The following is a 144,179-nucleotide window of genomic DNA, read 5'->3' as shown; positions in this document are numbered from 1 at the left end:
CTATAACTAGTGTTACAGAAATGGTTCAAAAGATAGTCAGTAAGAAGTGTCGGTCTTCATGTACTTAAGTCGGCATTGTGCCTTTTGTATTTAATTTCGATACAATTTCTGTGTTTCATCGTCACTCAGAAGGTCCAAGGGATACAGTAAACCTGGAGTGAAGCATCGGAATCTATAACTAGTGTTACAGGAATGGTTCAAAACATAGTCATTAAGAAGTGTCGGTCTTCATGTACGTAAGTCGGCATTGTGCCTTTTGTATTCAATTCCGAAGCAATTTCTGTGTTTCATCGTCAATAAGAAGATCCAAGGGATACAGTAATCCTGAAGTGAAGCATCGGAATCTATAACTAGTGTCACAGGAATGGTTCAAAATAATAGTCAGTAAGAAGTGTCGGTCTTCATGTACTTAAGTCGGCATTGTGTCTTTTGTATTTAATTCCGATGCAATTTCTGTGTTTCATTGTCAATAAGAAGGTCCAAGGGATGCAGTAAACCTGGAGTGAAGCAACGGAATCTATAACTAGTGTCACAGGAATGGTTCAAAACATAGTAAGTAAGAAGAGTCGGTCTTCATGTACATAAGCCGGCATTGTGCCTTTTGTATTTAATTCCGATGTAATTTCTGTGTTTCATCGTCAATAAGATGGTCCAAGGGATACAGTAAGCCAGAAGTGAAGCATCGGAAAATATAACTAGTGTCTCAGGAATGGTTAAAAACAAAGTCAGTAAGAAGTGTCGGTCTTCATGTACTTAAGTCGGCATTGTGCCTTTTGTATTTAATTCCGATGCAATTTCTGTGTTTCATCGTCAATAAGAAGGTCCAAGGGATACAGTAAAACTGAAGTCAAACATCGGAATCTATAAATAGTGTCACAGGAATGGTTCAAAACATAGACAGTAAGAAGAGCCAGACTTCTTGTACTTAAGTCGGCATTGTGCCTTTTGCATTTAATTCCGATGCAATTTCGGTGTTTCATAGTCAATAAGAAGATCAGAGGGATACAGTAAACCTGAAGTGAAGCATGGGAATACATAACTAGTGTCTCAGGAATGGTTCAAAACATAGTCAGTAAGAAGAGTCAGTCTTCTGGTACTTAATTCGGCATTGTGCATTTTTATTTATTTACGATGCAATTTCTGTGTTTCATGATCACTTAGAAGGTCAGAGGGATACAACAAACCTAAAGTGAAGCATCGGAATCTATAACTAGTGGCTCAGAAATGGTTCAAAAGCATAGTCAGTAAGAAGAGTCAGTCTTTTTGTACTTAAGTCGGCATTTTGCCTTTTGTATTTAATTCCGATGCAATTTCTGTGTTTCATCGTCAATAAGAAGGTCCAAGGGATACAGTAAACCTGAAGTGAAGCATCGGAATCTGTAACTAGTGTCACAGGAATGGTTTAAAACATAGTCAGTAAGAAGTGTCGGTCCTCATGTACTTAAGTCGGCATTGTGCCTTTTGTATTTAATTCCGATGCAATTTCTGTGTTTCATCGTCAATAAGAAGATCCAAGGGATACAGTAAACCTGAAGTGAAGTATCGTAATATATTACTAGTGTCACAGGAATGGTCAGTAGGAAGAGTCAGTCTTCTCGTCCGTAAGTCGGCATAGTGCCTTTTGTATTTAATTCCGATGCAATTTCTGTCTTTCATCGTCAATAAGAAGGTCCAAGGGATACAGTAAACCTGAAGTGAAGCATCGGAATCTATAACTAGTGTTACAGAAATGGTTCAAAAGATAGTCAGTAAGAAGTGTCGGTCTTCATGTACTTAAGTCGGCATTGTGCCTTTTGTATTTAATTTCGATACAATTTCTGTGTTTCATCGTCACTCAGAAGGTCCAAGGGATACAGTAAACCTGGAGTGAAGCATCGGAATCTATAACTAGTGTCACAGGAATGGTTCAAAACATAGTAAGTAAGAAGAGTCGGTCTTCATGTACATAAGCCGGCATTGTGCCTTTTGTATTTAATTCCGATGTAATTTCTGTGTTTCATCGTCAATAAGATGGTCCAAGGGATACAGTAAAACTGAAGTCAAACATCGGAATCTATAAATAGTGTCACAGGAATGGTTCAAAACATAGACAGTAAGAAGAGCCAGACTTCTTGTACTTAAGTCGGCATTGTGCCTTTTGCATTTAATTCCGATGCAATTTCGGTGTTTCATAGTCAATAAGAAGATCAGAGGGATACAGTAAACCTGAAGTGAAGCATGGGAATACATAACTAGTGTCACAGGAATGGTTCAAAACATAGTCAGTAAGAAGAGTCAGTCTTCTGGTACTTAATTCGGCATTGTGCATTTTTATTTATTTACGATGCAATTTCTGTGTTTCATGATCACTTAGAAGGTCAGAGGGATACAACAAACCTAAAGTGAAGCATCGGAATCTATAACTAGTGGCTCAGAAATGGTTCAAAAGCATAGTCAGTAAGAAGAGTCAGTCTTTTTGTACTTAAGTCGGCATTTTGCCTTTTGTATTTAATTCCGATGCAATTTCTGTGTTTCATCGTCAATAAGAAGGTCCAAGGGATACAGTAAACCTGAAGTGAAGCATCGGAATCTGTAACTAGTGTCACAGGAATGGTTTAAAACATAGTCAGTAAGAAGTGTCGGTCTTCATGTACTTATGTCTTCATTGTGCCTTTTGTATTTACTTCCGATGCAATTTCTGTGTTTCATCATCGGTAAGAAGGTCCAAGGGATACAGTAAACCTGAAGTGAAGCATCGGAATCTATAACTAGTGTCACAGGAATGGTCAGTAGAAAGAGTCAGTCTTCTTGCCCTTAAGTCGGCATTGTGCCTATTGTCTTTAATTGCGATGCAATTTCTGTGTTTCATCGTCAATAAGAAGGTCCAAGGGATACAGTAAACCTGAAGTGAAGCATCGGAATCTATAACTAGTGTCACAGGAATGGTCAGTAGGAAGAGTCAGTCTTCTTGTCCTTAAGTCGGCTTTGTGCCTTTTGTATTTAATTGCGATGCAATTTCTGTGTTTCATCGTCAATAAGATGGTCCAAGGGATACAGTAAACCTGAAGTGAAGCATCGGAATCTATAACTAGTGTCACAGGAATGGTCAGTAGAAAGAGTCAGTCTTCTTGCCCTTAAGTCGGCATTGTGCCTTTTATATTTAATTCCGATGCAATTTCTGTGTTTCATTGTCAATAAGAAGGTCCAAGGGATACAGTAAACCTGAAGTGAAGCATCGGAATCTATAACTAGTGACACAGGAATGGTTCAAGACATAGTCAGTAAGAAGTGTCGGTCTTCATGTACTTAAGTCAGCATTGTGCCTTTTGTGTTTAATTCCGATGCAATTTCTGTGTTTCATCGTCATTAAGTAGGTCCGAGGGATACAGTAAACCTGAAGTGAAGCATCGGAATCTATAACTAGTGTCACAGGAATGGTCAGTAGAAAGAGTCAGTCTTCTTGTCCTTAAGTCGGCATTGTGCCTTTTGTATTTAATTGCGATGCAATTTCTGTGTTTCATCGTCAGAAGAAGGTCCAAGGGATACACTAAACCTGAAGTGAAGCATCGGAATCTATAACTAATATCACAGGAATGGTTCAAAGCATAGTCAGTAAGAAGAGTCAGTCTTCTTGTCCTTATGTCGGCATTGTGCTTTTTGTATGTAATTCCGATGCAATTTCTGTGTTTCATCGTAAATAAGAAGGTCCAAGCGATACAGTAAACCTGAAGTGAAGCATCGGAATCTATAACTAGTGTTGCAGGAATGGTTCAAAACATAGGCAGTAAGAAGTGTCGGTCTTCATAAACTTAAGACGGCATTGTGCCTTTTGTATTTAATTCCGAAGAAATTTCTGTGTATTATCGTCAATAAGAAGGTCCAAGGGATACAGTAAACCTGGAGTGAAGCATCCTAATCTATAACTGGTGTCCCAGGAATGGTTCAAAACATAGTCAGTAAAAAGTGTCGGTCTTCATGTACCTAAGTCGGCATTGTGCCTTTTGTATGTAATTCCGATGCAATTTCTGTGTTTCGTCGTCAATAAGAAGGTCCAAGGGATACAGTAAACTTGAAGTGAAGCATCGGAATCTATAACTAGTGTCACAGGAATGGTTCAAAACATAGTCAGTAAGAAGTGTCGGTCTTCATGTACTGAATTCGGCATTGTGTCTTTTGTATTTAAATCCGATGCTATTTCTGTGTTTCATCGTCAATAAGATGGTCCAAGGGATACAGTAAACCTGAAGTGATGCATCGGAATCTATAACTAGTTTCACAGGAATGGTCAGTGGGAAGAGTCAGTCTTCTTGTTCTTAAGTCGGCATTGTGCCTTTTGTATTAATTTCCGATGCAATTTATGTGTTTCTTCGTCAATAAGGAGGTCCAAGGAATACAGTAAGCATGAAGTGAAGCATCGGAATCTATAACTAGTGTTACAGGAATCGTTCAAGACATAGTCAGTAAGAAGTGTCGGTCTTCTTGTACTTAAGTCGCCGTGTGCCTTTTGTTTTTAATTCCGATGCAATTTCTGTGTTTCATCGTCAATAAGATGGTCCAAGGGATACAGTAAACCTTGATTTAAGCATCGGAAACTGTAACTAGTGTCACAGGAATGGTTCAAAACGTAGTCAGAAAGAAGTGTCGGTCTTCATGTACTTAAGTCGGCATTGTGCCTCTTGTATTTAATTCCGATGCAATTTCTGTGTTTCATCGTCGGTAAAAAGGTCCAAGGGATACAGTAAACCTGATGTGAATCATCGGAATCCATAACTAGTGTCACAGGAATGGTCAGTAGGAAGTCAGTCTTCTTGCCCCTTAAGTCGGCATTGTGCCTTTTGTATTTAATTCCGATGCAATTTCTGTGTTTCATCGTCAATAAGAAGGTCCAAGGGATACAGTAAACCTGAAGTGAAGCATCGTAATCTATAACTAGTGTCACAGGAATGGTTCAAAACATAGTCAGTAAGAAGTGTCGGTCTTCATGTACTTAAGTCGGCATTGTGCCTCTTGTATTTAATTCCGATGCAATTTCTGTGTTTCATCGTCAATAAGAAGGTCCAAGGGATACAGTAAACCTGAAGTGAAGCATCGGAATCTATAACTAGTGTCACAGGAATTGTCAGTAAGAAGAGTCAGTCTTCTTGTCCTTAAGTCGACATTGTGACTTTTGTATTTAATTCCGATGCAATTTCTGTGTTTCATCGTCAATAAGAAGGTCCAAGGGATACAGTAAACCTGAAGTGAAGCATCGGAATCTCTAACTAGTGTTACAGGAATGGTTCAAAACATAGTCAGGGAGAAGTGTCGGTCTTCATGTACTTAAGTCGGCATTGTGCCTTTTGTATTTAATTCCGATGCAATTTCTATGTTTCATCGTCACTAAGATGGTCCAAGGGATACAGTAAACCTGAAGTGAAGCATCGGAATCTCTAACTAGTGTTACAGGAATGGTTCAAAACATAGTCAGTAAGAAGCGTCGGTCTTCATGTACTTAAGTCGGCATTTTGCCTTTTGTATTTAATTCCGATGCAATTTCTGTGTTTCATCGTCAATAAGAAGGTCCAAGGGATACAGTAAACCTGAAGTGAAGCATCGGAATCTATAACTAGTGTTACAGGAATGGTTCAAATCATAGTCAGGGAGAAGTGTCGGTCTTCATGTACTTTAGTAGGCATTGTGCCTTTTGTATTTAATTCCGATGCAATTTCTGTGTTTAATCGTCAATAAGAAGGTCAAAGGGATGCAGTAAACCTGAACTGAAGCATCGGAATCTGTAACTAGTGTCACAGGATTGGTTCAAAACATTGACATTAAGAAGAGTCAGTCTTCTTGTACTTATGTCGGCATTGTGCCTTTTGTATTTAATTCCGATGCAATTTCTGTGTTTCATCGTCAATAAGAAGGTCCAAGGGATACAGTAAACCTGAAGTGAAGCATCGGAATCTATAACTAGTGTCACAGGAATGGTTCAAAACATTGTCAGTAAGAAGAGTCAGTCTCTTGTACTTAAGTCGGCATTGTGCCTTTTGTATTTAATTCCGATGCAATTTCTGTGTTTCACCGTCATTAAGAAGGTCCAAGGGGTACAGTAAACCTGAAGTGAAGCATCGGAATCTATAACTAGTGTCACAGGAATGGTCAGTAGGAAGTGTCGGTCTTCTTGTCCTTAAGTCGGCATTGTGCCTTATGTATTTAATTCCTATGCTATTTCTGTGCTTCATCGTCAATAAGATGGTCCAAGGGATACGGTAAACCTGAAGTGACTAGTGTCACAGGAATGGTTCAAAACATAGTCAGTAAGATGTGTCCGCCTTCATGTACTTGAGTCGGCATTGTGCCTTTTGTATTTAATTCCGATGCAATTTCTGTGTTTCATCGTCAATAAGAAGGTCCAAGGGATACAGTAAACCTGGAGTGAAGCATCGGAATCAGTAACTAGTGTCACAGGAATGGTTCAAAACATAGTCAGTAAGAAGAGTCAGACTTCTTGTAATTAAGTCGGCATTGTGCCTTTTGTATTTAATTCCGATGCAATTTCTGTGTTTCATCGTCAATAAGAAGGTCCAAGGGATACAGTAAACCTGAAGTGAAGCATCGGAATCTAAAACTAGTGTCACAGGAATTGTTCAAAACATAGACAGTAAGAAGAGTCACATTTCTTGTACTTAAGTCGGCATTGTGCCTTTTGTATTTAATTCCGATGCAATTTCTGTGTTTCATCGTCAATAAGAAGGTCCAAGGGATACAGTAAACCTGATGTGAAGCATCGGAATCTATAACTAGTGTCACAGGAATGGTTCAAAACATCGTCAGTAAGAAGAGTCAGTCTCTTGTACTTAAGTCGGCATTGTGCCTTTTGTATTTAATTCTGATGCAATTTCTGTGTTTCACCGTCAATAAGAAGGTCCAAGGGGTACAGTAAACCTGAAGTGAAGCATCGGAATCTATAACTAGTGTCACAGGAATGGTCAGTAGGATGTGTCAGTCTTCTTGTCCCTAAGTCGGCATTGTGCCTTTTGTATTTAATTCCTATGCTATTTCTGTGATTCATCGTCAATAAGATGGTCCAAGGGATACAGTAAACTTGAAGTGAAGCATCGGAATCTATAACTAGTGTCACAGGAATGGTTCAAAACATAGTCAGTACGATGTGTCCGCCTTCATGTACTTAAGTCGGCATTGTGCCTTTTGTATTTAATTCCGATGCAATTTCTGTGTTTCATCGTCAATAAGAAGGTCCAAGGGATACAGTAAACCTGGAGTGAAGCATCGGAATCTATAACTAGTGTCACAGGAATGGTTCAAAACATAGTCAGTAAGAAGAGTCAGACTTCTTGTAATTAAGTCGGCATTGTGCCTTTTGTATTTAATTCCGATGCAATTTCTGTGTTTAATCGTCAATAAGAATGTCAAAGGGATGCAGTTAACCTGAACTGAAGCATCGGAATCTCTAACTAGTGTCACAGGATTGGTTCAAAACATAGACAGTAAGAAGAGTCACTCCTCTTAAACTGAAGTCGGCATTGTGCCTTATGTATTTAATTCCGATGCAATTTCTGTGTTTCATCGTCAATACGAAGGTCCAAGGGATACAGTAAACCTGAAGTGAAGCATCGGAATCTATAACTAGTGTCACAGGAATGGTTCAAAACATTGTCAGTAAGAAGAGTCTGTCTTTTGTACTTAAGTCGGCTTTGTGCCTTTTGTATTTAATTCCGATGCAATTTCTGTGTTTCATCGTCAATAAGAAGGTCCAAGGGATACAGTAAAACTGAAGTCAAACATCGGAATCTATAACTAGTGTCACAGGAAGAGTTCAACACTTAGACAGTAGGAAGAGTCAGTCTTCTTGTACTTAAGTCGGCATTGTGCCCTTTGTATTTAATTCCGATGCAATTTCTGTGTTTCATCGTCAATAAGAACGTCCAAGGGATACAGTAAACCTGAAGTGAAGCATCGGAATCTATAACTAGTGTCACAGGAATGGTTCAAAGCATTGTCAGTAAGAAGAGTCAGTCTCTTGTACTTAAGTCGGCTTTGTGCCTTTTGTATTTAATTCCGATGCAATTTCTGTGTTTCATCGTCAATAAGAAGGTCCAAGGGATACAGTAAACCTGAAGTGAAGCATCGGAATCTATAACTAGTGTTACAGGAATGGTTCAAAACATAACCAGTAAGAAGTGTCGGTCTTCATGTACTTAAGTCGGCATTGTGCCTTTTTTATTTAATTCCGATGCAATTTCTGTGTTTCACCGCCAATAAGAACGTCCAAGGGATACAGTAAACCTGAAGTGAAGCATCGGAATCTATAACTAGTGTCACAGGAATGGTCAGTAGGAAGTGTCAGTCTTCTTGTCCTTAAGTGGGCATTGTGCCTTTTGTATTTAATTCCTATGCTATTTCTGTGTTTCATCGTCAATAAGATGGTCCAAGGGATACAGTAAAACTGAAGTGAAGCATCGGAATCTATAACTAGTGTCACAGGAATGGTTTAAAACATAGTCAGTACGATGTGTCCGTCTTCATGTACTTAAGTCGGCATTGTGCCATTTGTATTTAATTCCGATGCAATTTCTGTGTTTCATCGTCAATAAGAAGGTCCAAGGGATACAGTAAACCTGGAGTGAAGCATTGGAAACTATAACTAGTGTCACAGGAATGGTTTAAAACAAAGTCAGTAAGAAGTGTCGGTCTTCATGTACTTCAGTCGGCATTGTGCCTTTTGTATTTAGTTCCGATGCAATTTCTGTGTTTCAACGTCAATAAGAAGGTCCAAGGGATACAGTAAACCTGAAGTGAAGCATCGGAATCTATAACTAGTGTCACAGGAATGGTCAATCAGAAGAGTCAGTCTTCTTGTCCTTAAGTCGGCATTGTGACTTTTGTATTTAATTCCGATGCAATTTCTGTGTTTCATCGTCAATAAGAACGTCCAAGGGATACAGTAAACCTGAAGTGAAGCATCGGAATCTATAACTAGTGTCACAGGAATGGTTTAAAACAAAGTCAGTAAGAAGTGTCGGTCTTCATGTACTTCAGTCGGCATTGTGCCTTTTGTATTTAATTCCGATGCAATTTCTGTGTTTCATCGTCAATAAGAAGGTCCAAGGGATACAGTAAACCTGAAGTGAAGCATCGGAATCTATAACTAGTGTTACAGGAATGGTTCAAAACATAACCAGTAAGAAGTGTCGGTCTTCATGTACTTAAGTCGGCATTGTGCCTTTTTTATTTAATTCCGATGCAATTTCTGTGTTTCACCGCCAATAAGAACGTCCAAGGGATACAGTAAACCTGAAGTGAAGCATCGGAATCTATAACTAGTGTCACAGGAATGGTCAGTAGGAAGTGTCAGTCTTCTTGTCCTTAAGTGGGCATTGTGCCTTTTGTATTTAATTCCTATGCTATTTCTGTGTTTCATCGTCAATAAGATGGTCCAAGGGATACAGTAAAACTGAAGTGAAGCATCGGAATCTATAACTAGTGTTACAGGAATGGTTCAAAACGTAGTCAGTAAGAAGTGTCGGTCTTCGTGTACTTAAGTCGGCATTGTGCCTTTTGTATTTAATTCCGATGCAATTTCTGTGTTTCATAGTCAATAAGAAGGTCCAAGAGATACAGTAAACCTGGAGTGAAGCATCGGAATCTATAACTAGTGCCACAGGAATGCTTCAAAACACTGTCAGTAAGAAGTGTCGGTCTTCGTGTACATAAGTCGGCATCGTGCCTTTTGTATTTAATTCCGATGCAATTTCTGTGTTTCATCGTCAACAAGAAGGTCCAAGGGATACATTAAACCTGAAGTGAAGCATCGGAATCTATAACTAGAGTCACAGGAGTGGTCAGTCGGAAGAGTCAGTTATCTCGTCCTTAAGTCGGCATTGTGCCTTTTGTATTTAATTCCGATGCAAATTCTGTGTCTCATCGTTAATAAGAAGGTCCAAGGGATACAGTAAACCTTAAGTGAAGCAACGGAATCTATAACTAGTGTCACAGGAATGGTTCAAAGCATAGTCAGTAAGAAGTGTCGGTCTTCATGTACTTAAGTCGGCATTGTGCCTTTTGTATTTAATTCCGATGCAATTTCTGTGCTTCATCGTCAATAAGAAGATCCAAGGGATACAGTAAACCTGAAGTGAAGCATCGTAATATATAACTAGTGTCACAGGAATGGTCAGTAGGAAGAGTCAGTCTTCTCGTCCGTAAGTCGGCATAGTGCCTTTTGTATTTAATTCCGATGCAATTTCTGTCTTTCATCGTCAATAAGAAGTTCCAAGGGATACAATAAACCTGAAGTGAAGCATCGGAATCTATAACTAGTGTTACAGAAATGGTTCAAAAGATAGTCAGTAAGAAGTGTCGGTCTTCATGTACTTAAGTCGGCATTGTGCCTTTTGTATTTAATTTCGATCCAATTTCTGTGTTTCATCGTCACTCAGAAGGTCCAAGGGATACAGTAAACCTGGAGTGAAGCATCGGAATCTATAACTAGTGTCACAGCAATGGTTCAAAATAATAGTCAGTAAGAAGTGTCGGTCTTCATGTACTTAAGTCGGCATTGTGTCTTTTGTATTTAATTCCGATGCAATTTCTGTGTTTCATCGTCAATAAGAAGGTCCAAGGGATGCAGTAAACCTGGAGTGAAGCATCGGAATCTATAACTAGTGTCACAGGAATGGTTCAAAACATAGTAAGTAAGAAGTGTCGGTCTTCATGTACTTAAGCCGGCATTGTGCCTTTTGTATTTAATTCCGATGCAATTTCTGTGTTTCATCGTCAATAGGATGGTCCAAGGGATACAGTAAACCAGAAGTGAAGCATCGGAAAATACAACTAGTGTCACAGGAATGGTAAAAACATAGTCAGTAAGAAGTGTCGGTCTTCATGTACTTAAGTCGGCATTGTGCCTTTTGTATTTAATTCCGATGCAATTTCTGTGTTTCATCGTCAATAAGGAGGTCCTAGGGATACAGTAAAACTGAAGTCAAACATCGGAATCTATAAATAGTGTCACAGGAATGGTTCGAAACATAGACAGTAAGAAGAGTCAGTCTTCTTGTACTTAAGTCGGCATTGTGCCTTTTGCATTTAATTCCGATGCAATTTCGGTGTTTCATCGTCAATAAGGAGATCAGAGGGATACAGTAAACCTGAAGTGAAGCATGGGAATACATAACTAGTGTCACAGGAATGGTTCAAAACATAGTCAGTAAGAAGAGTCAGTCTTCTGGTACTTAATTCGGCATTGTGCATTTTTATTCATTTCCGATGCAATTTCTGTGTTTCATGGTCACTAAGAAGGTCAGAGGGATACAACAAACCTAAAGTGAAGCATCGGAATCTATAACTAGTGGCTCAGAAATGGTTCAAAAACATAGTCAGTAAGAAGAGTCAGTCTTTTTGTACTTAAGTCAACATTGTGCCTTTTGTATTTAATTCCGATGCAATTTCTGTGTTTCATCGTCAATAAGAAGGTCCAAGGGATACAGTAAAACAGACGTCAAGCATCGGAATCCATAACTAGTGTCGCAGGAATGGTTCAAAAAATAGACAGTAACAAGAGTCAGTCTTCATGTACTTAAGTCGGCATTGTGCCTTTTCTATTTAATTCCAATGCAATTTCAGTGTTTCATCGTCAATAAGAAGGTCCAAGGGATACAGTAAACCTGGAGTAAAGCATCGGAATCTATAACTAGTGTCAATGAAATAGTTCAAACCATAGACAGTGAGAAGAGTCAGTCTTCTTGTACTTAAGTCGGCATTGTGCCTATTGTATTTAAATCCGGTGCAATGTCTGTGTTTCATCGTCAATAAGAAGGCAGAGGGATACAGTAGACCTGATGTGAAGCATCGGAAACTATAACTAGTGTCATAGGAATGGTTCGAAACATAGTCAGTAAGAGGAGACAGTCTTCGTGTCCTTAAGTCGGCCTTATCCCTTTTGTAATTCATTCCGTTGCAACTTCTGTTTTCATCGTCAATAAGAAGGTCCAAGGGATACAGTAATCCTGGAGTGAAACATCGGAATCTATAACTAGTGTCACAGGAATGGTTCAAAACATGGACAGTACCTAAGTCGGCATTGTGCCTTTTGCATTTAATTCCGAAGCAATTTCTGTGTTTCATCGTCAATACGAAGGTGCAGGGATACAGTAAACCTGAAGTGAAGCATCGGAATCTATAACTAGTGTCACAGCAATGGTTCAAAACATAGACAGTAGGAAGAGTCAGTCCTCCTGTACTTAAGTCGGCATTGTGCTTTTTCTATTTAATTCCGATGTAATTTCTGTGTTTCATAGTCAACAAGAAGGTCACAGGGATACAGTAACCCTGAAGTGAAGCATCGGAATCTATAACTAGTGTCACAGGAACGGTTCAAAACATAGTCAGTAAGAAGAGTCAGTCTTTTTGTACTTAAGTCGGCATTGTGCATTTTGTATTTAATTCCGATGCAATTTCTGTATTTCATTGTCAATAAGAAGGTCCAGGGGATGCAGTAACCCTGCAGTGAAGCATGGTAATCTCTAACTAGTGTCACAGGATTGGTTCAAAACATAGACAGTAAGAAGGGTCAGTCTTCTTGTACTTAAGTCGGCATTGTGCCTTTTGTATTTAATTCCGATGCAATTTCTGTGTTTCATCGTCAATAAGAAGGTCCAAGGGATACAGTAAACAAGAAGTGAAGCATCGGAATCTGTAACTAGTGTCACAGGAATGGTTCAAATCATAGACAGTAAGAAGAGTCAGTCTCTTGTACTTAAGTCGGCATTGTGCCTTTTGTATTTAATTCCGATGCAATTTCTGAATTTCATCGTCAATAAGAAGGTCCAAGGGATACAGTAAATCTGAAGTGAAGCATCGGAAACTATGACTAGTCGCAGGAATGGTTCAAAACATAATCAGTAAGAAGAGTCAGTCTCTTGTACATAAGTCGGCATTGTGCATTTTGTATTTAATTCCGATGCAATTTCTGTGTTTCATCGTCAATAAGATGGTAAAAAGGGATACAGTAAAACTAAAGTCAAACATTAGTATCTATAACTAGTGTCACAGGAATGGTTCAAAACTTAGACAGTAGGAAGAGTCAGTCTTCTTGTACTTAAGTCGGCATTGTGTCTTTTGTATTTAATTCCGATGCAATATCTGTGTTTCATCGTCAATAAGAACGTCCAAGGGATACAGTAAACCAGAAATGAAGCATCGGAATCTATAACTAGTGTCACAGGAATGGTTCAAAACATAGACAGTAAGAAGATACAGTCTTCTTGTACTTAAGTCGGCATTGTGCCCTTTGTTTTTGATTCCGATGCAATTTCTGTGTTTCATCGTCAATAAGAAGGTCCAAGGGATACAGTTAACCTGAAGTGATGCATCTTAATCTATAACTAGTGTTACAGGAAGGTTTCAAATCTTAGACAGTAAGAAGTGTCGGTCTTCATAAACTTAAGTCGGCATTGTGCCTTTTGTATTTAAATCCGATGCAATTTCGGTGTTTCATTGTCAATAAGAAGGTCCAAGGGAGGCAGTAAACCTGAAGTGAAGCATCGGAATCTATAACTAGTGTTACAGGAAGGGTTCAAAACTTAGTCAGTAAGAAGTGTCGGTCTTCATGTACTTAAGTCGGCATTGTGCCTTTTGTATTTAATTCTGATGCAATTTCTGTGATTCATCGTCAATAAGAAGGTCCAAGGGATACAGTAAAACTGAAGTCAAACATCGGAATCTATAACTAGTGTCACAGGAATGGTTCAAAACTTAGACAGTTGGAAGAGTCAGTCTTCTTGTACTTAAGTCGGCATTGTGCCTTTTGTATTTAATTCTGATGCAATTTCTGTGATTCATCGTCAATAAGAACGTCCAAGGGATACAGAAAACCTGAAGTGAAGCATCGGAATCTATAACTAGTGTTACAGGAATGGTTTAAGACATAGTCAGTAAGAAGTGTCGGTCTTCATGTACTTAAGTCGGCATTGTGCCTTTTGTATTTAATTCCGTCGCAATTTCTGTGTTTCATCGTCAATAAGAAGGTCCAAAGGATACAGTAAACCTGAAGTGAAGCATCGGAATCTATAACTAGTGTCACAGGAATGGTTCAAAACATAGACAGTGAGAAGATACAGTTTTCTGGTACTTAAGTCGGCATTGTGCCTTTTGTATTTAATCCCGATGCAATTTCTGTGTTTCATCGTCAATAAGAAGGTCCAAGGGATACAGAAATCGTGAAGTGAAGCATCGGAATCTATAACTAGTGTCACAGGAATGGTCAGTAGGAAGAGTCAGTCTTCTTGTCCTTAAGTCGGCATTGTGCCATTTGTATTTAATTCCGATGCAATCTCTGTGTTTCATCGTCAATAAGAAGGTCCAAGGGATACAGAAAACCTGAAGTGAAGCATCGGAATCTATAACTAGTGTTACAGGAATGGTTTAAGACATAGTCAGTAAGAAGTGTCGGTCTTCATGTACTTAAGTCGGCATTGTGCCTTTTGTATTTAATTCCGTCGCAATTTCTGTGTTTCATCGTCAATAAGAAGGTCCGAGTGATACAGAAAACCTGAAGTGAAGCATCGGAATCTACAACTAGTGTCACAGGAGTGGTCAGTATGAAGAGTCAGTCTTCTTGTCCTTAAGTCGGCATTGTGCCTATTGTATTTAATTCCGATGCAATTTATGTGTTTCTTCGTCAATAAGAAGGTCCAACGGATACAGTAAACCTGGATTGTAGCATCGGAATCTATAACTAGTGTCACAGGAATGGTTCAAATCATAGTCAGAAAGAAGTGTCGGTCTTCATGTACTTAAGTCGTCATTGTGCTTTTTGTATTTAATTCCGATGCAATTTCTGTGTTTCATCGTCAATAAGAAGGTCCAAAGGATACAGTAAACCTGAAGTGTAGCGTCGGAATGTATAACTAGTGTCACAGGAATGGTCAGTAGGAATAGTCAGTCTTCTGGTCCTTAAGTCGGCATTGTGCCATTTGTATTTAATTCCTATGCTATTTCTGTGTTTCATCGTCATAAGAACGTCCAAGGGATACAGAAAACCTGAAGTCAAGCATCGGAATCTATAACTAGTGATACAGGAATGGTTTAAGACATAGTCAGTAAGAAGTGTCGGTCTTCATGTACTTAAGTCGGCATTGTGCCTTTTGTATTTAATTCCGTCGCAATTTCTGTGTTTCATCGTCAATAAGAAGGTCCAAGGGATACAGTAAACCTGAAGTGAAGCATCGGAATCTATAACTAGTGTCACAGGAATGGTTCAAAACATAGTCAGTAATAAGTGTCGGTCTTCATGTACTTAAGTCGGCATTGTGCCTTTTGAATTTAATTCCGATGCAATTTCTGTGTTTCATCGACAATAAGAAGGTCCAAGGTATACAGCAAACCTGAAGTGAAGCATCGGAATCTATAACTAGTGTCACAGGAATGGTCAGTAGGAAGAGTCAGTCTTCCTGTCCTTAAGTCGGCATTGTGCCATTTGTATTTAATTCCGATGCAATTTCTGTGTTTCATCGTCAATAAGAAGGTCCAAGTGATACAGAAAACCTGAAGTGAAGCATCGGAATCTATAACTAGTCTCCCAGGAATGGTTCAAGACATAGTCAGTAAGAAGTGTCGGTCTTCATGTACTTAAGTCGGCATTGTGCATTTTGTATTTAATTCCGATGTCATTTTGGTGTTTCATTGTCAATAAGAAGGTCCAAGGGATGCAGTAAACCTGCAGTGAATCATCGGAATCTCTAACTAGTGTCACAGGATTGGTTCAAATCATAGACAGTAAGAAGAGTCAGTCTTCTTGTACTTAAGTCGGCATTGTGCCTTTTGTATTTAATTCCGATGCAATTTCTGTGTTTCATCGCCAATAAGAAGGTCCAAGGGATACAGTAAACCTGAAGTGAAGCATCGGAATCTATGACTAGTCACAGGAATGGTTCAAAACATAGTCAGTAAGAAGAGTCAGTCTTCTTGTACTTAAGTCGGCATTGTGCCTTTTGCATTTAATTCCGATGCAATTTCGGTGTTTCATCGTCAATAAGAAGATCAGAGGGATACAGTAAACCTGAAGTGAAGCATGGGAATACATAACTAGTGTCACAGGAATGGTTCAAAACATAGTCAGTAAGAAGAGTCAGTCTTCTGGTACTTAATTCGGCATTGTGCATTTTTATTTATTTCCGATGCAATTTCTGTGTTTCATGGTCACTAAGAAGGTCAGAGGGATACAACAAACTTAAAGTGAAGCATCGGAATCTATAACTAGTGGCTCAGAAATGGTTCAAAAACATAGTCAGTAAGAAGAGTCAGTCTTTTTGTACTTAAGTCAACATTGTGCATTTTGTATTTAATTCCGATGCAATTTCTGTGTTTCATCGTCAATAAGAAGGTCCAAGGGATACAGTAAACCTGAAGTGAAGCATCGGAATCTATAACTAGTGTTACAGGAAGGGTTCAAAACTTAGTCAGTAAGAAGTGTCGGTCTTCATGTACTTAAGTCGGCATTGTGCCTTTTGTATTTAGTTCCGTCGCAATTTCTGTGTTATATCGTCAGTAAGAAGGTCCAAGGGATACAGTAAACCTGAAGTGAAGCATCGGATTCTATAACTAGTGTCACAGGAATGGTTGAAAACATAGACAGTGAGAAGATACAGTCTTCTTGTACTTAAGTCGGCATTGTGCCTTTTGTATTTAAATCCGGTGCAATGTCTGTGTTTCATTGTCAATAAGAAGGCAGAGGGATACAGTAGACCTGATGTGAAGCATCGGAAACTATAACTAGTGTCATAGGAATGGTTCAAAACATAGTCAGTAAGAGGTGACAGTCTTCCTGTCCTTAAGTCGGCCTTATCCCTTTTGTAATTAATTCCGTTGCAACTTCTGTTTTCATCGTCAATAAGAAGGTCCAAGGGATACAGTAATCCAGGAGTGAAGCATCGGAATCTATAACTAGTGTCACAGGAATGGTTCAAAACATGGACAGTACCTAAGTCGGCATTGTGCCTTTTGCATTTAATTCCGAAGCAATTTCTGTGTTTCATCGTCAATACGAAGGTGCAGGGATACAGTAAACCTGAAGTGAAGCATCGGAATCTATAACTAGTGTCACAGGAATGGTTCAAAACATAGACAGTGAGAAGATACAGTTTTCTGGTACTTAAGTCGGCATTGTGCCTTTTGTATTTAATCCCGATGCAATTTCTGTGTTTCATCGTCAATAAGAAGGTCCAAGGGATACAGAAATCGTGAAGTGAAGCATCGGAATCTATAACTAGTGTCACAGGAATGGTCAGTAGGAAGAGTCAGTCTTCTTGTCCTTAAGTCGGCATTGTGCCATTTGTATTTAATTCCGATGCAATCTCTGTGTTTCCACGTCAATAAGAAGGTCCAAGGGATACAGAAAACCTGAAGTGAAGCATCGGAATCTATAACTAGTGTTACAGGAATGGTTTAAGACATAGTCAGTAAGAAGTGTCGGTCTTCATGTACTTAAGTCGGCATTGTGCCTTTTGTATTTAATTCCGTCGCAATTTCTGTGTTTCATCGTCAATAAGAAGGTCCGAGTGATACAGAAAACCTGAAGTGAAGCATCGGAATCTACAACTAGTGTCACAGGAGTGGTCAGTATGAAGAGTCAGTCTTCTTGTCCTTAAGTCGGCATTGTGCCTATTGTATTTAATTCCGATGCAATTTATGTGTTTCTTCGTCAATAAGAAGGTCCAAGGGATACAGTAAACATGAAGTGAAGCATCGGAATCTATAACTAGTGTTACAGGAATGGTTCAGAACATAGTCAGTAAGAAGTGTCGGTTTTCATGTACTTAAGTCGGCGTGTGCCTTTTGTATTTAATTCCGATGCAATTTCTGTGTTTCATCGTCACTAAGAAGGTCCAACGGATACAGTAAACCTGGATTGTAGCATCGGAATCTATAACTAGTGTCACAGGAATGGTTCAAATCATAGTCAGAAAGAAGTGTCGGTCTTCATGTACTTAAGTCGTCATTGTGCTTTTTGTATTTAATTCCGATGCAATTTCTGTGTTTCATCGTCAATAAGAAGGTCCAAAGGATACAGTAAACCTGAAGTGTAGCGTCGGAATGTATAACTAGTGTCACAGGAATGGTCAGTAGGAATAGTCAGTCTTCTGGTCCTTAAGTCGGCATTGTGCCATTTGTATTTAATTCCTATGCTATTTCTGTGTTTCATCGTCATAAGAACGTCCAAGGGATACAGAAAACCTGAAGTGAAGCATCGGAATCTATAACTAGTGATACAGGAATGGTTTAAGACATAGTCAGTAAGAAGTGTCGGTCTTCATGTACTTAAGTCGGCATTGTGCCTTTTGTATTTAATTCCGTCGCAATTTCTGTGTTTCATCGTCAATAAGAAGGTCCAAGGGATACAGTAAACCTGAAGTGAAGCATCGGAATCTATAACTAGTGTCACAGGAATGGTTCAAAACATAGTCAGTAATAAGTGTCGGTCTTCATGTACTTAAGTCGGCATTGTGCCTTTTGAATTTAATTCCGATGCAATTTCTGTGTTTCATCGACAATAAGAAGGTCCAAGGTATACAGCAAACCTGAAGTGAAGCATCGGAATCTATAACTAGTGTCACAGGAATGGTCAGTAGGAAGAGTCAGTCTTCCTGTCCTTAAGTCGGCATTGTGCCATTTGTATTTAATTCCGATGCAATTTCTGTGTTTCATCGTCAATAAGAAGGTCCAAGTGATACAGAAAACCTGAAGTGAAGCATCGGAATCTATAACTAGTCTCCCAGGAATGGTTCAAGACATAGTCAGTAAGAAGTGTCGGTCTTCATGTACTTAAGTCGGCATTGTGCATTTTGTATTTAATTCCGATGTCATTTTGGTGTTTCATTGTCAATAAGAAGGTCCAAGGGATGCAGTAAACCTGCAGTGAATCATCGGAATCTCTAACTAGTGTCACAGGATTGGTTCAAATCATAGACAGTAAGAAGAGTCAGTCTTCTTATACTTAAGTCGGCATTGTGCCTTTTGTATTTAATTCCGATGCAATTTCTGTGTTTCATCGCCAATAAGAAGGTCCAAGGGATACAGTAAACCTGAAGTGAAGCATCGGAATCTATGACTAGTCACAGGAATGGTTCAAAACATAGTCAGTAAGAAGAGTCAGTCTTCTTGTACTTAAGTCGGCATTGTGCCTTTTGCATTTAATTCCGATGCAATTTCGGTGTTTCATCGTCAATAAGAAGATCAGAGGGATACAGTAAACCTGAAGTGAAGCATGGGAATACATAACTAGTGTCACAGGAATGGTTCAAAACATAGTCAGTAAGAAGAGTCAGTCTTCTGGTACTTAATTCGGCATTGTGCATTTTTATTTATTTCCGATGCAATTTCTGTGTTTCATGGTCACTAAGAAGGTCAGAGGGATACAACAAACTTAAAGTGAACCATCGGAATCTATAACTAGTGGCTCAGAAATGGTTCAAAACATAGACAGTAGGAAGAGTCAGTCCTCCTGTACTTAAGTCGGCATTGTGCTTTTTCTATTTAATTCCGATGTAATTTCTGTGTTTCATAGTCAACAAGAAGGTCACAGGGATACAGTAACCCTGAAGTGAAGCATCGGAATCTATAACTAGTGTCACAGGAACGGTTCAAAACATAGTCAGTAAGAAGAGTCAGTCTTTTTGTACTTAAGTCGGCATTGTGCATTTTGTATTTAATTCCGATGCAATTTCTGTATTTCATTGTCAATAAGAAGGTCCAGGGGATGCAGTAACCCTGCAGTGAAGCATGGTAATCTCTAACTAGTGTCACAGGATTGGTTCAAAACATAGACAGTAAGAAGGGTCAGTCTTCTTGTACTTAAGTCGGCATTGTGCCTTTTGTATTTAATTCCGATGCAATTTCTGTGTTTCATCGTCAATAAGAAGGTCCAAGGGATACAGTAAACAAGAAGTGAAGCATCGGAATCTGTAACTAGTGTCACAGGAATGGTTCAAATCATAGACAGTAAGAAGAGTCAGTCTCTTGTACTTAAGTCGGCATTGTGCCTTTTGTATTTAATTCCGATGCAATTTCTGAATTTCATCGTCAATAAGAAGGTCCAAGGGATACAGTAAATCTGAAGTGAAGCATCGGAAACTATGACTAGTCGCAGGAATGGTTCAAAACATAATCAGTAAGAAGAGTCAGTCTCTTGTACATAAGTCGGCATTGTGCATTTTGTATTTAATTCCGATGCAATTTCTGTGTTTCATCGTCAATAAGAAGGTAAAAAGGGATACAGTAAAACTAAAGTCAAACATTGGTATCTATAACTAGTGTCACAGGAATGGTTCAAAACTTAGACAGTAGGAAGAGTCAGTCTTCTTGTACTTAAGTCGGCATTGTGTCTTTTGTATTTAATTCCGATGCAATTTCTGTGTTTCATCGTCAATAAGAACGTCCAAGGGATACAGTAAACCAGAAATGAAGCATCGGAATCTATAACTAGTGTCACAGGAATGGTTCAAAACATAGACAGTAAGAAGATACAGTCTTCTTGTACTTAAGTCGGCATTGTGCCCTTTGTTTTTGATTCCGATACAATTTCTGTGTTTCATCGTCAATAAGAAGGTCCAAGGGATACAGTTAACCTGAAGTGATGCATCTTAATCTATAACTAGTGTTACAGGAAGGTTTCAAAACTTAGACAGTAAGAAGTGTCGGTCTTCATAAACTTAAGTCGGCATTGTGCCTTTTGTATTTAAATCCGATGCAATTTCGGTGTTTCATTGTCAATAAGAAGGTCCAAGGGAGGCAGTAAACCTGAAGTGAAGCATCGGAATCTATAACTAGTGTTACAGGAAGGGTTCAAAACTTAGTCAGTAAGAAGTGTCGGTCTTCATGTACTTAAGTCGGCATTGTGACTTTTGTATTTAATTCTGATGCAATTTCTGTGATTCATCGTCAATAAGAAGGTCCAAGGGATACAGTAAAACTGAAGTCAAACATCGGAATCTATAACTAGTGTCACAGGAATGGTTCAAAACTTAGACAGTTGGAAGAGTCAGTCTTCTTGTACTTAAGTCGGCATTGTGCCTTTTGTATTTAATTCTGATGCAATTTCTGTGATTCATCGTCAATAAGAACGTCCAAGGGATACAGTAAACCAGAAGTGAAGCATCGGAATCTATATCTAGTGTCACAGGAATGGTTCAAAACACAGACAGTAAGAAGATACAGTCTTCTTGTACTTAAGTCGGCATTGTGCCCTTTGTTTTTGATTCCGATGCAATTTCTGTGTTTCATCGTCAATGAGAAGGTCCAATTGATACAGTAAACCTGAAGTGAAGCATCGGAATCTATAACTAGTGTTACAGGAAGGGTTCAAAACTTAGTCAGTTAGAAGTGTCGGTCTTCATGTACTTAAGTCGGCATTGTGCCTTTTGTATTTAATTCCGTCGCAATTTCTGTGTTTCATCGTCAATAAGAAGGTCCAAAGGATACAGTAAACCTGAAGTGAAGCATCGGAATCTATAACTAGTGTCACAGGAATGGTTCAAAACATAGACAGTGAGAAGATACAGTTTTCTGGTACTTAAGTCGGCATTGTGCCTTTTGTATTTACTCCCGATGCAATTTCTGTGTTTCATCGTCAATAAGAAGGTCCAAGGGATACAGAAATCGTGAAGTGAAGCATCGGAATCTATAACTAGTGTCACAGGAATGGTCAGTAGGAAGAGTCAGTCTTCTTGTCCTTAAGTCGGCATTGTGCCATTTGTATTTAATTCCGATGCAATTTATGTGTTTCTTCGTCAATAAGAAGGTCCAAGGGATACAGTAAACATGAAGTGAAGCATCGGAATCTATAACTAGTGTTACAGGAATGGTTCAGAACATAGTCAGTAAGAAGTGTCGGTTTTCATGTACTTAAGTCGGCGTGTGCCTTTTGTATTTAATTCCGATGCAATTTCTGTGTTTCATCGTCACTAAGAAGGTCCAACGGATACAGTAAACCTGGATTGTAGCATCGGAATCTATAACTAGTGTCACAGGAATGGTTCAAATCATAGTCAGAAAGAAGTGTCGGTCTTCATGTACTTAAGTCGTCATTGTGCTTTTTGTATTTAATTCCGATGCAATTTCTGTGTTTCATCGTCAATAAGAAGGTCCAAAGGATACAGTAAACCTGAAGTGTAGCGTCGGAATGTATAACTAGTGTCACAGGAATGGTCAGTAGGAATAGTCAGTCTTCTGGTCCTTAAGTCGGCATTGTGCCATTTGTATTTAATTCCTATGCTATTTCTGTGTTTCATCGTCATAAGAACGTCCAAGGGATACAGAAAACCTGAAGTGAAGCATCGGAATCTATAACTAGTGATACAGGAATGGTTTAAGACATAGTCAGTAAGAAGTGTCGGTCTTCATGTACTTAAGTCGGCATTGTGCCTTTTGTATTTAATTCCGTCGCAATTTCTGTGTTTCATCGTCAATAAGAAGGTATAAGGGATACAGTAAACCTGAAGTGAAGCATCGGAATCTATAACTAGTGTCACAGGAATGGTTCAAAACATAGTCAGTAATAAGTGTCGGTCTTCATGTACTTAAGTCGGCATTGTGCCTTTTGAATTTAATTCCGATGCAATTTCTGTGTTTCATCGACAATAAGAAGGTCCAAGGTATACAGCAAACCTGAAGTGAAGCATCGGAATCTATAACTAGTGTCACAGGAATGGTCAGTAGGAAGAGTCAGTCTTCCTGTCCTTAAGTCGGCATTGTGCCATTTGTATTTAATTCCGATGCAATTTCTGTGTTTCATCGTCAATAAGAAGGTCCAAGTGATACAGAAAACCTGAAGTGAAGCATCGGAATCAATAACTAGTCTCCCAGGAATGGTTCAAGACATAGTCAGTAAGAAGTGTCGGTCTTCATGTACTTAAGTCGGCATTGTGCATTTTGTATTTAATTCCGATGTCATTTTGGTGTTTCATTGTCAATAAGAAGGTCCAAGGGATGCAGTAAACCTGCAGTGAATCATCGGAATCTCTAACTAGTGTCACAGGATTGGTTCAAATCATAGACAGTAAGAAGAGTCAGTCTTCTTGTACTTAAGTCGGCATTGTGCCTTTTGTATTTAATTCCGATGCAATTTCTGTGTTTCATCGCCAATAAGAAGGTCCAAGGGATACAGTAAACCTGAAGTGAAGCATCGGAATCTATGACTAGTCACAGGAATGGTTCAAAACATAGTCAGTAAGAAGAGTCAGTCTTCTTGTACTTAAGTCGGCATTGTGCCTTTTGCATTTAATTCCGATGCAATTTCGGTGTTTCATCGTCAATAAGAAGATCAGAGGGATACAGTAAACCTGAAGTGAAGCATGGGAATACATAACTAGTGTCACAGGAATGGTTCAAAACATAGTCAGTAAGAAGAGTCAGTCTTCTGGTACTTAATTCGGCATTGTGCATTTTTATTTATTTCCGATGCAATTTCTGTGTTTCATGGTCACTAAGAAGGTCAGAGGGATACAACAAACTTAAAGTGAAGCATCGGAATCTATAACTAGTGGCTCAGAAATGGTTCAAAAACATAGTCAGTAAGAAGAGTCAGTCTTTTTGTACTTAAGTCAACATTGTGCATTTTGTATTTAATTCCGATGCAATTTCTGTGTTTCATCGTCAATAAGAAGGTCCAAGGGATACAGTAAACCTGAAGTGAAGCATCGGAATCTATAACTAGTGTTACAGGAAGGGTTCAAAACTTAGTCAGTAAGAAGTGTCGGTCTTCATGTACTTAAGTCGGCATTGTGCCTTTTGTATTTAGTTCCGTCGCAATTTCTGTGTTTCATCGTCAGTAAGAAGGTCCAAGGGATACAGTAAACCTGAAGTGAAGCATCGGATTCTATAACCAGTGTCACAGGAATGGTTGAAAACATAGACAGTGAGAAGATACAGTCTTCTTGTACTTAAGTCGGCATTGTGCCTTTTGTATTTAAATCCGGTGCAATGTCTGTGTTTCATTGTCAATAAGAAGGCAGAGGGATACAGTAGACCTGATGTGAAGCATCGGAAACTATAACTAGTGTCATAGGAATGGTTCAAAACATAGTCAGTAAGAGGAGACAGTCTTCCTGTCCTTAAGTCGGCCTTATCCCTTTTGTAATTAATTCCGTTGCAACTTCTGTTTTCATCGTCAATAAGAAGGTCCAAGGGATACAGTAATCCAGGAGTGAAGCATCGGAATCTATAACTAGTGTCACAGGAATGGTTCAAAACATGGACAGTACCTAAGTCGGCATTGTGCCTTTTGCATTTAATTCCGAAGCAATTTCTGTGTTTCATCGTCAATACGAAGGTGCAGGGATACAGTAAACCTGAAGTGAAGCATCGGAATCTATAACTAGTGTCACAGCAATGGTTCAAAACATAGACAGTAGGAAGAGTCAGTCCTCCTGTACTTAAGTCGGCATTGTGCCTTTTCTATTTAATTCCGATGTAATTTCTGTGTTTCATAGTCAACAAGAAGGTCACAGGGATACAGTAACCCTGAAGTGAAACATCGGAATCTATAACTAGTGTCACAGGAACGGTTCAAAACATAGTCAGTAAGAAGAGTCAGTCTTTTTGTACTTAAGTCGGCATTGTGCATTTTGTATTTAATTCCGATGCAATTTCTGTATTTCATTGTCAATAAGAAAGTCCAGGGGATGCAGTAAACCTGCAGTGAAGCATGGTAATCTCTAACTAGTGTCACAGGATTGGTTCAAAACATAGACAGTAAGAAGGGTCAGTCTTCTTGTACTTAAGTCGGCATTGTGCCTTTTGTATTTAATTCCGATGCAATTTCTGTGTTTCATCGTCAATAAGAAGGTCCAAGGGATACAGTAAACAAGAAGTGATGCATCGGAATCTGTAACTAGTGTCACAGGAATGGTTCAAATCATAGACAGTAAGAAGAGTCAGTCTCTTGTACTTAAGTCGGCATTGTGCCTTTTGTATTTAATTCCGATGCAATTTCTGAATTTCATCGTCAATAAGAAGGTCCAAGGGATACAGTAAATCTGAAGTGAAGCATCGGAAACTATGACTAGTCGCAGGAATGGTTCAAAACATAGTCAGTAAGAAGAGTCAGTCTCTTGCACATAAGTCGGCATTGTGCATTTTGTATTTAATTCCGATGCAATTTCTGTGTTTCATCGTCAATAAGAAGGTCCAAGGGATACAGTAAAACTAAAGTCAAACATTGGTATCTATAACTAGTGTCACAGGAATGGTTCAAATCTTAGACAGTATGAAGAGTCAGTCTTCTTGTACTTAAGTCGGCATTGTGTCTTTTGTATTTAATTCCGATGCAATTTCTGTGTTTCATCGTCAATAAGAACGTCCAAGGGATACAGTAAACCAGAAATGAAGCATCGGAATCTATAACTAGTGTCACAGGAATGGTTCAAAACATAGACAGTAAGAAGATACAGTCTTCTTGTACTTAAGTCGGCATTGTGCCCTTTGTTTTTGATTCCGATGCAATTTCTGTGTTTCATCGTCAATAAGAAGGTCCACGGGATACAGTTAACCTGAAGTGATGCATCTTAATCTATAACTAGTGTTACAGGAAGGTTTCAAAACTTAGACAGTAAGAAGTGTCGGTCTTCATAAACTTATGTCGGCATTGTGCCTTTTGTATTTGAATCCGATGCAATTTCTGTGTTTCATTGTCAATAAGAAGGTCCAAGGGAGACAGTAAACCTGAAGTGAAGCATCGGAATCTATAACTAGTGTTACAGGAAGGGGTCAAACCTTAGTCAGTAAGAAGTGTCGGTCTTCATGTACTTAAGTCGGCATTGTGCCTTTTGTATTTAATTCTAATGCAATTTCTGTGATTCATCGTCAATAAGAAGGTCCAAGGGATACAGAAATCCTGAAGTGAAGCATCGGAATCTATAACTAGTGTCACAGGAATGGTCAGTAGGAAGAGTCAGTCTTCTTGTCCTTAAGTCGGCATTGTGCCATTTGTATTTAATTCCGATGCAATCTCTGTGTTTCATCGTCAATAAGAAGGTCCAAGGGATACAGTAAACATGAAGTGAAGCATCGGAATCTATAACTAGTGTTACAGGAATGGTTCAGAACATAGTCAGTAAGAAGTGTCGGTCTTCATGTACTTAAGTCGGCATTGTGCCTTTTGTATTTAATTCCGTCGCAATTTCTGTGTTTCATCGTCAATAAGAAGGTCCAAGGGATACAGTAAACCTGAAGTGAAGCATCGGAATCTATAACTAGTGTCACAGGAATGGTTCAAAACATAGTCAGTAATAAGTGTTGGTCTTCATGTACTTAAGTCGGCATTGTGCCTTTTGAATTTAATTCCGATGCAATTTCTGTGTTTCATCGACAATAAGAAGGTCCAAGGTATACAGCAAACCTGAAGTGAAGCATCGGAATCTATAACTAGTGTCACAGGAATGGTCAGTAGGAAGAGTCAGTCTTCCTGTCCTTATGTCGGCATTGTGCCATTTTTATTTAATTCCGATGCAATTTCTGTGTTTCATCGTCAATAAGAAGGTCCAAGTGATACAGAAAACCTGAAGTGATACATCGGAATCTATAACTAGTCTCCCAGGAATGGTTCAAGACATAGTCAGTAAGAAGTTTCGGTCTTCATGTACTTAAGTCGGCATTGTGCATTTTGTATTTAATTCTGATGCAATTTTGGTGTTTCATTGTCAATAAGAAGGTCCAAGGGATGCAGTAAACCTGCAGTGAATCATCGGAATCTCTAACTAGTGTCACAGGATTGGTTCAAATCATAGACAGTAAGAAGAGTCAGTCTTCTTGTACTTAAGTCGGCATTGTGCCTTTTGTATTTAATTCCGATGCAATTTCTGTGTTTCATCGCCAATAAGAAGGTCCAAGGGATACAGTAAACCTGAAGTGAAGCATCGGAATCTATGACTAGTCACAGGAATGGTTCAAAACATAGTCAGTAAGAAGAGTCAGTCTTTGGACATAAGTCGGCATTGTGCCTTTTGTATTTAATTCCGATGCAATTTCTGTGTTTCATCGTCAATAAGAAGGTCCAAGGGATACAGTAAAACTAAAGTCAAACATCGGAATCTATAACTAGTGTCACAGGAATGTTTCAAAACTTAGACAGTAGGAAGAGTCAGTCTTCTTGTACTTAAGTCGGCATTGTGCCTTTTGTATTTAATTCCGATGCAATTTCTGTGTTTCATCGTCAATAAGAAGGTCCAAGGGATACAGAAAACCTGAAGTGAAGCATCATAATCTATAACTAGAGTTACAGGAATGGTTTAAGACATAGTCAGTAAGAAGTGTCGGTCTTCATGTACCTAAGTCGGCATTGTGCCTTTTGTATTTAGGTCCGTCGCAATTCCTGTGTTTCATCGCCAATAAGAAGGTCCGAGTGATACAGAAAACCTGAAGTGAAGCATCGGAATCTACAACTAGTGTCACAAGAGTTCTCAGTAGGAAGAGTCAGTCTTCTTGTCCTTAAGTCGGCATTGTGCCTTTTGTATTTAATTCCGATGCAATTTATGTGTTTCTTCGTCAACAAGAAGGTCCAAGGGATACAGTAAACATGAAGTGAAGCATCGGAATCTATAACTAGTGTTACAGGAATGGTTCAGAAGATAGTCAGTAAGAAGTGTCGGTCTTCATGTACTTAAGTCGGCGTGTGCCTTTTGTATTTAATACCGATGCAATTTCTGTGTTTCATCGTCAATAAGAAGATCCAAGGGATACAGTAAACCTGGATTGAAGCATCGGAATCTATAACTAGTGTCACAGGAATGGTTCAAAACATAGTCAGAAAGAAGTGTCGGTCTTCATATACTTTAGTCGTCATTGTGCTTTTTGTATTTAATTCCGATGCAATTTCTGTGTTTCATCGTCAATAAGAAGGTCCCAGGGATACAGTAAACCTGAAGTGAAGCATCGGAATCTATAACTAGTGTCACAGAAATGGTCAGTAAGAAGAGTCAGTCCTCTTGTCCTTAAGTCGGCATTGTGCTATTTGTATTTAATTCCGATGCAATTTCTGTGACTCATCGTCAATAAGAAGGTCCAAGGGATACAGTAAACCTGAAGTGAACCATCAGAATCTATAACTAGTGTTATAGGAATGGTTCAAAATATACTCAGTAAGAAGTGTCGGTCTTCATGTACTTAAGTCGGCATTGTGCCTTTTGTATGTAATTCCGATGCAATTTCTGTGTTTCATCGTCAATAAGAAGGTCCAAGGGATACAGTAAACCTGGAGTGAATCATCGGAATGTATAACTAGTGTCACAGGAATGGTTCAAATCATTGTCAGTACGAATTGTCGGTCTTCATGTACTTAAGTCAGCATTGTGCCTTTTGTAATTAATTCCGATGCAATTTCTGTGTTTCATCGTCAATAAGAAGGTCCATGGGATACAGTAAACTTGAAGTGAAGCATCGGAATCTATAACTAGTGTCACAGGAATGGTCAGTAGGAAGAGTCAGTCTTCTTGTCCTTAAGTCGGCATTGTGCTTTTTGTATTTAATTCCGATGCAATTTCTGTGTTTCATCGTTAATAAGAAGGTCCAAGTGATACAGAAAACCTAAAGTGAAGCATCGGAATCTATAACTAGTGTCACAGGAGTGGTCAGTAGGAAGAGTCAGTCTTCTTGTCCTTAAGTCGGCATTGTGCCTTTTGTATTTAATCCGATGCAATTTCTGTGTTTCATCGTCAATAAGATGGTCCAAGGGATACAGCAAACCTGAAGTGAAGCATCGGAATCTATAACTAGTGTTACAGGAATGGTTCAAAACATAGTCAGTAAGAAGTGTCGGTCTTCATGTACTTAAGTCGGCGTGTGCCTTTTGTATTTAATTCCAATGCAATTTCTGTGTTTCATCGTCAATAAGAAAGTCCAAGGAATACAGTAAACCTGGATTGAAGCATCGGAATCTATAACTAGTGTCACAGGAATGGTTCAAAACATAGTCAGAAAGAAGTGTCGGTCTTCATGTACTTAAGTCGGCATTGTGCCTTTTGTATTTAATTCAGATGCAATTTCTGTGTTTCATCGTCAATAAGAAGGTCCAAGGGATACAGTAAACCTGAAGTGAAGCATCGGAATCTATAACTAGTGTCACAGGAATAGTCAGTAGGAAGAGTCAGTCTTCTTGTTCTTAAGTCGGCATTGTGCCTTTTGTATTTAAATCCGATGCAATTTCTGTGTTTCATCGTCAATAAGAAGGTCCAAGGGATACAGTAAACCTGAAGTGAACCATCAGAATCAATAACTAGTGTTACAGGAATGGATCAAAACATACTCAGTAAGAAGTGTCAGTCTTCATGTACTTAAGTCGGCATTGTGCCATTTGTATCTAATTCCGATGCAATTTCTGTGTTTCATCGACAATAAGAAGGTCCAAGGGATACAGTAAACCTGGAGTGAAGCATCGGAATCTATAACCAGTGTCACAGGAATGGTTCAAAACATTGTCAGAACGAAGTGTCGGCCTTCATGTACTTAAGTCGGCATTGTGCCTTTGGTATCTAATTCCGATGCAATTTCTGTGTTTCATCGTCGGTAAAAAGGTCCAAGGGATACAGTAAACCTGAAGTGAAGCATCGGAATCTATAACTAGTGTCACAGGGATGGTCAGTAGGAAGAGTCAGTCTTCTTGCCCTTAATTCGGCATTGTGCCTTTTGTATTTAATTCCGGTGCAATTTCTGTGTTTCATCGTCAATAAGAAGGTCCAAGGGATACAGTAAACCTGAAGTGAAGCATCGGAATCTGTAACTAGTGTCACAGGAATGGTCAGTAAGAAGAGTCAGTCTTCTTGTCCTTAAGTCGCATTGTGCCTTTTGTATTTAATTCCGATGCAATTTCTGTCTTTCATCGTCAATAACAAGGTCCAAGGGATACAGTAAACCTGAAGTGAAGCATCGGAATCTATAACTAGTGTTACAGGAATGGTTCAAAACATAGTCAGTAAGAAGTGTTGTTCTTCATAAACTAAAGTCGGCATTGTGCCTTTTGTATTTAATTCCGAAGCAATTTCTGTGTTTCATCGTCAATTAGAAGGTCCAAGGGATACAGTAAACCTGGAGTGAAGCATCGGAATCTACAACTAGTGTCACAGGAATGGATCAAAACATAGTCAGTAAGAAGTGTCGGTCTTCATGTACTTAAGTCGGCATTGTGCTTTTTGTATTTAATTCCGATGCAATTTCTGTGTTTTATCGTCAATAAGAAGGTCCAAGGGATACAGTAAACCTGAAGTGAAGCATCGGAATCTGTAACTAGTGTCACAGGAATGGTCAGTAAGAAGAGTCAGTCTTCTTGTCCTTAAGTCGCATTGTGCCTTTTGTATTTAATTCCGATGCAATTTCTGTCTTTCATCGTCAATAAGAAGGTCCAAGGGATACAGTAAACCTGAAGTGAAGCATCGGAGTCTATAACTAGTGTTACAGGAATGGTTCAAAACATAGTCAGTAAGAAGTGTTGTTCTTCATAAACTAAAGTCGGCATTGTGCCTTTTGTATTTAATTCCGAAGCAATTTCTGTGTTTCATCGTCAATTAGAAGGTCCAAGGGATACAGTAAACCTGGAGTGAAGCATCGGAATCTATAACTGGTGTCCCAGGAATGGTTCAGAACATAGTCAGTAAGAAGGGTCGGTCTTCATGTACCTAAGTCGGCATTGTGCCTTTTGTATTTAATTCCGATGCAATTTCTGTGTTTCATCGTCAATAAGAAGGTCCAAGGGATACAGTAAACCTGAAATGATGCATCGGAATCTATAACTAGAGTCACAGAAAGGGTCAATAGGAAGAGTCAGTCTTCTTGTCCTTAAGTCGGCATTGTGCCATTTGTATTTAATTCCGATGCCATTTCTGTGTTTCATCGTCAATAAGAAGGTCCAAGGGATACAGTAAACCTGAAGTGAAGCATCGGAATCTATAACTAGTGTCACAGGAATGGTTCAAAACATAGTCAGTAAGAAGTGATGGTCTTCATGTACTTAAGTCGGCATATTGCCTTTTGTATTTAATTCCGATGCAATTTCTGTGTTTCATCGTCGGTAAAAAGGTCCAAGGGATACAGTAAACCTAAAGTGAAGCATCGGAATCTATAACTAGTGTCCCAGGAGTGGTCAGTAGAAAGAGTCAGTCTTCTTGCCCTTAAGTCGGCATTGTACCTTTTGTATTTAATTCCGATGCAATTTCTGTGTTTCATTTTCAATAAGAAGGTCCAAGGGATACAGTAAACCTGTAGTGAAGCATCGGAATATATAACTAGTGTCACAGGAATGGTCAGTAGAAAGAGTCAGTCTTCTTGTCCTTAAGTCGGCATTGTGCCTTTTGTATTTAATTCCGATGCAATTTCTGTGTTTCATCGTCAATAAGAAGGTCCAAGGGATACAGTAAACCTGAAGTGAAGCATCGGAATCTATAACTAGTGTCACAGGAATGGTTCAAAACATAGTCAGTAATAAGTGTTGGTCTTCATGTACTTAAGTCGGCATTGTGCCTTTTGAATTTAATTCCGATGCAATTTCTGTGTTTCATCGACAATAAGAAGGTCCAAGGTATACAGCAAACCTGAAGTGAAGCATCGGAATCTATAACTAGTGTCACAGGAATGGTCAGTAGGAAGAGTCAGTCTTCCTGTCCTTAAGTCGGCATTGTGCCATTTGTATTTAATTCCGATGCAATTTCTGTGTTTCATCGTCAATAAGAAGGTCCAAGTGATACAGAAAACCTGAAGTGATACATCGGAATCTATAACTAGTCTCCCAGGAATGGTTCAAGACATAGTCAGTAAGAAGTGTCGGTCTTCATGTACTTAAGTCGGCATTGTGCATTTTGTATTTAATTCTGATGCAATTTTGGTGTTTCATTGTCAATAAGAAGGTCCAAGGGATGCAGTAAACCTGCAGTGAATCATCGGAATCTCTAACTAGTGTCACAGGATTGGTTCAAATCATAGACAGTAAGAAGAGTCAGTCTTCTTGTACTTAAGTCGGCATTGTGCCTTTTGTATTTAATTCCGATGCAATTTCTGTGTTTCATCGCCAATAAGAAGGTCCAAGGGATACAGTAAACCTGAAGTGAAGCATCGGAATCTATGACTAGTCACAGGAATGGTTCAAAACATAGTCAGTAAGAAGAGTCAGTCTCTTGTACATAAGTCGGCATTGTGCCTTTTGTATTTAATTCCGATGCAATTTCTGTGTTTCATCGTCAATAAGAAGGTCCAAGGGATACAGTAAAACTAAAGTCAAACATCGGAATCTATAACTAGTGTCACAGGAATGGTTCAAAACGTAGACAGTAGGAAGAGTCAGTCTTCTTGTACTTAAGACGGCATTGTGCCTTTTGTATTTAATTCCGATGCAATTTCTGTGTTTCATCGTCAATAAGAACGTCCAAGGGATACAGTAAACCAGAAGTGGAGCATCGGAACCTATAACTAGTGTCACAGGAATGGTTCAAAACACAGACAGTAAGAAGATACAGTCTTCTTGTACTTAAGTCGGCATTGTGCCATTTGTTTTTGATTCCGATGCAATTTCTATGTTTCATCGTCAATAAGAAGGTCCAAGGGATACAGTGAACCTGAAGTGAAGCATCGGAATCTATAACTAGTGTTACAGGAAGGGTTCAAAACTTAGTCAGTAAGAAGTGTCGGTCTTCATGTACTTAAGTCGGCATTGTGCCTTTTGTATTTAGTTCCGTCGCAATTTCTGTGTTTCATCGTCAGTAAGAAGGTCCAAGGGATACAGTAAACCTGAAGTGAAGCATCGGAATCTATAACTAGTGTCACAGGAATGGTTCAAAACATAGACAGTGAGAAGATACAGTCTTCTTGTACTTAAGTCGGCATTGTGCCTTTTGTATTTAATCCCGATGCAATTTCTGTGTTTCATCGTCAATAAGAAGGTCCAAGGGATACAGAAACCCTGAAGTGAAGCATCGGAATCTATAACTAGTGTCACAGGAATGGTAAGTAGGAAGAGTCAGTCTTCTTGTCCTTAAGTCGGCATTGTGCCATTTGTATTTAATTCCGATGCAATTTCTGTGTTTCATCGTCAATAAGAAGGTCCAAGGGATACAGAAAACCTGAAGTGAAGCATCATAATCTATAACTAGAGTTACAGGAATGGTTTAAGACATAGTCAGTAAGAAGTGTCGGTCTTCATGTACCTAAGTCGGCATTGTGCCTTTTGTATTTAGGTCCGTCGCAATTTCTGTGTTTCATCGTCAATAAGAAGGTCCGAGTGATACAGAAAACCTGAAGTGAAGCATCGGAATCTACAACTAGTGTCACAAGAGTTCTCAGTAGCAAGAGTCAGTCTTCTTGTCCTTAAGTCGGCATTGTGCTTTTTGTATTTAATTCCGATGCAATTTCTGTGTTTCATCGTCAATAAGAAGGTCCAAGTGATACAGAAAACCTAAAGTGAAGCATCGGAATCTATAACTAGTGTCACAGGAGTGGTCAGTAGGAAGAGTCAGTCTTCTTGTCCTTAAGTCGGCATTGTGCTATTTGTATTTAATCCGATGCAATTTCAGTGTTTCATCGTCAATAAGATGGTCCAAGGGATACAGCAAACCTGAAGTGAAGCATCGGAATCTATAACTAGTGTTACAGGAATGGTTCAAAACATAGTCAGTAAGAAGTGTCGGTCTTCATGTACTTAAGTCGGCGTGTGCCTTTTGTATTTAATTCCAATGCAATTTCTGTGTTTCATCGTCAATAAGAAAGTCCAAGGAATACAGTAAACCTGGATTGAAGCATCGGAATCTGTAACTAGTGTCACAGGAATGGTTCAAAACATAGTCAGATAGAAGTGTCGGTCTTCATGTACTTAAGTCGGCATTGTGCCTTTTGTATTTAATTCAGATGCAATTTCTGTGTTTCATCGTCAATAAGAAGGTCCAAGGGATACAGTAAACCTGAAGTGAAGCATCGGACCCTATAACTAGTGTCACAGGAATAGTCAGTAGGAAGAGTCAGTCTTCTTGTTCTTAAGTCGGCATTGTGCCTTTTGTATTTAAATCCGATGCAATTTCTGTGTTTCATCGTCAATAAGAAGGTCCAAGGGATACAGTAAACCTGAAGTGAACCATCAGAATCAATAACTAGTGTTACAGGAATGGATCAAAACATACTCAGTAAGAAGTGTCAGTCTTCATGTACTTAAGTCGGCATTGTGCCTTTTGTATCTAATTCCGATGCAATTTCTGTGTTTCTTCGACAATAAGAAGGTCCAAGGGATACAGTAAACCTGGAGTGAAGCATCGGAATCTATAACCAGTGTCACAGGAATGGTTCAAAACATTGTCAGAACGAAGTGTCGGTCTTCATGTACTTAAGTCGGCATTGTGCCTTTTGTATTTAGTTCCGATGCAATTTCTGTGTTTCATCGTCGGTAAAAAGGTCCAAGGGATACAGTAAGCCTGAAGTGAAGCATCGGAATCTATAACTAGTGTCACAGGGATGGTCAGTAGGAAGAGTCAGTCTTCTTGCCCTTAAGTCGGCATTGTGCCTTTTGTATTTAATTCCGATGCAATTTCTGTGTTTCATCGTCAATAAGAAGGTCCACGGGATACAGTAAACCTGAAGTGAAGCATCGGAATCTGTAACTAGTGTCACAGGAATGGTCAGTAAGAAGAGTCAGTCTTCTTGTCCTTAAGTCGCATTGTGCCTTTTGTATTTAATTCCGATGCAATTTCTGTCTTTCATCGTCAATAAGAAGGTCCAAGGGATACAGTAAACCTGAAGTGAAGCATCGGAATCTATAACTAGTGTTACAGGAATGGTTCAAAACATAGTCAGTAAGAAGTGTTGTTCTTCATAAACTAAAGTCGGCATTGTGCCTTTTGTATTTAATTCCGAAGCAATTTCTGTGTTTCATCGTCAATTAGAAGGTCCAAGGGATACAGTAAACCAGGAGTGAAGCATCGGAATCTACAACTAGTGTCACAGGAATGGATCAAAACATAGTCAGTAAGAAGTGTCGGTCTTCATGTACTTAAGTCGGCATTGTGCCTTTTGTATTTAATTCCGATGCAATTTCTGTGTTTTATCGTCAATAAGAAGGTCCAAGGGATACAGTAAACCTGAAGTGAAGCATCGGAATCTGTAACTAGTGTCACAGGAATGGTCAGTAAGAAGAGTCAGTCTTCTTGTCCTTAAGTCGCATTGTGCCTTTTGTATTTAATTCCGATGCAATTTCTGTCTTTCATCGTCAATAAGAAGGTCCAAGGGATACAGTAAACCTGAAGTGAAGCATCGGAATCTATAACTAGTGTTACAGGAATGGTTCAAAACATAGTCAGTAAGAAGTGTTGTTCTTCATAAACTAAAGTCGGCATTGTGCCTTTTGTATTTAATTCCGAAGCAATTTCTGTGTTTCATCGTCAATTAGAAGGTCCAAGGGATACAGTAAACCTGGAGTGAAGCATCGGAATCTATAACTGGTGTCCCAGGAATGGTTCAGAACATAGTCAGTAAGAAGGGTCGGTCTTCATGTACCTAAGTCGGCATTGTGCCTTTTGTATTTAATTCCGATGCAATTTCTGTGTTTCATCGTCAATAAGAAGGTCCAAGGGATACAGTAAACCTGAAGTGAAGCATCGGAATCTATAACTAGAGTCACAGAAAGGGTCAGTAGGAAGAGTCAGTCTTCTTGTCCTTAAGTCGGCATTGTGCCTTTTGTATTTAATTCCGATGCCATTTCTGTGTTTCATCGTCAATAAGAAGGTCCAAGGGATACAGTAAACCTGAAGTGAAGCATCGGAATCTATAACTAGTGTCACAGGAATGGTTCAAAACATAGTCAGTAAGAAGTGACGGTCTTCATGTACTTAAGTCGGCATATTGCCTTTTGTATTTAATTCCGATGCAATTTCTGTGTTTCATCGTCGGTAAAAAGGTCCAAGGGATACAGTAAACCTAAAGTGAAGCATCGGAATCTATAACTAGTGTCACAGGAGTGGTCAGTAGAAAGAGTCAGTCTTCTTGCCCTTAAGTCGGCATTGTACCTTTTGTATTTAATTCCGATGCAATTTCTGTGTTTCATTTTCAATAAGAAGGTCCAAGGGATACAGTAAACCTGTAGTGAAGCATCGGAATCTATAACTAGTGTTACAGGAATGGTTCAAAACACAGTCAGGAAGAAGTGTCGGTCTTCATGTACTTAGGTCGGCATTGTGCCTTTTGCATTTAATTCCGATGCAATTTCTATGTTTCATCTTCACTAAGAAAGTCCAAGGGATACAGTAAACCTGAAGTGAAGCATCGGAATCTGTAACTAGTGTTACAGGAATGGTTCAAAACATAGTCAGTAAGAAGTGACGGTCTTCATGTACTTAAGTCGGCATTGTGCCTTTTGTATTTAATTCCGATGCAATTTCTGTGTTTCAACGTCAATAAGAAGGTCCAAGGGATACAGTAAACCTGAAGTGAAGCATCGGAATCTATAACTAGTGTCACAGAAAGGGTAAGTAGGAAGAGTTAGTCTTCTTGTCCTTAAGTCGGCATTGTGCCTTTTGTATTTAATTCCGATGCAATTTCAGTGTTTCATCGTCAATAAGAAGGTCAGAGGGATACAGTAAACCTGAAGGGAAGCTTCGGAATCTATAACTAGTGTCACAGGAATGGTTTAAAACATAGTCAGTAAGAAGAGTCAGACTTCTTGTAATTAAGTCGGCATTGTGCCTTCTGTATTTAATTCCGATGTAATTTCTATGTTTCATCATCAATAAGAAGGTCAGAGGGATACAGTAAACCTGAAGTGAAGCATCGGAATCTATAACTAGTGTCACATGAACGGTTCAAAACATAGTCAGTAAGAAGAGTCAGTCTTTTTGTACTTAAGTCGGCATTGTGCCTTTTGTATTTAATTCCGATGCAATATCTGTGTTTCATCGTCAATAAGAAGGTCCAAGGGATACAGTAAAACTGAAGTCAAACATCGGAATCTATAACTAGTGTCACAGGAATGGTTCAAACCTTAGACAGTAGGAAGAGTCAGTCTTCTTGTACTTAAGTCGGCACTGTGACTTTTGTATTTAATTCCGATGCAATTTCTGTGTTTCATCGTCAATACGAACGTCCAAGGGATACAGTAAACCTGAAGTGAAGCATCGGAATCTATAACTAGTGTCACAGGAATGGTTCAAAGCATTGTCAGAAACAAGAGTCAGTCTCTTGTACTTAAGTCGGCTCTGTGCCTTTTGTATTTAAATCCGATGCAATTTCTGTGTTTCATCGTCAATAAGAAGGTCCAAGGGATACAGTAAACCCGAAGTGAAGCATCGGAATCTATAACTAGTGTTACAGGAATGGTTCAAAACGTAGTCAGTAAGAAGTGTCGGTCTTCATAAACTAAAGTCTTCATTGTGCTTTTTGTATTAATTTCCGAAGCAATTTCTGTGTTTCATCGTCAATAAGAAGGTCCAAGGGATACAGTAAACCTGGAGTGAAGCATCGGAATCTATAACTGGTGTCCCAGGAATGGTTCAAAACATAGTCAGTAAGAAGTGTCGGTCTTCATGTACCTAAGTCGGCATTGTCCCTTTTGTATTTAATTCCGATGCAATTTCTGTGTTTCATCGTCAATAAGAAGGTGCAAGGGATACAGTAAACCTGAAGTGAAGCATCGGAATCTATAACTAGTTTCACAGGAATGGTCAGTAGGAAGATTCAGTCTTCTTGTCCTTAAGTCGGCTTTTGTGCCTTTTGTATTTAATTCCGATGCAATTTATGTGTTTCTTCGTCAATAAGAAGGTCCAAGGGATACAGTAAGCATGAAGTGAAGCATCGGAATCTGTAACTAGTGTTACAGGAATCGTTCAAAACATAGTCAGTAAGAAGAGTCGGACTTCATGTACTTAAGTCGCCGTGTGCCTTTTGTATTTAATTCCGATCCAATTTCTGTGTTTCATCGTCAATAAGAAGGTCCAAGGGATACAGTAAACCTGGATTGAAGCATCGGAATCAATAACTAGTGTCACAGGAATGGTTCAAAACATAGTCAGAAAGAAGTGTCGGTCTTCATGTACTTAAGTCGACATTGTGCATTTTGTATTTAATTCCGATGCAATTTCTGTGTTTCATCGTCAATAAGATGGTCCAAGGGATACAGTAAACCTAAAGTGAAGCATCGGAATCTATAACTAGTGTCACAAGAATGGTCAGTAGGAAGAGTCAGTCTTCTTGTCCTTAAGTCGGCATTGTGCTTTTTGAATTTAATTCCGATGCAATTATCTGTGTTTCATCGTCAATACGAAGGTCTAAGGGATACAGTAAACCTGAAGTGAAGCATCGGAATCTGTAACTAGTGTCACAGGAATGGTTCAAAACATAGTCAGTGAGAAGTGTCAGTCTTCATGTACTTAAGTCGGCATTGTGCCTTTTGTATTTAATTCCGATGCAATTTCTGTGTTTCATCGTCGGTAAAAAGGTCCAAGGGATACAGTAAACCTAAAGTGAAGCATCGGAATCTATAACTAGTGTCACAGGAGTGGTCAGTAGAAAGAGTCAGTCTTCTTGCCCGTAAGTCGGCATTGTACCTTTTGTATTTAATTCCGATGCAATTTCTGTGTTTCATCGTCAATAAGAAGGTCCAAGGGATACAGTAAACCTGAAGTGAAGCGTCGGAATCTATAACTAGTGTCACAGGAATGGTTCAAAACATAGTCAGTAAGAAGTGACGGTCTTCATGTACCTAAGTCGGCATTGTGCCTTTTGTATTTAATTCCGATGCAATTTCTGTGTTTCATCGTCAATAAGAAGGTGCAAGGGATACAGTAAACCTGAAGTGAAGCATCGGAATCTATAACTAGTTTCACAGGAATGGTCAGTAGGAAGATTCAGTCTTCTTTTACTTAAGTCGGCATTGTGCCTTTTCTATTTAATTCCGATGCAATTTCAGTGTTTCATCGTCAATAAGAAGGTCAGAGGGATACAGTAAACCTGAAGGGAAGCATCGGAATCTATAACTAGTGAGACAGGAATGGTTTAAAACATAGTCAGTAAGAAGAGTCAGACTTCTTGTAATTAAGTCGGCATTGTGCCTTCTGTATTTAATTCCGATGTAATCTCTGTGTTTCATCATCAATAAGAAGGTCAGAGGGATACAGTAAACCTGAAGTGAAGCATCGGAATCTATAACTAGTGTCACATGAACGGTTCAAAACATAGTCAGTAAGAAGAGTCAGTCTTTTTGTACTTAAGTCGGCATTGTGCCTTTTGTATTTAATTCCGATGCAATATCTGTGTTTCATCGTCAATAAGAAGGTCCAAGGGATACAGTAAACCTGGATTGAAGCATCGGAATCTATAACTAGTGTCACAGGAATGGTTCAAAGCATTGTCAGAAAGAAGAGTCAGTCTCTTGTACTTAAGTCGGCTCTGTGCCTTTTGTATTTAAATCCGATGCAATTTCTGTGTTTCATCGTCAATAAGAAGGTCCAAGGGATACAGTAAAACTGAAGTCAATCATCGGAATCTATAACTAGTGTCACAGGAATGGTTCAAACCTTAGACAGTAGGAAGAGTCAGTCTTCTTGTACTTAAGTCGGCACTGTGACTTTTGTATTTAATTCCGATGCAATTTCTGTGTTTCATCGTCAATAAGAAGGTCCAAGGGATACAGTAAACCTGAAGTGAAGCATCGGAATCTATAACTAGTGTCACAGGAATGGTTCAAAGCATTGTCAGAAAGAAGAGTCAGTCTCTTGTACTTAAGTCGGCTCTGTGCCTTTTGTATTTAAATCCGATGCAATTTCTGTGTTTCATCGTCAATAAGAAGGTCCAAGGGATACAGTAAAACTGAAGTCAAGCATCGGAATCTATAACTAGTGTTACAGGAATGGTTCAAAACTTAGACAGTAGGAAGAGTCAGTCGTCTTGTACTTAAGTCGGCATTGTGCCTTTTGTATTTAATTCCGATGCAATTTCTGTGTTTCATCGTCAATAAGAACGTCCAAGGGATACAGTAAACCTGAAGTGAAGCATCGGATTCTATAACTAGTGTCACAGGAATGGATCAAAACAAAGTGAGTAAGAAGATACAGTCTTCTTGTACTTAAGTTGGCATTGTGCCTTTTGTATTTGATTCCGATGCAATATCTGTGTTTCATCGTCAATAAGAAGGTCCAAGGGATACAGTACACCTGAAGTGAAGCATCGGAATCTATAGCTAGTGTCACAGGAATGGTCAGTAGGAAGAGTCAGTCTTCTTGTCCTTAAGGCGGCATTGTGCCTTTTGTATTTAATTCCGATGCAAACTCTGTGTTTCATCGTCAATAAGAAGGTCCAAGGGATACAGTAAACCTGAAGTGAAGCATCGGAATCTATAACTAGTGTTACAGGAATGGTTCAAATCATAGTCAGTAAGAAGTGTCGGTCTTCATGTACTTAAGTCAGCATTGTGCCTTTCGTATTTAATTCGGATGCAATTTCTGTGTTTCATCGTCAATAAGAAGGTCCAAGGGATACAGTAAACCGGGAGTGAAGCATCGGAATCTATAACTAGTGTCACAGGAATGGTTCAGAACTTAGTCAGTAAGAAGTGTCGGTCTTCATGTCCTTAAGTCGGCATTGTGCCTTTTGTATTTAATTCCAATGCATTTTCTGTGTTTCATCGTCAATAAGAAAGTCCAAGGAATACAGTAAACCTGGATTGAAGCATCGGAATCTATAACTAGTGTCACAGGAATGGTTCAAAACATAGTCAGATAGAAGTGTCGGTCTTCATGTACTTAAGTCGGCATTGTGCCTTTTGTATCTAATTCCGATGCAATTTCTGTGTTTCTTCGACAATAAGAAGGTCCAAGGGATACAGTAAACCTGGAGTGAAGCATCGGAATCTATAACCAGTGTCACAGGAATGGTTCAAAACATTGTCAGAACGAAGTGTCGGTCTTCATGTACTTAAGTCGGCATTGTGCCTTTTGTATTTAATTCCGATGCAATTTCTGTGTTTCATCGTCGGTAAAAAGGTCCAAGGGATACAGTAAACCTGAAGTGAAGCATCGGAATCTATAACTAGTGTCACAGGGATGGTCAGTAGGAAGAGTCAGTCTTTTTGCCCTTAAGTCGGCATTGTGCCTTTTGTATTTAATTCCGATGCAATTTCTGTGTTTCATCGTCAATAAGAAGGTCCAAGGGATACAGTAAACCTGAAGTGAAGCATCGGAATCTGTAACTAGTGTCACAGGAATGGTCAGTAAGAAGAGTCAGTCTTCTTGTCCTTAAGTCGCATTGTGCCTTTTGTATTTAATTCCGATGCAATTTCTGTCTTTCATCGTCAATAAGAAGGTCCAAGGGATACAGTAAACCTGAAGTGAAGCATCGGAATCTATAACTAGTGTTACAGGAATGGTTCAAAACATAGTCAGTAAGAAGTGTTGTTCTTCATAAACTAAAGTCGGCATTGTGCCTTTTGTATTTAATTCCGAAGCAATTTCTGTGTTTCATCGTCAATTAGAAGGTCCAAGGGATACAGTAAACCTGGAGTGAAGCATCGGAATCTACAACTAGTGTCACAGGAATGGATCAAAACATAGTCAGTAAGAAGTGTCGGTCTTCATGTACTTAAGTCGGCATTGTGCCTTTTGTATTTAATTCCGATGCAATTTCTGTGTTTTATCGTCAATAAGAAGGTCCAAGGGATACAGTAAACCTGAAGTGAAGCATCGGAATCTGTAACTAGTGTCACAGGAATGGTCAGTAAGAAGAGTCAGTCTTCTTGTCCTTAAGTCGCATTGTGCCTTTTGTATTTAATTCCGATGCAATTTCTGTCTTTCATCGTCAATAAGAAGGTCCAAGGGATACAGTAAACCTGAAGTGAAGCATCGGAATCTATAACTAGTGTTACAGGAATGGTTCAAAACATAGTCAGTAAGAAGTGTTGTTCTTCATAAACTAAAGTCGGCATTGTGCCTTTTGTATTTAATTCCGAAGCAATTTCTGTGTTTCATCGTCAATTAGAAGGTCCAAGGGATACAGTAAACCTGGAGTGAAGCATCGGAATCTATAACTGGTGTCCCAGGAATGGTTCAGAACATAGTCAGTAAGAAGGGTCGGTCTTCATGTACCTAAGTCGGCATTGTGCCTTTTGTATTTAATTCCGATGCAATTTCTGTGTTTCATCGTCAATAAGAAGGTCCAAGGGATACAGTAAACCTGAAGTGAAGCATCGGAATCTATAACTAGAGTCACAGAAAGGGTCAATAGGAAGAGTCAGTCTTCTTGTCCTTAAGTCGGCATTGTGCCTTTTGTATTTAATTCCGATGCCATTTCTGTGTTTCATCGTCAATAAGAAGGTCCAAGGGATACAGTAAACCTGAAGTGAAGCATCGGAATCTATAACTAGTGTCACAGGAATGGTTCAAAACATAGTCAGTAAGAAGTGACGGTCTTCATGTACTTAAGTCGGCATATTGCCTTTTGTATTTAATTCCGATGCAATTTCATTGTTTCATCGTCGGTAAAAAGGTCCAAGGGATACAGTAAACCTAAAGTGAAGCATCGGAATCTATAACTAGTGTCACAGGAGTGGTCAGTAGAAAGAGTCAGTCTTCTTGCCCTTAAGTCGGCATTGTACCTTTTGTATTTAATTCCGATGCAATTTCTGTGTTTCATTTTCAATAAGAAGGTCCAAGGGATACAGTAAACCTGTAGTGAAGCATCGGAATCTATAACTAGTGTTACAGGAATGGTTCAAAACACAGTCAGGAAGAAGTGTCGGTCTTCATGTACTTAGGTCGGCATTGTGCCTTTTGCATTTAATTCCGATGCAATTTCTATGTTTCATCTTCACTAAGAAAGTCCAAGGGATACAGTAAACCTGAAGTGAAGCATCGGAATCTGTAACTAGTGTTACAGGAATGGTTCAAAACATAGTCAGTAAGAAGTGACGGTCTTCATGTACTTAAGTCGGCATTGTGCCTTTTGTATTTAATTCCGATGCAATTTCTGTGTTTCAACGTCAATAAGAAGGTCCAAGGGATACAGTAAACCTGAAGTGAAGCATCGGAATCTATAACTAGTGTCACAGAAAGGGTAAGTAGGAAGAGTTAGTCTTCTTGTCCTTAAGTCGGCATTGTGCCTTTTGTATTTAATTCCGATGCAATTTCAGTGTTTCATCGTCAATAAGAAGGTCAGAGGGATACAGTAAACCTGAAGGGAAGCTTCGGAATCTATAACTAGTGTCACAGGAATGGTTTAAAACATAGTCAGTAAGAAGAGTCAGACTTCTTGTAATTTAGTCGGCATTGTGCCTTCTGTATTTAATTCCGATGTAATTTCTGTGTTTCATCATCAATAAGAAGGTCAGAGGGATACAGTAAACCTGAAGTGAAGCATCGGAATCTATAACTAGTGTCACATGAACGGTTCAAAACATAGTCAGTAAGAAGAGTCAGTTTTTTGTACTTAAGTCGGCATTGTGCCTTTTGTATTTAATTCCGTTGCAATATCTGTGTTTCATCGTCAATAAGAAGGTCCAAGGGATACAGTAAAACTGAAGTCAAACATCGGAATCTATAACTAGTGTCACAGGAATGGTTCAAACCTTAGACAGTAGGAAGAGTCAGTCTTCTTGTACTTAAGTCGGCACTGTGACTTTTGTATTTAATTCCGATGCAATTTCTGTGTTTCATCGTCAATAAGAACGTCCAAGGGATACAGTAAACCTGAAGTGAAGCATCGGAATCTATAACTAGTGTCACAGGAATGGTTCAAAGCATTGTCAGAAACAAGAGTCAGTCTCTTGTACTTAAGTCGGCTCTGTGCCTTTTGTATTTAAATCCGATGCAATTTCTGTGTTTCATCGTCAATAAGAAGGTCCAAGGGATACAGTAAACCCGAAGTGAAGCATCGGAATCTATAACTAGTGTTACAGGAATGGTTCAAAACGTAGTCAGTAAGAAGTGTCGGTCTTCATAAACTAAAGTCTTCATTGTGCTTTTTGTACTAATTTCCGAAGCAATTTCTGTGTTTCATCGTCAATAAGAAGGTCCAAGGGATACAGTAAACCTGGAGTGAAGCATCGGAATCTATAACTGGTGTCCCAGGAATGGTTCAAAACATAGTCAGTAAGAAGTGTCGGTCTTCATGTACCTAAGTCGGCATTGTGCCTTTTGTATTTAATTCCGATGCAATTTCTGTGTTTCATCGTCAATAAGAAGGTGCAAGGGATACAGTAAACCTGAAGTGAAGCATCGGAATCTATAACTAGTTTCACAGGAATGGTCAGTAGGAAGATTCAGTCTTCTTGTCCTTAAATCGGCTTTTGTGCCTTTTGTATTTAATTCCGATGCAATTTATGTGTTTCTTCGTCAATAAGAAGGTCCAAGGGATACAGTAAGCATGAAGTGAAGCATCGGAATCTGTAACTAGTGTTACAGGAATCGTTCAAAACATAGTCAGTAAGAAGAGTCGGACTTCATGTACTTAAGTCGCCGTGTGCCTTTTGTATTTAATTCCGATCCAATTTCTGTGTTTCATCGTCAATAAGAAGGTCCAAGGGATACAGTAAACCTGGATTGAAGCATCGGAATCAATAACTAGTGTCACAGGAATGGTTCAAAACATAGTCAGAAAGAAGTGTCGGTCTTCATGTACTTAAGTCGACATTGTGCATTTTGTATTTAATTCCGATGCAATTTCTGTGTTTCATCGTCAATAAGATGGTCCAAGGGATACAGTAAACCTAAAGTGAAGCATCGGAATCTATAACTAGTGTCACAAGAATGGTCAGTAGGAAGAGTCAGTCTTCTTGTCCTTAAGTCGGCATTGTGCTTTTTGAATTTAATTCCGATGCAATTTCTGTGTTTCATCGTCAATACGAAGGTCTAAGGGATACAGTAAACCTGAAGTGAAGCGTCGGAATCTGTAACTAGTGTCACAGGAATGGTTCAAAACATAGTCAGTAAGAAGTGTCAGTCTTCATGTACTTAAGTCGGCATTGTGCCTTTTGTATTTAATTCCGATGCAATTTCTGTGTTTCATCGTCGGTAAAAAGGTCCAAGGGATACAGTAAACCTAAAGTGAAGCATCGGAATCTATAACTAGTGTCACAGGAGTGGTCAGTAGAAAGAGTCAGTCTTCTTGCCCGTAAGTCGGCATTGTACCTTTTGTATTTAATTCCGATGCAATTTCTGTGTTTCATCGTCAATAAGAAGGTCCAAGGGATACAGTAAACCTGAAGTGAAGCGTCGGAATCTATAACTAGTGTCACAGGAATGGTTCAAAACATAGTCAGTAAGAAGTGACGGTCTTCATGTACCTAAGTCGGCATTGTGCCTTTTGTATTTAATTCCGATGCAATTTCTGTGTTTCATCGTCAATAAGAAGGTGCAAGGGATACAGTAAACATGAAGTGAAGCATCGGAATCTATAACTAGTTTCACAGGAATGGTCAGTAGGAAGATTCAGTCTTCTTTTACTTAAGTCGGCATTGTGCCTTTTCTATTTAATTCCGATGCAATTTCAGTGTTTCATCGTCAATAAGAAGGTCAGAGGGATACAGTAAACCTGAAGGGAAGCATCGGAATCTATAACTAATGTCACAGGAATGGTTTAAAACATAGTCAGTAAGAAGAGTCAGACTTCTTGTAATTAAGTCGGCATTGTGCCTTCTGTATTTAATTCCGATGTAATTTCTGTGTTTCATCATCAATAAGAAGGTCAGAGGGATACAGTAAACCTGAAGTGAAGCATCGGAATCTATAACTAGTGTCACATGAACGGTTCAAAACATAGTCAGTAAGAAGAGTCAGTCTTTTTGTACTTAAGTCGGCATTGTGCCTTTTGTATTTAATTCCGATGCAATATCTGTGTTTCATCGTCAATAAGAAGGTCCAAGGGATACAGTAAACCTGGATTGAAGCATCGGAATCTATAACTAGTGTCACAGGAATGGTTCAAAGCATTGTCAGAAAGAAGAGTCAGTCTCTTGTACTTAAGTCGGCTCTGTGCCTTTTGTATTTAAATCCGATGCAATTTCTGTGTTTCATCGTCAATAAGAAGGTCCAAGGGATACAGTAAAACTGAAGTCAATCATCGGAATCTATAACTAGTGTCACAGGAATGGTTCAAACCTTAGACAGTAGGAAGAGTCAGTCTTCTTGTACTTAAGTCGGCACTGTGACTTTTGTATTTAATTCCGATGCAATTTCTGTGTTTCATCGTCAATAAGAAGGTCCAAGGGATACAGTAAACCTGAAGTGAAGCATCGGAATCTATAACTAGTGTCACAGGAATGGTTCAAAGCATTGTCAGAAAGAAGAGTCAGTCTCTTGTACTTAAGTCGGCTCTGTGCCTTTTGTATTTAAATCCGATGCAATTTCTGTGTTTCATCGTCAATAAGAAGGTCCAAGGGATACAGTAAAACTGAAGTCAAGCATCGGAATCTATAACTAGTGTTACAGGAATGGTTCAAAACTTAGACAGTAGGAAGAGTCAGTCGTCTTGTACTTAAGTCGGCATTGTGCCTTTTGTATTTAATTCCGATGCAATTTCTGTGTTTCATCGTCAATAAGAACGTCCAAGGGATACAGTAAACCTGAAGTGAAGCATCGGAATCTATAACTAGTGTCACAGGAATGGATCAAAACAAAGTGAGTAAGAAGATACAGTCTTCTTGTACTTAAGTTGGCATTGTGCCTTTTGTATTTGATTCCGATGCAATATCTGTGTTTCATCGTCAATAAGAAGGTCCAAGGGATACAGTACACCTGAAGTGAAGCATCGGAATCTATAGCTAGTGTCACAGGAATGGTCAGTAGGAAGAGTCAGTCTTCTTGTCCTTAAGGCGGCATTGTGCCTTTTGTATTTAATTCCGATGCAAACTCTGTGTTTCATCGTCAATAAGAAGGTCCAAGGGATACAGTAAACCTGAAGTGAAGCATCGGAATCTATAACTAGTGTTACTGGAATGGTTCAAAGCATAGTCAGTAAGAAGTGTCGGTCTTCATGTACTTAAGTCAGCATTGTGCCTTTCGTATTTAATTCGGATGCAATTTCTGTGTTTCATCGTCAATAAGAAGGTCCAAGGGATACAGTAAACCGGGAGTGAAGCATCGGAATCTATAACTAGTGTCACAGGAATGGTTCAGAACTTAGTCAGTAAGAAGTGTCGGTCTTCATGTCCTTAAGTCGGCATTGTGCCTTTTGTATTTAATTCCAATGCATTTTCTGTGTTTCATCGTCAATAAGAAGGTCCTAGGGATACAATAAACTTGAAGTGAAGCATCGGAATCTATTACTCGTGTCACAGGAATGGTTCAAAGCATTGTCAGTAAGAAGTGTCGGTCTTCATGTACTTAAGTCGGCATTGTGCCTTTTGTATTTAATTCCTATGCAATTTCTGTGATTCATCGTCAATAAAAAGGTCCAAGGGATACAGTAAGCCTGGAGTGAAGCATCGGAATCTATAACTAGTGTCACAGGAATGGTTCAAAACGTTGTCAGTAAGAAGAGTCAGTCTCTTGCACTTAAGTCGGCATTGTGCCTTTTGTATTCAATTCCGATGCAATTTCTGTGTTCCATCGTCAATAAGAAGGTCCAAGGGATACAGTAAAACTGGAGTCAAACATCGGAATCTATAACTACTGTCACAGGAATTCTTCAAAGCATAGACAGTAAGAAGAGTCAGTCTCCTTGTACTTAAGTCGGCATTGTGCCTTTTCTATTTAATTCCGATGCAATGTCAGTGTTTCATCGTCAATAAGAAGGTCAGAGGGGTACAGTAAAAATGAAGTGAAGCATCGGAATCTACAACTAGTGTCACAGGAATGATTCAAAACATAGTCAGTAAGAAGAGTCAGTATTCTTGTACTTTAGTCGGCATTGTGCCTTTTGTATTTCATTCCGATGCAATTTCTGTGTTTCATCATCAATAAGAAGGACAGAGGGATACAGTAAACCTGAAGTGATCCATCGGAATCTATAACTAGTGTCACAGGAACGGTTCATAACATAGTCAGTAAGAAGAGTCAGTCTTTTTGTACTTAAGTCGGCATTGTGCTATTTGTATTTAATTCCGATGCAATTTCTGTGTTTCATCGTCAATAAGGAGGTCCAAGGGATGCAGTAAACCTGAAGTGAAGCATCGGAATCTCTAACTAGTGTCACAGGATTGGTTCAAAACATAGACAGTAAGAGGAGTCTTTCTTCTTGTATTTATACAGTAAACCTGAAATGAAGCATCGGAATCTATAACTAGTGTCACAGGAATGGTTCAAAACATAGACAGTAAGAAGAGTCAGTCTCTTGTACTTAAGTCGGCATTTTGCATTTTGTATTTAATTCCGGTGCAATTTCTGTGTTTCATCGTCAATAAGAAGGTCCAAAGGATACAGTAAACCTGAAGTGAAGCATCGGAATCTATAACTAGTGTCACAGGAATGGTTCAAAACATAGTCAGTAAGAAGAGTCAGTCTCTTGTACTTAAGTCGGCATTGTGCCTTTTGTATTCAATTCCGATGCAATTTCTGTGTTTCATCGTCAATAAGAAGGTCCAAGAGATACAGTAAAATTGAAGACAAACATCGGAATCTATAACTAGTGTCACAGGAATGGTTCAAAACTTATTCTGTAGGAAGAGTCAGTCTTCTTGTACTTAAGTCGGCATTGTGCCTTTTGTATTTAATTCCGATGCAATTTCTGTGTTTCATCGTCAATAAGAACGTCCAAGGGATACAGTAAACCTGAAGTGAAGCATCGGAATCTATATTAAGTGTCACAGGAATGGTTCAAAACATGGTCAGTAAGAAGAGTCAGTCTCTCGTACTTAAATCGGCATTATGCCTTTTGTAATTAATTCCGATGCAATTTCTGTGTTTCATCGTCAATAAGAAGGTCCAAGGGATACACTAAAACTGAAGTCAAGCATCGGAATCTATAACTAGTGTCACAGGATTGGTTCAAATCAAAGACAGTAAGAAGATACAGTCTACTTGTACTTAAGTCGGCATTGTGCTTTTGTATTTGATTTCGATGCAATTTCTGTGTTTCATCGTCAATAAGAAGGTCCAAGGGATACAGTAAACCGGAAGTGAAGCATCGGAATCTATAACTAGTGTCACAGGAATGGTCAGTAGGAAGAGTCAGTCTTCTTGTCCATGAGTCGGCATTGTGCCTTTTGTATTTAATTCCGATGCAATTTCTGTGTTTCACCGTCAATAAGAAGGTCCAAGGGATACAGTAAACCTGAAGTGAAGCATCGGAATCTATAACTTGTGTTACAGGAATGGTTCAAAACATAGTCAGTAAGTAGTGTCGGTCTTTATGTACTTAAGTCGGCATTGTGCCTCTTGCATTTAATTAAGATGCAATTTCTGTGTTTCATCGTCAATAAGAAGGACCAAGGGATACAGTAAACCTGAAGTGAAGCATCGGAATCTATAACTAGTGTCACAGGACTGGTCAGTAGGAAGAGTCAGTCTTCTTGTCCTTAAGTCGGCATTGTGCATTTTCTATTTAATTCCGATGCAATTTCTGTGTTTCATCGTCAATAAGAAGGTCCAAGTTATACAGTAAACCTGAAGTGAAGCATCGGAATCAATAACTAGTGTCACAGGAATGGTTCAAAACATAGTCAGTAAGAAGTGTCGGTCTTCATGTACTTAATTCGGCATCGTGCCTTTTGTATTTAATTCCGATGCAATTTCTGTGTTTCATCGTCAATAAGAAGGTCCAAGGGATACAGTAAACCTAAAGTGAAGCATCGGAATCTATAACTAGTGTCACAGGAGTAGTCAGTAGGAAGAGTCAGTCTTCTTGCCCTTAAGTCGGCATTGTGCCTATTGTATGTAATTCCTATGCAATTTCTGTGTTTCACCGTCAATAAGATGGTCCAAGGGATACAGTAAACCTGAAGTGAAGCATCGGAATCTACAACTAGTGTCACAGGAATGGTAAAAACATAGTCAGTAAGAAGTGTCGGTCTTCATGTACTTAAGTCGGCATTGTGTCTTTTGTATTTAATTCCGATGCAATTACTGTGTTTCATCGCCAATAAGAAGGTCAAAGGGATACAGTGTACCTGAAGTGAAGCATCGGAATCTATAACTAGTCTCACAGTAATGGTCAGTAGGAAGAGTCAGTCTTCTTGCCCTTAAGTCGGCATTGTGCCTTTTGCATTTAATTCCTATGCAATTTTTGTGTTTCATCGACAATAAGATTGTCCTCGGGATACAGTATACCTGATGTGAAGCATCGGAATCTATAACTAGTGTCACAGGAATGGTTTAAAACATACTCAGTAGGAAGTGTCCGTCTTCATGTACTTAAGTCATCATTGTGCATTTTGTATTTAATTCCGATGCAATTTCTGAGTTTCATCGTCATTAAGAAGGTCCAAGGGATACAGTAAAACTGAAGTCAAGCATCGGAATCTATATCTAGTGTCGTAGGAATGGTACAAAACATAGACAGTAAGAAGAGTCAGTCCTCTTGTACTTAAGTCGGCATTGTGCCTTTTGTATTTAATTCCAATGCAATGTCTGTGTTTCATCATCATTAAGAAGGTCCAAGGGATACAGTAAACCTGAAGTGAAGCATCGGAATCTATAACTAGTGTCACAGGAATGGTTAAAAACATAGTCAGTAGGAAGAGTCAGTCTTCTTGTACTTAAGTCGGCATTGTGCCTTTTGTATTTAATTCCGATGCAATGTCTGTGTTTCATCATCAATAAGAAGGTCCAAGGGATACAGTAAACCTGAAGTGAAGCATCGGAATCTATAACTAGTGTCACAGGAATGGTTCAAAACATAGTCAGTAAGAAGAGTCAGCCTTCTTGTACTTAAGTCGGCATTGTGCCTTTTGTATTTAATTCCGATGCAATGTCTGTGTTTCATCATCAATAAGAAGGTCCAAGGGATACAGTAAACCTGAAGTGAAGCATCGGAATCTATAACTAATATCACAGGAATGGTTCAAAGCATAGTCAGTAAGAAGAATCAGTCTCTTGTACTTAAGTCGGCATTGTGCCTTTTGTGTTTAATTCCGATGCAATTTCTGTGTTTCATCGTCAATACGAAGGTCCAAGGGATACAGTAAACCTGAAGTGAAGCATCGGAATCTATAACTAGTGTCACAGGAATGGTTCAAAGCATAGTCAGTAAGAAGTGTCGGTCTTCATGTACTTAAGTCGGCATTGTGCCTTTTGTATTTAATTCGGTTGCAATTTCTGTGTTCCATCGTCAATAAGAAGGTCCAAGGGATACAGTAAACCTAAAGTGAAGCTTCGGAATCTATAACTAGTGTCACAGGAATGGTTCAAAACATAGTCAGTAAGAACTGTCGGCCTTCATGTACTTAATTCGGCATTGTGAATTTTGTAGTTAATTCCGATGCAATATCTGTGTTTCATCGTCAATAAGAAGATCCAAGGGATACAGAAAACCTGAAGTGAAGCGTCGGAATCTATAACTAGCGTAACAGGAATGGTCAGTAGGAAGAGTCAGTCTTCTTGACCATAAGTCGGCGTTGTGCCTTTTGTATTTAATTCCGATGCAATTTCTGTGTTTTATCGTCAATAAGAAGGTCCAAAAGATACAGTAAACCTGAAGTGAAGCATCGGAAACTATAACTAGAGTTACAGGAATGGTTCAAAGCGTAGTCAGTAAAAAGTGTCGGTCTTCATGTACTTAAGTCGGCATTGTGCCTTTTGTATTTATTCCGATGCAATTTCTGTGTATCATCGTCAATAAGAAGGACCAAGGGATACAGTAAACCTGAAGTGAAGCATCGGAATCTATAACTAGTGTTTCAGGACTGGTCAGTAGGAAGAGTCAGTCATCTTGTCCTTAAGTCGGCATAGTGCATTTTTAATTTAATTCCGATGCAATTTCTGTGTTTCATCGTCAATAAGAAGGTCCAAGGGATACAGTAAACCTGAAGTGAAGCATCGGAACCTATAACTAGTGTCACAGGAATGGTCAGTAGGAAGAGTCAGTCTTCTTGTCCTTAAGTCGGCATCGTGACTTTTGTATTTAATTCCGATGCAATTTCAGTGTTTCATCGTCAATAAGAAGGTCCAAGGGATACAGTAAACCTGAAGTGAAGCATCTGAATCTATAACTAGTGTTACAGGAATGGTTCAAAACGTCGTCAGTAAGAAGTGTCGGTCTTCTTGTATTTAAGTCGGCATAGTGCCTTTTGTATTTAATTCCGATGCAATTTCTGTGTTTCATCGCCAATAAGAATGTCCAAGGGATACAGTGTACCTGAAGTGAAGCATCGGAATCTATAACTAGTGTCACAGGAATGGTCAGTAGGAAGAGTCAGTCTACTTGCCCTTAAGTCGGCATTGCGCCTTTTGCATTTAATTCCTATGCAATTTTTGTGTTTCATCGACAATAAGATGGTCCAAGGGAGACAGTATACCTGATGTGAAGCATCGGAATCTATAACTAGTGTCACAGGAATGGTTCAAAACATACTCAGTAGGAAGTGTCCGTCTTCATGTACTTAAGTCATCATTGTGCCTTTTGTATTTAATTCCGATGCAATTTCTGAGTTTCATCGTCAATAAGAAGGTCCAAGGGATACAGTAAATCTGAAGTCAAGCATCGGAATCTATATCTAGTGTCGCAGGAATGGTTCAAAACATAGTCAGTAAGAAGTGTCGGCCTTCATGTACTTAATTCGGCATTGTGCCTTTTGTATTTAATTCCGATGCAATATCTGTGTTTCATCGTCAATAAGAAGATCCAAGGGATACAGAAAACCTGAAGTGAAGCGTCGGAATCTATAACTAGCGTAACAGGAATGGTCAGTAGGAAGAGTCAGTCTTCTTGACCTTAAGTCGGCGTTGTGCCTTTTGTATTTAATTCCGATGAAATTTCTGTGTTTCATCGTCAATAAGAAGGTCCAAGGGATACAGTAAACCTGAAGTGAAGCATCGGAATCTATAACTAGTGTTACAGGAATGGTTCAAAGCGTAGTCAGTAAAAAGTGTCGGTCTTCATGTACTGAAGTCGGCATTGTGCCTTTTGTATTTATTCCGATGCAATTTCTGTGTTTCATCGTCAATAAGAAGGACCAAGGGATACAGTAAACCTGAAGTGAAGCATCGGAATCTATAACTGGTGTTACAGGACTGATCAGTAGGAAGAGTCAGTCATCTTGTCCTTAAGTCAGCATAGTGCCTTTTTAATATAATTCCGATGCAATTTCTGTGTTTCATCGTCAATAAGAAGGTCCAAGGGATATAGTAAACCTGAAGTGAAGCATCGGAATCTATAACTAGTGTTACAGGAATGGTCCAAAACGTAGTCAGTAAGAAGTGTCGGTCTTCTTGTACTTAAGTCGGCATTGTGCCTTTTGTATTTACATCCGATGCAATTTCTGTGTTACATCGTCAATTAGAAGGTACAAGGGATACAGTAAACCTGAAGTGAAGCATCGGAATCTATAACTAGTGTCACAGGATTGGTCAGTACGAAGAGTCAGTCTTCTTGTCCTTAAGTTGGCATTGTGCCTTTTGTATTTAATTCCGATGCAATTTCAGTGTTTCATCGTCAATAAGAAGGTCCAAGGGATACAGTAAACCTGAAGTGAAGCATCTGAATCTATAACTAGTGTTACAGGAATGGTTCAAAAGGTAGTCAGTAAGTAGTGTCGGTCTTCATGTATTTAAGTCGGCATAGTGCCTTTTGTATTTAATTCCGATGCAATTTCTGTGTTTCTTCGTCAATAAGAAGGTCCAAGGGATACAGTAAACCTGAAGTGAAGCATCGGAAACTATAACTAGTGTCACAGGAATGGTTCAAAACATAGTCAGTAGGAAGTGTCGGTCTTCATGTACTTAATTCGGCATTGTGCCTTTTGTATTTAATTCCGATGCAATTTCTGTGTTTCATCGTCAATAAGAAGGTCCAAGGGATACAGTAAACCTAAAGTGAAGCATCGGAATCTATAACTAGTGTCAGAGGAGTAGTCAGTAGGAAGAGTCAGTCTTCTTGCCCTTAAGTCGGCATTGTGCCTTTTGTATGTAATTCCTATGCAATTTCTGTGTTTCACCGTCAATAAGATGGTCCAAGGTATACAGTAAACCTGAAGTGAAGCATCGGAATCTATAACTAGTGTCACAGGAATGGTTCAAAACATAGTCAGTAAGTAGTGTCGGTCTTCATGTACATAAGTCGGCATTGTGTCTTTTGTATTTAATTCCGATGCAATTACTGTGTTTCATCGCCAATAAGAAGGTCCAAGGGATACAGTGTACCTGAAGTGAAGCATCGGAATCTATAACTAGTGTCACAGGAATGGTCAGTAGGAAGAGTCAGTCTTCTTGCCCTTAAGTCGGCATTGTGCCTTTTGCATTTAATTCCTATGCAATTTTTGTGTTTCATCGACAATAAGATGGTCCAAGGGATACAGTAAACCTGATGTGAAGCATCGGAATCTATAACTAGTGTCACAGGAATGGTTCAAAACATAGACAGTAAGATGAGTCAGTCCTCTTGTACTTAAGTCGGCATTGTGCCTTTTGTATTTATTTCCGATGCAATGTCTGTGTTTCATCATCATTAAGAAGGTCCAAGGGATACAGTAAACCTGAAGTGAAGCATCGGAATATATAACTAGTGTCACAGGAATGGTTAAAAACATAGTCAGTAAGAAGAGTCAGTCTTCTTGTACTTAAGTCGGCATTGTGCCTTTTGTATTTAATTCCGATGCAATGTCTGTGTTTCATCATCAATAAGAAGGTCCAAGGGATACAGTAAACCTGAAGTAAAGCATCGGAATCTATAACTAGTGTCACAGGAATGGTTCAAAGCATAGTCAGTAAGAAGTGTCGGTCTTTATGTACTTAAGTCGGCATTGTGCCTTTTGTATTTAATTCCGATGCAATATCTGTGTTTCATCGTCAATAAGAAGATCCAAGGGATACAGAAAACCTGAAGTGAAGCGTCGGAATCTATAACTAGCGTAACAGGAATGGTCAGTAGGAAGAGTCAGTCTTCTTGTCCTTAAGTCGGCGTGGTGCCTTTTGTATTTAATTCCGATGCGATTTCTGTGTTTCATCGTCAATAAGAAGGTCCAAGGGATACAGTAAACCTGAAGTGAAGCATCGGAATCTATAACTAGTGTTACAGGAATGGTTCAAAGCGTAGTCAGTAAAAAGTGTCGGTCTTCATGTACTTAAGTCGGCATTGTGCCTTTTGTATTTATTCCGATGCAATTTCTGTGTTTCATCGTCAATAAGAAGGACCAAGGGATACAGTAAACCTGAAATGAAGCATCGGAATCTATAACTAGTGTTACAGGACTGGTCAGTAGGATGAGTCAGTCATCTTGTCCTTAAGTCGGCATAGTGCCTTTTGAATTTAATTCCGATGCAATTTCTGTGTTTCATCGTCAATAAGAAGGTCCGAAGGGATACAGTAAACCTGAAGTGAAGCATCGGAATCTATAACTAGTGTTACAGGAATGGTTCAAAACGTAGTCAGTAAGAAGTGTCGGTCTTCTTGTACTTAAGTCGGCATTGTGCCTTTTGTATTTAATTCCGATGCAATTTCTGTGTTTCATCGTCAATACGAAGGTCCAAGGGGTACAGTAAACATGGAGTGAGGCATCGGAATCTATAACTAGTGTCAAAGGAATGGTCAGTAGGAAGAGTCAGTCTTCTTGTCCTTAAGTCAGCATTTTGCCTTTTGTATTTAATTCCGATGCAATTTCTGTGTTTCATCGTCAATAAGAAGGTCCAAGGGATACAGTAAACCTGAAGTGAAGCTTCTAAATCTATAACTAGTGATACAGGAATGGCTCAAAACGTAGGCAGTAAGAAGTGTCGGTCTTCATGTACATAAGTCGGCATTGTGTCTTTTGTATTTAATTCCGATGCAATTACTGTGTTTCATCGCCAATAAGAAGGTCCAAGGGATACAGTGTACCTGAAGTGAAGCATCGGAATCTATAACTAGTGTCACAGGAATGGTCAGTAGGAAGAGTCAGTCTTCTTGCACTTAAGTCGGCATTGTGCCTTTTGCATTTAATTCCAATGCAATTTTTGTGTTTCATCGACAATAAGATGGTCCAAGGGATACAGTATACCTGATGTGAAGCATCGGAATCTATAACTAGTGTCACAGGAATGGTTCAAAACATACTCAGTAGGAAGTGTCCTATTCATGTACTTAATCATCATTGTGCCTTTTGTATTTAATTCCGATGCAATTTCTGAGTTTCATCGTCAATAAGAAGGTCCAAGGGATACAGTAAATCTGAAGTCAAGCATCGTAATCTATATCTAGTGTCGCAGGAATGGTTCAAAACATAGACAGTAAGAAGAGTCAGTCCTCTTGTACTTAAGTCGGCATTGTGCCTTTTGTATTTAATTCCGATGCAATGTCTGTGTTTCATCATCATTAAGAAGGTCCAAGGGATACAGTAAACCTGAAGTGAAGCATCGGAATCTATAACTAGTGTCACAGGAATGGTTAAAAACATAGTCAGTAAGAAGAGTCAGTCTTCTTGTACTTAAGTCGGCAATGTGCATCTTGTATTTAATTCCGATGCAATGTCTGTGTTTCATCATCAATAAGAAGGTCCAAGGGATACAGTAAACCTGAAGTGAAGCGTCGGAATCAATAACTAGTGTCACAGTAATGGTTCAAAACATAGTCAGTAAGAAGAGTCAGCCTTCTTGTACTTAAGTCGGCATTGTGCCTTTTGTATTTAATTCCGATGCAATGTCTGTGTTTCATCATCAATAAGAAGGTCCAAGGGATACAGTAAACCTGAAGTGAAGCATCGGAATCTATAACTAATATCACAGGAATGGTTCAAAGCATAGTCAGTAAGAAGAATCAGTCTCTTGTACTTAAGTCGGCATTGTGCCTTTTGTATTTAATTCCGATGCAATTTCTGTGTTTCATCGTCAATACGAAGGTCCAAGGGATACAGTAAACCTGAAGTGAAGCATCGGAATCTATAACTAGTGTCACAGGAATGGTTAAAAACATAGTCAGTAAGAAGAATCAGTCTTCTTGTACTTAAGTCGGCATTGTGCCTTTTGTATTTAATTCCGATGCAATGTCTGTGTTTCATCATCAATAAGAAGGTCCAAGGGATACAGTAAACCTGAAGTGAAGCATCGGAATCTATAACTAGTGTCACAGGAATGGTTCAAAACATAGTCAGTAAGAAGAGTCAGCCTTCTTGTACTTAAGTCGGCATTGTGCCTTTTGTATTTAATTCCGATGCAATGTCTGTGTTTCATCATCAATAAGAAGGTCCAAGGGATACAGTAAACCTGAAGTGAAGCATCGGAATCTATAACTAGTGTTACAGGAATGGTTCAAAACGTAGTCAGTAAGAAGTGTCGGTCTTCTTGTACTTAAGTCGGCATTGTGCCTTTTGTATTTAATTCCGATGCAATTTCTGTGTTTCATCGTCAATACGATGGTCCAAGGGATACAGTATACATGGAGTGTGGCATCGGAATCTATAACTAGTGTCACAGGAATGGACAGTAGGAAGAGTCGGTCTTCTTGTCCTTAAGTCAGCATTTTGCCTTTTGTATTTAATTCCGATGCAATTTCTGTGTTTCATCGTCAATAAGAAGGTCCAAGGGATACAGTAAACCTGAAGTGAAGCTTCTAAATCTATAACTAGTGTTACAGGAATGGTACAAAACGTAGTCAGTAAGAAGTGTCGGTCTTCATGTACATAAGTCGGCATTGTGTCTTTTGTATTTAATTCCGATGCAATTACTGTGTTTCATCGCCAATAAGAAGGTCCAAGGGATACAGTGTACCTGAAGTGAAACATCGGAATCTATAACTAGTGTCACAGGAATGGTCAGTAGGAAGAGTCAGTCTTCTTGCACTTAAGTATGCATTGTGCCTTTTGCATTAAATTCCTATGCAATTTTTGTGTTTCATCGACAATAAGATGGTCCAAGGGATACAGTATACCTGATGTGAAGCATCGGAATCTATAACTAGTGTCACAGGAATGGTTCAATACATACTCAGTAGGAAGTGTCCTATTCATGTACTTAAGTCATCATTGTGCCTTTTGTATTTAATTCCGATGCAATTTCTGAGTTTCATCGTCAATAAGAAGGTCCAAGGGATACAGTAAATCTGAAGTCAAGCATCGGAATCTATATCTAGTGTCGCAGGAATGGTTCAAAACATAGACAGTAAGAAGAGTCAGTCCTCTTGTACTTAAGTCGGCATTGTGCCTTTTGTATTTAATTCCGATGCAATGTCTGTGTTTCATCATCATTAAGAAGGTCCAAGGGATACAGTAAACCTGAAGTGAAGCATCGGAATCTATAACTAATATCACAGGAGTGGTTCAAAGCATAGTCAGTAAGAAGAATCAGTCTCTTGTACTTAAGTCGGCATTGTGCCTTTTGTATTTAATTCCGAAGCAATTTCTGTGTTTCATCGTCAATACGAAGGTCCAAGGGATATAGTAAACCTGAAGTGAAGCATCGGAATCTATAACTAGTGTCACAGGAATGGTTCAAAACATAGTCAGTAAGAAGAGTCAGCCTTCTTGCACTTAAGTCGACATTGTGCCTTTTGTATTTAATTCCGATGCAATGTCTGTGTTTCATCATCAATAAGAAGATCCAAGGGATACAGTAAACCTGAAGTGAAGCATCGGAATCTATAACTAATATCACAGGAATGGTTCAAAGCATAGTCAGTAAGAAGAATCAGTCTCTTGTACTTAAGTCGGCATTGTGCCTTTTGTATTTAATTCCGATGCAATTTCTGTGTTTCATTGTCAATACGAAGGTCCAAGGGATACAGTAAACCTGAAGTGAAGCATCGGAATCTATAACTAGTGTCACAGGAATGGTTCAAAGCATAGTCAGTAAAAAGTGTCGGTCTTCATGTACTTAAGTCGGCATTGTGCCTTTTGTATTTAATTCCGATGCAATATCTGTGTTTCATCGTCAATAAGAAGATCCAAGGGATACAGAAAACCTGAAGTGAAGCGTCGGAATCTATAACTAGCGTAACAGGAATGATCAGTAGGAAGAGTCAGTCTTCTTGACCTTAAGTCGACGTTGTGCCTTTTGTATTTAATTCCGATGCAATTTCTGTGTTTCATCGTCAATAAGAAGGTCCAAGGGATACAGTAAACCTAAAGTGAAGCATCGGAATCTATAACTAGTGTTACAGGAATGGTTCAAAGCGTAGTCAGTAAAAAGTGTCGGTCTTCATGTACTTAAGTCGGCATTGTGCCTTTTGTATTTATTCCGATGCAAGTTCTGTGTTTCATCGTCAATACGAAGGTCCAAGGGATGCAGTAAACATGGAGTGAGGCATCGGAATCTATAACTAGTGTCACAGGAATGGTCAGTAGGAAGAGTCAGTCTTCTTGTCCTTAAGTCAGCATTTGCCTTTTGTATTTAATTCCGATGCAATTTCTGTGTTTCATCGTCAATAAGAAGGTCCAAGGGATACAGTAAACCTGAAGTGAAGCTTCTGAAGCTATAACTAGTGTTACAGGAATGGTTCAAAACGTAGTCAGTAAGAAGTGTCGGTCTTCATGTATTTAAGTCGGCATTGTGCATTTTGTATTTAATTCCGATGCAATTTCTGTGTTTCATCAGCAATAAGAAGGTCCAAGAGATACAGTAAACCTGAAGTGAAGCTTCGGAATCTACTACTATTATCACAGGAATGGTCAGTAAGAAGAGTCAGTCTTTTTGTCCTTAAGTTGGCAGTGTGCCTTTTGTATTTAATTCCGATGCAATTTCTGTGTTTCTTCGTCAATAAGAAGGTCCAAGGGATACAGTAAACCTGATGTGAAGCATCGGAATCTATAACTAGTGTCACAGGAATGGTTCAAAACATAGTCAGTAAGAAGTGTCGGTCTTCATGTACTTAAGTCGGCATTGTGCCTTTTGTATTTACTTCCGATGCAATTTCTGTGTTTCATCGTCAATAAGAAGGTCCAAGGGATACAGTAAACCTGAAGTGAAGCATCGGAATCTATAACTAGTGTCACAGGAACGGTCAGTTGGAAGAGTCAGTCTTCTTGCCCTTAACTCGGAATTGTGATTTTTATTTAATTCCTATGCAATTTCTGTGTTTCATCGTCAATAAGATGGTCCAAGGGATACAGTAAACCTGAAGTGAAGCATCGGAATCTATAACTAGTGTCACAGGAATGGTTCAAAACATAGTCAGTAAGAAGTGTCGGTCTTCATGTACTTAAGTCGGCATTGTACCTTTTATATTTAATTCCGATGCAATTTCTGTGTTTCATCGTCAATAAGAAGGTCCAAGGGATACAGTGTACCTGAAGTTAAGCATCGGAATCTATAATTAGTGTCACAGGAATGGTCAGTAGGAAGAGTCAGTCTTCTTGCCCTTAAGTCGGCATTGTGCCTTTTGTATTTAACTCCTATGCTAGTTCTGTGTTTCATCCTCAATAAGATGGTCCAAGGGATACAGTAAACCTGAAGTGAAGCATCGGAATCTATAACTAGTGTCACAGGAATGGTTCAAATCATAGTCAGTACGATTTGTCCGTCTTCATGTACTTAAGTCGGCATTGTGCCTTTTGTATTTAATTCCGATGCAATTTCTGTGTTTCATCGTCAATAAGAAGGTCCAAGGGATACAGTAAACCTGAAGTGAAGCATCGGAATCTGTAACTAGTGTCACAGGAATGGTCAGTAGGAAGAGTCAGTCTTCTTGACCTTAAGTCGGCGTTGTGCCTTTTGTATTTAATTCCGTTGCAATTTCTGTGTTTCATCGTCAATAAAAAGGTCCAAGGGATACAGTAAACCTGAAGTGAAGCATTGGAATCTATAACTAGTGTTACAGGAATGGTTCAAGCGTAGTCAGAAAAAAGTGTCGGTCTTCATGTACTTAAGTCGGCATTGTGCATTTTGTATTTATTCCGATGCAATTTCTGTGTTTCATCGTCAATAAGAAGGACCAAGGAATACAGTAAACCTGAAGTGAAGCATCGGAATCTATAACTAGTGGTACAGGACTGGTCAGTAGGAAGAGTCAGTCATCTTGTCCTTAAGTCGGCATAGTGCCTTTTGAATATAATTCCTATGCAATTTCTGTGTTTCATCGTCAATAAGAGGGTCCAAGGGATACAGTAAACCTGATGTGAAGCATCGAAATCTATAACTAGTGTCACAGGAATGGTTCAAAACATAGTCAGTAAGAAGTGTCGGTCTTCGTGTACTTAAGTCGGCATTGTGCCTTTTGTATTTAATTCCGATGCAATTTCTGTGTTTCATCGTCAATAAGAAGGTCCAAGGGATACAGTAAACCTGAAGTGAAGCATCGGAATATATAACTAGTGTCACAGGAATGGTCAGTTGGAAGAGTCAGTGTTCTTGCCCTTAAGTCGGCATTGTGCCTTTTGTATTTAATTCCTATGCATTTTCTGTGTTTCATCGTCAATAAGATGGTCCTAGGGATACAGTAAACCTGAAGTGAAGCATCGGAATCTATAACTAGTGTCACAGGAATGGTTCAAAACATAGTCAGTAAGAAGTGTCGGTCTTCATGTACTGAAGTCGGCATTGTACCTTTTATATTTAATTCCGATGCAATTTCTGTGTTTCATCGTCAATAAGAAGGTCCAAGGGATACAGTGTACCTGAAGTTAAGCATCGGAATCTATAATTAGTGTCACAGGAATGGTCAGTAGGAAGAGTCAGTCTAGTTGCCCTTAAGTCGGCATTGTGCCTTTTGTATTTATTTCCTATGCTAGTTCTGTGTTTCATCCTCAATAAGATGGTCCAAGGGATACAGTAAACCTGAAGTGAAGCATCGGAATCTATAACTAGTGTCACAGGAATGGTCAGTAGGAAGAGTCAGTCTTCTTGACCTTAAGTCGGCGTTGTGCCCTTTGTATTTAATTCCGATGCAATTTCTGTGTTTCATCGTCAATAAGAAGGTCCAAGGGATACAGTAAACCTGAAGTGAAGCATCGGAATCTATAACTAGTGTTACAGGAATGGTTCAAAGCGTAGTCAGTAAAAAGTGTCGGTCTTCATGTACTTATGTCGGCATTGTGCCTTTTGTCTTTAATCCGATGCAATTTCTGTGTTACATCGTCAATAAGAAGGACCAAGGGATACAGTAAACCTGAAGTGAAGCATCGGAATCTATAACTAGTGGTACAGGACTGGTCAGTAGGAAGAGTCAGTCATCTTGTCCTTAAGTCGGCATAGTGCCTTTTGAATTTAATTCCGATGCAATTTCTGTGTTTCATCGTCAATAAGAAGGTCCAAGGGATACAGTAAACCTGAAGTGAAGCATCGGAATCTATAACTAGTGTCACAGGAATGGTCAGTAGGAAGAGTCAGTCTTCTTTTCCTTAAGTCGGCATTGTGCCTTTTGTATTTAATTCCGATGCAATTTCAGTGTTTCATCGTCAATAAGAAGGTCCACGGGATACAGTAAACCTGAAGTGAAGCATCGGAATCTATAACTAGTGTCACAGGAATGGTTCAAAACATAATCAGTAAGAAGAGTCAGCCTTCTTGTACATAAGTCGGCATTGTGCCTTTTGTATTTAATTCCGATGCAATGTCTGTGTTTCATCATCAATAAGAAGGTCCAAGGGATACAGTAAACCTGAAGTGAAGCATCAGAATCTATAACTAATATCACAGGAATGGTTCAAAGCATAGTCAGTAAGAAGAATCAGTCTCTTGTACTTAAGTCTGCATTGTGCCTTTTGTATTTAATTCCGATGCAATTTCTGTGTTTTATCGTCAATACGAAGGTCCAAGGGATACAGTAAACCTGAAGTGAAGCATCGGAATCTATAACTAGTGTCACAGGAATGGTTAAAAACATAGTCAGTAAGAAGAGTCAGTCTTCTTGTACTTAAGTCGGCATTGTGCCTTTTGTATTTAATTCCGATGCAATGTCTGTGTTTCATCATCAATAAGAAGGTCCAAGGGATACAGTAAACCTGAAGTGAAGCATCGGAATCTATAACTAGTGTCACAGGAATGGTTCAAAAGATAGTCAGTAAGAAGAGTCAGCCTTCTTGTACTTAAGTCGGCATTGTGCCTTTTGTATTTAATTCCGATGCAATGTCTGTGTTTCATCATCAATAAGAAGGTACAAGGGATACAGTAAACCTGAAGTAAAGCATCGGAATCTATAACTAATATCACAGGAATGGTTCAAAGCATAGTCAGTAAGAAGAATCAGTCTCTTGTACTTAAGTCGGCATTGTGCCTTTTGTATTTAATTCCGATGCAATTTCTGTCTTTCATCGTCAATACGAAGGTCCAAGGGATACAGTAAACCTGAAGTGAAGCATCGGAATCTATAACTAGTGTTACAGGACTGGTCAGTAGGAAGAGTCAGTCTTCTTGTCCTTAAGTTGGCAGTGTGCCTTTTGTATTTAATTCCGATGCAATTTCTGTGTTTCTTCGTCAATAAGAAGGTCCAAGGGATACAGTAAACCTGATGTGAAGCATCGGAATCTATAACTAGTGTCACAGGAATGGTTCAAAACATAGTCAGTAAGAAGTGTCGGTCTTCATGTACTTAAGTCGGCATTGTGCCTTTTGTATTTAATTCCGATGCAATTTCTGTGTTTCGTCGTCAATAAGAAGGTCCAAGGGATACAGTAAACCTGAAGTGAAGCATCGGAATCTATAACTAGTGTCACAGGAATGGTCAGTTGGAAGAGTCAGTCTTCTTGCACTTAAATCGGCATTGTGCCTTTTGTATTTAATTCCTATGCAATTTCTGTGTTTCATCGTCAATAAGATGGTCCAAGGGATACAGTAAACCTGAAGTGAAGCATCGGAATCTATAACTAGTGTCACAGGAATGGTTCAAAACATAGTCAGTAAGAAGTGTCGGTCTTCATGTACTTAAGTCGGCATTGAACCTTTTATATTTAATTCCGATGCAATTTCTGTGTTTCATCGTCAATAAGAAGGTCCAAGGGATACAGTAAACCTGAAGTCAAGCATCGGAATCTATAACTAGTGTCACAGGAATGGTCAGTAGGAAGAGTCAGTCTTCTTGACCTTAAGTCGGCGTTGTGCCTTTTGTATTTAATTCCGATGCAATTTCTGTGTTTCATCGTCAATAAGAAGGTCCAAGGGATACAGTAAACCTGAAGTGAAGCATCGGAATCTATAACTAGTGTTACAGGAATGGTTCAAAGCGTAGTCAGTAAAAAGTGTCGGTCTTCATGTACTTAAGTCGGCATTGTGCCTTTTGTATTTATTCCGATGCAATTTCTGTGTTTCATCGTCAATAAGAAGGACCAAGGGATACAGTAAACCTGAAGTGAAGCATCGGAATCTATAACTAGTGGTACAGGTCTGGTCAGTAGGAAGAGTCAGTCATCTTGTCCTTAAGTCGGCATAGTGCCTTTTGAATTTAATTCCGATGCAATTTCTGTGTTTCATCGTCAATAAGAAGGTCCTAGGGATACAGTAAACCTGATGTGAAGCATCGAAATCTATAACTAGTGTCACAGGAATGGTTCAAAACATAGTCAGTAAGAAGTGTCGGTCTTCATGTACTTAAGTCGGCATTGTGCCTTTTGTATTTAATTCCGATGCAATTTCTGTGTTTCATCGTCAATAAGAAGGTCCAAGGGATACAGTAAACCTGAAGTGAAGCATCGGAATCTATAACTAGTGGTACTGGACTGGTCAGTAGGAAGAGTCAGTCATCTTGTCCTTAAGTCGGCATAGTGCCTTTTGAATTTAATTCCGATGCAATTTCTGTGTTTCATCGTCAATAAGAAGGTCCAAGGGACACAGTAAACCTGAAGTGAAGCATCGGAATCTATAACTAGTGTTACAGGAATGGTTCAAAACGTAGTCAGTAAGAAGTGTCGGTCTTCTTGTACTTAGGTCGGCATTGTGCCTTTTGTATTTATTCCGATGCAATTTCTGTGTTTCATCGTCAATAAGAAGGTCCAAGGGATACAGTAAACCTGAAGTGAAGCTTCTGAATCTATAACTAGTGTTACAGGAATGGTTCAAAACGTAGTCAGTAAGAAGTGTCGGTCTTCATGTACATAATTCGGCATTGTGTCTTTTGTATTTAATTCCGATGCAATTACTCTGTTTCATCGCCAATAAGAAGGTCCAAGGGATACAGTGTACCTGAAGTGAAGCATCGGAATCTATAACTAGTGTCACAGGAATGGTCAGTAGGAAGAGTCAGTCTTCTTGCCCTTAAGTCGGCATTGTGCCTTTTGCATTTAATTCCTATGCAATTTTTGTGTTTCATCGAAAATAAGATGGTCCAAGGGATACAGTATACCTGATGTGAAGCATCGGAATCTATAACTAGTGTCACAGGAATGGTTCAAAACATACTCAGTAGGAAGTGTCCGTCTTCATGTACTTAAGTCATCATTGTGCCTTTTGTATTTAATTCCGATGCAATTTCTGAGTTTCATCGTCAATAAGAAGGTCCAAGGGATACAGTAAATCTGAAGCCAAGCATCGGAATCTATATCTAGTGTCGCAGGAATGGTTCAAAACATAGACAGTAAGAAGAGTCAGTCCTCTTGTACTTAAGTCGGCATTGTGCCTTTTGTATTTAATTCCGATAAAATGTCTGTGTTTCATCATCATTAAGAAGGCCCAAGGGATACAGTAAACCTGAAGTGAAGCATCGGAATCTATAACTAGTGTCACAGTAATGGTTAAAAACATAGTCAGTAAGAAGAGTCAGTCTTCTTGTACTTAAGTCGGCAATGTGCCTCTTGTATTTAATTCCGATGCAATGTCTGTGTTTCATCATCAATAAGAAGGTCCAAGGGATACAGTAAACCTGAAGTGAAGCATCGGAATCTATAACTAGTGTCACAGGAATGGATCAAAACATAGTCAGTAAGAAGAGTCAGCCTTCTTGTACTTATGTCGGCATTGTGCCTTTTGTATTTAATTCCGATGCAATGTCTGTGTTTCATCATCAATAAGAAGGTCCAAGGGATACAGTAAACCTGAAGTGAAGCATCTGAATCTATAACTAATATCACAGGAATGGTTCAAAGCATAGTCAGTAAGAAGAATCAGTCTCTTGTACTTAAGACGGCATTGTGCCTTTTTGTATTTAATTCCGATGCAATTTCTGTGTTTCATCGTCAATACGAAGGTCCAAGGGATACAGTAAACCTGAAGTGAAGCATCGGAATCTATAACTAGTGTCACAGGAATGGTTAAAAACATAGTCAGTAAGAAGAGTCAGTCTTCTTGTACTTAAGTCGGCATTGTGCCTTTTGTATTTAATTCCGATGCAGTGTCTGTGTTTCATCATCAATAAGAAGGTCCAAGGGATACAGTAAACCTGAAGTGAAGCATCGGAATCTATAACTAGTGTCACAGGAATGGTTCAAAACATAGTCAGTAAGAAGAGTCAGCCTTCTTGTACTTAAGTCGGCATTGTGCTTTTGTATTTAATTCCGATGCAACGTCTGTGTTTCATCATCAATAAGAAGGTCCAAGGGATACAGTAAACCTGAAGTGAAGCATCGGAATGTATAACTAATGTCACAGGAATGGACAAAGCATATTCAGTAAGAAGAATCAGTCTCTTGTACTTAAGTCGGCATTGTGCCTTTTGTATTTAATTCCGATGCAATTTCTGTCTTTCATCGTCAATACGAAGGTCCAAGGGATACAGTAAACCTGAAGTGAAGCATCGGAATCTATAACTAGTGTCACAGGAATGGTTCAAAGCATAGTCAGTAAGAAGTGTCGGTCTTCATGTACTTAAGTCGGCATTGTGCCTTTTGTATTTAAATCCGATGCAATGTCTGTGTTTCATCGTCAATGAGAAGATCCAAGGGATACAGTAAACCTGAAGTGAAGCATCGGAATCTATAACTAGTGGTACTGGACTGGTCAGTAGGAAGAGTCAGTCATCTTGTCCTTAAGTCGGCATAGTGCCTTTTGAATTTAATTCCTATGCAATTTCTGTGTTTCATCGTCAAAAAGATGGTCCAAGGGATACAGTAAACCTGAAGTGAAGCATCGGAATCTATAACTAGTGTCACAGGAATGGTTCAAAGCATAGTCAGTAAGAAGTGTCGGTCTTCATGTACTTAAGTCGGCATTGTACCTTTTATATTTAATTCCGATGCAATTTCTGTGTTTCATCGTCAATAAGAAGGTCCAAGGGATACAGTAAACCTGAAGTGAAGCATCGGAATCTATAACTAGTGTCACAGGAATGGTCAGTAGGAAGAGTCAGTCTTCTTGACCTTAAGTCGGCGTTGTGCCTTTTGTATTTAATTCCGATACAATTTGTGTGGTTCATCGTCAATAAGAAGGTCCAAGGGATACAGTAAACCTGAAGTGAAGCATCGGAATCTATAACTAGTGTTACAGGAATGGTTCAAAGCTTAGTCAGTGAAATGTGTCGGTCTTCATGTACTTAAGTCGGCATTGTGCCTTTTGTATTTATTCCGATGCAATTTCTGTGTTTCATCGTCAATAAGAAGGACCAAGGGATACAGTAAACCTGAAGTGAAGCATCGGAATCTATAACTAGTGGTCCAGGACTGGTCAGTAGGAAGAGTCAGTCATCTTGTCCTTAAGTCGGCATAGTGCCTTTTGAATTTAATTCCGATGCAATTTCTGTGTTTCATCGTCAATAAGAAGGTCCAAGGGATACAGTAAACCTGAAGTGAAGCATCGGAATCTATAACTAGTGTCACAGGAATGGTTCAAATCATAGTCAGTACGATGTGTCCGTCTTCATGTACTTAAGTCGGCATTGTGCCTTTTGTATTTAATTCCGATGCAATTTCTGTGTTTCATCGTCAATAAGAAGGTCCAAGGGATACAGTAAACCTGAAGTGAAGCATCGGAATCTATAACTAGTGGTACAGGACTGGTCAGTAGGAAGAGTCAGTCATCTTGTCCTTAAGTCGGCATAGTGCCTTTTGAATTTAATTCCGATGCAATTTCTGTGTTTCATCGTCAATAAGAAGGTCCAAGGGATACAGTAAACCTGAAGTGAAGCATCGGAATCTATAACTAGTGTCACAGGAATGGTCAGTAGGAAGAGTCAGTTTTCTTGTCCTTAAGTCGGCATTGTGCCTTTTGTATTTAATTCCGTTGCAATTTCAGTGTTTCATCGTCAATAAGAAGGTCCAAGGGACACAGTAAACCTGAAGTGAAGCATCGGAATCTATAACTAGTGTTACAGGAATGGTTCAAAACGTAGTCAGTAAGAAGTGTCGGTCTTCTTGTACTTAAGTCGGCATTGTGCCTTTTGTATTTATTCCGATGCAATTTCTGTGTTTCATCGTCAATAAGAAGGTCCAAGGGATACAGTAAACCTGAAGTGAAGCTTCTGAATCTATAACTAGTGTTACAGGAATGGTTCAAAACGTAGTCAGTAAGAAGTGTCGGTCTTCATGTACATAAGTCGGCATTGTGTCTTTTGTATTTAATTCCGATGCAATTACTCTGTTTCATCGCCAATAAGAAGGTCCAAGGGATACAGTGTACCTGAAGTGAAGCATCGGAATCTATAACTAGTGTCACAGGAATGGTCAGTAGGAAGAGTCAGTCTTCTTGCCCTTAAGTCGGCATTGTGCCTTTTGCATTTAATTCCTATGCAATTTTTGTGTTTCATCGAAAATAAGATGGTCCAAGGGATACAGTATACCTGATGTGAAGCATCGGAATCTATAACTAGTGTCACAGGAATGGTTCAAAACATACTCAGTAGGAAGTGTCCGTCTTCATGTACTTAAGTCATCATTGTGCCTTTTGTATTTAATTCCGACGCAATTTCTGAGTTTCATCGTCAATAAGAAGGTCCAAGGGATACAGTAAATCTGAAGTCAAGCATCGGAATCTATATCTAGTGTCGCAGGAATGGTTCAAAACATAGACAGTAAGAAGAGTCAGTCCTCTTGTACTTAAGTCGGCATTGTGCCTTTTGTATTTAATTCCGATAAAATGTCTGTGTTTCATCATCATTAAGAAGGTCCAAGGGATACAGTAAACCTGAAGTGAAGCATCGGAATCTATAACTAGTGTCACAGTAATGGTTAAAAACATAGTCAGTAAGAAGAGTCAGTCTTCTTGTACTTAAGTCGGCAATGTGCCTCTTGTATTTAATTCCGATGCAATGTCTGTGTTTCATCATCAATAAGAAGGTCCAAGGGATACAGTAAACCTGAAGTGAAGCATCGGAATCTATAACTAGTGTCACAGGAATGGATCAAAACATAGTCAGTAAGAAGAGTCAGCCTTCTTGTACTTATGTCGGCATTGTGCCTTTTGTATTTAATTCCGATGCAATGTCTGTGTTTCATCATCAATAAGAAGGTCCAAGGGATACAGTAAACCTGAAGTGAAGCATCTGAATCTATAACTAATATCACAGGAATGGTTCAAAGCATAGTCAGTAAGAAGAATCAGTCTCTTGTACTTAAGACGGCATTGTGCCTTTTTGTATTTAATTCCGATGCAATTTCTGTGTTTCATCGTCAATACGAAGGTCCAAGGGATACAGTAAACCTGAAGTGAAGCATCGGAATCTATAACTAGTGTCACAGGAATGGTTAAAAACATAGTCAGTAAGAAGAGTCAGTCTTCTTGTACTTAAGTCGGCATTGTGCCTTTTGTATTTAATTCCGATGCAGTGTCTGTGTTTCATCATCAATAAGAAGGTCCAAGGGATACAGTAAACCTGAAGTGAAGCATCGGAATCTATAACTAGTGTCACAGGAATGGTTCAAAACATAGTCAGTAAGAAGAGTCAGCCTTCTTGTACTTAAGTCGGCATTGTGCTTTTGTATTTAATTCCGATGCAATGTCTGTGTTTCATCATCAATAAGAAGGTCCAAGGGATACAGTAAACCTGAAGTGATGCATCTGAATCTATAACTAATGTCACAGGAATGGTTCAAAGCATATTCAGTAAGAAGAATCAGTCTCTTGTACTTAAGTCGGCATTGTGCCTTTTGTATTTAATTCCGATGCAATTTCTGTCTTTCATCGTCAATACGAAGGTCCAAGGGATACAGTAAACCTGAAGTGAAGCATCGGATTCTATAACTAGTGTCACAGGAATGGTTCAAAGCATAGTCAGTAAGAAGTGTCGGTCTTCATGTACTTAAGTCGGCATTGTGCCTTTTGTATTTAAATCCGATGCAATGTCTGTGTTTCATCGTCAATAAGAAGATCCAAGGGATACAGTAAACCTGAAGTGAAGCATCGGAATCTATAACTAGTGGTACTGGACTGGTCAGTAGGAAGAGTCAGTCATCTTGTCCTTAAGTCGGCATAGTGCCTTTTGATTTTAATTCCTATGCAATTTCTGTGTTTCATCGTCAAAAAGATGGTCCAAGGGATACAGTAAACCTGAAGTGAAGCATCGGAATCTATAACTAGTGTCACAGAAATGGTTCAAAGCATAGTCAGTAAGAAGTGTCGGTCTTCATGTACTTAAGTCGGCATTGTACCTTTTATATTTAATTCCGATGCAATTTCTGTGTTTCATCGTCAATAAGAAGGTCCAAGGGATACAGTAAACCTGAAGTGAAGCATCGGAATCTATAACTAGTGTCACAGGAATGGTCAGTAGGAAGAGTCAGTCTTCTTGACCTTAAGTCGGCGTTGTGCCTTTTGTATTTAATTCCGATACAATTTGTGTGGTTCATCGTCAATAAGAAGGTCCAAGGGATACAGTAAACCTGAAGTGAAGCATCGGAATCTATAACTAGTGTTACAGGAATGGTTCAAAGCTTAGTCAGTGAAAAGTGTCGGTCTTCATGTACTTAAGTCGGCATTGTGCCTTTTGTATTTATTCCGATGCAATTTCTGTGTTTCATCGTCAATAAGAAGGACCAAGGGATACAGTAAACCTGAAGTGAAGCATCGGAATCTATAACTAGTGGTACAGGACTGGTCAGTAGGAAGAGTCAGTCATCTTGTCCTTAAGTCGGCATAGTGCCTTTTGAATTTAATTCCGATGCAATTTCTGTGTTTCATCGTCAATAAGAAGGTCCAAGGGATACAGTAAACCTGAAGTGAAGCATCGGAATCTATAACTAGTGTCACAGGAATGGTTCAAATCATAGTCAGTACGATGTGTCCGTCTTCATGTACTTAAGTCGGCATTGTGTCTTTTGTATTTAATTCCGATGCAATTTCTGTGTTTCATCGTCAATAAGAAGGTCCAAGGGATACAGTAAACCTGAAGTCAAGCATCGGAATCTATAACTAGTGTCACAGGAATGGTCAGTAGGAAGAGTCAGTCTTCTTGACCTTAAGTCGGCGTTGTGCCTTTTGTATTTAATTCCGATGCAATTTCTGTGTTTCATCGTCAATAAGAAGGTCCAAGGGATACAGTAAACCTGAAGTGAAGCATCGGAATCTATAACTAGTGTTACAGGAATGGTTCAAAGCGTAGTCAGTAAAAAGTGTCGGTCTTCATGTACTTAAGTCGGCATTGTGCCTTTTGTATTTATTCCGATGCAATTTCTGTGTTTCATCGTCAATAAGAAGGACCAAGGGATACAGTAAACCTGAAGTGAAGCATCGGAATCTATAACTAGTGGTACAGGACTGGTCAGTAGGAAGAGTCAGTCATCTTGTCCTTAAGTCGGCATAGTGCCTTTTGAATTTAATTCCGATGCAATTTCTGTGTTTCATCGACAATAAGAAGGTCCTAGGGAATAAGTAAACCTGATGTGAAGCATCGAAATCTATAACTAGTGTCACAGGAATGGTTCAAAACATAGTCAGTAAGAAGTGTCGGTCTTCATGTACTTAAGTCGGCATTGTGCCTTTTGTATTTAATTCCGATGCAATTTCTGTGTTTCATCGTCAATAAGAAGGTCCAAGGGATACAGTAAACCTGAAGTGAAGCATCGGAATCTATAACTAGTGGTACAGGACTGGTCAGTAGGAAGAGTCAGTCATCTTGTCCTTAAGTCGGCATAGTGCCTTTTGAATTTAATTCCGATGCAATTTCTGTGTTTCATCGTCAATAAGAAGGTCCAAGGGATACAGTAAACCTGAAGTGAAGCATCGGAATCTATAACTAGTGTCACAGGAATGGTCAGTAGGAAGAGTCAATTTTTCTTGTCCTTAAGTCGGCATTGTGCCTTTTGTATTTAATTCCGTTGCAATTTCAGTGTTTCATCGTCAATAAGAAGGTCCAAGGGACACAGTAAACCTGAAGTGAAGCATCGGAATCTATAACTAGTGTTACAGGAATGGTTCAAAACGTAGTCGGTAAGAAGTGTCGGTTTCTTGTACTTAAGTCGGCATTGTGCCTTTTGTATTTATTCCGATGCAATTTCTGTGTTTCATCGTCAATAAGAAGGTCCAAGGGATACAGTAAACCTGAAGTGAAGCTTCTGAATCTATAACTAGTGTTACAGGAATGGTTCAAAACGTAGTCAGTAAGAAGTGTCGGTCTTCATGTACATAAGTCGGCATTGTGTCTTTTGTATTTAATTCCGATGCAATTACTGTGTTTCATCGCCAATAAGAAGGTCCAAGGGATACAGTGTACCTGAAGTGAAGCATCGGAATCTATAACTAGTGTCACAGGAATGGTCAGTAGGAAGAGTCAGTCTTCTTGCCCTTAAGTCGGCGTTGTGCCCTTTGTATTTAATTCCGATGCAATTTCTGTGTTTCATCGTCAATAAGAAGGTCCTAGGGATTCAGTAAACCTGATGTGAAGCATCGAAATCTATAACTAGTGTCACAGGAATGGTTCAAAACATAGTCAGTAAGAAGTGTCGGTCTTCATGTACTTAAGTCGGCATTGTGCCTTTTGTATTTAATTCCGATGCAATTTCTGTGTTTCATCGTCAATAAGAAGGTCCAAGGGATACAGTAAACCTGAAGTGAAGCATCGGAATCTATAACTAGTGGTACAGGACTGGTCAGTAGGAAGAGTCAGTCATCTTGTCCTTAAGTCGGCATAGTGCCTTTTGAATTTAATTCCGATGCAATTTCTGTGTTTCATCGTCAATAAGAAGGTCCAAGGGATACAGTAAACCTGAAGTGAAGCATCGGAATCTATAACTAGTGTCACAGGAATGGTCAGTAGGAAGAGTCAGTTTTCTTGTCCTTAAGTCGGCATTGTGCCTTTTGTATTTAATTCCGTTGCAATTTCAGTGTTTCATCGTCAATAAGAAGGTCCAAGGGACACAGTAAACCTGAAGTGAAGCATCGGAATCTATAACTAGTGTTACAGGAATGGTTCAAAACATACTCAGTAGGAAGTGTCCGTCTTCATGTACTTAAGTCATCATTGTGCCTTTTGTATTTAATTCCGATGCAATTTCTGAGTTTCATCGTCAATAAGAAGGTCCAAGGGATACAGTAAATCTGAAGTCAAGCAACGGAATCTATATCTAGTGTCGCAGGAATGGTTCAAAACATAGACAGTAAGAAGAGTCAGTCCTCTTGTACTTAAGTCGGCATTGTGCCTTTTGTATTTAATTCCGATGCAATGTCTGTGTTTCATCATCATTAAGAAGGTCCAAGGGATACACTAAACCTGAAGTGAAGCATCGGAATCTATAACTAGTGTCACAGGAATGGTTAAAAACATAGTCAGTAAGAAGAGTCAGTCTTCTTGTACTTAAGTCGGCAATGTGCCTCTTGTATTTAATTCCGATGCAATGTCTGTGTTTCATCATCAATAAGAAGGTCCAAGGGATACAGTAAACCTGAAGTGAAGCATCGGAATCTATAACTAGTGTCACAGGAATGGATCAAAACATAGTCAGTAAGAAGAGTCAGCCTTCTTGTACTTATGTCGGCATTGTGCCTTTTGTATTTAATTCCGATGCAATGTCTGTGTTTCATCATCAATAAGAAGGTCCAAGGGATACAGTAAACCTGAAGTGAAGCATCTGAATCTATAACTAATATCACAGGAATGGTTCAAAGCATAGTCAGTAAGAAGAATCAGTCTCTTGTACTTAAGACGGCATTGTGCCTTTTTGTATTTAATTCCGATGCAATTTCTGTGTTTCATCGTCAATACGAAGGTCCAAGGGATACAGTAAACCTGAAGTGAAGCATCGGAATCTATAACTAGTGTTACAGGAATGGTTCAAAACGTAGTCAGTAAGAAGTGTCGGTCTTCTTGTACTTAAGTCGGCATTGTGCCTTTTGTATTTATTCCGATGCAATTTCTGTGTTTCATCGTCAATAAGAAGGTCCAAGGGATACAGTAAACCTGAAGTGAAGCTTCTGAATCTATAACTAGTGTTACAGGAATGGTTCAAAACGTAGTCAGTAAGAAGTGTCGGTCTTCATGTACATAAGTCGGCATTGTGTCTTTTGTATTTAATTCCGATGCAATTACTGTGTTTCATCGCCAATAAGAAGGTCCAAGGGATACAGTGTACCTGAAGTGAAGCATCGGAATCTATAACTAGTGTCACAGAAATGGTCAGTAGGAAGAGTCAGTCTTCTTGCCCTTAAGTCGGCATTGTGCCTTTTGCATTTAATTCCAATGCAATTTTTGTGTTTCATCGACAATAAGATGGTCCAAGGGATACAGTATACCTGATGTGAAGCATCGGAATCTATAACTAGTGTCACAGGAATGGATCAAAACATAGTCAGTAAGAAGAGTCAGTCTTCTTGTACTTAAGTCGGCATTGTGCCTTTTGTATTTAATTCCGATGCAATTTCTGTGTTTCATCGTCAATACGAAGGTCCAAGGGATACAGTAAACCTGAAGTGAAGCATCGGAATCTATAACTAGTGTCACAGGAATGGTTAAAAACATAGTCAGTAAGAAGAGTCAGTCTTCTTGTACTTAAGTCGGCAGTGTGCCTTTTGTATTTAATTCCGATCCAATGTCTGTGTTTCATCATCAATAAGAAGGTCCAAGGGATACAGTAAACCTGAAGTGAAGCATCGGAATCTATAACTAGTGTCACATTAATGGTTCAAAACATAGTCAGTAAGAAGAGTCAGCCTTCTTGTACTTAAGTCGGCATTGTGCTTTTGTATTTAATTCCGATGCAATGTCTGTGTTTCATCATCAATAAGAAGGTCCAAGGGATACAGTAAACCTGAAGTGAAGCATCGGAATCTATAACTAATATCACAGGAATGGTTCAAAGCATAGTCAGTAAGAAGAATCAGTATCTTGTACTTAAGTCGGCATTGTGCCTTTTGTATTTAATTCCGATGCAATTTCTGTCTTTCATCGTCAATACGAAGGTCCAAGGGATACAGTAAACCTGAAGTGAAGCATCGGAATCTATAACTAGTGTCACAGGAATGGTTCAAAGCATAGTCAGTAAGAAGTGTCGGTCTTCATGTACTTAAGTCGGCATTGTGCCTTTTGTATTTAATTCCGATGCAATATCTGTGTTTCATCGTCAATAAGAAGATCCAAGGGATACAGAAAACCTGAAGTGAAGCGTCGGAATCTACAACTAGCGTAACAGGAATGGTCAGTAGGAAGAGTCAGTCTTCTTGACCTTAAGTCGGCGTTGGGCCTTTTGTATTTAATTCCGATGCAATTTCTGTGTTTCATCGTCAATAAGAAGGTCCAAGGGATACAGTAAACCTGAAGTGAAGCATCGCAATCTATAACTAGTGTTACAGGAATGGTTCAAAGCGTAGTCAGTAAAAAGTGTCGGTCTTCATGTACTTAAGTCGGCATTGTGCCTTTTGTATTTATTCCGATGCAATTTCTGTGTTTCATCGTCAATAAGAAGGACCAAGGGATACAGTAAACCTGAAGTGAAGCATCGGAATCAATAACTAGTGTTACAGGACTGGTCAGTAGGAAGAGTCAGTCATCTTGTCCTTAAGTCGGCATAGTGCCTTTTGATTTTAATTCCGATGCAATTTCTGTGTTTCATCGTCAATAAGAGGGTCCAAGGGATACAGTAAACCTGAAGTGAAGCATCGGAATCTATAACTAGTGTTACAGGAATGGTTCAAAACGTAGTCAGTAAGAAGTGTCGGTCTTCTTGTACTTAAGTCGGCATTGTGCCTTTTGTATTTAATTCCGATGCAATTCCTGTGTTTCATCGTCAATACGAAGGTCCAAGGGATACAGTAAACATGGAGTGAGGCATCGGAATCTATAACTAGTGTCACAGGAATGGTCAGTAGGAAGAGTCAGTCTTCTTGTCCTTAAGTCAGCATTTTACCTTTTGTATTTAATTCTGATGCAATTTCTGTGTTTCATCGTCAATAAGAAGGTCCAAGGGATACAGTAAACCTGAAGTGAAGCTTCTGAATCTATAACTAGTGTTACAGGAATGGTTCAAAACGTAGTCAGTAAGAAGTGTCGGTCTTCATGTACATAAGTCGGCATTGTGCCTTTTGTATTTATTCCGATGCAATTTCTGTGTTTCATCGTCAATAAGAAGGTCCAAGGGATACAGTAAACCTGAAGTGAAGCTTCTGAATCTATAACTAGTGTTACAGGAATGGTTCAAAACGTAGTCAGTAAGAAGTGTCGGTCTTCATGTACATAAGTCGGCATTGTGTCTTTTGTATTTAATTCCGATGCAATTACTGTGTTTCATCGCCAATAAGAAGGTCCAAGGGATACAGTGTACCTGAAGTGAAGCATCGGAATCTATAACTAGTGTCACAGAAATGGTCAGTAGGAAGAGTCAGTCTTCTTGCCCTTAAGTCGGCATTGTGCCTTTTGCATTTAATTCCAATGCAATTTTTGTGTTTCATCGACAATAAGATGGTCCAAGGGATACAGTATACCTGATGTGAAGCATCGGAATCTATAACTAGTGTCACAGGAATGGATCAAAACATAGTCAGTAAGAAGAGTCAGTCTTCTTGTACTTAAGTCGGCATTGTGCCTTTTGTATTTAATTCCGATGCAATTTCTGTGTTTCATCGTCAATACGAAGGTCCAAGGGATACAGTAAACCTGAAGTGAAGCATCGGAATCTATAACTAGTGTCACAGGAATGGTTAAAAACATAGTCAGTAAGAAGAGTCAGTCTTCTTGTACTTAAGTCGGCATTGTGCCTTTTGTATTTAATTCCGATCCAATGTCTGTGTTTCATCATCAATAAGAAGGTCCAAGGGATACAGTAAACCTGAAGTGAAGCATCGGAATCTATAACTAGTGTCACATTAATGGTTCAAAACATAGTCAGTATGAAGAGTCAGCCTTCTTGTACTTAAGTCGGCATTGTGCTTTTGTATTTAATTCCGATGCAATGTCTGTGTTTCATCATCAATAAGAAGGTCCAAGGGATACAGTAAACCTGAAGTGAAGCATCGGAATCTATAACTAATATCACAGGAATGGTTCAAAGCATAGTCAGTAAGAAGAATCAGTATCTTGTACTTAAGTCGGCATTGTGCCTTTTGTATTTAATTCCGATGCAATTTCTGTCTTTCATCGTCAATACGAAGGTCCAAGGGATACAGTAAACCTGAAGTGAAGCATCGGAATCTATAACTAGTGTCACAGGAATGGTTCAAAGCATAGTCAGTAAGAAGTGTCGGTCTTCATGTACTTAAGTCGGCATTGTGCCTTTTGTATTTAATTCCGATGCAATATCTGTGTTTCATCGTCAATAAGAAGATCCAAGGGATACAGAAAACCTGAAGTGAAGCGTCGGAATCTACAACTAGCGTAACAGGAATGGTCAGTAGGAAGAGTCAGTCTTCTTGACCTTAAGTCGGCGTTGGGCCTTTTGTATTTAATTCCGATGCAATTTCTGTGTTTCATCGTCAATAAGAAGGTCCAAGGGATACAGTAAACCTGAAGTGAAGCATCGCAATCTATAACTAGTGTTACAGGAATGGTTCAAAGCGTAGTCAGTAAAAAGTGTCGGTCTTCATGTACTTAAGTCGGCATTGTGCCTTTTGTATTTATTCCGATGCAATTTCTGTGTTTCATCGTCAATAAGAAGGACCAAGGGATACAGTAAACCTGAAGTGAAGCATCGGAATCAATAACTAGTGTTACAGGACTGGTCAGTAGGAAGAGTCAGTCATCTTGTCCTTAAGTCGGCATAGTGCCTTTTGATTTTAATTCCGATGCAATTTCTGTGTTTCATCGTCAATAAGAGGGTCCAAGGGATACAGTAAACCTGAAGTGAAGCATCGGAATCTATAACTAGTGTTACAGGAATGGTTCAAAACGTAGTCAGTAAGAAGTGTCGGTCTTCTTGTACTTAAGTCGGCATTGTGCTTTTTGTATTTAATTCCGATGCAATTCCTGTGTTTCATCGTCAATACGAAGGTCCAAGGGATACAGTAAACATGGAGTGAGGCATCGGAATCTATAACTAGTGTCACAGGAATGGTCAGTAGGAAGAGTCAGTCTTCTTGTCCTTAAGTCAGCATTTTACCTTTTGTATTTAATTCCGATGCAATTTCTGTGTTTCATCGTCAATAAGAAGGTCCAAGGGATACAGTAAACCTGAAGTGAAGCTTCTGAATCTATAACTAGTGTTACAGGAATGGTTCAAAACGTAGTCAGTAAGAAGTGTCGGTCTTCATGTACATAAGTCGGCATTGTGCCTTTTGTATTTATTCCGATGCAATTTCTGTGTTTCATCGTCAATAAGAAGGTCCAAGGGATACAGTAAACCTGAAGTGAAGCTTCTGAATCTATAACTAGTGTTACAGGAATGGTTCAAAACGTAGTCAGTAAGAAGTGTCGGTCTTCATGTACATAAGTCGGCATTGTGTCTTTTGTATTTAATTCCGATGCAATTACTGTGTTTCATCGCCAATAAGAAGGTCCAAGGGATACAGTGTACCTGAAGTGAAGCATCGCAATCTATAACTAGTGTCACAGAAATGGTCAGTAGGAAGAGTCAGTCTTCTTGCCCTTAAGTCGGCATTGTGCCTTTTGCATTTAATTCCAATGCAATTTTTGTGTTTCATCGACAATAAGATGGTCCAAGGGATACAGTATACCTGATGTGAAGCATCGGAATCTATAACTAGTGTCACAGGAATGGATCAAAACATAGTCAGTAAGAAGAGTCAGTCTTCTTGTACTTAAGTCGGCATTGTGCCTTTTGTATTTAATTCCGATGCAATTTCTGTGTTTCATCGTCAATACGAAGGTCCAAGGGATACAGTAAACCTGAAGTGAAGCATCGGAATCTATAACTAGTGTCACAGGAATGGTTAAAAACATAGTCAGTAAGAAGAGTCAGTCTTCTTGTACTTAAGTCGGCATTGTGCCTTTTGTATTTATTTCCGATCCAATGTCTGTGTTTCATCATCAATAAGAAGGTCCAAGGGATACAGTAAACCTGAAGTGAAGCATCGGAATCTATAACTAGTGTCACATTAATGGTTCAAAACATAGTCAGTAAGAAGAGTCAGCCTTCTTGTACTTAAGTCGGCATTGTGCTTTTGTATTTAATTCCGATGCAATGTCTGTGTTTCATCATCAATAAGAAGGTCCAAGGGATACAGTAAACCTGAAGTGAAGCATCGGAATCTATAACTAATATCACAGGAATGGTTCAAAGCATAGTCAGTAAGAAGAATCAGTATCTTGTACTTAAGTCGGCATTGTGCCTTTTGTATTTAATTCCGATGCAATTTCTGTCTTTCATCGTCAATACGAAGGTCCAAGGGATACAGTAAACCTGAAGTGAAGCATCGGAATCTATAACTAGTGTCACAGGAATGGTTCAAAGCATAGTCAGTAAGAAGTGTCGGTCTTCATGTACTTAAGTCGGCATTGTGCCTTTTGTATTTAATTCCGATGCAATATCTGTGTTTCATCGTCAATAAGAAGATCCAAGGGATACAGAAAACCTGAAGTGAAGCGTCGGAATCTACAACTAGCGTAACAGGAATGGTCAGTAGGAAGAGTCAGTCTTCTTGACCTTAAGTCGGCGTTGGGCCTTTTGTATTTTATTCCGATGCAATTTCTGTGTTTCATCGTCAATAAGAAGGTCCAAGGGATACAGTAAACCTGAAGTGAAGCATCGCAATCTATAACTAGTGTTACAGGAATGGTTCAAAGCGTAGTCAGTAAAAAGTGTCGGTCTTCATGCACTTAAGTCGGCATTGTGCCTTTTGTATTTATTCCGATGCAATTTCTGTGTTTCATCGTCAATAAGAAGGACCAAGGGATACAGTAAACCTGAAGTGAAGCATCGGAATCAATAACTAGTGTTACAGGACTGGTCAGTAGGAAGAGTCAGTCATCTTGTCCTTAAGTCGGCATAGTGCCTTTTGATTTTAATTCCGATGCAATTTCTGTGTTTCATCGTCAATAAGAGGGTCCAAGGGATACAGTAAACCTGAAGTGAAGCATCGGAATCTATAACTAGTGTTACAGGAATGGTTCAAAACGTAGTCAGTAAGAAGTGTCGGTCTTCTTGTACTTAAGTCGGCATTGTGCCTTTTGTATTTAATTCCGATGCAATTCCTGTGTTTCATCGTCAATACGAAGGTCCAAGGGATACAGTAAACATGGAGTGAGGCATCGGAATCTATAACTAGTGTCACAGGAATGGTCAGTAGGAAGAGTCAGTCTTCTTGTCCTTAAGTCAGCATTTTACCTTTTGTATTTAATTCCGATGCAATTTCTGTGTTTCATCGTCAATAAGAAGGTCCAAGGGATACAGTAAACCTGAAGTGAAGCTTCTGAATCTATAACTAGTGTTACAGGAATGGTTCAAAACGTAGTCAGTAAGAAGTGTCGGTCTTCATGTATTTAAGTCGGCATTGTGCATTTTGTATTTTATTCCGATGCAATTTCTGTGTTTCATTAGCAATAAGAAGGTCCAAGGGATACAGTAAACCTGAAGTGAAGCATCGAAATCTATTACTAGTATCACAGGAATGGTCAGTAGGAAGAGTCAGTCTTCTTGTCCTTAAGTTGGCAGTGTGCCTTTTGTACTTAATTCCGATGCAATTTCTGTGTTTCTTCGTCAATAAGAGGGTCCAAGGGATACAGTAAACCTGATGTGAAGCATCGGAATCTATAAGTAGTGTCACAGGAATGGTTCAAAACATAGTCAGTAAGAAGTGTCGGTCTTCATGTACTTAACTCGGCATTGTGCCTTTTGTATTTAATTCCGATGCAATTTCTGTGTTTCATCGTCAATAAGAAGGTCCAAGGGATACAGTAAACCTGAAGTGAAGCATCGGAATCTATAACTAGTGTCACAGGAATGGTCAGTAGGAAGAGTCAGTCTTCTTGCCCTTAAGTCGGCATTGTGCCTTTTGCATTTAATTCCTATGCAATTTTTGTGTTTCATCGACAATAAGATGGTCCAAGGGATACAGTATACCTGATGTGAAGCATCGGAATCTATAACTAGTGTCACAGGAATGGTTCAAAACATACTCAGTAGGAAGTGTCCGTCTTCATGTACTTAAGTCATCATTGTGCCTTTTGTATTTAATTCCGATGCAATTTCTGAGTTTCATCGTCAATAAGAAGGTCCAAGGGATACAGTAAATCTGAAGTCAAGCATCGGAATCTATATCTAGTGTCGCAGGAATGGTTCAAAACATAGACAGTAAGAAGAGTCAGTCCTCTTGTACTTAAGTCGGCATTGTGCCTTTTGTATTTAATTCCGATGCAATGTCTGTGTTTCATCATCATTAAGAAGGTCCAAGGGATACAGTAAACCTGAAGTGAAGCATCGGAATCTATAACTAGTGTCACAGGAATGGTTAAAAACATAGTCAGTAAGAAGAGTCAGTCATCTTGGACTTAAGTCGGCAATGTGCCTCTTGTATTTAATTCCGATGCAATGTCTGTGTTTCATCATCAATAAGAAAGTCCAAGGGATACAGTAAACCTGAAGTTAAGCATCGGAATCTATAACTAGTGTCACAGGAATGGTTCAAAACATAGTCAGTAAGAAGAGTCAGCCTTCTTGTACTTATGTCGGCATTGAGCCTTTTGTATTTAATTCCGATGCAATGTCTGTGTTTCATCATCAATAAGAAGGTCCAAGGGATACAGTAAACCTGAAGTGAAGTATCTGAATCTATAACTAATATCACAGGAATGGTTCAAAGCATAGTCAGTAAGAAGAATCAGTCTCTTGTACTTAAGTCGGCATTGTGCCTTTTTGTATTTAATTCCGATGCAATTTCTGTGTTTCATCGTCAATACGAATGTCCAAGGGATACAGTAAACCTGAAGTGAAGCATCGGAATCTATAACTAGTGTCACAGGAATGGTTAAAACATTGTCAGTAAGAAGAGTCAGTCTTCTTGTACTTAAGTCGGCATTGTGCCTTTTGTATTTAATTCCGATGCAATGTCTGTGTTTCATCATCAATAAGAAGGTCCAAGGGATACAGTAAACCTGAAGTGAAGCATCGGAATCTATAACTAGTGTCACAGGAATGGTTCAAAACATAGTCAGTAAGAAGAGTCAGCCTTCTTGTACTTAAGTCGGCATTGTGCTTTTGTATTTAATTCCGATGCAATGTCTGTGTTTCATCATCAATAAGAAGGTCCAAGGGATACAGTAAACCTGAAGTGAAGCATCGGAATCTATAACTAATATCACAGGAATGGTTCAAAGCATAGTCAGTAAGAAGAATCAGCCTCTTGTACTTAAGTCGGCATTGTGCCTTTTGTATTTAATTCCGATGCAATTTCTGTGTTTCATCGTCAATACGAAGGTCCAAGGGATACAGTAAACCTGATGTGAAGCATTGGAATCTATAAGTAGTGTCACAGGAATGGTTCAAAACATAGTCAGTAAGAAGCGTCGGTCTTCATGTACTTAAGTCGGCATTGTGCCTTTTGTATTTAATTCCGATGCAATTTCTGTGTTTCATCGTCAATAAGAAGGTCCAAGGGATACAGTAAACCTGAAGTGAAGCATCGGAATCTATAACTAGTGTCACAGGAATGGTCAGTTGGAAGAGTCAGACTTCTTGCCCTTAAGTCGGCATTGTGCCTTTTGTATTTAATTCCTATGCAATTTCTGTGTTTCATTGTCAATAAGATGGTCCAAGGGATACAGTAAACCTGAAGTCAAGCATCGGAATCTATAACTAGTGTCACAGGAATGGTTCAAATCATAGTCAGTACGATGCGTCCGTCTTCATGTACTTAAGTCGGCATTGTGCCTTTTGTATTTAATTCCGATGCAATTTCTGTGTTTCATCGTCAATAAGAAGGTCCAAGGGATACAGTAAACCTGAAGTGAAGCATCGGAATCCATAACTAGTGTTACAGGAATGGTTCAAAGCGTAGTCAGTAAAAAGTGTCGGTCTTCATGTACTTAAGTCGGCATTGTGCCTTTTGTATTTATTCCGATGCAATTTCTGTGTTTCATCGTCAATAAGAAGGACCAAGGGATACAGTAAACCTGAAGTGAAGCATCGGAATCTATAACTAGTGGTACAGGACTGGTCAGTAGGAAAAGTCAGTCATCTTGTCCTTAAGTCGGCATAGTTCCTTTTGAATTTAATTCCGATGCAATTTCTGTGTTTCATCGTCAATAAGAAGGGCCAAGGGATACAGTAAACCTGAAGTGAAGCATCGGAATCTATAACTAGTGTCACAGGAATGGTTCAAATCATAGTCAGTACGATGTGTCCGTCTTCATGTACTTAAGTCGGCATTGTGCCTTTTGTATTTAATTCCGATGCAATTTCTGTGTTTCATCGTCAATAAGAAGGTCCAAGGGATACAGTTAACCTGAAGTGAAGCATCGGAATCTATAACTAGTGTCACAGGAATGGTTCAAAACATAGTCAGTAAGAAGAGTCAGCCTTCTTGTACTTATGTCGGCATTGTGCCTTTTGTATTTAATTCCGATGCAATGTCTGTGTTTCATCATCAATAAGAAGGTCCAAGGGATACAGTAAACCTGAAGTGAAGCATCTGAATCTATAACTAACATCACAGGAATGGTTCAAAGCATAGTCAGTAAGAAGAATCAGTCTCTTGTACTTAAGTCGGCATTGTGCCTTTTTGTATTTAATTCCGATGCAATTTCTGTGTTTCATCGTCAATACGAAGGTCCAAGGGATACAGTAAACCTGAAGTGAAGCATCGGAATCTATAACTAGTGTCACAGGAATGGTTAAAAACATAGTCAGTAAGAAGAGTCAGTCTTCTTGTACTTAAGTCGCCATTGTGCCTTTTGTATTTAATTCCGATGCAATGTCTGTGTTTCATCATCAATAAGAAGGTCCAAGGGATACAGTAAACCTGAAGTGAAGCATCGGAATCTATAACTAGTGTCACAGGAATGGTTCAAAACATAGTCAGTAAGAAGAGTCAGCCTTCTTGTACTTAAGTCGGCATTGTGCTTTTGTATTTAATTCCGATGCAATGTCTGTGTTTCATCATCAATAAGAAGGTCCAAGGGATACAGCAAACCTGAAGTGAAGCATCGGAATCTATAACTAGTGTTACAGGAATGGTTCAAAGCGTAGTCAGTAAAAAGTGTCGGTCTTCATGTACTTAAGTCGGCATTGTGCCTTTTGTATTTATTCCGATGCAATTTCTGTGTTTCATCGTCAATAAGAAGGACCAAGGGATACAGTAAACCTTAAGTGAAGCATCGGAATCTATAACTAGTGTTACAGGACTGGTCAGTAGGAAGAGTCAGTCATCTTGTCCTTAAGTCGGCATAGTGCCTTTTGAATTTAATTCCGATGCAATTTCTGTGTTTCATCGTCAATAAGAGGGTCCAAGGGAAACAATAAACCTGAAGTGAAGCATCGGAATCTATAACTAGTGTTACAGGAATGGTTCAAAGCGAAGTCAGTAAGAAGTGTCGGTCTTCTTGTACTTAAGTCGGCATTGTGCCTTTTGTATTTAATTCCGATGCAATTTCTGTGTTTCATCGTCAATACGAAGGTCCAAGGGATACAGTAAACCTGATGTGAAGCATTGGAATCTATAAGTAGTGTCACAGGAATGGTTCAAAACATAGTCAGTAAGAAGCGTCGGTCTTCATGTACTTAAGTCGGCATTGTGCCTTTTGTATTTAATTCCGATGCAATTTCTGTGTTTCATCGTCAATAAGAAGGTCCAAGGGATACAGTAAACCTGAAGTGAAGCATCGGATTCTATAACTAGTGTCACAGGAATGGTCAGTTGGAAGAGTCAGTCTTCTTGCCCTTAAGTCGGCATTGTGCCTTTTGTATTTAATTCCTATGCAATTTCTGTGTTTCATTGTCAATAAGATGGTCCAAGGGATACAGTAAACCTGAAGTCAAGCATCGGAATCTATAACTAGTGTCACAGGAATGGTTCAAATCATAGTCAGTACGATGCGTCCGTCTTCATGTACTTAAGTCGGCATTGTGCCTTTTGTATTTAATTCCGATGCAATTTCTGTGTTTCATCGTCAATAAGAAGGTCCAAGGGATACAGTAAACCTGAAGTGAAGCATCGGAATCCATAACTAGTGTTACAGGAATGGTTCAAAGCGTAGTCAGTAAAAAGTGTCGGTCTTCATGTACTTAAGTCGGCATTGTGCCTTTTGTATTTATTCCGATGCAATTTCTGTGTTTCATCGTCAATAAGAAGGACCAAGGGATACAGTAAACCTGAAGTGAAGCATCGGAATCTATAACTAGTGGTACAGGACTGGTCAGTAGGAAAAGTCAGTCATCTTGTCCTTAAGTCGGCATAGTTCCTTTTGAATTTAATTCCGATGCAATTTCTGTGTTTCATCGTCAATAAGAAGGTCCAAGGGATACAGTAAACCTGAAGTGAAGCATCGGAATCTATAACTAGTGTCACAGGAATGGTTCAAATCATAGTCAGTACGATGTGTCCGTCTTCATGTACTTAAGTCGGCATTGTGCCTTTTGTATTTAATTCCGATGCAATTTCTGTGTTTCATCGTCAATAAGAAGGTCCAAGGGATACAGTTAACCTGAAGTGAAGCATCGGAAGCTATAACTAGTGTCACAGGAATGGTTCAAAACATAGTCAGTAAGAAGAGTCAGCCTTCTTGTACTTATGTCGGCATTGTGCCTTTTGTATTTAATTCCGATGCAATGTCTGTGTTTCATCATCAATAAGAAGGTCCAAGGGATACAGTAAACCTGAAGTGAAGCATCTGAATCTATAACTAACATCACAGGAATGGTTCAAAGCATAGTCAGTAAGAAGAATCAGTCTCTTGTACTTAAGTCGGCATTGTGCATTTTTGTATTTAATTCCGATGCAATTTCTGTGTTTCATCGTCAATACGAAGGTCCAAGGGATACAGTAAACCTGAAGTGAAGCATCGGAATCTATAACTAGTGTCACAGGAATGGTTAAAAACATAGTCAGTAAGAAGAGTCAGTCTTCTTGTACTTAAGTCGCCATTGTGCCTTTTGTATTTAATTCCGATGCAATGTCTGTGTTTCATCATCAATAAGAAGGTCCAAGGGATACAGTAAACCTGAAGTGAAGCATCGGAATCTATAACTAGTGTCACAGGAATGGTTCAAAACATAGTCAGTAAGAAGAGTCAGCCTTCTTGTACTTAAGTCGGCATTGTGCTTTTGTATTTAATTCCGATGCAATGTCTGTGTTTCATCATCAATAAGAAGGTCCAAGGGATACAGCAAACCTGAAGTGAAGCATCGGAATCTATAACTATTATCACAGGAATGGTTCAAAGCATAGTCAGTAAGAAGAATCAGTCTCTTGTACTTAATTCGACATTGTGTCTTTTGTATTTAATTCCGATGCAATTTCTGTCTTTCATCGTCAATACGAAGGTCCAAGGGATACAGTAAACCTGAAGTGAAGCATCGGAATCTATAACTAGTGTCACAGGAATGGTTAAAAACATAGTCAGTAAGAAGAGTCAGTCTTCTTGTACTTAAGTCGCCATTGTGCCTTTTGTATTTAATTCCGATGCAATGTCTGTGTTTCATCATCAATAAGAAGGTCCAAGGGATACAGTAAACCTGAAGTGAAGCATCGGAATCTATAACTAGTGTCACAGGAATGGTTCAAAACATAGTCAGTAAGAAGAGTCAGCCTTCTTGTACTTAAGTCGGCATTGTGCTTTTGTATTTAATTCCGATGCAATGTCTGTGTTTCATCATCAATAAGAAGGTCCAAGGGATACAGCAAACCTGAAGTGAAGCATCGGAATCTATAACTAATATCACAGGAATGGTTCAAAGCATAGTCAGTAAGAAGAATCAGTCTCTTGTACTTAAGTCGGCATTGTGTCTTTTGTATTTAATTCCGATGCAATTTCTGTCTTTCATCGTCAATACGAAGGTCCAAGGGATACAGTAAACCTGAAGTGAAGCATCGGAATCTATAACTAGTGTCACAGGAATGGTTCAAAGCATACTCAGTAAGAAGTGTCGGTCTTCATGTACTTAAGTCGGCATTGTGCCTTTTGTATTTAATTCCGATGCAATTTCTGTGTTTCATCGTCAATAAGAAGGTCCAAGGCATACAGTAAACCTGAAGTGAAGCATCGGAATCTATAACTAGTGTCACAGGAATGGTTCAAATCATAGTCAGTACGATGTGTCCGTCTTCATGTACTTAAGTCGGCATTGTGCCTTTTGTATTTAATTCCGATGCAATTTCTGTGTTTCATCGTCAATAAGAAGGTCCAAGGGATACAGTAAACCTGAAGTGAAGCATCGGAATCTATAACTAGTGTCACAGGAATGGTTCACAACATAGTCAGTAAGGAGAGTCAGCCTTCTTGTACTTATGTCGGCATTGTGCCTTTTGTATTTAATTCCGATGCAATGTCTGTGTTTCAACATCAATAAGAAGGTCCAAGGGATACAGTAAACCTGAAGTGAAGCATCTGAATCTATAACTAATATCACAGGAATGGTTCAAAGCATAGTCAGTAAGAAGAAATAGTCTCTTGTACTTAAGTCGGCATTGTGCCTTTTTGTATTTAATTCCGATGCAATTTCTGTGTTTCATCGTCAATACGAAGGTCCAAGGGATACAGTAAACCTGAAGTGAAGCATCGGAGTCTATAACTAGTGTCACAGGAATGGTTAAAAACATAGTCAGTAAGAAGAGTCAGTCTTCTTGTACTTAAGTCGGCATTGTGCCTTTTGTACTTAATTCCGATGCAATGTCTGTGTTTCATCATCAATAAGAAGGTCCAAGGGATACAGTAAACCTGAAGTGAAGCATCGGAATCTATAACTAGTGTCACAGGAATGGTTCAAAACATAGTCAGTAAGAAGAGTCAGCCTTCTTGTACTTAAGTCGGCATTGTGCTTTTGTATTTAATTCCGATGCAATGTCTGTGTTTCATCATCAATAAGAAGGTCCAAGGGTTACAGTAAACCTGAAGTGAAGCATCGGAATCTATAACTAATATCACAGGAATGGTTCAAAGCATAGTCAGTAAGAAGAATCAGTCTCTTGTACTTAAGTCGGCATTGTGCCTTTTGTATTTAATTCCGATGCAATTTCTGTCTTTCATCGTCAATACGAAGGTCCAAGGGATACAGTAAACCTGAAGTGAAGCATCGGAATCTATAACTAGTGTCACAGGAATGGTTCAAAGCATAGTCAGTAAGAAGTGTCGGTCTTCATGTACTTATGTCGGCATTGTGCCTTTTGTATTTAATTCCGATGCAATATCTGTGTTTCATCGTCAATAAGAAGATCCAAGGGGTACAGAAAACCTGAAGTGAAGCGTCGGAATCTATAACTAGCGTAACAGGAATGGTCAGTAGGAAGAGTCAGTCTTCTTGAACTTAAGTCGGCGTTGTGCCTTTTGTATTTAATTCCGATGCAATTTCTGTGTTTCATCGTCAATAAGAAGGTCCAAGGGATACAGTAAACCTGAGGTGAAGCATCGGAATCTATAACTAGTGTTACAGGACTGGTTCAAAGCGTAGTCAGTAAAAAGTGTCGGTCTTCATGTACTTAAGTCGGCATTGTGCCTTTTGTATTTATTCCGATGCAATTTCTGTGTTTCAACGTCAATAAGAAGGACCAAGGGATACAGTAAACCTGAAGTGAAGCATCGGACTCTATAACTAGTGATACAGGACTGGTCAGTAGGAAGAGTCAGTCATCTTGTCCTTAAGTCGGCATAGTGCCTTTTGAATTTAATTCCGATGCAATTTCTGTGTTTCATCGTCAATAAGAGGGTCCAAGGGACACAGTAAACCTGAAGTGAAGCATCGGAATCTATAACTAGTGTTACAGGAATGGTTCAAAACGTAGTCAGTAATAAGTGTCGGTCTTCTTGTACTTAAGTCGGCATTGTGCCTTTTGTATTTAATTCCGATGCAATTGCTGTGTTTCATCGTCAATAAGAAGGTCCAAGGGATACAGTAAACCTGAAGTGAAGCTTCTGAATCTATAACTAGTGTTACAGGAATGGTTCAAAACGTAGTCAGTAAGAAGTGTCGGTCTTCATGTATTTAAGTCGGCATTGTGCATTTTGTATTTAATTCCGATGCAATTTCTGTGTTTCATCAGCAATAAGAAGGTCCAAGGGATACAGTAAACCTGAAGTGAAGCATCGGAATCTATTACTAGTATCACAGGAATGGTCAGTAGGGAGAGTCAGTCTTCTTGTCCTTAAGTTGGCAGTGTGCCTTTTGTATTTAATTCCGATGCAATTTCTGTGTTTCATCGTCAATAAGAAGGTCCAAGGGATACAGTAAACCTGAAGTGAAGCATCGGAATCTATAACTAGTGTCACAGGAATGGTCAGTTGGAAGAGTCAGTCTTCTTGCCCTTAAGTCGGCATTGTGCCTTTTGTATTTAATTCCTATGCAACTTCTGTGTTTCATTGTCAATAAGATGGTCCAAGGGATACAGTAAACCTGAAGTCAAGCATCGGAATCTATAACTAGTGTCACAGGAATGGTTCAAAACATAGTCAGTAAGAAGTGTCGGTCTTCATGTACTTAAGTCGGCATTGTACCTTTTATATTTAATTCCGATGCAATTTCTGTGTTTCATCGTCAATAAGAAGGTCCAAGGGATACAGTGTACCTGAAGTTAAGCATCGGACTCTATAATTAGTGTCACAGGAATGTTCAGGAGGAAGAATCAGTCTTTTTGCCCTTAATTCGGCATTGTGCATTTTGTATTTAATTCCTATGCTAGTTCTGTGTTTCATCCTCAATAAGATGGTCCAAGGGATACAGTAAACCTGAAGTGAAGCATCGGAATCTATAACTAGTGTCACAGGAATGGTTCAAATCATAGTCAGTACGATGCGTCCGTCTTCATGTTCTTAAGTCGGCATTGTGCCTTTTGTATTTAATTCCGATGCAATTTCAGTGTTTCATCGTCAATAAGAAGGTCCAAGGGATACAGTAAACCTGAAGTGAAGCATCAGAATCCATAACTAGTGTTACAGGAATGGTTCAAAGCGTAGTCAGTAAAAAGTGTCGGTCTTCATGTACTTATGTCGGCATTGTGCCTTTTGTATTTATTCCGATGCAATTTCTGTGTTTCATCGTGAATAAGAAGGACCAAGGGATACAGTAAACCTGAAGTGAAGCATCGGAATCTATAACTAGTGGCACAGGACTGGTCAGTTGGAAGAGTCAGTCATCTTGTCCTTAAGTCGGCATAGTGCCTTTTGAATTTAATTCCGATGCAATTTCTGTGTTTCATCGTCAATAAGAAGGTCCAAGGGATACAGTAAACCTGAAGTGAAGCATCGGAATCTATAACTAGTGTCACAGGAATGGTTCAAATCATAGTCAGTACGATGTGTCCGTCTTCATGTACTTAAGTCGGCATTGTGCCTTTTGTATTTAATTCCGATGCAATTTCTGTGTTTCATCGTCAATAAGAAGGTCCAAGGGATACAGTAAACCTGAAGTGAAGCATCGGAATCTATAACTAGTGTCACAGGAATGGTCAGTAGGAAGAGTCAGTCTTCTTGACCTTAAGTCGGCGTTGTGCCTTTTGTATTTAATTCCGATGCAATTTCTGTGTTTCATCGTCAATAAGACGGTCCAAGGGATACAGTAAACCTGAAGTGAAGCATCGGAATCTATAACTAGTGTTACGGGAATGGTTTAAAGCGCAGTCAGTAAAAAGTGTCGGTCTTTATGTACTTAAGTCGGCATTGTGCCTTTTGTATTTATTCCGATGCAATTTCTGTGTTTCATCGTCAATAAGAAGGACCAAGGGATACAGTAAACCTGAAGTGAAGCATCGGAATCTATAACTAGTGGTACAGGACTGGTCAGTAGGAAGAGTCAGTCATCTTGTCCTTAAGTCGGCATTGTGCCTTTTGTATTTAATTCCGATGCAATTTCTGTGGTTCATCGTCAATAAGAAGGTCCAAGGGATACAGTAAACCTGAAGTGAAGCATCGGAATCTATAACTAGTGTCACAGGAATGGTCAGTTGGAAGAGTCAGTCTTCTTGCCCTTAAGTCGGCATTGTGCCTTTTGTATTTAATTCCTATGCATTTTCTGTGTTTCATCGTCAATAAGATGGTCCAAGGGATACAGTAAACCTGATGTGAAGCATCGGAATCTATAACTAGTGTCACAGGAATGGTTCAAAACATAGTCAGTAAGAAGTGGCGGTCTTCATGTACTTATGTCGGCATTGTACCTTTTATATTTAATTCCGATGCAATTTCTGTGTTTCATCGTCAATAAGAAGGTCCAAGGGATACAGTGTACCTGAAGTTAAGCATCAGAATCTATAATTAGTGTCACAGGAATGGTCAGTAGGAAGAGTCAGTCTTCTTGCCCATAAGTCGGCATTGTGCCTTTTGTATTTAATTCCTATGCTAGTTCTGTGTTTCATCCTCAATAAGATGGTCCAAGGGATACAGTTAACCTGAAGTGAAGCATCGGAATCTATAACTAGTGTCACAGGAATGGTCAGTAGGAAGAGTCAGTCTTCTTGACCTTAAGTCGGCGTTGTGCCTTTTGTATTTAATTCCGATGCAATTTCTGTGTTTCATCGTCAATACGAAGGTCCAAGGGATACAGTAAACCTGAAGTGAAGCATCGGAATCTATAACTAGTGTCACAGGAATGGTCAGTAGGAAGAGTCAGTCTTCTTGACCTTAAGTCGGCGTTGTGCCTTTTGTATTTAATTCCGATGCAATTTTTGTGTTTCATCGTCAATAAGAAGGTCCAAGGGATACAGTAAACCTGAAGTGAAGCATCGGAATCTATGACTAGTGTTACAGGAATGGTTCAAAGCGTAGTCAGTAAAAAGTGTCGGTCTTCATGTACTTAAGTCGGCATTGTGCCTTTTGTCTTTATTCCGATGCAATTTCTGTGTTTCATCGTCAATAAGAAGTACCAAGGGATACAGTAAACCTGAAGTGAAGCATCGGAATCTATAACTAGTGGTACAGGACTGGTCAGTAGGAAGAGTCAGTCATCTTGTCCTTAAGTCGGCATAGTGCCTTTTGAATTTAATTCCGATGCAATTTCAGTGTTTCATCGTCAATAAGAAGGTCCAAGGGATACAGTAAACCTGAAGTGAAGCATCGGAATCTATAACTAGTGTTACAGGAATGGTTCAAAACGTAGTCAGTAAGAAGTGTCGGACTTCATGTATTTAAGTCAGCATTGTTCATTTTGTAATTAATACCGATGCAATTTCTGTGTTTCATCGGCAATAAGAAGGTCCAAGGGATAAAGTAAACCTGAAGTGAAGCATCGGAATCTATTACTAGTATCACAGGAATGGTCAGTAGGAAGAGTCAGTCTTCTTGTCCTTAAGTTGGCAGTGTGCCTTTTGTATTTAATTCCGATGCAATTTCTGTGTTTCTTCGTCAATAAGAAGGTCCAAGGGATACAGTAAACCTGATGTGAAGCATCGGAATCTATAACTAGTGTCACAGGAATGGTTCAAAACATAGTCAGTAAGAAGTGTCGGTCTTCATGTACTTAAGTCGGCATTGTGCCTTTTGTATTTAATTCCGATGCAATTTCTGTGTTTCATCGTCAATAAGAAGGTCCAAGGGATACAGTAAACCTGAAGTGAAGCACCGGAATCTGTAACTAGTGTCACAGGAATGGTCAGTTGGAAGAGTCAGTCTTCTTGCCCTTAAGTCGGCATTGTGCCTTTTGTATTTAATTCCTATGCAATTTCTGTGTTTCATCGTCTATAAGATGGTCCAAGGGATACAGTAAACCAGAAGTGAAGCATCGGAATCTATAAGTAGTGTCACAGGAATGGTTCAAAACATAGTCAGTAAGAAGTGTCGGTCTTCATGTACTTAAGTCGGCATTGTACCTTTTATATTTAATTCCGATGCAATTTCTGTGTTTCATCGTCAATAAGAAGGTCCAAGGGATACAGTGTACCTGAAGTTAAGCATCGGAATCTATAATTAGTGTCACAGGAATGGTCAGTAGGAAGAGTCAGTCTTCTTGCCCTTAAGTCGGCATTGTGATTTTTGTATTTAATTCCTATGCTAGTTCTGTGTTTCATCCTCAATAAGATGGTCCAAGGGATACAGTAAACCTGAAGTGAAGCATCGGAATCTATAACTAGTGGTACAGGACTGGTCAGTAGGAAAAGTCAGTCATCTTGTCCTTAAGTCGGCATAGTTCCTTTTGAATTTAATTCCGATGCAATTTCTGTGTTTCATCGTCAATAAGAAGGTCCAAGGGATACAGTAAACCTGAAGTGAAGCATCGGAATCTATAACTAGTGTCACAGGAATGGTTCAAATCATAGTCAGTACGATGTGTCCGTCTTCATGTACTTAAGTCGGCATTGTGCCTTTTGTATTTAATTCCGATGCAACTTCTGTGTTTCATCGTCAATAAGAAGGTCCAAGGGATACAGTTAACCTGAAGTGAAGCATCGGAATCTATAACTAGTGTCACAGGAATGGTTCAAAACATAGTCAGTAAGAAGAGTCAGCCTTCTTGTACTTATGTCGGCATTGTGCCTTTTGTATTTAATTCCGATGCAATGTCTGTGTTTCATCATCAATAAGAAGGTCCAAGGGATACAGTAAACCTGAAGTGAAGCATCTGAATCTATAACTAACATCACAGGAATGGTTCAAAGCATAGTCAGTAAGAAGAATCAGTCTCTTGTACTTAAGTCGGCATTGTGCCTTTTTGTATTTAATTCCGATGCAATTTCTGTGTTTCATCGTCAATACGAAGGTCCAAGGGATACAGTAAACCTGAAGTGAAGCATCGGAATCTATAACTAGTGTCACAGGAATGGTTCAAAACATAGTCAGTAAGAAGAGTCAGCCTTCTTGTACTTAAGTCGGCATTGTGCTTTTGTATTTAATTCCGATGCAATGTCTGTGTTTCATCATCAATAAGAAGGTCCAAGGGATACAGCAAACCTGAAGTGAAGCATCGGAATCTATAACTAGTGTTACAGGAATGGTTCAAAGCGAAGTCAGTAAGAAGTGTCGGTCTTCTTGTACTTAAGTCGGCATTCTGCCTTTTGTATTTAATTCCGATGCAATTTCTGTGTTTCATCGTCAATACGAAGGTCCAAGGGATACAGTAAACCTGATGTGAAGCATTGGAATCTATAAGTAGTGTCACAGGAATGGTTCAAAACATAGTCAGTAAGAAGCGTCGGTCTTCATGTACTTAAGTCGGCATTGTGCCTTTTGTATTTACTTCCGATGCAATTTCTGTGTTTCATCGTCAATAAGAAGGTCCAAGGGATACAGTAAACCTGAAGTGAAGCATCGGAATCTATAACTAGTGTCACAGGAATGGTCAGTTGGAAGAGTCAGTCTTCTTGCCCTTAAGTCGGCATTGTGCCTTTTGTATTTAATTCCTATGCAATTTCTGTGTTTCATTGTCAATAAGATGGTCCAAGGGATACAGTAAACCTGAAGTCAAGCATCGGAATCTATAACTAGTGTCACAGGAATGGTTCAAATCATAATCAGTACGATGCGTCCGTCTTCATGTACTTAAGTCGGCATTGTGCCTTTTGTATTTAATTCCGATGCAATTTCTGTGTTTCATCGTCAATATGAAGGTCCAAGGGATACAGTAAACCTGAAGTGAAGCATCGGAATCTATAACTAGTGTCACAGGAATGGTTAAAAACATAGTCAGTAAGAAGAGTCAGTCTTCTTGTACTTATGTCGGCATTGTGCCTTTTGTATTTATTCCGATGCAATTTCTGTGTTTCATCGTCAATAAGAAGGACCAAGGGATACAGTAAACCTTAAGTGAAGCATCGGAATCTATAACTAGTGTTACAGGACTGGTCAGTAGGAAGAGTCAGTCATCTTGTCCTTAAGTCGGCATAGTGCCTTTTGAATTTAATTCCGATGCAATTTCTGTGTTTCATCGTCAATAAGAGGGTCCAAGGGAAACAATAAACCTGAAGTGAAGCATCGGAATCTATAACTAGTGTTACAGGAATGGTTCAAAGCGAAGTCAGTAAGAAGTGTCGGTCTTCTTGTACTTAAGTCGGCATTGTGCCTTTTGTATTTAATTCCGATGCAATTTCTGTGTTTCATCGTCAATACGAAGGTCCAAGGGATACAGTAAACCTGATGTGAAGCATTGGAATCTATAAGTAGTGTCACAGGAATGGTTCAAAACATAGTCAGTAAGAAGCGTCGGTCTTCATGTACTTAAGTCGGCATTGTGCCTTTTGTATTTAATTCCGATGCAATTTCTGTGTTTCATCGTCAATAAGAAGGTACAAGGGATACAGTAAACCTGAAGTGAAGCATCGGAATCTATAACTAGTGTCACAGGAATGGTCAGTTGGAAGAGTCAGTCTTCTTGCCCTTAAGTCGGCATTGTGCCTTTTGTATTTAATTCCTATGCAATTTCTGTGTTTCATTGTCAATAAGATGGTCCAAGGGATACAGTAAACCTGAAGTCAAGCATCGGAATCTATAACTAGTGTCACAGGAATGGTTCAAATCATAGTCAGTACGATGCGTCCGTCTTCATGTACTTAAGTCGGCATTGTGCCTTTTGTATTTAATTCCGATGCAATTTCTGTGTTTCATCGTCAATAAGAAGGTCCAAGGGATACAGTAAACCTGAAGTGAAGCATCGGAATCCATAACTAGTGTTACAGGAATGGTTCAAAGCGTAGTCAGTAAAAAGTGTCGGTCTTCATGTACTTAAGTCGGCATTGTGCCTTTTGTATTTATTCCGATGCAATTTCTGTGTTTCATCGTCAATAAGAAGGACCAAGGGATACAGTAAACCTGAAGTGAAGCATCGGAATCTATAACTAGTGGTACAGGACTGGTCAGTAGGAAAAGTCAGTCATCTTGTCCTTAAGTCGGCATAGTTCCTTTTGAATTTAATTCCGATGCAATTTCTGTGTTTCATCGTCAATAAGAAGGTCCAAGGGATACAGTAAACCTGAAGTGAAGCATCGGAATCTATAACTAGTGTCACAGGAATGGTTCAAATCATAGTCAGTACGATGTGTCCGTCTTCATGTACTTAAGTCGGCATTGTGCCTTTTGTATTTAATTCCGATGCAATTTCTGTGTTTCATCGTCAATAAGAAGGTCCAAGGGATACAGTTAACCTGAAGTGAAGCATCGGAATCTATAACTAGTGTCACAGGAATGGTTCAAAACATAGTCAGTAAGAAGAGTCAGCCTTCTTGTACTTATGTCGGCATTGTGCCTTTTGTATTTAATTCCGATGCAATGTCTGTGTTTCATCATCAATAAGAAGGTCCAAGGGATACAGTAAACCTGAAGTGAAGCATCTGAATCTATAACTAACATCACAGGAATGGTTCAAAGCATAGTCAGTAAGAAGAATCAGTCTCTTGTACGTAAGTCGGCATTGTGCCTTTTTGTATTTAATTCCGATGCAATTTCTGTGTTTCATCGTCAATACGAAGGTCCAAGGGATACAGTAAACCTGAAGTGAAGCATCGGAATCTATAACTAGTGTCACAGGAATGGTTAAAAACATAGTCAGTAAGAAGAGTCAGTCTTCTTGTACTTAAGTCGCCATTGTGCCTTTTGTATTTAATTCCGATGCAATGTCTGTGTTTCATCATCAATAAGAAGGTCCAAGGGATACAGTAAACCTGAAGTGAAGCATCGGAATCTATAACTAGTGTCACAGGAATGGTTCAAAACATAGTCAGTAAGAAGAGTCAGCCTTCTTGTACTTAAGTCGGCATTGTGCTTTTGTATTTAATTCCGATGCAATGTCTGTGTTTCATCATCAATAAGAAGGTCCAAGGGATACAGCAAACCTGAAGTGAAGCATCGGAATCTGTAACTAATATCACAGGAATGGTTCAAAGCATAGTCAGTAAGAAGAATCAGTCTCTTGTACTTAATTCGGCATTGTGTCTTTTGTATTTAATTCCGATGCAATTTCTGTCTTTCATCGTCAATACGAAGGTCCAAGGGATACAGTAAACCTGAAGTGAAGCATCGGAATCTATAACTAGTGTCACAGGAATGGTTAAAAACATAGTCAGTAAGAAGAGTCAGTCTTCTTGTACTTAAGTCGCCATTGTGCCTTTTGTATTTAATTCCGATGCAATGTCTGTGTTTCATCATCAATAAGAAGGTCCAAGGGATACAGTAAACCTGAAGTGAAGCATCGGAATCTATAACTAGTGTCACAGGAATGGTTCAAAACATAGTCAGTAAGAAGAGTCAGCCTTCTTGTACTTAAGTCGGCATTGTGCTTTTGTATTTAATTCCGATGCAATGTCTGTGTTTCATCATCAATAAGAAGGTCCAAGGGATACAGCAAACCTGAAGTGAAGCATCGGAATCTATAACTAATATCACAGGAATGGTTCAAAGCATAGTCAGTAAGAAGAATCAGTCTCTTGTACTTAAGTCGGCATTGTGTCTTTTGTATTTAATTCCGATGCAATTTCTGTCTTTCATCGTCAATACGAAGGTCCAAGGGATACAGTAAACCTGAAGTGAAGCATCGGAATCTATAACTAGTGTCACAGGAATGGTTCAAAGCATAGTCAGTAAGAAGTGTGGGTCTTCATGTACTTAAGTCGGCATTGTGCCTTTTGTATTTAATTCCGATGCAATTTCTGTGTTTCATCGTCAATAAGAAGGTCCAAGGCATACAGTAAACCTGAAGTGAAGCATCGGAATCTATAACTAGTGTCACAGGAATGGTTCAAATCATAGTCAGTACGATGTGTCCGTCTTCATGTACTTAAGTCGGCATTGTGCCTTTTGTATTTAATTCCGATGCAATTTCTGTGTTTCATCGTCAATAAGAAGGTCCAAGGGATACAGTAAACCTGAAGTGAAGCATCGGAATCTATAACTAGTGTCACAGGAATGGTTCACAACATAGTCAGTAAGGAGAGTCAGCCTTCTTGTACTTATGTCGGCATTGTGCCTTTTGTATTTAATTCCGATGCAATGTCTGTGTTTCAACATCAATAAGAAGGTCCAAGGGATACAGTAAACCTGAAGTGAAGCATCGGAATCTATAACTAGTGTCACAGGAATGGTTCAAAACATAGTCAGTAAGAAGAGTCAGCCTTCTTGAACTTAAGTCGGCATTGTGCTTTTGTATTTAATTCCGATGCAATGTCTGTGTTTCATCATCAATAAGAAGGTCCAAGGGTTACAGTAAACCTGAAGTGAAGCATCGGAATCTATAACTAATATCACAGGAATGGTTCAAAGCATAGTCAGTAAGAAGAATCAGTCTCTTGTACTTAAGTCGGCATTGTGCCTTTTGTATTTAATTCCGATGCAATTTCTGTCTTTCATCGTCAATACGAAGGTCCAAGGGATACAGTAAACCTGAAGTGAAGCATCGGAATCTATAACTAGTGTCACAGGAATGGTTCAAAGCATAGTCAGTAAGAAGTGTCGGTCTTCATGTACTTATGTCGGCATTGTGCCTTTTGTATTTAATTCCGATGCAATATCTGTGTTTCATCGTCAATAAGAAGATCCAAGGGGTACAGAAAACCTGAAGTGAAGCGTCGGAATCTATAACTAGCGTAACAGGAATGGTCAGTAGGAAGAGTCAGTCTTCTTGAACTTAAGTCGGCGTTGTGCCTTTTGTATTTAATTCCGATGCAATTTCTGTGTTTCATCGTCAATAAGAAGGTCCAAGGGATACAGTAAACCTGAGGTGAAGCATCGGAATCTATAACTAGTGTTACAGGAATGGTTCAAAGCGTAGTCAGTAAAAAGTGTCGGTCTTCATGTACTTAAGTCGGCATTGTGCCTTTTGTATTTATTCCGATGCAATTTCTGTGTTTCAACGTCAATAAGAAGGACCAAGGGATACAGTAAACCTGAAGTGAAGCATCGGACTCTATAACTAGTGATACAGGACTGGTCAGTAGGAAGAGTCAGTCATCTTGTCCTTAAGTCGGCATAGTGCCTTTTGAATTTAATTCCGATGCAATTTCTGTGTTTCATCGTCAATAAGAGGGTCCAAGGGACACAGTAAACCTGAAGTGAAGCATCGGAATCTATAACTAGTGTTACAGGAATGGTTCAAAACGTAGTCAGTAATAAGTGTCGGTCTTCTTGTACTTAAGTCGGCATTGTGCCTTTTGTATTTAATTCCGATGCTAGTTCTGTGTTTCATCCTCAATAAGATGGTCCAAGGGATACAGTTAACCTGAAGTGAAGCATCGGAATCTATAACTAGTGTCACAGGAATGGTCAGTAGGAAGAGTCAGTCTTCTTGACCTTAAGTCGGCGTTGTGCCTTTTGTATTTAATTCCGATGCAATTTCTGTGTTTCATCGTCAATAAGAAGGTCCAAGGGATACAGTAAACCTGAAGTGAAGCATCGGAATCTATAACTAGTGTCACAGGAATGGTCAGTAGGAAGAGTCAGTCTTCTTGACCTTAAGTCGGCGTTGTGCCTTTTGTATTTAATTCCGATGCAATTTTTGTGTTTCATCGTCAATAAGAAGGTCCAAGGGATACAGTAAACCTGAAGTGAAGCATCGGAATCTATGACTAGTGTTACAGGAATGGTTCAAAGCGTAGTCAGTAAAAAGTGTCGGTCTTCATGTACTTAAGTCGGCATTGTGCCTTTTGTCTTTATTCCGATGCAATTTCTGTGTTTCATCGTCAATAAGAAGTACCAAGTGATACAGTAAACCTGAAGTGAAGCATCGGAATCTATAACTAGTGGTACAGGACTGGTCAGTAGGAAGAGTCAGTCATCTTGTCCTTAAGTCGGCATAGTGCCTTTTGAATTTAATTCCGATGCAATTTCTGTGTTTCATCGTCAATAAGAAGGTCCAAGGGATACAGTGTACCTGAAGTTAAGCATCAGAAGCTATAATTAGTGTCACAGGAATGGTCAGTAGGAAGAGTCAGTCTTCTTGCCCATAAGTCGGCATTGTGCCTTTTGTATTTAATTCCTATGCTAGTTCTGTGTTTCATCCTCAATAAGATGGTCCAAGGGATACAGTTAACCTGAAGTGAAGCATCGGAATCTATAACTAGTGTCACAGGAATGGTCAGTAGGAAGAGTCAGTCTTCTTGACCTTAAGTCGGCGTTGTGCCTTTTGTATTTAATTCCGATGCAATTTCTGTGTTTCATCGTCAATAAGAAGGTCCAAGGGATACAGTAAACCTGAAGTGAAGCATCGGAATCTATAACTAGTGTCACAGGAATGGTCAGTAAGAAGAGTCAGTCTTCTTGACCTTAAGTCGGCGTTGTGCCTTTTGTATTTAATTCCGATGCAATTTTTGTGTTTCATCGTCAATAAGAAGGTCCAAGGGATACAGTAAACCTGAAGTGAAGCATCGGAATCTATGACTAGTGTTACAGGAATGGTTCAAAGCGTAGTCAGTAAAAAGTGTCGGTCTTCATGTACTTAAGTCGGCATTGTGCCTTTTGTCTTTATTCCGATGCAATTTCTGTGTTTCATCGTCAATAAGAAGTACCAAGGGATACAGTAAACCTGAAGTGAAGCATCGGAATCTATAACTAGTGGTACAGGACTGGTCAGTAGGAAGAGTCAGTCATCTTGTCCTTAAGTCGGCATAGTGCCTTTTGAATTTAATTCCGATGCAATTTCTGTGTTTCATCGTCAATAAGAAGGTCCAAGGGATACAGTAAACCTGAAGTGAAGCATCGGAATCTATAACTAGTGTTACAGGAATGGTTCAAAACGTAGTCAGTAAGAAGTGTCGGACTTCATGTATTTAAGTCAGCATTGTTCATTTTGTAATTAATACCGATGCAATTTCTGTGTTTCATCGGCAATAAGAAGGTCCAAGGGATAAAGTAAACCTGAAGTGAAGCATCGGAATCTATTACTAGTATCACAGGAATGGTCAGTAGGAAGAGTCAGTCTTCTTGTCCTTAAGTTGGCAGTGTGCCTTTTGTATTTAATTCCGATGCAATTTCTGTGTTTCTTCGTCAATAAGAAGGTCCAAGGGATACAGTAAACCTGATGTGAAGCATCGGAATCTATAACTAGTGTCACAGGAATGGTTCAAAACATAGTCAGTAAGAAGTGTCGGTCTTCATGTACTTAAGTCGGCATTGTGCCTTTTGTATTTAATTCCGATGCAATTTCTGTGTTTCATCGTCAATAAGAAGGTCCAAGGGATACAGTAAACCTGAAGTGAAGCACCGGAATCTGTAACTAGTGTCACAGGAATGGTCAGTTGGAAGAGTCAGTCTTCTTGCCCTTAAGTCGGCATTGTGCCTTTTGTATTTAATTCCTATGCAATTTCTGTGTTTCATCGTCTATAAGATGGTCCAAGGGATACAGTAAACCAGAAGTGAAGCATCGGAATCTATAAGTAGTGTCACAGGAATGGTTCAAAACATAGTCAGTAAGAAGTGTCGGTCTTCATGTACTTAAGTCGGCATTGTACCTTTTATATTTAATTCCGATGCAATTTCTGTGTTTCACCGTCAATAAGAAGGTCCAAGGGATACAGTGTACCTGAAGTTAAGCATCGGAATCTATAATTAGTGTCACAGGAATGGTCAGTAGGAAGAGTCAGTCTTCTTGCCCTTAAGTCGGCATTGTGATTTTTGTATTTAATTCCTATGCTAGTTCTGTGTTTCATCCTCAATAAGATGGTCCAAGGGATACAGTAAACCTGAAGTGAAGCATCGGAATCTATAACTAGTGGTACAGGACTGGTCAGTAGGAAAAGTCAGTCATCTTGTCCTTAAGTCGGCATAGTTCCTTTTGAATTTAATTCCGATGCAATTTCTGTGTTTCATCGTCAATAAGAAGGTCCAAGGGATACAGTAAACCTGAAGTGAAGCATCGGAATCTATAACTAGTGTCACAGGAATGGTTCAAATCATAGTCAGTACGATGTGTCCGTCTTCATGTACTTAAGTCGGCATTGTGCCTTTTGTATTTAATTCCGATGCAATTTCTGTGTTTCATCGTCAATAAGAAGGTCCAAGGGATACAGTTAACCTGAAGTGAAGCATCGGAATCTATAACTAGTGTCACAGGAATGGTTCAAAACATAGTCAGTAAGAAGAGTCAGCCTTCTTGTACTTATGTCGGCATTGTGCCTTTTGTATTTAATTCCGATGCAATGTCTGTGTTTCATCATCAATAAGAAGGTCCAAGGGATACAGTAAACCTGAAGTGAAGCATCTGAATCTATAACTAACATCACAGGAATGGTTCAAAGCATAGTCAGTAAGAAGAATCAGTCTCTTGTACTTAAGTCGGCATTGTGCCTTTTGTATTTAATTCCGATGCAATATCTGTGTTTCATCGTCAATAAGAAGATCCAAGGGGTACAGAAAACCTGAAGTGAAGCGTCGGAATCTATAACTAGCGTAACAGGAATGGTCAGTAGGAAGAGTCAGTCTTCTTGAACTTAAGTCGGCGTTGTGCCTTTTGTATTTAATTCCGATGCAATTTCTGTGTTTCATCGTCAATAAGAAGGTCCAAGGGATACAGTAAACCTGAGGTGAAGCATCGGAATCTATAACTAGTGTTACAGGAATGGTTCAAAACGTAGTCAGTAATAAGTGTCGGTCTTCTTGTACTTAAGTCGGCATTGTGCCTTTTGTATTTAATTCCGATGCTAGTTCTGTGTTTCATCCTCAATAAGATGGTCCAAGGGATACAGTTAACCTGAAGTGAAGCATCGGAATCTATAACTAGTGTCACAGGAATGGTCAGTAGGAAGAGTCAGTCTTCTTGACCTTAAGTCGGCGTTGTGCCTTTTGTATTTAATTCCGATGCAATTTCTGTGTTTCATCGTCAATAAGAAGGTCCAAGGGATACAGTAAACCTGAAGTGAAGCATCGGAATCTATAACTAGTGTCACAGGAATGGTCAGTAGGAAGAGTCAGTCTTCTTGACCTTAAGTCGGCGTTGTGCCTTTTGTATTTAATTCCGATGCAATTTTTGTGTTTCATCGTCAATAAGAAGGTCCAAGGGATACAGTAAACCTGAAGTGAAGCATCGGAATCTATGACTAGTGTTACAGGAATGGTTCAAAGCGTAGTCAGTAAAAAGTGTCGGTCTTCATGTACTTAAGTCGGCATTGTGCCTTTTGTCTTTATTCCGATGCAATTTCTGTGTTTCATCGTCAATAAGAAGTACCAAGGGATACAGTAAACCTGAAGTGAAGCATCGGAATCTATAACTAGTGGTACAGGACTGGTCAGTAGGAAGAGTCAGTCATCTTGTCCTTAAGTCGGCATAGTGCCTTTTGAATTTAATTCCGATGCAATTTCTGTGTTTCATCGTCAATAAGAAGGTCCAAGGGATACAGTGTACCTGAAGTTAAGCATCAGAATCTATAATTAGTGTCACAGGAATGGTCAGTAGGAAGAGTCAGTCTTCTTGCCCATAAGTCGGCATTGTGCCTTTTGTATTTAATTCCTATGCTAGTTCTGTGTTTCATCCTCAATAAGATGGTCCAAGGGATACAGTTAACCTGAAGTGAAGCATCGGAATCTATAACTAGTGTCACAGGAATGGTCAGTAGGAAGAGTCAGTCTTCTTGACCTTAAGTCGGCGTTGTGCCTTTTGGATTTAATTCCGATGCAATTTCTGTGTTTCATCGTCAATAAGAAGGTCCAAGGGATACAGTAAACCTGAAGTGAAGCATCGGAATCTATAACTAGTGTCACAGGAATGGTCAGTAGGAAGAGTCAGTCTTCTTGACCTTAAGTCGGCGTTGTGCCTTTTGTATTTAATTCCGATGCAATTTTTGTGTTTCATCGTCAATAAGAAGGTCCAAGGGATACAGTAAACCTGAAGTGAAGCATCGGAATCTATGACTAGTGTTACAGGAATGGTTCAAAGCGTAGTCAGTAAAAAGTGTCGGTCTTCATGTACTTAAGTCGGCATTGTGCCTTTTGTCTTTATTCCGATGCAATTTCTGTGTTTCATCGTCAATAAGAAGTACCAAGGGATACAGTAAACCTGAAGTGAAGCATCGGAATCTATAACTAGTGGTACAGGACTGGTCAGTAGGAAGAGTCAGTCATCTTGTCCTTAAGTCGGCATAGTGCCTTTTGAATTTAATTCCGATGCAATTTCTGTGTTTCATCGTCAATAAGAAGGTCCAAGGGATACAGTAAACCTGAAGTGAAGCATCGGAATCTATAACTAGTGTTACAGGAATGGTTCAAAACGTAGTCAGTAAGAAGTGTCGGACTTCATGTATTTAAGTCAGCATTGTTCATTTTGTAATTAATACCGATGCAATTTCTGTGTTTCATCGGCAATACGAAGGTCCAAGGGATAAAGTAAACCTGAAGTGAAGCATCGGAATCTATTACTAGTATCACAGGAATGGTCAGTAGGAAGAGTCAGTCTTCTTGTCCTTAAGTTGGCAGTGTGCCTTTTGTATTTAATTCCGATGCAATTTCTGTGTTTCTTCGTCAATAAGAAGGTCCAAGGGATACAGTAAACCTGATGTGAAGCATCGGAATCTATAACTAGTGTCACAGGAATGGTTCAAAACATAGTCAGTAAGAAGTGTCGGTCTTCATGTACTTAAGTCGGCATTGTGCCTTTTGTATTTAATTCCGATGCAATTTCTGTGTTTCATCGTCAATAAGAAGGTCCAAGGGATACAGTAAACCTGAAGTGAAGCACCGGAATCTGTAACTAGTGTCACAGGAATGGTCAGTTGGAAGAGTCAGTCTTCTTGCCCTTAAGTCGGCATTGTGCCTTTTGTATTTAATTCCTATGCAATTTCTGTGTTTCATCGTCTATAAGATGGTCCAAGGGATACAGTAAACCAGAAGTGAAGCATCGGAATCTATAAGTAGTGTCACAGGAATGGTTCAAAACATAGTCAGTAAGAAGTGTCGGTCTTCATGTACTTAAGTCGGCATTGTACCTTTTATATTTAATTCCGATGCAATTTCTGTGTTTCATCGTCAATAAGAAGGTCCAAGGGATACAGTGTACCTGAAGTTAAGCATCGGAATCTATAATTAGTGTCACAGGAATGGTCAGTAGGAAGAGTCAGTCTTCTTGCCCTTAAGTCGGCATTGTGATTTTTGTATTTAATTCCTATGCTAGTTCTGTGTTTCATCCTCAATAAGATGGTCCAAGGGATACAGTAAACCTGAAGTGAAGCATCGGAATCTATAACTAGTGGTACAGGACTGGTCAGTAGGAAAAGTCAGTCATCTTGTCCTTAAGTCGGCATAGTTCCTTTTGAATTTAATTCCGATGCAATTTCTGTGTTTCATCGTCAATAAGAAGGTCCAAGGGATACAGTAAACCTGAAGTGAAGCATCGGAATCTATAACTAGTGTCACAGGAATGGTTCAAATCATAGTCAGTACGATGTGTCCGTCTTCATGTACTTAAGTCGGCATTGTGCCTTTTGTATTTAATTCCGATGCAATTTCTGTGTTTCATCGTCAATAAGAAGGTCCAAGGGATACAGTTAACCTGAAGTGAAGCATCGGAATCTATAACTAGTGTCACAGGAATGGTTCAAAACATAGTCAGTAAGAAGAGTCAGCCTTCTTGTACTTATGTCGGCATTGTGCCTTTTGTATTTAATTCCGATGCAATGTCTGTGTTTCATCATCAATAAGAAGGTCCAAGGGATACAGTAAACCTGAAGTGAAGCATCTGAATCTATAACTAACATCACAGGAATGGTTCAAAGCATAGTCAGTAAGAAGAATCAGTCTCTTGTACTTAAGTCGGCATTGTGCCTTTTTGTATTTAATTCCGATGCAATTTCTGTGTTTCATCGTCAATACGAAGGTCCAAGGGATACAGTAAACCTGAAGTGAAGCATCGGAATCTATAACTAGTGTCACAGGAATGGTTAAAAACATAGTCAGTAAGAAGAGTCAGTCTTCTTGTACTTAAGTCGCCATTGTGCCTTTTGTATTTAATTCCGATGCAATGTCTGTGTTTCATCATCAATAAGAAGGTCCAAGGGATACAGTAAACCTGAAGTGAAGCATCGGAATCTATAACTAGTGTCACAGGAATGGTTCAAAACATAGTCAGTAAGAAGAGTCAGCCTTCTTGTACTTAAGTCGGCATTGTGCTTTTGTATTTAATTCCGATGCAATGTCTGTGTTTCATCATCAATAAGAAGGTCCAAGGGATACAGCAAACCTGAAGTGAAGCATCGGAATCTATAACTAGTGTTACAGGAATGGTTCAAAGCGAAGTCAGTAAGAAGTGTCGGTCCTCTTGTACTTAAGTCGGCATTCTGCCTTTTGTATTTAATTCCGATGCAATTTCTGTGTTTCATCGTCAATACGAAGGTCCAAGGGATACAGTAAACCTGATGTGAAGCATTGGAATCTATAAGTAGTGTCACAGGAATGGTTCAAAACATAGTCAGTAAGAAGCGTCGGTCTTCATGTACTTAAGTCGGCATTGTGCCTTTTGTATTTACTTCCGATGCAATTTCTGTGTTTCATCGTCAATAAGAAGGTCCAAGGGATACAGTAAACCTGAAGTGAAGCATCGGAATCTATAACTAGTGTCACAGGAATGGTCAGTTGGAAGAGTCAGTCTTCTTGCCCTTAAGTCGGCATTGTGCCTTTTGTATTTAATTCCTATGCAATTTCTGTGTTTCATTGTCAATAAGATGGTCCAAGGGATACAGTAAACCTGAAGTCAAGCATCGGAATCTATAACTAGTGTCACAGGAATGGTTCAAATCATAATCAGTACGATGCGTCCGTCTTCATGTACTTAAGTCGGCATTGTGCCTTTTGTATTTAATTCCGATGCAATTTCTGTGTTTCATCGTCAATACGAAGGTCCAAGGGATACAGTAAACCTGAAGTGAAGCATCGGAATCTATAACTAGTGTCACAGGAATGGTTAAAAACATAGTCAGTAAGAAGAGTCAGTCTTCTTGTACTTATGTCGGCATTGTGCCTTTTGTATTTATTCCGATGCAATTTCTGTGTTTCATCGTCAATAAGAAGGACCAAGGGATACAGTAAACCTTAAGTGAAGCATCGGAATCTATAACTAGTGTTACAGGACTGGTCAGTAGGAAGAGTCAGTCATCTTGTCCTTAAGTCGGCATAGTGCCTTTTGAATTTAATTCCGATGCAATTTCTGTGTTTCATCGTCAATAAGAGGGTCCAAGGGAAACAATAAACCTGAAGTGAAGCATCGGAATCTATAACTAGTGTTACAGGAATGGTTCAAAGCGAAGTCAGTAAGAAGTGTCGGTCTTCTTGTACTTAAGTCGGCATTGTGCCTTTTGTATTTAATTCCGATGCAATTTCTGTGTTTCATCGTCAATACGAAGGTCCAAGGGATACAGTAAACCTGATGTGAAGCATTGGAATCTATAAGTAGTGTCACAGGAATGGTTCAAAACATAGTCAGTAAGAAGCGTCGGTCTTCATGTACTTAAGTCGGCATTGTGCCTTTTGTATTTAATTCCGATGCAATTTCTGTGTTTCATCGTCAATAAGAAGGTCCAAGGGATACAGTAAACCTGAAGTGAAGCATCGGAATCTATAACTAGTGTCACAGGAATGGTCAGTTGGAAGAGTCAGTCTTCTTGCCCTTAAGTCGGCATTGTGCCTTTTGTATTTAATTCCTATGCAATTTCTGTGTTTCATTGTCAATAAGATGGTCCAAGGGATACAGTAAACCTGAAGTCAAGCATCGGAATCTATAACTAGTGTCACAGGAATGGTTCAAATCATAGTCAGTACGATGCGTCCGTCTTCATGTACTTAAGTCGGCATTGTGCCTTTTGAATTTAATTCCGATGCAATTTCTGTGTTTCATCGTCAATAAGAAGGTCCAAGGGATACAGTAAACCTGAAGTGAAGCATCGGAATCCATAACTAGTGTTACAGGAATGGTTCAAAGCGTAGTCAGTAAAAAGTGTCGGTCTTCATGTACTTAAGTCGGCATTGTGCCTTTTGTATTTATTCCGATGCAATTTCTGTGTTTCATCGTCAATAAGAAGGACCAAGGGATACAGTAAACCTGAAGTGAAGCATCGGAATCTATAACTAGTGGTACAGGACTGGTCAGTAGGAAAAGTCAGTCATCTTGTCCTTAAGTCGGCATAGTTCCTTTTGAATTTAATTCCGATGCAATTTCTGTGTTTCATCGTCAATAAGAAGGTCCAAGGGATACAGTAAACCTGAAGTGAAGCATCGGAATCTATAACTAGTGTCACAGGAATGGTTCAAATCATAGTCAGTACGATGTGTCCGTCTTCATGTACTTAAGTCGGCATTGTGCCTTTTGTATTTAATTCCGATGCAATTTCTGTGTTTCATCGTCAATAAGAAGGTCCAAGGGATACAGTTAACCTGAAGTGAAGCATCGGAATCTATAACTAGTGTCACAGGAATGGTTCAAAACATAGTCAGTAAGAAGAGTCAGCCTTCTTGTACTTATGTCGGCATTGTGCCTTTTGTATTTAATTCCGATGCAATGTCTGTGTTTCATCATCAATAAGAAGGTCCAAGGGATACAGTAAACCTGAAGTGAAGCATCTGAATCTATAACTAACATCACAGGAATGGTTCAAAGCATAGTCAGTAAGAAACATCAGTCTCTTGTACGTAAGTCGGCATTGTGCCTTTTTGTATTTAATTACGATGCAATTTCTGTGTTTCATCGTCAATACGAAGGTCCAAGGGATACAGTAAACCTGAAGTGAAGCATCGGAATCTATAACTAGTGTCACAGGAATGGTTAAAAACATAGTCAGTAAGAAGAGTCAGTCTTCTTGTACTTAAGTCGCCATTGTGCCTTTTGTATTTAATTCCGATGCAATGTCTGTGTTTCATCATCAATAAGAAGGTCCAAGGGATACAGTAAACCTGAAGTGAAGCATCGGAATCTATAACTAGTGTCACAGGAATGGTTCAAAACATAGTCAGTAAGAAGAGTCAGCCTTCTTGTACTTAAGTCGGCATTGTGCTTTTGTATTTAATTCCGATGCAATGTCTGTGTTTCATCATCAATAAGAAGGTCCAAGGGATACAGCAAACCTGAAGTGAAGCATCGGAATCTGTAACTAATATCACAGGAATGGTTCAAAGCATAGTCAGTAAGAAGAATCAGTCTCTTGTACTTAATTCGGCATTGTGTCTTTTGTATTTAATTCCGATGCAATTTCTGTCTTTCATCGTCAATACGAAGGTCCAAGGGATACAGTAAACCTGAAGTGAAGCATCGGAATCTATAACTAGTGTCACAGGAATGGTTAAAAACATAGTCAGTAAGAAGAGTCAGTCTTCTTGTACTTAAGTCGCCATTGTGCCTTTTGTATTTAATTCCGATGCAATGTCTGTGTTTCATCATCAATAAGAAGGTCCAAGGGATACAGTAAACCTGAAGTGAAGCATCGGAATCTATAACTAGTGTCACAGGAATGGTTCAAAACATAGTCAGTAAGAAGAGTCAGCCTTCTTGTACTTAAGTCGGCATTGTGCTTTTGTATTTAATTCCGATGCAATGTCTGTGTTTCATCATCAATAAGAAGGTCCAAGGGATACAGCAAACCTGAAGTGAAGCATCGGAATCTATAACTAATATCACAGGAATGGTTCAAAGCATAGTCAGTAAGAAGAATCAGTCTCTTGTACTTAAGTCGGCATTGTGTCTTTTGTATTTAATTCCGATGCAATTTCTGTCTTTCATCGTCAATACGAAGGTCCAAGGGATACAGTAAACCTGAAGTGAAGCATCGGAATCTATAACTAGTGTCACAGGAATGGTTCAAAGCATAGTCAGTAAGAAGTGTGGGTCTTCATGTACTTAAGTCGGCATTGTGCCTTTTGTATTTAATTCCGATGCAATTTCTGTGTTTCATCGTCAATAAGAAGGTCCAAGGCATACAGTAAACCTGAAGTGAAGCATCGGAATCTATAACTAGTGTCACAGGAATGGTTCAAATCATAGTCAGTACGATGTGTCCGTCTTCATGTACTTAAGTCGGCATTGTGCCTTTTGTATTTAATTCCGATGCAATTTCTGTGTTTCATCGTCAATAAGAAGGTCCAAGGGATACAGTAAACCTGAAGTGAAGCATCGGAATCTATAACTAGTGTCACAGGAATGGTTCACAACATAGTCAGTAAGGAGAGTCAGCCTTCTTGTACTTATGTCGGCATTGTGCCTTTTGTATTTAATTCCGATGCAATGTCTGTGTTTCAACATCAATAAGAAGGTCCAAGGGATACAGTAAACCTGAAGTGAAGCATCTGAATCTATAACTAATATCACAGGAATGGTTCAAAGCATAGTCAGTAAGAAGAATCAGTCTCTTGTACTTAAGTCGGCATTGTGCCTTTTTGTATTTAATTCCGATGCAATTTCTGTGTTTCATCGTCAATACGAAGGTCCAAGGGATACAGTAAACCTGAAGTGAAGCATCGGAGTCTATAACTAGTGTCACAGGAATGGTTAAAAACATAGTCAGTAAGAAGAGTCAGTCTTCTTGTACTTAAGTCGGCATTGTGCCTTTTGTACTTAATTCCGATGCAATGTCTGTGTTTCATCATCAATAAGAAGGTCCAAGGGATACAGTAAACCTGAAGTGAAGCATCGGAATCTATAACTAGTGTCACAGGAATGGTTCAAAACATAGTCAGTAAGAAGAGTCAGCCTTCTTGTACTTAAGTCGGCATTGTGCTTTTGTATTTAATTCCGATGCAATGTCTGTGTTTCATCATCAATAAGAAGGTCCAAGGGTTACAGTAAACCTGAAGTGAAGCATCGGAATCTATAACTAATATCACAGGAATGGTTCAAAGCATAGTCAGTAAGAAGAATCAGTCTCTTGTACTTAAGTCGGCATTGTGCCTTTTGTATTTAATTCCGATGCAATTTCTGTCTTTCATCGTCAATACGAAGGTCCAAGGGATACAGTAAACCTGAAGTGAAGCATCGGAATCTATAACTAGTGTCACAGGAATGGTTCAAAGCATAGTCAGTAAGAAGTGTCGGTCTTCATGTACTTATGTCGGCATTGTGCCTTTTGTATTTAATTCCGATGCAATATCTGTGTTTCATCGTCAATAAGAAGATCCAAGGGGTACAGAAAACCTGAAGTGAAGCGTCGGAATCTATAACTAGCGTAACAGGAATGGTCAGTAGGAAGAGTCAGTCTTCTTGAACTTAAGTCGGCGTTGTGCCTTTTGTATTTAATTCCGATGCAATTTCTGTGTTTCATCGTCAATAAGAAGGTCCAAGGGATACAGTAAACCTGAGGTGAAGCATCGGAATCTATAACTAGTGTTACAGGAATGGTTCAAAGCGTAGTCAGTAAAAAGTGTCGGTCTTCATGTACTTAAGTCGGCATTGTGCCTTTTGTATTTATTCCGATGCAATTTCTGTGTTTCAACGTCAATAAGAAGGACCAAGGGATACAGTAAACCTGAAGTGAAGCATCGGACTCTATAACTAGTGATACAGGACTGGTCAGTAGGAAGAGTCAGTCATCTTGTCCTTAAGTCGGCATAGTGCCTTTTGAATTTAATTCCGATGCAATTTCTGTGTTTCATCGTCAATAAGAGGGTCCAAGGGACACAGTAAACCTGAAGTGAAGCATCGGAATCTATAACTAGTGTTACAGGAATGGTTCAAAACGTAGTCAGTAATAAGTGTCGGTCTTCTTGTACTTAAGTCGGCATTGTGCCTTTTGTATTTAATTCCGATGCAATTGCTGTGTTTCATCGTCAATAAGAAGGTCCAAGGGATACAGTAAACCTGAAGTGAAGGTTCTGAATCTATAACTAGTGTTACAGGAATGGTTCAAAACGTAGTCAGTAAGAAGTGTCGGTCTTCATGTATTTAAGTCGGCATTGTGCATTTTGTATTTAATTCCGATGCAATTTCTGTGTTTCATCAGCAATAAGAAGGTCCAAGGGATACAGTAAACCTGAAGTGAAGCATCGGAATCTATTACTAGTATCACAGGAATGGTCAGTAGGGAGAGTCAGTCTTCTTGTCCTTAAGTTGGCAGTGTGCCTTTTGTATTTAATTCCGATGCAATTTCGGTGTTTCTTCGTCAATAAGAAGGTCCAAGGGATACAGTAAACCTGATGTGAAGCATCGGAATCTATAAGTAGTGTCACAGGAATGGTTCAAAACATAGTCAGTGAGAAGTGTCGGTCTTCATGTACTTAAGTCGGCATTGTGCCTTTTGTATTTAATTCCGATGCAATTTCTGTGTTTCATCGTCAATAAGAAGGTCCAAGGGATACAGTAAACCTGAAGTGAAGCATCGGAATCTATAACTAGTGTCACAGGAATGGTCAGTTGGAAGAGTCAGTCTTCTTGCCCTTAAGTCGGCATTGTGCCTTTTGTATTTAATTCCTATGCAACTTCTGTGTTTCATTGTCAATAAGATGGTCCAAGGGATACAGTAAACCTGAAGTCAAGCATCGGAATCTATAACTAGTGTCACAGGAATGGTTCAAAACATAGTCAGTAAGAAGTGTCGGTCTTCATGTACTTAAGTCGGCATTGTACCTTTTATATTTAATTCCGATGCAATTTCTGTGTTTCATCGTCAATAAGAAGGTCCAAGGGATACAGTGTACCTGAAGTTAAGCATCGGACTCTATAATTAGTGTCACAGGAATGTTCAGGAGGAAGAATCAGTCTTTTTGCCCTTAATTCGGCATTGTGCATTTTGTATTTAATTCCTATGCTAGTTCTGTGTTTCATCCTCAATAAGATGGTCCAAGGGATACAGTAAACCTGAAGTGAAGCATCGGAATCTATAACTAGTGTCACAGGAATGGTTCAAATCATAGTCAGTACGATGCGTCCGTCTTCATGTTCTTAAGTCGGCATTGTGCCTTTTGTATTTAATTCCGATGCAATTTCAGTGTTTCATCGTCAATAAGAAGGTCCAAGGGATACAGTAAACCTGAAGTGAAGCATCAGAATCCATAACTAGTGTTACAGGAATGGTTCAAAGCGTAGTCAGTAAAAAGTGTCGGTCTTCATGTACTTATGTCGGCATTGTGCCTTTTGTATTTATTCCGATGCAATTTCTGTGTTTCATCGTGAATAAGAAGGACCAAGGGATACAGTAAACCTGAAGTGAAGCATCGGAATCTATAACTAGTGGCACAGGACTGGTCAGTTGGAAGAGTCAGTCATCTTGTCCTTAAGTCGGCATAGTGCCTTTTGAATTTAATTCCGATGCAATTTCTGTGTTTCATCGTCAATAAGAAGGTCCAAGGGATACAGTAAACCTGAAGTGAAGCATCGGAATCTATAACTAGTGTCACAGGAATGGTTCAAATCATAGTCAGTACGATGTGTCCGTCTTCATGTACTTAAGTCGGCATTGTGCCTTTTGTATTTAATTCCGATGCAATTTCTGTGTTTCATCGTCAATAAGAAGGTCCAAGGGATACAGTAAACCTGAAGTGAAGCATCGGAATCTATAACTAGTGTCACAGGAATGGTCAGTAGGAAGAGTCAGTCTTCTTGACCTTAAGTCGGCGTTGTGCCTTTTGTATTTAATTCCGATGCAATTTCTGTGTTTCATCGTCAATAAGACGGTCCAAGGGATACAGTAAACCTGAAGTGAAGCATCGGAATCTATAACTAGTGTTACGGGAATGGTTTAAAGCGCAGTCAGTAAAAAGTGTCGGTCTTTATGTACTTAAGTCGGCATTGTGCCTTTTGTATTTATTCCGATGCAATTTCTGTGTTTCATCGTCAATAAGAAGGACCAAGGGATACAGTAAACCTGAAGTGAAGCATCGGAATCTATAACTAGTGGTACAGGACTGGTCAGTAGGAAGAGTCAGTCATCTTGTCCTTAAGTCGGCATTGTGCCTTTTGTATTTAATTCCGATGCAATTTCTGTGTTTCATCGTCAATAAGAAGGTCCAAGGGATACAGTAAACCTGAAGTGAAGCATCGGAATCTATAACTAGTGTCACAGGAATGGTCAGTTGGAAGAGTCAGTCTTCTTGCCCTTAAGTCGGCACTGTGCCTTTTGTATTTAATTCCTATGCATTTTCTGTGTTTCATCGTCAATAAGATGGTCCAAGGGATACAGTAAACCTGATGTGAAGCATCGGAATCTATAACTAGTGTCACAGGAATGGTTCAAAACATAGTCAGTAAGAAGTGGCGGTCTTCATGTACTTATGTCGGCATTGTACCTTTTATATTTAATTCCGATGCAATTTCTGTGTTTCATCGTCAATAAGAAGGTCCAAGGGATACAGTGTACCTGAAGTTAAGCATCAGAATCTATAATTAGTGTCACAGGAATGGTCAGTAGGAAGAGTCAGTCTTCTTGCCCATAAGTCGGCATTGTGCCTTTTGTATTTAATTCCTATGCTAGTTCTGTGTTTCATCCTCAATAAGATGGTCCAAGGGATACAGTTAACCTGAAGTGAAGCATCGGAATCTATAACTAGTGTCACAGGAATGGTCAGTAGGAAGAGTCAGTCTTCTTGACCTTAAGTCGGCGTTGTGCCTTTTGTATTTAATTCCGATGCAATTTCTGTGTTTCATCGTCAATAAGAAGGTCCAAGGGATACAGTAAACCTGAAGTGAAGCATCGGAATCTATAACTAGTGTCACAGGAATGGTCAGTAGGAAGAGTCAGTCTTCTTGACCTTAAGTCGGCGTTGTGCCTTTTGTATTTAATTCCGATGCAATTTTTGTGTTTCATCGTCAATAAGAAGGTCCAAGGGATACAGTAAACCTGAAGTGAAGCATCGGAATCTATGACTAGTGTTACAGGAATGGTTCAAAGCGTAGTCAGTAAAAAGTGTCGGTCTTCATGTACTTAAGTCGGCATTGTGCCTTTTGTCTTTATTCCGATGCAATTTCTGTGTTTCATCGTCAATAAGAAGTACCAAGGGATACAGTAAACCTGAAGTGAAGCATCGGAATCTATAACTAGTGGTACAGGACTGGTCAGTAGGAAGAGTCAGTCATCTTGTCCTTAAGTCGGCATAGTGCCTTTTGAATTTAATTCCGATGCAATTTCTGTGTTTCATCGTCAATAAGAAGGTCCAAGGGATACAGTAAACCTGAAGTGAAGCATCGGAATCTATAACTAGTGTCACAGGAATGGTCAGTGGGAAGAGTCAGTCTTCTTGTCCATAAGTCGGCATTGTGCCTTTTGTATTTAATTCCGATGCAATTTCAGTGTTTCATCGTCAATAAGAAGGTCCAAGGGATACAGTAAACCTGAAGTGAAGCATCGGAATCTATAACTAGTGTCACAGGAATGGTTCAAAACATAGTCAGTAAGAAGAGTCAGCCTTCTTGTACTTAAGTCGGCATTGTGCCTTTTGTATTTAATTCCGATGCAATGTCTGTGTTTCATCATCAATAAGAAGGTCCAAGGGATACAGTAAACCTGAAGTGAAGCATCGGAATCTATAACTAGTGTCACAGGAATGGTTAAAAACATAGTATGAAGAGTCAGTCTTCTTGTACTTAAGTCGGCATTGTGCCCTTTGTATTTAATTCCGATGCAATGTCTGTGTTTCATCATCAATAAGGCGGTCCAAGGGATACGGTAAACCTGAAGTGAAGCATCGGAATCTATAACTAGTGTCACAGGAATGGTTCAAAACATAGTCAGTAAGAAGAGTCAGCCCTCTTGTACTTAAGTCGGCATTGTGCCTTTTGTATTTAATTCCGATGCAATGTCTGTGTTTCATCATCAATAAAAAGGTCCAAGGGATACAGTAAACCTGAAGTGAAGCATCGGAATCTATAACTAATATCACAGGAATGGTTCAAAGCATAGTCAGTAAGAAGAATCAGTCTCTTGTACTTAAGTCGGCGTTGTGCCTTTTGTATTTAATTCCGATGCAATTTCAGTGTTTCATCGTCAATACGAAGTCCAAGGGATACAGTAAACCTGAAGTGAAGCATCGGAATCTATAACTAGTGTCACAGGAATGGTTCAAAGCATAGTCAGTAAGAAGTGTCGGTCTTCATGTACTTAAGTCGGCATTGTGCCTTTTGTATTTAATTCCGATGCAATATCTGTGTATCATCGCCAATACGAAGATCCAAGGGATACAGAAAACCTGAAGTGAAGCGTCGGAATCTATAGCTAGCGTAACAGGAATGGTCAGTAGGAAGAGTCAGTCTTCTTGACCTTAAGTCGGCGTTGTGCCTTTTGTATTTAATTCCGATGCAATTTCTGTGTTTCATCGTCAATAAGAAGGTCCAACGGATACAGTAAACCTTAAGTGAAGCATCGGAATCTATAACTAGTGTTACAGGAATGGTTCAAAGCGTAGTCACTAAAAAGTGTCGGTCTTCATGTACTTAAGTCGGCATTGTGTCTTTTGTATTTATTCCGATGCAATTTTTGTGTTTCAACGTCAATAAGAAGGACCAAGGGATACAGTAAACCTGAAGTGAAGCATCGGAATCAATAACTACTGTTACAGGACTGGTCAGTAGGAAGAGTCAGTCATCTTGTCCTTAAGTCGGCATAGTGCCTTTTGAATTTAATTCCGATGCAATTTCTGTGTTTCATCGTCAATACGAAGGTCCAAGGGATACAGTAAACCTGAAGTGAAGCATCGGAATCTATAACTAGTGTTACAGGAATGGTTCAAAACGTAGTCAGTAAGAAGTGTCGGACTTCATGTATTTAAGTCAGCATTGTTCATTTTGTAATTAATACCGATGCAATTTCTGTGTTTCATCGGCAATAAGAAGGTCCAAGGGATAAAGTAAACCTGAAGTGAAGCATCGGAATCTATTACTAGTATCACAGGAATGGTCAGTAGGAAGAGTCAGTCTTCTTGTCCTTAAGTTGGCAGTGTGCCTTTTGTATTTAATTCCGATGCAATTTCTGTGTTTCTTCGTCAATAAGAAGGTCCAAGGGATACAGTAAACCTGATGTGAAGCATCGGAATCTATAACTAGTGTCACAGGAATGGTTCAAAACATAGTCAGTAAGAAGTGTCGGTCTTCATGTACTTAAGTCGGCATTGTGCCTTTTGTATTTAATTCCGATGCAATTTCTGTGTTTCATCGTCAATAAGAAGGTCCAAGGGATACAGTAAACCTGAAGTGAAGCACCGGAATCTATAACTAGTGTCACAGGAATGGTCAGTTGGAAGAGTCAGTCTTCTTGCCCTTAAGTCGGCATTGTGCCTTTTGTATTTAATTCCTATGCAATTTCTGTGTTTCATCGTCAATAAGATGGTCCAAGGGATACAGTAAACCAGAAGTGAAGCATCGGAATCTATAACTAGTGTCACAGGAATGGTTCAAAACATAGTCAGTAAGAAGTGTCGGTCTTCATGTACTTAAGTCGGCATTGTACCTTTTATATTTAATTCCGATGCAATTTCTGTGTTTCATCGTCAATAAGAAGGTCCAAGGGATACAGTGTACCTGAAGTTAAGCATCGGAATCTATAATTAGTGTCACAGGAATGGTCAGTAGGAAGAGTCAGTCTTCTTGCCCTTAAGTCGGCATTGTGATTTTTGTATTTAATTCCTATGCTAGTTCTGTGTTTCATCCTCAATAAGATGGTCCAAGGGATACAGTAAACCTGAAGTGAAGCATCGGAATCTATAACTAGTGTCACAGGAATGGTTCAAATCATAGTCAGTACGATGTGTCCGTCTTCATGTACTTAAGTCGGCATTGTGCCTTTTGTATTTAATTCCCATGCAATTTCTGTGTTTCATCGTCAATAAGAAGGTCCAAGGGATACAGTAAACCTGAAGTGAAGCATCGGAATCTATAACTAGTGCCACAGGAATGGTCAGTAGGAAGAGTCAGTCTTCTTGACCTTAAGTCGGCGTTGTGCCTTTTGTATTTAATTCCGATACAATTTCTGTGTTTCATCGTCAATAAGAAGGTCCAAGGGATACAGTAAACCTGAAGTGAAGCATCGGCATCTATAACTAGTGTTACAGGAATGGTTCAAAGCGTAGTCAGTAAAAAGTGTCGGTCTTCATGTACTTAAGTCGGCATTGTGCCTTTTGTATTTATTCCGATGCAATTTCTGTGTTTCATCGTCAATAAGAAGGACCAAGGGATACAGTAAACCTGAAGTGAAGCATCGGAATCTATAACTAGTGGTACAGGACTGGTCAGTAGGAAGAGTCAGTCATCTTGTCCTTAAGTCGGCATAGTGCCTTTTGAATTTAATTGCGATGCAATTTCTGTGTTTCATCGTCAATAAGAAGGTCCAAGGGATACAGTAAACCTGAAGTGAAGCATCGGAATCTATAACTAGTGTCACAGGAATGGTTCAAATCATAGTCAGTACGATGTGTCCGTCTTCATGTACTTAAGTCGGCATCGTGCCTTTTGTATTTAATTCCGATGCAATTTCTGTGTTTCATCGTCAATAAGAAGGTCCATGGGATACAGTAAACCTGAAGTGAAGCATCGGAATCTATAACTAGTGTCACAGGAATGGTCAGTAGGAAGAGTCAGTCCTCTTGACCTTAAGTCGGCGTTGTGCCTTTTGTATTTAATTCCGATACAATTTCTGTGTTTCATCGTTAATAAGAAGGTCCAAGGGATACAGTAAACCTGAAGTGAAGCATCGGAATCTATAACTAGTGTTACAGGAATGGTTCAAAGCGTAGTCAGTAAAAAGTGTCGGTCTTCATGTACTTAAGTCGGCATTGTGCCTTTTGTATTTATTCCGATGCAATTTCTGTGTTTCATCGTCAATAAGAAGGACCAAGGGATACAGTAAACCTGAAGTGAAGCATCGGAATCTATAACTAGTGGTACAGGACTGTTCAGTAGGAAGAGTCAGTCATCTTGTCCTTAAGTCGGCATAGTGCCTTTTGAATTTAATTCCGATGCAATTTCTGTGTTTCATCGTCAATAAGAAGGTCCAAGGGATACAGTAAACCTGATGTGATGCATCGAAATCTATAACTAGTGTCACAGGAATGGTTCAAAACATAGTCAGTAAGAAGTGTCGGTCTTCATGTACTTAAGTCGGCATTGTGCCTTTTGTATTTAATTCCGATGCAATTTCTGTCTTTCATCGTCAATAAGAAGATCCAAGGGATACAGCAAACCTGAAGTGAAGCATCGGAATCTATAACTAGTGTCACAGGAAGGTCAGTTGGAAGAGTCAGTCTTCTTGCCCGTAAGTCGGCTCTGTGCCTTTTGTATTTAATTCCTATGCATTTTCCCTGTTTCATCGTCAATAAGATGGTCCAAGGGATACAGTAAACCTGAAGTGAAGCATCGGAATCTAAAACTAGTGTCACAGGAATGGTTCAAAACATAGTCAGTAAGAAGTGTCGGTCTTCATGTACTTAAGTCGGCATTGTATCTTTTATATTTAATTCCGATGCAATTTCTGTGTTTCATCGTCAATAAGAAGGTCCAAGGGATACAGTGTACCTGAAGTTAAGCATCGGAATCTATAATTAGTGTCACAGGAATGGTCAGTAGGAAGAGTCAGTCTTCTTGCCCTTAAGTCGGCATTGTGCCTTTTGTATTTAATTCCTATGCTAGTTCTGTGTTTCATCCTCAATAAGATGGTCCAAGGGATACAGTATACCTGAAAAGAAGCATCGGAATCTATAACTAGTGTCACAGGAATGGTCAGTAGGAAGAGTCAGTCTTCTTGACCTTAAGTCGGCGTTGTGCCTTTTGTATTTCATTCCGATGCAATTTCTGTGTTTCATCGTCAATAAGAAGGTCCAAGGGATACAGTAAACCTGAAGTGAAGCATCGGAATCTATAACTAGTGTCACAGGAATGGCCAGTAGGAAGAGTCAGTCTTCTTGACCTTAAGTCGGCGTTGTGCCTTTTGTATTTAATTCCGATGCAATTTCTGTGTTTCATCGTCAATAAGAAGGTCCAAGGGATACAGTAAACCTGAAGTGAAGCATCGGAATCTATAACTAGTGTCACAGGAATGGTCAGTAGGAAGAGTCAGTCTTCTTGACCTTAAGTCGGCGTTGTGCCTTTTGTATTTAATTCCGATGCAATTTCTGTGTTTCATCGTCAATAAGAAGGTCCAAGGGATACAGTAAACCTGAAGTGAAGCATCGGAATCTATAACTAGTGTCACAGGAATGGTCAGTAGGAAGAGTCAGTCTTCTTGACCTTAAGTCGGCGTTGTGCCTTTTGTATTTAATTCCGATGCAATTTCTGTGTTTCATTGTCAATAAGAAGGTCCAAGGGATACAGTAAACCTGAAGTGAAGCATCGGAATCTATAACTACTGTTACAGGAATGGTTCAAAGCGTAGTCAGTAAAAAGTGTCGGTCTTCATGTACTTAAGTCGGCATTGTGCCTTTTGTATCTATTCCGATGCAATTTCTGTGTTTCATCGTCAATAAGAAGGACCAAGGGATACAGTAAACCTGAAGTGAAGCATCTGAATCTATAACTAGTGTTACAGGAATGGTTCAAAACGTAGTCAGTAAGAAGTGTCGGTCTTCATGTATTTAAGTCGGCATAGTGCCTTTTGTATTTAATTCCGATGCAATTTCTGTGTTTCATCGTCAATAAGAAGGTACAAGGGATACAGTAAACCTGAAGTGAAGCATCGGAAACTATAACTAGAGTCACAGGAATGGTTCAAAACATAGTCAGTAAGAAGTGTCGGTCTTCATGTACTTAATTCGGCATTGTGCCTTTTGTATTTAATTCCGATGCAATTTCTGTGTTTCATCGTCAATAAGAAGGTCCAAGGGATACAGTAAACCTGAAGTGAAGCACCGGAATCTATAACTAGTGTCACAGGAATGGTCAGTTGGAAGAGTCAGTCTTCTTGCCCTTAAGTCGGCATTGTGCCTTTTGTATTTAATTCCTATGCAATTTCTGTGTTTCATCGTCAATAAGATGGTCCAAGGGATACAGTAAACCAGAAGTGAAGCATCGGAATCTATAACTAGTGTCACAGGAATGGTTCAAAACATAGTCAGTAAGAAGTGTCGGTCTTCATGTACTTAAGTCGGCATTGTACCTTTTATATTTAATTCCGATGCAATTTCTGTGTTTCATCGTCAATAAGAAGGTCCAAGGGATACAGTGTACCTGAAGTTAAGCATCGGAATCTATAATTAGTGTCACAGGAATGGTCAGTAGGAAGAGTCAGTCTTCTTGCCCTTAAGTCGGCATTGTGCGTTTTGTATTTAATTCCTATGCTAGTTCTGTGTTTCATCCTCAATAAGATGGTCCAAGGGATACAGTAAACCTGAAGTGAAGCATCGGAATCTATAACTAGTGTCACAGGAATGGTTCAAATCATAGTCAGTACGATGTGTCCGTCTTCATGTACTTAAGTCGGCATTGTGCCTTTTGTATTTAATTCCGATGCAATTTCTGTGTTTCATCGTCAATAAGAAGGTCCAAGGGATACAGTAAACCTGAAGTGAAGCATCGGAATCTATAACTAGTGCCACAGGAATGGTCAGTAGGAAGAGTCAGTCTTCTTGACCTTAAGTCGGCGTTGTGCCTTTTGTATTTAATTCCGATACAATTTCTGTGTTTCATCGTCAATAAGAAGGTCCAAGGGATACAGTAAACCTGAAGTGAAGCATCGGCATCTATAACTAGTGTTACAGGAATGGTTCAAAGCGTAGTCAGTAAAAAGTGTCGGTCTTCATGTACTTAAGTCGGCATTGTGCCTTTTGTATTTATTCCGATGCAATTTCTGTGTTTCATCGTCAATAAGAAGGACCAAGGGATACAGTAAACCTGAAGTGAAGCATCGGAATCTATAACTAGTGGTACAGGACTGGTCAGTAGGAAGAGTCAGTCATCTTGTCCTTAAGTCGGCATAGTGCCTTTTGAATTTAATTGCGATGCCATTTCTGTGTTTCATCGTCAATAAGAAGGTCCAAGGGATACAGTAAACCTGAAGTGAAGCATCGGAATCTATAACTAGTGTCACAGGAATGGTTCAAATCATAGTCAGTACGATGTGTCCGTCTTCATGTACTTAAGTCGGCATCGTGCCTTTTGTATTTAATTCCGATGCAATTTCTGTGTTTCATCGTCAATAAGAAGGTCCAAGGGATACAGTAAACCTGAAGTGAAGCATCGGAATCTATAACTAGTGTCACAGGAATGGTCAGTAGGAAGAGTCAGTCTTCTTGACCTTAAGTCGGCGTTGTGCCTTTTGTATTTAATTCCGATACAATTTCTGTGTTTCATCGTTAATAAGAAGGTCCAAGGGATACAGTAAACCTGAAGTGAAGCATCGGAATCTATAACTAGTGTTACAGGAATGGTTCAAAGCGTAGTCAGTAAAAAGTGTCGGTCTTCATGTACTTAAGTCGGCATTGTGCCTTTTGTATTTATTCCGATGCAATTTCTGTGTTTCATCGTCAATAAGAAGGACCAAGGGATACAGTAAACCTGAAGTGAAGCATCGGAATCTATAACTAGTGGTACAGGACTGTTCAGTAGGAAGAGTCAGTCATCTTGTCCTTAAGTCGGCATAGTGCCTTTTGAATTTAATTCCGATGCAATTTCTGTGTTTCATCGTCAATAAGAAGGTCCAAGGGATACAGTAAACCTGATGTGATGCATCGAAATCTATAACTAGTGTCACAGGAATGGTTCAAAACATAGTCAGTAAGAAGTGCCGGTCTTCATGTACTTAAGTCGGCATTGTGCCTTTTGTATTTAATTCCGATGCAATTTCTATCTTTCATCGTCAATAAGAAGATCCAAGGGATACAGCAAACCTGAAGTGAAGCATCGGAATCCATAACTAGTGTCACAGGAAGGTCAGTTGGAAGAGTCAGTCTTCTTGCCCGTAAGTCGGCTCTGTGCCTTTTGTATTTAATTCCTATGCATTTTCCCTGTTTCATCGTCAATAAGATGGTCCAAGGGATACAGTAAACCTGAAGTGAAGCATCGGAATCTAAAACTAGTGTCACAGGAATGGTTCAAAACATAGTCAGTAAGAAGTGTCGGTCCTCATGTACTTAAGTCGGCATTGTATCTTTTATATTTAATTCCGATGCAATTTCTGTGTTTCATCGTCAATAAGAAGGTCCAAGGGATACAGTGTACCTGAAGTTAAGCATCGGAATCTATAATTAGTGTCACAGGAATGGTCAGTAGGAAGAGTCAGTCTTCTTGCCCTTAAGTCGGCATTGTGCCTTTTGTATTTAATTCCTATGCTAGTTCTGTGTTTCATCCTCAATAAGATGGTCCAAGGGATACAGTATACCTGAAAAGAAGCATCGGAATCTATAACTAGTGTCACAGGAATGGTCAGTAGGAAGAGTCAGTCTTCTTGACCTTAAGTCGGCGTTGTGCCTTTTGTATTTCATTCCGATGGAATTTCTGTGTTTCATCGTCAATAAGAAGGTCCAAGGGATACAGTAAACCTGAAGTGAAGCATCGGAATCTATAACTAGTGTCACAGGAATGGCCAGTAGGAAGAGTCAGTCTTCTTGACCTTAAGTCGGCGTTGTGCTTTTTGTATTTAATTCCGATGCAATTTCTGTGTTTCATCGTCAATAAGAAGGTCCAAGGGATACAGTAAACCTGAAGTGAAGCATCGGAATCTATAACTAGTGTCACAGGAATGGTCAGTAGGAAGAGTCAGTCTTCTTGACCTTAAGTCGGCGTTGTGCCTTTTGTATTTAATTCCGATGCAATTTCTGTGTTTCATCGTCAATAAGAAGGTCCAAGGGATACAGTAAACCTGAAGTGAAGCATCGGAATCTATAACTACTGTTACAGGAATGGTTCAAAGCGTAGTCAGTAAAAAGTGTCGGTCTTCATGTACTTAAGTCGGCATTGTGCCTTTTGTATCTATTCCGATGCAATTTCTGTGTTTCATCGTCAATAAGAAGGACCAAGGGATACAGTAAACCTGAAGTGAAGCATCGGAATCTATAACTAGTGGTACAGGACTGGTCAGTAGGAAGAGTCAGTCATCTTGTCCTTAAGTCGGCATAGTGCCTTTTGAATATAATTCCGATGCAATTTCTGTGTTTCATCGTCAATAAGAAGGTCCAACGGATACAGTAAACCTGAAGTGAAGCATCGGAATCTACAACTAGTGTCACAGGAATGGTCAGTAGGAAGAGTCAGTCTTCTTGTCCTTAAGTCGGCATTGTGCCTTTTGTATTTAATTCCGATGCAATTTCAGTGTTTCATCGTCAATAAGAAGGTCCAAGGGATACAGTAAACCTGAAGTGAAGCATCTGAATCTATAACTAGTGTTACAGGAATGGTTCAAAACGTAGTCAGTAAGAAGTGTCGGTCTTCATGTATTTAAGTCGGCATAGTGCCTTTTGTATTTAATTCCGATGCAATTTCTGTGTTTCATCGTCAATAAGAAGGTACAAGGGATACAGTAAACCTGAAGTGAAGCATCGGAAACTATAACTAGAGTCACAGGAATGGTTCAAAACATAGTCAGTAAGAAGTGTCGGTCTTCATGTACTTAATTCGGCATTGTGCCTTTTGTATTTAATTCCGATGCAATTTCTGTGTTTCATCGTCAATAAGAAGGTCCAAGGAATACAGTAAACCTAAAGTGAAGCATCGGAATCTATAACTAGTGTCACAGGAGTAGTCAGTAGGAAGAGTCAGTCTTCTTGCCCTTAAGTCGGCATTGTGCCTTTTGTATGTAATTCCTATGCAATTTCTGTGTTTCACCGTCAATAAGATGGTCCAAGGTATACAGTAAACCTGAAGTGAAGCATCGGAATCTATAACTAGTGTTACAGGAATGGTTCAAAACGTAGTCAGTAAGAAGTGTCGGTCTTCTTGTACTTAAGTCGGCATTGTGCCTTTTGTATTTACATCCGATGCAATTTCTGTGTTACATCGTCAATTAGAAGGTCCAAGGGATACAGTAAACTTGAAGTGAAGCATCGGAATCTATAACTAGTGTCACAGGAATGGTCAGTACGAAGAGTCAGTCTTCTTGCATTTAAGTCGGCATTGTGCCTTTTGCATTTAATTCCTATGCAATTTTTGTATTTCATCGACAATAAGATGGTCCAAGGGATACAGTATACCTGATGTGAAGCATCGGAATCTATAACTAGTGTCACAGGAATGGTTCAAAACATACTCAGTGGGAAGTGTCCGTCTTCATGTACTTAAGTCATCATTGTGCCTTTTGTATTTAATTCCGAAGCAATTTCTGAGTTTCATCGCCAATAAGAAGGTCCAAGGGATACAGTAAATCTGAAGTCAAGCATCGGAATCTATATCTAGTGTCGCAGGAATGGTTCAAACATAGACAGTAAGAAGAGTCAGTCCTCTTGTACTTAAGTCGGCATTGTGCCTTTTGTATTTAATTCCGATGCAATGTCTGTGTTTCATCATCATTAAGAAGGTCCAAGGGATACAGTAAACCTGACGTGAAGCATCGGAATCTATAACTAGTGTCACAGGAATGGTTAAAACCATAGTCAGTAAGAAGAGTCAGTCTTCTTGTACTTAAGTCGGCATTGTGCCTTTTGTATTTAATTCCGATGCAATGTCTGTGTTTCATCATCAATAATAAGGTCCAAGGGATACAGTAAACCTGAAGTGAAGCATCGGAATCTATAACTAGTGTCACAGGAATGGTTCAAAACATAGTCAGTAAGAAGAGTCAGCATTCTTGTACTTAAGTCGGCATTGTGCCTTTTGTATTTAATTCCGATGCAATGTCTGTGTTTCATCATCAATAAGAAGGTCCAAGGGATACAGTAAACCTAAAGTGAAGCATCGGAATCTATAACTAATATCACAGGAATGGTTCAGAGCATAGTCAGTAAGAAGAATCAGTCTCTTGTACTTAAGTCGGCATTGTTCCTTTTGTATTTAATTCCGATGCAATTTCTGTGTTTCATCGTCAATACGAAGGTCCAAGGGATACAGTAAACCTGAAGTGAAGCATCGGAATCTATGACTAGGGTCACAGGAATGGTTCAAAGAATAGTCAGTAAGAGGTGTCGGTCTTCATGTACTTAAGTCGGCATTGTGCCTTTTGCATTTAATTCCGATGCAATTTCTGTGTTCCATCGTCAATAAGAAGGTCCAAGGGACACAGTAAACCTGAAGAGAAGCTTCGGAATCTATAACTAGTGTCACAGGAATGGCTCAAAACATAGTCAGTAAGAAGTGTCGGCCTTCATGTACTTAATTCGGCATTGTGCCTTTTGTATTTAATTCCGATGCAATATCTCTGTTTCATCGTCAATAAGAAGATCCAAGGGATACAGAAACCTGAAGTGAAGCGTCGGAATCTACAACTAGCGTAACAGGAATGTTCAGTAGGAAGAGTCAGTCTTCTTGACCTTAAGTCGGCGTTGTGCCTTTTGTATTTAATTCCGATGCAATTTCTGTGTTTCATCGTCAATAAGAAGGTCCAAGGGATACAGTAAACCTGAAGTGAGGCATCGGAATCTATAACTAGTGTTACAGGAATTTTTCAAAACGTAGTCAGTAAGAAGTGTCGGTCTTCATGTACTTAAGTCGGCATTGTGCCTTTTGTATTTATTCGGATGAAATTTCTGTGTTTCATCGTCAATAAGAAGGACCAAGGGATACAGTAAACCTGAAGTGAAGCATCGGAATCTATAACTAGTTTTACAGGACTGGTCAGTAGGAAGAGTCAGTCATCTTGTCCTTAAGTCGGCAGAGTGCCTTTTGAATTTAATTCCGATGCAATTTCTGTGTTTCATCGTCAATACGAAGGTCCAAGGGATACAGTAAACCTGAAGTGAAGCATCGGAATCTATAACTAGTGTTACAGGAATGGTTCAAAACGTAGTCAGTAAGAAGTGTCGGTCTTCTTGTACTTAAGTCGGCATTGTGCCTTTTGTATTTACATCCGATGCAATTTCTGTGTTACATCGTCAATTAGAAGGTCCAAGGGATACAGTAAACCTGAAGTGAAGCATCGGAATCTATAACTAGTGTCACAGGAATGGTTCAAAACATAGTCAGTAAGAAGAGTCAGCCTTCTTGTACCTAAGCCGGCATTGTGCCTTTTGTATTTAATTCCGATGCAATTTCTGTGTTTCATCGTTAATAAGAAGGTCCAAGGGATACAGTAAACCTGAAGTGAAGCATCGGAATCTATAACTAGTGTTACAGGAATGGTTCAAAGCGTAGTCAGTAAAAAGTGTCGGTCTTCATGTACTTAAGTCGGCATTGTGCCTTTTGTATTTATTCCGATGCAATTTCTGTGTTTCATCGTCAATAAGAAGGACCAAGGGATACAGAAAACCTGAAGTGAAGCATCGGAATCTATAACTAGTGGTACAGGACTGGTCAGTAGGAAGAGTCAGTCATCTTGTCCTTAAGTCGGCATAGTGCCTTTTGAATTTAATTCCGATGCAATTTCTGTGTTTCATCGTCAATAAGAAGGTCCAAGGGATACAGTAAACCTGGTGTGGAGCATCGAAATCTATAACTAGTGTCACAGGAATGGTTCAAAACATAGTCAGTAAGAAGTGTCGGTCTTCATGTACTTAAGTCGGCATTGTGCCTTTTGTATTTAATTCCGATGCAATTTTTGTCTATCATCGTCAATAAGAAGGTCCAAGGGATACAGTAAACCTGAAGTGAAGCATCGGAATCTATAACTAGTGTCACAGGAAGGTCAGTTGGAAGAGTCAGTCTTCTTGCCCTTAAGTCGGCTTTGTGCCTTTTGTATTTAATTCCTATGCATTTTCCCTGTTTCATCGTCAATAAGATGGTCCAAGGGATACAGTAAACCTGAAGTGAAGCATCGGAATCTAAAACTAGTGTCACAGGAATGGTTCAAAACTTAGTCAGTAAGAAGTGTCGGTCTTCATGTACTTAAGTCGGCATTGTATCTTTTATATTTAATTCCGATGCAATTTCTGTGTTTCATCGTCAATAAGAAGGTCCAAGGGATACAGTGTACCTGAAGTTAAGCATCGGAATCTATAATTAGTGTCACAGGAAAGGTCAGTAGGAAGAGTCAGTCTTCTTGCCCTTAAGTCGGCATTGTGCCTTTTGTATTTAATTCCTATGCTAGTTCTGTGTTTCATCCTCAATAAGATGGTCCAAGGGATACAGTAAACCTGAAAAGGAGCATCGGAATCTATAACTAGTGTCACAGGAATGGTCAGTAGGAAGAGTCAGTCTTCTTGACCTTAAGTCGGCGTTGTGCCTTTTGTATTTCATTCCGATGCAATTTCTGTGTTTCATCGTCAATAAGAAGGTCCAAGGGATACAGTAAACCTGAAGTGAATCATCGGAATCTATAACTAGTGTCACAGGAATGGTCAGTAGGAAGAGTCAGTCTTCTTGACCTTAAGTCGGCGTTGTGCCTTTTGTATTTAATTCCGATGCAATTTCTGTGTTTCATCGTCAATAAGAAGGTCCAAGGGATACAGTAAACCTGAAAAGAAGCATCGGAATCTATAACTAGTGTCACAGGAATGGTCAGTAGGAAGAGTCAGTCTTCTTGACCTTAAGTCGGCATTGTGCCTTTTGTATTTCATTCCGATGTAATTTCTGTGTTTCATCGTCAATAAGAAGGTCCAAGGGATACAGTAAACCTGAAGTGAATCATCGGAATCTATAACTAGTGTCACAGGAATGGTCAGTAGGAAGAGTCAGTCTTCTTGACCTTAAGACGGCGTTGTGCATTTTGTATTTAATTCCGATGCAATTTCTGTGTTTCATCGTCAATAAGAAGGTCCAAGGGATACAGTAAACCTGAAGTGAAGCATCGGAATCTATAACTAGTGTCACAGGAATGGTCAGTAGGAAGAGTCAGTCTTCTTGACCTTAAGTCGGCGTTGTACCTTTTGTATTTAATTCCGATGCAATTTCTGTGTTTCATCGTCAATAAGAAGGTCCAAGGGATACAGTAAACCTGAAGTGAAGCATCGGAATCTATAACTAGTGTTACAGGAATGGTTCAAAGCGTAGTCAGTAAAAAGTGTCGGTCTTCATGTACTTAAGTCGGCATTGTGCCTTTTGTATCTATTCCGATGCAATTTCTGTGTTTCATCGTCAATAAGAAGGACCAAGGGATACAGTAAACCTGAAGTGAAGCATCGGAATCTATAACTAGTGGTACAGGACTGGTCAGTAGGAAGAGTCAGTCATCTTGTCCTTAAGTCGGCATAGTGCCTTTTGAATTTAATTCCGATGCAATTTCTGTGTTTCATCGTCAATAAGAAGGTCCAAGGGATACAGTAAACCTGAAGTGAAGCATCGGAATCTACAACTAGTGTCACAGGAATGGTCAGTAGGAAGAGTCAGTCTTCTTGTCCTTAAGTCGGCATTGTGCCTTTTGTATTTAATTCCGATGCAATTTCAGTGTTTCATCGTCAATAAGAAGGTCCAAGGGATACAGTAAACCTGAAGTGAAGCATCTGAATCTATAACTAGTGTTACAGGAATGGTTCAAAACGTAGTCAGTAAGAAGTGTCGGTCTTCATGTATTTAAGACGGCATAGTGCCTTTTGTATTTAATTCCGATGCAATTTCTGTGTTTCATCGTCAATAAGAAGGTACAAGGGATACAGTAAACCTGAAGTGAAGCATCGGAAACTATAACTAGTGTCACAGGAATGGTTCAAAACATAGTCAGTAAGAAGTGTCGGTCTTCATGTACTTAATTCGGCATTGTGCCTTATGTATTTAATTCCGATGCAATTTCTGTGTTTCATCGTCAATAAGAAGGTCCAAGGGATACAGTAAACCTAAAGTGAAGCATCGGAATCTATAACTAGTGTCACAGGAGTAGTAAGTAGGAAGAGTCAGTCTTCTTGCCCTTAAGTCGGCATTGTGCCTTTTGTATGTAATTCCTATGCAATTTCTGTGTTTCACCGTTAATAAGATGGTCCAAGGTATACAGTAAACCTGAAGTGAAGCATCGGAATCTATAACTAGTGTCACAGGAATGGTTCAAAACATAGTCAGTAAGAAGTGTCGGTCTTCATATGCTTAAGTCGGCATTGTGTCTTTTGTATTTAATTCCGATGCAATTACTGTGTTTCATCGCCAATAAGAAGGTCCAAGGGATACAGTGTACCTGAAGTGAAGCATCGGAATCTATAACTAGTGTCACAGGAATGGTCTGTAGGAAGAGTCAGTCTTCTTGCCCTTAAGTCGGCATTGTGCCTTTTGCATTTAATTCCTATGCAATTTTTGTATTTCATCGACAATAAGATGGTCCAAGGGATACAGTATACCTGATGTGAAGCATCGGAATCTATAACTAGTGTCACAGGAATGGTTCAAAACATACTCAGTAGGAAGTGTATGTCTTCATGTACTTAAGTCATCATTGTGCCTTTTGTATTTAATTCCGATGCAATTTCTGAGTTTCATCGTCAATAAGAAGGTCCAAGGGATACAGTAAATCTGAAGTCAAGCATCGGAATCTTTATCTAGTGTCGCAGGAATGGTTCAAAACATAGTCAGTAAGAAGTGTCGGCCTTCATGTACTTAATTCGGCATTGTGCCTTTTGTATTTAATTTCTATGCAATATCTGTGTTTCATCGTCAATAAGAAGATCCAAGGGATACAGAAAACCTGAAGTGAAGCGTCGGAATCTATATCTAGCGTAACATGAATGGTCAGTAGGAAGAGTCAGTCTTCTTGACCTTAACTCGGCGTTGTGCCTTTTGTATTTAATTCCGATGCAATTTCTGTGTTTCATCGTCAATAAGAAGGTCCAAGGGATACAGTAAACCTGAAGTGAAGCATCGGAATCTATAACTAGTGTTACAGGAATGGTTCAAAGCGTAGTCAGTAAAAAGTGTCGGTCTTCATGTACTTAAGTCGGCATTGTGCCTTTTGTATTTATTCCGATGCAATTTCTCTGTTTCGTCGTCAATAAGAAGGATTAAGGGATACAGTAAACCTGAAGTGAAGCATCGGAATCTATAATTAGTGTTACAGGACTGGTCAGTAGGAAGAGTCAGTCATCTTGTCCTTAAGTCGGCATAGTGCCTTTTGAATTTAATTCCGATGCAATTTCTGTGTTTCATCGTCAATACGAAGGTCCAAGGGATACAGTAAACCTGAAGTGAAGCATCGGAATCTATAACTAGTGTGCAGGAATGGTTCAAAACGTAGTCAGTAAGAAGTGTCGGTCTTCTTGTACTTAAGTCGGCATTGTGCCTTTTGTATTTACATCCGATGCAATTTCTGTGTTACATCGTCAATTAGAAGGTCCAAGGGATACAGTAAACCTGAAGTGAAGCATCGGAATCTATAATTAGTGTCACAGGAATGGTCAGTACGAAGAGTCAGTCTTCTTGTCCTTAAGTCGGCATTGTGCCTTTTGTATTTCATTCCGATGCAATTTCAGTGGTTCATCGTCAATAAGAAGGTCCAAGGGATACAGTAAACCTGAAGTGAAGCATCTGAATCTATAACTAGTGTTACAGGAATGGTTCAAAACGTAGTCAGTAAGAAGTGTCGGTCTTCATGTATTTAAGTCGGCATTGTGCCTTTTGTATTTAATTCCGATGCAATTTCTGTGTTTCTTCGTCAATTAGAAGGTCCAAGGGATACAGTAAACCTGAAGTGAAGCATCGGAAACTATAACTAGTGTCACAGGAATGGTTCAAAACATAGTCAGTAAGAAGTGTCGGTCTTCATGTACTTAATTCGGCATTGTGCCTTTTGTATTTAATTCCGATGCAATTTCTGTGTTTCATCGTCAATAAGAAGGTCCAAGGGATACAGTAAACTTAAAGTGAAGCATCGGAACCTATAACTAGTGTCACAGGAGTAGTCAGCAGGAAGAGTCAGTCTTCTTGCCCTTAAGTCGGCATTGTGCCTTTTGTATGTTATTCCTATGCAATTTCTGTGTTTCACCGTCAATAAGATGGTCCAAGGGATACAGTAAACCTGAAGTGATGCATCGGAATCTATAACTAGTGTCGCAGGAATGGTTCAAAACATAGACTGTAAGAAGAGTCAGTCCTCTTGTACTTAAGTCGGCATTGTGCCTTTTGTATTTAATTCCGATGCAATGTCTGTGTTTCATCATCATTAAGAAGGTCCAAGGGATACAGTAAACCTGACGTGAAGCATCGGAATCTATAACTAGTGTCACAGGAATGGTTAAAACCATAGTCAGTAAGAAGAGTCAGTCTTCTTGTACTTAAGTCGGCATTGTGCCTTTTGTATTTAATTCCGATGCAATGTCTGTGTTTCATCATCAATAAGAAGGTCCAAGGGATACAGTAAACCTGAAGTGAAGCATCGGAATCTATAACTAGTGTCACAGGAATGGTTCAAAACATAGTCAGTAAGAAGAGTCAGCATTCTTGTACTTAAGTCGGCATTGTGCCTTTTGTATTTAATTCCGATGCAATGTCTGTGTTTCATCATCAATAAGAAGGTCCAAGGGATACAGTAAACCTGAAGTGAAGCATCGGAATCTATAACTAATGTCACAGGAATGGATCAGAGCATAGTCAGTAAGAAGAATCAGTCTCTTGTACTTAAGTCGGCATTGTTCCTTTTGTATTTAATTCCGATGCAATTTCTGTGTTTCATCGTCAATACGAAGGTCCAAGGGATACAGTAAACCTGAAGTGAAGCATCGGAATCTATAACTAGGGTCACAGGAATGGTTCAAAGAATAGTCAGTAAGAAGTGTCGGTCTTCATGTACTTAAGTCGGCATTGTGCCTTTTGCATTTAATTCCGATGCAATTTCTGTGTTCCATCGTCAATAAGAAGGTCCAAGGGCCACAGTAAACCTGAAGAGAAGCTTCGGAATCTATAACTAGTGTCACAGGAATGGTTCAAAACATAGTCAGTAAGATGTGTCGGCCTTCATGTACTTAATTCGGCATTGTGCCTTTTGTATTTAATTCCGATGCAATATCTCTGTTTCATCGTCAATAAGAAGATCCAAGGGATACAGAAAACCTGAAGTGAAGCGACGGAATCTATAACTAGCGTAACAGGAATGTTCAGTACGAAGAGTCAGTCTTCTTGACCTTAAGTCGGCGTTGTGCCTTTTGTATTTAATTCCGACGCAATTTCTGTGTTTCATCGTCAATAAGAAGGTCCAAGGGATACAGTAAACCTGAAGTGAGGCATCGGAATCTATAACTAGTGTTACAGGAATGGTTCAAAGCGTAGTCAGTAAAAAGTGTCGGTCTTCATGTACTTAAGTCGGCATTGTGCCTTTTGTATTTATTCCGATGCAATTTCTGTGTTTCATCGTCAATAAGAAGGACCAAGGGATACAGTAAACCTGAAGTGAAGCATCGGAATCTATAACTAGTTTTACAGGACTGGTCAGTAGGAGGAGTCAGTCATCTTGTCCTTAAGTCGGCATAGTGTCTTTTGAATTTAATTCCGATGCAATTTCTGTGTTTCATCGTCAATAAGAAGGTCCAAGGGATACAGTAAACTTGAAGTGAAGCATCGGAATCTATAACTAGTGTTACAGGAATGGTTCAAAACGTAGTCAGTAAGAAGTGTCGGTCTTCTTGTACTTAAGTCGGCATTGTGCCTTTTGTATTTAATACCTATGCAATTTTTGTGTTTCATCGTCAATGCGAAGGTCCAAGGGATACAGTAAACATGGAGTGAGGCATCGGAATCTATAACTAGTGTCACAGGAATGGTCAGTAGGAAGAGTCAGTCTTCTTGTCCTTAAGTCAGCATTTTGCCGTTTGTATTTAATTCCGATGGAATTTCTGTGTTTCATCGTCAATAAGAAGGTCCAAGGGATACAGTAAACCTGAAGTGAAGCTCTGAATCTATAACTAGTGTTACAGGAATGGTTCAAGACGTAGTCAGTAAGAAGTGTCGGTCTTCATGTATTTAAGTCGGCATTGTGCATTTTGTATTTCATTCCGATGCAATATCTGTGTTTCATCAGCAATAAGGAGGTCCAAGGGATACAGTAAACCTGAAGTGAAGCATCGGAATCTATTACTAGTATCACAGGAATGGTCAGTAGGAAGAGTCAGTATCCTTGTCCTTAAGTTGGCAGTGTGCCTTTTGTATTTAATTCCGATGCAATTTCTGTGTTTCTTCGTCAATAAGAAGGTCCAAGGGATACAGTAAACCTGATGTGAAGCATCGGAATCTATAACTAGTGTCACAGGAATGGTTCAAAACATAGTCAGTGAGAAGTGTCGGTCTTCATGTACTTAAGTCGACATTGTGCCTTTTGTATTTAATTCCGATGCAATTTCTGTGTTTCATCGTCAATAAGAAGGTCCAAGGGATACAGTAAACCTGAAGTAAAGCATCGGAATCTATAACTAGTGTCACAGGAATGGTCAGTTGGAAGAGTCAGTCTTCTTGCCCTTAAGTCGGCATTGTGCCTTTTGTATTTAATTCCTATGCAATTTCTGTGTTTCATCGCCAATAAGATGGTCCAAGGGATACAGTAAACCTGAAGTGAAGCATCGGAATCTATAACTAGTGTCACAGGAATGGTTCAAAACATAGTCAGTAAGAAGTGTCGGTCTACATGTACTTAAGTCGGCATTGTACCTTTTATATTTAATTCCGATGCAATTTCTGTGTTTCATCGTCAATAAGAAGGTCCAAGGGATACAGTGTACCTGAAGTTAAGCATCGGAATCTATAATTAGTGTCACAGGAATGGTCAGTAGGAAGAGTCAGTCTTCTTGCCCTTAAGTCGGCATTGTGCCTTTTGTATTTAATTCCTATGCTATTTCTGTGTTTCATCCTCAATAAGATGTTCCAAGGGATACAGTAAACCTGAAGTGAAGCATCGGAATCTATAACTAGTGTCACAGGAATAGTTCAAATCATAGTCAGTACGATGTGTCCGTCTTCATGTACTTAAGTCGGCATTGTGCCTTTTGTATTTAATTCCGATGCAATTTCTGTGTTTCATCGTCAATAAGAAGGTCCAAGGGATACAGTAAACCTGATGTGAAGCATCGGAATCTATAACTAGTGTCACAGGAATGGTTCAAAACATAGTCAGTAAGAAGTGTCGGTCTTCATGTACTTAAGTCGGCATTGTGCCTTTTGTATTTAATTCCGATGCAATTTCTGTGTTTCATCGTCAATAAGAAGGTCCAAGGGATACAGTAAACCAGAAGTGAAGCATCGGAATCTATAACTAGTGTCACAGGAATGGTCAGTTGAAAGCGTCAGTCTTCTTGCTCTTAAGTCGGCATTGTGCCTTTTGTATTTAATTCCTATGCTATTTCTGTGTTTCATCCTCAATAAGATGGTCCAAGGGATACAGTAAACCTGAAGTGAAGCATCGGAATCTATAACTAGTGTCACAGGAATGGTTCAAATCATAGTCAGTACGATATGTCCGTCCTCATGTACTTAAGTCGGCATTGTGCCTTTTGTATTTAATTCCGATGCAATTTCTGTGTTGCATCGTCAATAAGAAGGTCCAAGGGATACAGTAAACCTGGAGTGAAGCATTGGAATCTATAACTAGTGTCACAGGAATGGTTCAAAAGAAAGTCAGTAAGAGGTGTCAGTCCTCATGTACTTCAGTCGGCGTTGTGCCTTTTGTATTTAATTCCGATGCAATTTCTGTGTTTCATCGTCAATAAGAAGGTCCAAGGGATACAGTAAACCTGATGTGAAGCATCGGAATCTATAACTAGTGTCCCTGGAATGGTCAGTAGGAAGAGTCAGTCTTCTTGGCCTTAAGTCGGCATTGTGCCTTTTGTATTCAATTCCGATGCAATTTCTGTGTTTCATCGTCAATAAGAAGGTCCAAGGGATACAGTAAACCTGAAGTGAAGCATCGGAATCTATAACTAGTGTTACAGGAATGATTCAAATCATAATCAGTAAGAAGTGTCGGTCTTCATGTACTTATGTCGGCATTGTGCCTTTTGTATTTAATTCCGATGCAATTTCTGTGTTTCATCGTCAATAAGAAGGTCCAAGGGATACTGTAAACCTAGAGCGTAGCATCGGAATCTATAACTAGTTTCACAGGAATGGTTCAAAGCATAGTCAGTAAGAAGTATCGGTCTTCATGTACTTAAGTCGGCATTGTGCCTTTTGTATTTAATTCCGATGCAATTTCTGTGTTTCATCGTCAATAAGAAGGTCCAAGGGATACAGTAATCCTGAAGTGAAACATCGGAATCTATTACTAGTGTCACAGGAATGGTCAGCAGGAAGAGTCAGTCTTCTCGTCCATAAGTCGGCATAGTGCCTTTTGTATTTAATTCCGATGCAATTTCTGTCTTTCATCGTCAATAAGAAGGTCCAAGGGATACAGTAAACCTGAAGTGATGCATCGGAATCTCTAATTAGTGTTACAGGAATGGTTCAAAGATAGTCAGTAAGAAGTGCGATCTTCATGTACTTAAGTCGGCATTGTGCCTTTTGTATTTAATTTCGATACAATTTCTGTGTTTCATCGTCACTAAGAAGGTCCAAGGTATACAGTAATCCTGAGGTGAAGCATCGGAATCTATAACTAGTGTCACAGGAATGGTTCAAAACATAGTCAGTAAGAAGTGTCGGTCTTCATGTACTTAAGTCGGCATTGTGCATTTTGTATTTAATTCCGATGCAATTTCTGTGTTTCATCGTCAATAAGAAGGTCCAAGAGATACAGTAAACCTGAAGTGAAGCATCGGAATCTATAACTAGTATCACAGGAATGGTCAGTAGGAAGAGTCAGTCTTCTTGTCCTTAAGTTGGCAGTGTGCCTTTTGTATTTAATTCCGATGCAATTTCTGTGTTTCTTCGTCAATAAGAAGGTCCAAGGGATACAGTAAACCTGATGTGAAGCATCGGAATCTATAACTAGTGTCACAGGAATGGTTCAAAACATAGTCAGTAAGAAGTGTCGGTCTTCATGTACTTAAGTCGGCATTGTGCCTTTTGTATTTAATTCCGATGCAATTTCTGTGTTTCATCGTCAATAAGAAGGTCCAAGGGATACAGTAAACCTGAAGTGAAGCATCGGAATCTATAACTAGTGTCACAGGAATTGTCAGTTGGAAAAGTCAGTCTTCTTGCCCTTAAGTCGGCATTGTGCCTTTTGTATTTAATTCCTATGCAATTTCTGTGTTTCATCGTCAATAAGAAGGTCCAAGGGATACAGTAAACCTGAAGTGAAGCATCGGAATCTATAACTAGTGTCACAGGAATGGTTCAAAACATAGTCAGTAAGAAGTGTCGGTCTTCATGTTCTCAAGTCGGCATTGTACCTTTTATATTTAATTCCGATGCAATTTCTGTGTTTCATCGTCAATAAGAAGGTCCAACGGATACAGTGTACCTGAAGTGAAGCATCGGAATCTATAATTAGTGTCACAGGAATGGTCAGTAGGAAGAGTCAGTCTTCTTGCCCTTAAGTCGGAATTGTGCCTTTTGTATTTAATTCCTATGCTATTTCTGTGTTTCATCCTCAATAAGATGGTCCAAGGGATACAGTAAACCTGAAGTGAAGCATCGGAATCTATAACTAGTGTCACAGGAATGGTTCAAAACATAGTCAGTACGATGTGTCCGTCTTCATTTACTTAAGTCGGCATTGTGCCCTTTGTATTTAATTCCGATGCAATTTCTGTGTTTCATCGTCAATAAGAAGGTCCAAGGGATACAGTAAACCTGGAGTGAAGCATTGGAATCTATAACTAGTGTCACAGGAATGGTTCAAAACAAAGTCAGTAAGAGGTGTCGGTCTTCATGTACTTCAGTCGGCATTGTGCCTTTTGTATTTAATTCCGATGCAATTTCTGTGTTTCATCGTCAATAAGAAGGTCCAAGGGATACAGTAAACCTGATGTGAAGCATCGGAAACTATAACTTGTGTCACTGGAATGGTCAGTAGGAACAGTCAGTCTTCTTGGCCTTAAGTCGGCATTGTGCCTTTTCTATTTATTTCCGATGCAATTTCTGTGTTTCATCGTCAATAAGAAGGTCCAAGGGATACAGTAAACCTGAAGTGAAGCTTCGGAATCTATAACTAGTGTTACAGGAATGATTCAAAACATAATCAGTAAGAAGTGTCGGTCTTCATGTACTTAAGTCGGCATTGTGCCTTTTGTATTTAATTCCGATGCAATTTCTGTGTTTCACTGTCAATAAGAAGGTCCAAGGGATACAGTAAACCTGAAATGAAGCATCGGAATCTACAACTAGTGTCACAGGAATGGTCAGTCGGAAGAGTCAGTTATCTCGTCCTTAAGTCGGCATTGTGCCTTTTGTATTTAATTACCGATGCAAATTCTGTGTTATATCGTCAATAAGAAGGACCAAGGGATACAGTAAACCTGAAGTGAAGCATCGGAATCTATAATTAGTGTTACAGGAATGGTTCAAAGGTAGTCAGTAAGAAGTGCGATCTTCATGTACTTTAGTCGGCATTGTGCCTTTTGTATTTAATTTCGATACAATTTCTGTGTTTCATCGTCACTAAGAAGGTCCAAGGTATACAGTAATCCTGAGGTGAAGCATCGGAATCTATAACTAGTGTCACAGGATTGGTTCAAAACATAGTCAGTAAGAAGTGTCGGTCTTCATGTACTTAAGTCGGCATTGTGCATTTTGTATTTAATTCCGATGCAATTTCTGTGTTTCATCGTCAATAAGAAGGTCCAAGGGATACAGTAAACCTGAAGTGAAGCATCGGAATCTATAACTAGTATCACAGGAATGGTCAGTAGGAAGAGTCAGTCTTCTTGTCCTTAAGTTGGCAGTGTGCCTTTTGTATTTAATTCCGATGCAATTTCTGTGTTTCTTCGTCAATAAGAAGGTCCAAGGGATACAGTAAACCTGATGTGAAGCATCGTAATCTATAAGTAGTGTCACAGGAAAGGTTCAAACATAGTCAGTAAGAAGTGTCGGTCTTCATGTACTTAAGTCGGCATTGTGCCTTTTGTATTTAATTCCGATGCAATTTCTGTGTTTCTTCGTCAATAAGAAGGTCCAAGGGATACAGTAAACCTGATGTGAAGCATCGTAATCTATAAGTAGTGTCACAGGAAAGGTTCAAACATAGTCAGTAAGAAGTGTCGGTCTTCATGTACTTAAGTCGGCATTGTGCCTTTTGTATTTAATTCCGATGCAATTTCTGTGTTTCATCGTCAATAAGAAGGTCCAAGGGATACAGTAAACCTGAAGTGAAGCATCGGAATTTATAACTAGTGTCACAGGAATTGTCAGTTGGAAAAGTCAGTCTTCTTGCCCTTAAGTCGGCATTGTGCCTTTTGTATTTAATTCCTATGCAATTTCTGTGTTTCATCGTCAATAAGAAGGTCCAAGGGATACAGTAAACCTGAAGTGAAGCATCGGAATCTATAACTAGTGTCACAGGAATGGTTCAAAACATAGTCAGTAAGAAGTGTCGGTCTTCATGTTCTCAAGTCGGCATTGTACCTTTTGTATTTAATTCCTATGCTATTTCTGTGTTTCATCCTCAATAAGATGGTCCAAGGGATACAGTAAACCTGAAGTGAAGCATCGGAATCTATAACTAGTGTCACAGGAATGGTTCAAAACATAGTCAGTACGATGTGTCCGTCTTCATTTACTTAAGTCGGCATTGTGCCCTTTGTATTTAATTCCGATGCAATTTCTCTGTTTCATCGTCAATAAGAAGGTCCAAGGGATACAGTAAACCTGGAGTGAAGCATTGGAATCTATAACTAGTGTCACAGGAATGGTTCAAAACAAAGTCAGTAAGAGGTGTCGGTCTTCATGTACTTCAGTCGGCATTTTGCCTTTTGTATTTAATTCCGATGCAATTTCTGTGTTTCATCGTCAATAAGAAGGTCCAAGGGATACAGTAAACCTGATGTGAAGCATCGGAAACTATAACTTGTGTCACTGGAATGGTCAGTAGGAACAGTCAGTCTTCTTGGCCTTAAGTCAGCATTTTGCCGTTTGTATTTAATTCCGATGGAATTTCTGTGTTTCATCGTCAATAAGAAGGTCCAAGGGATACAGTAAACCTGAAGTGAAGCTCTGAATCTATAACTAGTGTTACAGGAATGGTTCAAGACGTAGTCAGTAAGAAGTGTCGGTCTTCATGTATTTAAGTCGGCATTGTGCATTTTGTATTTCATTCCGATGCAATATCTGTGTTTCATCAGCAATAAGGAGGTCCAAGGGATACAGTAAACCTGAAGTGAAGCATCGGAATCTATTACTAGTATCACAGGAATGGTCAGTAGGAAGAGTCAGTATCCTTGTCCTTAAGTTGGCAGTGTGCCTTTTGTATTTAATTCCGATGCAATTTCTGTGTTTCTTCGTCAATAAGAAGGTCCAAGGGATACAGTAAACCTGATGTGAAGCATCGGAATCTATAACTAGTGTCACAGGAATGGTTCAAAACATAGTCAGTGAGAAGTGTCGGTCTTCATGTACTTAAGTCGGCATTGTGCCTTTTGTATTTAATTCCGATGCAATTTCTGTGTTTCATCGTCAATAAGAAGGTCCAAGGGATACAGTAAACCTGAAGTGAAGCATCGGAATCTATAACTAGTGTCACAGGAATGGTCAGTTGGAAGAGTCAGTCTTCTTGCCCTTAAGTCGGCATTGTGCCTTTTGTATTTAATTCCTATGCAATTTCTGTGTTTCATCGCCAATAAGATGGTCCAAGGGATACAGTAAACCTGAAGTGAAGCATCGGAATCTATAACTAGTGTGACAGGAATGGTTCAAAACATAGTCAGTAAGAAGTGTCGGTCTACATGTACTTAAGTCGGCATTGTACCTTTTATATTTAATTCCGATGCAATTTCTGTGTTTCATCGTCAATAAGAAGGTCCAAGGGATACAGTGTACCTGAAGTTAAGCATCGGAATCTATAATTAGTGTCACAGGAATGGTCAGTAGGAAGAGTCAGTCTTCTTGCCCTTAAGTCGGCATTGTGCCTTTTGTATTTAATTCCTATGCTATTTCTGTGTTTCATCCTCAATAAGATGGTCCAAGGGATACAGTAAACCTGAAGTGAAGCATCGGAATCTATAACTAGTGTCACAGGAATAGTTCAAATCATAGTCAGTACGATGTGTCCGTCTTCATGTACTTAAGTCGGCATTGTGCCTTTTGTATTTAATTCCGATGCAATTTCTGTGTTTCATCGTCAATAAGAAGGTCCAAGGGATACAGTAAACCTGGAGTGAAGCATTGGAATCTATAACTAGTGTCACAGGAATGGTTCAAAACAAAGGGAGTAAGAGGTGTCAGTCTTCATGTACTTCCGTCGGCGTTGTGCCTTTTGTATTTAATTCCAATGCAATTTCTGTGTGTTTCATCGTCAATAAGAAGGTTCAAGGGATACAGTAAACCTGATGTGAAGCATCCGAATCTATAACTAGTGTCACTGGAATGGTCGGTAGGAAGAGTCAGTCTTCTTGGCCTTAAGTCGGCATTGTGCCTTTTGTATTTAATTCCGATGCAATTTCTGTGTTTCATCATCAATAAGAAGGTCCAAGGGATACAGTAAACCTGAAGTGAAGCATCGGAATCTATAACTAGTGTTACAGGAATGATTCAAATCATAATCAGTAAGAAGTGTCGGTCTTCATGTACTTAAGTCGGCATTGTGCCTTTTGTATTTAATTCCGATGCAATTTCTGTGTTTCATCGTCAATAAGAAGGTCCAAGGGATACAGTAAACCTAGAGTGTAGCATCGGAATCTATAACTAGTTTCACAGGATTGGTTCAAAACATAGTCAGTAAGAAGTGTCGGTCTTCATGTACTTAAGTCGGCATTGTGAATTTTGTATTTAATTCCGATGCAATTTCTGTGTTTCACCGTCAATAAGAAGGTCCAAGGGATACAGTAAACCTGAAGTGAAGCATCGGAATCTATAACTAGTGTCACAGGAATGGTCAGTCGGAAGAGTCAGTTATCTCGTCCTTAAGTCGGCATTGTGAGTTTTGTATTTAATTCCGATGCAAATTCTGTGTTTCATCGTCAATAAGAGGGTCCAAGGGATACAGTAAACCTGAAGTGAAGCATCGGAATCTATTACTAGTATCACAGGAATGGTCAGTAGGAAGAGTCAGTCTTCTTGCCCTTAAGTCGGCATTGTGCCTTTTGTATTTAATTCCTATGCTATTTCTGTGTTTCATCCTCAATAAGATGGTCCAAGGGATACAGTAAACCTGAAGTGAAGCATCGGAATCTATAACTAGTGTCACAGGAATAGTTCAAATCATAGTCAGTACGATGTGTCCGTCTTCATGTACTTAAGTCGGCATTGTGCCTTTTGTATTTAATTCCGATGCAATTTCTGTGTTTCATCGTCAATAAGAAGGTCCAAGGGATACAGTAAACCTGGAGTGAAGCATTGGAATCTATAACTAGTGTCACAGGAATGGTTCAAAACAAAGGGAGTAAGAGGTGTCAGTCTTCATGTACTTCCGTCGGCGTTGTGCCTTTTGTATTTAATTCCGATGCAATTTCTGTGTGTTTCATCGTCAATAAGAAGGTTCAAGGGATACAGTAAACCTGATGTGAAGCATCCGAATCTATAACTAGTGTCACTGGAATGGTCGGTAGGAAGAGTCAGTCTTCTTGGCCTTAAGTCGGCATTGTGCCTTTTGTATTTAATTCCGATGCAATTTCTGTGTTTCATCAACAATAAGAAGGTCCAAGGGATACAGTAAACCTGAAGTGATGCATCGGAATCTATAATTAGTGTTACAGGAATGGTTCAAAGATAGTCAGTAAGAAGTGCGATCTTCATGTACTTAAGTCGGCATTGTGCCTTTTGTATTTAATTTCGATACAATTTCTGTGTTTCATCGTCACTAAGAAGGTCCAAGGTATACAGTAATCCTGAGGTGAAGCATCGGAATCTATAACTAGTGTCACAGGAATGGTTCAAAACATAGTCAGTAAGAAGTGTCGGTCTTCATGTACTTAAGTCGGCATTGTGCATTTTGTATTTAATTCCGATGCAATTTCTGTGTTTCATCGTCAATAAGAAGGTCCAAGGGATACAGTAAACCTGAAGTGAAGCATCGGAATCTATAACTAGTATCACAGGAATGGTCAGTAGGAAGAGTCAGTCTTCTTGTCCTTAAGTTGGCAGTGTGCCTTTTGTATTTAATTCCGATGCAATTTCTGTGTTTCTTCGTCAATAAGAAGGTCCAAGGGATACAGTAAACCTGATGTGAAGCATCGGAAACTATAACTTGTGTCACTGGAATGGTCAGTAGGAACAGTCAGTCTTCTTGGCCTTAAGTCGGCATTGTGCCTTTTCTATTTATTTCCGATGCAATTTCTGTGTTTCATCGTCAATAAGAAGGTCCAAGGGATACAGTAAACCTGAAGTGAAGCTTCGGAATCTATAACTAGTGTTACAGGAATGATTCAAAACATAATCAGTAAGAAGTGTCGGTCTTCATGTACTTAAGTCGGCATTGTGCCTTTTGTATTTAATTCCGATGCAATTTCTGTGTTTCACTGTCAATAAGAAGGTCCAAGGGATACAGTAAACCTGAAATGAAGCATCGGAATCTACAACTAGTGTCACAGGAATGGTCAGTCGGAAGAGTCAGTTATCTCGTCCTTAAGTCGGCATTGTGCCTTTTGTATTTAATTACCGATGCAAATTCTGTGTTATATCGTCAATAAGAAGGACCAAGGGATACAGTAAACCTGAAGTGAAGCATCGGAATCTATAATTAGTGTTACAGGAATGGTTCAAAGGTAGTCAGTAAGAAGTGCGATCTTCATGTACTTTAGTCGGCATTGTGCCTTTTGTATTTAATTTCGATACAATTTCTGTGTTTCATCGTCACTAAGAAGGTCCAAGGTATACAGTAATCCTGAGGTGAAGCATCGGAATCTATAACTAGTGTCACAGGATTGGTTCAAAACATAGTCAGTAAGAAGTGTCGGTCTTCATGTACTTAAGTCGGCATTGTGCATTTTGTATTTAATTCCAATGCAATTTCTGTGTTTCATCGTCAATAAGAAGGTCCAAGGGATACAGTAAACCTGAAGTGAAGCATCGTAATCTATAACTAGTATCACAGGAATGGTCAGTAGGAAGAGTCAGTCTTCTTGTCCTTAAGTTGGCAGTGTGCCTTTTGTATTTAATTCCGATGCAATTT

This window comes from Schistocerca americana, chromosome X, assembly GCF_021461395.2.
Source record: "Schistocerca americana isolate TAMUIC-IGC-003095 chromosome X, iqSchAmer2.1, whole genome shotgun sequence".
Classification (NCBI taxonomy): Eukaryota; Metazoa; Arthropoda; class Insecta; order Orthoptera; family Acrididae; genus Schistocerca; species Schistocerca americana.
Note: the sequence above shows the minus strand (reverse complement) of the source record.